Source organism: Rhodnius prolixus, unplaced genomic scaffold (genome assembly GCF_049639745.1).
Source record: "Rhodnius prolixus isolate KJV_2025 unplaced genomic scaffold, Rpr scaffold_1, whole genome shotgun sequence".
Lineage (NCBI taxonomy): Eukaryota > Metazoa > Arthropoda > Insecta > Hemiptera > Reduviidae > Rhodnius > Rhodnius prolixus.
This window is the reverse complement of record NW_027411581.1, coordinates 28,611,083-28,755,261: the sequence shown is the minus strand read 5'-3', so window position 1 is coordinate 28,755,261 and position 144,179 is coordinate 28,611,083. Positions and strand designations below refer to the sequence as shown.

At 32.7% G+C, this 144,179-nt stretch overlaps 9 protein-coding genes and 1 long non-coding RNA gene across 26 annotated transcripts in view; 5 read left to right on the top strand and 5 right to left on the bottom strand.

The window, feature by feature from the left end:
• The window catches only part of LOC141458488 (uncharacterized), a 2,487-nt gene extending 57 nt beyond the window's left edge, over positions 1 to 2,430 (bottom strand). The window contains exons 1-2 of one of the 4 annotated variants that reach the window (XM_074136556.1): positions 2,298 to 2,430; positions 1 to 547 (exon numbers count right to left, since the gene is read on the bottom strand). The exon at positions 1 to 547 is cut by the window's left edge and continues 57 nt beyond it. In XM_074136556.1, coding sequence (XP_073992657.1) covers positions 1 to 437 — 437 coding nt within the window. In that variant the 5' untranslated portion in view covers positions 438 to 547; positions 2,298 to 2,430. The other 3 variants (XM_074136535.1, XM_074136546.1, XM_074136524.1) reach the window with 3 other exon arrangements.
• A 1,529-nt stretch (positions 2,431 to 3,959) lies between these two features.
• LOC141458472 (vesicular glutamate transporter 3-like) lies at positions 3,960 to 15,206 on the top strand. 4 transcript variants are annotated; one of them, XM_074136504.1, is made up of 11 exons: positions 3,960 to 4,118; positions 4,578 to 4,724; positions 4,800 to 4,971; positions 6,589 to 6,822; positions 8,427 to 8,601; positions 9,656 to 9,789; positions 9,865 to 9,988; positions 12,796 to 12,929; positions 13,004 to 13,146; positions 13,244 to 13,364; positions 13,611 to 13,804. In XM_074136504.1, the coding sequence occupies exons 2-11, from the start codon at positions 4,681 to 4,683 to the stop codon at positions 13,662 to 13,664; spliced, it is 1,335 nt and encodes a 444-aa protein (XP_073992605.1). In that variant the 5' UTR covers positions 3,960 to 4,118; positions 4,578 to 4,680; the 3' UTR covers positions 13,665 to 13,804. The 4 variants fall into 4 exon arrangements, with proteins under 4 accessions (XP_073992605.1, XP_073992577.1, XP_073992597.1 ...); XM_074136476.1 differs by lacking the exon at positions 13,611 to 13,804 and adding an exon at positions 13,835 to 15,206 and having other exon boundaries at positions 3,971 to 4,118; XM_074136496.1 differs by lacking the exon at positions 13,611 to 13,804 and adding an exon at positions 13,835 to 15,206 and having other exon boundaries at positions 3,972 to 4,118; positions 9,656 to 9,783.
• Positions 15,207 to 27,054: 11,848 nt separating this feature from the next.
• LOC141458433 (uncharacterized) lies at positions 27,055 to 36,665 on the top strand. 5 transcript variants are annotated; one of them, XM_074136414.1, is made up of 16 exons: positions 27,055 to 27,319; positions 27,482 to 27,545; positions 28,186 to 28,302; positions 29,693 to 29,844; positions 29,923 to 29,965; positions 30,329 to 30,524; positions 30,621 to 30,708; positions 31,412 to 31,472; positions 32,415 to 32,621; positions 32,743 to 33,120; positions 33,575 to 33,826; positions 33,902 to 34,177; positions 34,584 to 34,789; positions 35,281 to 35,413; positions 35,995 to 36,036; positions 36,295 to 36,662. In XM_074136414.1, the coding sequence occupies exons 3-16, from the start codon at positions 28,201 to 28,203 to the stop codon at positions 36,325 to 36,327; spliced, it is 2,169 nt and encodes a 722-aa protein (XP_073992515.1). In that variant the 5' UTR covers positions 27,055 to 27,319; positions 27,482 to 27,545; positions 28,186 to 28,200; the 3' UTR covers positions 36,328 to 36,662. The 5 variants fall into 5 exon arrangements, with proteins under 5 accessions (XP_073992515.1, XP_073992511.1, XP_073992505.1 ...); XM_074136410.1 differs by having other exon boundaries at positions 27,235 to 27,319; positions 28,200 to 28,302; positions 36,295 to 36,486; XM_074136404.1 differs by lacking the exons at positions 27,055 to 27,319; positions 27,482 to 27,545 and having other exon boundaries at positions 28,011 to 28,302; positions 32,415 to 32,615; positions 36,295 to 36,665.
• A 1,608-nt stretch (positions 36,666 to 38,273) lies between these two features.
• Positions 38,274 to 46,730, bottom strand: LOC141458493 (uncharacterized). Its single transcript, XM_074136570.1, has 5 exons — positions 46,642 to 46,730; positions 46,291 to 46,539; positions 41,806 to 41,904; positions 40,853 to 41,025; positions 38,274 to 40,062 (listed from the first exon to the last, which is right to left on the bottom strand). The coding sequence occupies exons 2-5, from the start codon at positions 46,312 to 46,314 to the stop codon at positions 39,783 to 39,785; spliced, it is 576 nt and encodes a 191-aa protein (XP_073992671.1). The 5' UTR covers positions 46,315 to 46,539; positions 46,642 to 46,730; the 3' UTR covers positions 38,274 to 39,782.
• Positions 46,731 to 57,988: 11,258 nt separating this feature from the next.
• Positions 57,989 to 63,847, bottom strand: LOC141458420 (cuticle protein 19-like). Its single transcript, XM_074136378.1, has 3 exons — positions 63,681 to 63,847; positions 63,463 to 63,603; positions 57,989 to 58,373 (listed from the first exon to the last, which is right to left on the bottom strand). The coding sequence occupies exons 1-3, from the start codon at positions 63,693 to 63,695 to the stop codon at positions 58,131 to 58,133; spliced, it is 399 nt and encodes a 132-aa protein (XP_073992479.1). The 5' UTR covers positions 63,696 to 63,847; the 3' UTR covers positions 57,989 to 58,130.
• Positions 63,848 to 82,951: 19,104 nt separating this feature from the next.
• LOC141458202 (uncharacterized) lies at positions 82,952 to 93,695 on the bottom strand. The gene is made up of 3 exons (XM_074136220.1): positions 93,672 to 93,695; positions 90,907 to 91,080; positions 82,952 to 86,438 (listed from the first exon to the last, which is right to left on the bottom strand). The coding sequence occupies exons 1-3, from the start codon at positions 93,693 to 93,695 to the stop codon at positions 85,512 to 85,514; spliced, it is 1,125 nt and encodes a 374-aa protein (XP_073992321.1). The 3' UTR covers positions 82,952 to 85,511.
• A 13,601-nt stretch (positions 93,696 to 107,296) lies between these two features.
• LOC141458391 (uncharacterized) lies at positions 107,297 to 117,499 on the top strand. Of its 7 annotated transcripts, none has more exons than XM_074136323.1 (14): positions 107,297 to 107,427; positions 108,389 to 108,542; positions 109,372 to 109,527; positions 109,733 to 109,858; positions 109,952 to 110,254; positions 110,395 to 110,487; positions 110,565 to 110,744; positions 111,222 to 111,342; positions 112,900 to 113,030; positions 114,934 to 114,981; positions 115,053 to 115,116; positions 115,479 to 115,667; positions 115,762 to 115,872; positions 116,612 to 117,499. In XM_074136323.1, the coding sequence occupies exons 2-14, from the start codon at positions 108,396 to 108,398 to the stop codon at positions 117,007 to 117,009; spliced, it is 2,067 nt and encodes a 688-aa protein (XP_073992424.1). In that variant the 5' UTR covers positions 107,297 to 107,427; positions 108,389 to 108,395; the 3' UTR covers positions 117,010 to 117,499. The 7 variants fall into 7 exon arrangements, with proteins under 7 accessions (XP_073992424.1, XP_073992433.1, XP_073992414.1 ...); XM_074136332.1 differs by having other exon boundaries at positions 107,319 to 107,499; XM_074136313.1 differs by having other exon boundaries at positions 107,319 to 107,503.
• A 623-nt stretch (positions 117,500 to 118,122) lies between these two features.
• Positions 118,123 to 122,250, top strand: bonsai (28S ribosomal protein S15, mitochondrial). The gene is made up of 4 exons (XM_074136364.1): positions 118,123 to 118,499; positions 118,660 to 118,793; positions 121,164 to 121,362; positions 121,900 to 122,250. The coding sequence occupies exons 1-4, from the start codon at positions 118,285 to 118,287 to the stop codon at positions 122,174 to 122,176; spliced, it is 825 nt and encodes a 274-aa protein (XP_073992465.1). The 5' UTR covers positions 118,123 to 118,284; the 3' UTR covers positions 122,177 to 122,250.
• A 5,505-nt stretch (positions 122,251 to 127,755) lies between these two features.
• Sec61alpha (SEC61 translocon subunit alpha) lies at positions 127,756 to 135,168 on the top strand. The gene is made up of 9 exons (XM_074136287.1): positions 127,756 to 127,969; positions 128,511 to 128,578; positions 128,662 to 128,727; positions 129,002 to 129,212; positions 129,295 to 129,552; positions 129,650 to 129,816; positions 129,900 to 130,040; positions 133,159 to 133,407; positions 133,564 to 135,168. Exons 1-9 carry the CDS (start codon positions 127,963 to 127,965, stop codon positions 133,825 to 133,827), a joined length of 1,431 nt encoding a protein of 476 aa, XP_073992388.1. The 5' UTR covers positions 127,756 to 127,962; the 3' UTR covers positions 133,828 to 135,168.
• A 913-nt stretch (positions 135,169 to 136,081) lies between these two features.
• LOC141458388 (uncharacterized) lies at positions 136,082 to 141,182 on the bottom strand. The gene is made up of 3 exons (XR_012460914.1): positions 141,013 to 141,182; positions 140,669 to 140,831; positions 136,082 to 136,759 (listed from the first exon to the last, which is right to left on the bottom strand). It is a non-coding gene; the product is annotated as an uncharacterized lncRNA (long non-coding RNA).
• Between the last annotated feature and the right edge of the window lie 2,997 nt (positions 141,183 to 144,179).

Sequence of the window (144,179 nt, the reverse complement as noted above, 5' to 3'; positions counted from 1 at the left end):
GTATCTTTAAACATCTCCTCGCTTTCCTCTAAAGCAACTTCTTCATCTGACGGTATTACGTTCTGATCTGAAGTAGTAACATCCGAGAAACTTTCCTCTTCTCCCCTACTAATTTCAAATTCTTCGTCGGCAATTTCGAATTCGTCGTCGACCATTTCACATTCTTCGTCGACAATTTCACATTCTTCGTCAGCAATTTCACATTCTTCGTCGGCGTTTTTATGTTCAGGACCAATTTCTTCTACCCTTTTAAATTCAGAAAACGATTCCAAATAGAACGAATCGAACGTTATAGAAAAGCATTTTTCTCCAGTATTCTTTTGGTAATGTAATGAGTTTTCATCTTTTCTTTGATAGTATTTAATCACCGATTCGTAAGCTTCTTTTATTATTTCAAAGGCAGTTATGTTATTGTAATCATCGCCAACTAATCCCATATTTGTTAATCTACTTATATAAACAGAGTGTTCTTCTATTTCAACAGATAATTTATTCCAGTGAGGTATCTGGCGTATCTTAAACGGAATATTTGATGCCTCAAGAAGTCCTGAAAAAAATTATACATTTCGGACCCATTATTTGAACAATATTAAACAAAAATTATAAGCACCTATTAATCTTATACCCTAAGTAATTAAGTATACCATCTTACTTCTGCAAAGAATATAAAATGCTGAAAATGTGGCTAGGTCAGCAGTGCTGGATAAATACCTTTGATTAATCTGTCTTAGGGATACAAGAAATATGCGTGCTACGACGATAAAATCAAAGAAAACAAAATGTATCTGCATAGAATATCAAAGTATAATTTAAAAATCTAAGACTTAAGGATTTTCAAATGTTTATAAATAGCAGTAATATTTAAAAATAAAACTGGAGAGGAATCACATGTTTTTTATATTCCTGACCGTTTCGGATTTTCATCTATCACCAGAGATTGATTAATTAGCTTAATGAAGGGACCCTGAGTTTTCAACTAAGTTTCCGTCTTGATGATTCTGTTTAATCAACTTACAATGATGGAGGAAAATCCGAAACTGGTCATGAATGTAAAAAAACATGCCTGCTTCAATGGATGGAAAAGTACGCAATAATCACTGCGTGCTTTAACTCGTAATAAAAGCTAGTAGTTTATAGGTACTTGTATCTATAGCCCTTTATGAAAGCTGCATGATGGCTCTAAATTATCTTGTCTATTAGGATCACAAAGAGAAACAGGCTCAAGCTACAACTTTGCCGAAGGCCGTTGTTTGTCTAAAAGACTCCTGACGTACGTATATTGTAGGACCTAACAATGTTCCTATTTCTCTTAAATAGGGCCCGGGTCAAATCTTTTACATTCAATTCACCTTCTTACCTTCCCTTTCAAATGCTTTCATCTGGTCTACGAAACTTTCGGCCTATAAAAGATCGACATTCCCCCCCCCCCATACTCTTTCATCGAAGTCCTGGTCTTTGACTAAGAAACACAAAAGTAAAATACATGCAACTGAGATGAGATATCTGAGGAAGATCGAGAAGGAAACTAGAAGGGTCAGGATTTGTAACGTCACAGTAAAAAACAGCTTAGATGTACTAGATGTACATCCAGTAGAAGTAATAGAGAGAATAGGCTACGCTGGTTCCGGCACGTTCTATAGATGGATTCCGTCAGAATAATTAGAATGCATATGAAGAACAAATGGAAGGACGGAGAGGAAGAAGGAGACCGTGAAGTAGGCTGGGAAGAGGGGGTAAAGAAGGCTTGCAGAAATTAAGAATCGTGTGGAACGACGGAAGAGCATTGGCAGAGGACAGAGATGGATGAAGGAGTACAAGAAGATGGCAGTCTGACACCGCTAAGTTGGTAGAAGAGGCGTTCGATTATGGTGATGAGTTTTGTAGGTTGAATTAATCCATGTTAACTTGATTTAATTCAACTTAATAAAATTCTGAGAAAAATATTAATTATTAAAAAACTAGTTAATTTAATCATCGGATTCTCAATATGTATAAAAGTACAAACTTGTGTTAGCTAAATTAAAATGTAGTTCAAACATTTTTTATCTTCCTATTTATTTACTTTATAAGATTATCATATTAGTAAAATATCTAGTGAAAGTAAGTGCCGTAAAAATATTATGGAAATTTTGTGAGGAGTGTCTTGAGGATGACTTACTCATTAGTCCAAGAAGCCTGAAAACTCTGTATTTAACAATTCCACCGAAATCGTAAAACCCATAGTTTAGAATTACTTTTATCATACGTTTAGATCTTATTTGTTTTAGGAAATTAATTTAGTATCAGATGATAATTACATTTATATAATCCTGTTTACATATATTACGAGCTATTACATCAGTATTATTATTGCTGCATTGTTTACTGAGCATTTATTCTACCAAATTTGGCAAGAATATTTTCATATTCTTCAAGATTAATTGTAATCAGTTTTCAAACATTTTGTTTTAGTGAAATTTACTATATTTCAAGCAGAATAAAAAAAAAAGAAGTACAAATTAAAACTGCCCGGTAGGACAATTCTTTAAAAAAACTTCACAATGAAAAACACCCAACTTTGACCATTTTATTTTCTTTGTCTATTCTATTAGTTAGCTAAATTAAAATACAGTTCAAACATTTTTTATCTTCCTATTTATTTACTTTATAAGATAAGTAAAATAAGTATTAGTAAAATATCTAGTGAAAGTAAGTGCCGTAAAAATATTCTTTTTATTTTCTTTATCTTTCAAGATAACATTTCCAAATTTTCTTAAAAATGTGGGGCATATGTAACAACTTTATTTTTTTATTTAATTTATTTAACAAATATTTGATTAATTAAATGTAAGATTGTTATAGTCGAAATCATCAACTAGCTAGCTGGTCATTAACTGGTATTGTTCAAGTTACAGCTGCGGTATTCTTTTTTAATTCAAAAAGTCAGGGAATTAAGTCACTAATAACAATGACACGTAAAGAATGTTTTTGAAAAAAAAATCTCTTTCATACGCGCACGGTATGTATAAGGGTAATGTCGCACACGTCTTGAGATTTGTCTCTATATGTATGTAATAAATGATACCAACAGATATGGCGTATATTCCCGGGATTAATCTTGGAGGAAATCCCTAGGATGGGCAATGCCAGCTTAATTTCGCAACTGTATAGCCTTGGTAATATAGGATAATGTAGGTGGGTAATCTAACATGCAAGGACCTTTAAACCCTGAGTGTAGGGAAGTGGAGGTAAATTACTTTTTTGAATACAAAATGAAAAGAACGGCAAACTCTTTAACAAAAGTCCGAATTGCGAAAAATTTACGATATAAGTAAGGGCAGCTATTGGGTACTTCAGAAACATGGAAGGGAACCAGACAGTTTCAGTGAAGCCAGTATATGAGAAGTTGCTACTTGCCAAAGATGGATCCCAAGTATAAAAACCTGTCAGATAAAATTACATTACTATAGGATGGAATCTGTTCGGCAAAGAGGTTAAGATTATCTGGTCATCATTACTATTTAAAAAATATTAAGACTGTATTTACTGATAAATTCCGTAAATTACTGTATTACTGACAAAATGTCCGTTCACGACATTTCAAATGACAATATAAATCTTCAGTTTCAATAAAAGGACTTAAAGAACCTATTAGTCCATCATATATTATCTTTTAGTGACTTAACGGTAGAAAATTGTAATTATTCTTTCCTGTAAAAATATTAACGCTCTCATTAGTAGGTTACACAATTTTAGTTTGAATTTGTATCCCCCTCCAAAAATACAAAGGTTTCACAACAATTACATCATACTTATTAATAAAATAGCCTACAATCTGCACTTTATTGATTATTGCACATTATTTTCAAATTTTTTAAACTTATATTACCGTAATGTAATACTTTCCATCGAGTACTATTAAACTTTAATCATAACAGCCACAATGTAACCTCCCTTAGTCAGCAGTCAGGTTGTGTAGTGAATGTAGCAGTATTGTAACCTTTGATAAAACACGGTGGTTGTCAAAATTATCTTAACAATACTGGTATCTCATGATGGATGAACATTCGAAAGCGATTAGAATTTTTCAGCACCAGCATGATGTGACGTGTATATTTTTGCAAAAATGTTCACACTTGGTATGTAATTCCATCATTTTTGATAGTAATGAAGACGACTCGTTCATTCTGATTCAGCTTTGAACGGTTCACACGAACAGTTGTAGTTTTACAGCTGCTTCTAGGGTAATAATAAGCCCCTTCCCACCCGGTGGAAAGATAAACTCTAAACTTGATTACAACAAATGCTCATGCTCGACAGCTGTTGAACTGTCAGTACTAGGTTGTCAGTTCATTAGTACGGAGGGTTTGGGTGTTTGGATACTGATTGCATCGCCGACTTATTTATATTTCCGTGTAACTAATTATGAAATTTATGTGAGAAGGAAAAACTTTGTCGGAACAGGAAGAAGCTGAAATTTATTATATATTTAGGCTTTTAAAGAAATTGAAATGTATTGTAACTGATTTTTGCTGAAATTTGATACAATATGGCAGAATTTTTACGTGTCTTTATGTTTATTTTCTGTTCCTGTACAGTGATACTAAACATTGCTGACCCTTAACTGCAGAAATTGTTTCTTTATTGTAATAAAGATAAGAAGGAGTAGTGTTATAAAAACAATTTTTTAATAGAACAGTCATGGAACCTGAACGATCATTTGTTGGGGCATTCAATCATAATTAGTAAGTTTATTAAATAATTATAGATTTGATGTTTGCCATAAGTATTTCAATCCTTTTTTAAATGTATGTTTGCAGTGAAACTCCTATTGAGCGAACTTCATGGTTACCAAGGAGGTATTTGGTAGCGTTGTTATCTTTCTTTGGTTTTGCTAACATCTATGCTATGAGAGTGAATCTAAGTGTTGCAGTTGTTGTAATGAGAGATAATAGAACGCTTACTTTGGCAAATGGTACGAAGATAACACAGGTTGGTAACTCCTGATTGTACTAGATTATTTATTGAGATGAATAAAAGTTAATGTACTAAGCCCCTCAGTTGAAGTTACAGTTGGTAAATTTGTTAAAAAATTAAAATCTTAAATTATTATGTTTTGTGTCAAAAAGATAATTATGGATTTATCGCAATAATTTTGAAACTAAAGGATATTCTCTGTACATCAACATAAGAAGCGTTTTACACCCAAAATATGAGTAATTGGAAAAGTAATGATAAAAAAAAGTCATTCGAACAATTTTTGCTTAATTTATATTTTTTTTTACACATTTTCTCTTGCAGCTAAATAAGTAGGGCTTTCTGGTAACATAATTGTAATACTATGTAAATTAACGTACGATAAGATCACTAAAAATATCTACAATTAACCAAATGACTATGAAAGTGACCTCCCACTTGTATGTTTAGTTCATGAAAGGTCTTAGATTTTTTCTTCATAGATGCCTCTTATAGTGTTTTACAGTTTTATTTTTTTATGAAAGAAAAGTGCCAGATCCGAAATGAGAAAAGCTCCGCCTATGACCTCAGATGTGTGATTTAATTAAATGGCCCTCGTCTGTTAATTGTCTAATTAGTGACCGGAGACAAAATGATATTGTAATCTTTTTACGGATTATATGAAACTAACGTTGCGTTTCACTTTAATAGTGTGAGCACTGGGGTTTTAGATTAAATTAGACAAAGAACGAACTTCTGTTCCAAAAGCTTCACGAAAAGAGTGGAAGGTAGTTTACAATTTCGTGTACTAACTCGTTTTGTGGGTGTGTCAGAGATGAATAGAAGATTAGAATATGGAAAAAGGGTTGTTTGGGAATGATCACTTCTGGCAGCAGAAACAGTTATATCTTGAAGCACCGAGCATTTGTGTTTATAGCAATATTTGAGAGTACTTCGCTACATATACCAGAGGTTTTGACTCTTAGTAAATAAGAATGGAGCATATTTTAATCACGTAAGTGGCATTAGAAAAATAGAGGTTAAATCTAAAAGGAAAAAGTAAGAAAATGAACATCAAAAATGCTTTAAAAATTGGGAACATTCCTCAGCCATTATAGCTCATACAGCTAAAATGATTAGGGCTCTTGTTAAGGATGGATGTTGACAGAATCCCAAAATCAGTGACTTCGACGAGAAAAAGATTAGACTAAATAATTATAAAAATGAGAGAAGAGGAAGACCAAGGAACAAATGGAAGAAAATCGCTGTGGAGATCACTACTGGGAACAATTTCACATAGACTAAAGCGAAACACAGAAAAGAACAGAAAGGTCAGCTCGGTCTTAAGGTGGGAAAGAACTACCAGAGTGATACACGTGATAAAAAAGTAAATTTCACCTAAAGCAAAAGTGGAGAATTTACTATATTAATTTTATTATAATGTTTATATTTATTTTGAATAGCGGTTTGTTTTTCTACCGTTGTTTTGTTTTTCGCCTTTGCGGTTAACATTAGTTTTCAGATTCATTCACACTTTGCCTGGTGTATGTGTATTTTTATACAGGTAGCAAATAAAATAAACAAATTCAGATTGTGTTCAGATTTTTGCTCCTGATTTAAAATTTTTCTATTATATCTTACTTGTTTTTACAGAGCCCAGAATTTGATTGGGGCAACGGTGTTGAAAGTGTAATATTGAGTTCATTTTTTTATGGCTACATCCTCACGCAAGTTATTGGTGGTTGGCTTTCTTGTAAGCATGGAGGAAAAAATCTTTTTGGCATTGGTGTAGGAGTTACAGCAGTTGTAACATTTTTTACACCTTTCCTTGCAAGAACTAGTGTTTACCTGCTAGTTATCGGGAGAGTTATTGAAGGACTGTTTGAGGTATTTATCATGTTCATAGTGTATACATTTATATTTAGCACCAAGCGTTTATTTTAATAATAAGAATTCTCGACTTGATGTGAGTTAAACTTTAGTATTGAAAACTGGACTAATATTTCGATATTCATGTTAGAAAAAAGACTGCTTACAAGATGGAACAATTCAATTAGATAATCTTGACTGCGCTGTATATAAAGCGCAGTATCTATTTGTTTTGTTTTTCGCCTGTAGGTTTACGGCCGGCACTGACAAAAAGCTGAAAAAAAGCAACCTGCCCCCTCTGTGTTTGTACTGTAATATCTTAAATCAGGTACCTAACTTGTTCTTTATCTTCATCTGATGTTACAGTTCAGTAGCAGGATCTAAAAGTCAGCCGTTTCTGTTTATTGCCTGCCTTTGTTCGCCAACTCTTTATACTTGCCCGGCAGGGATCATATTCCACATCTTTCCAGCCTTTCTAAACGTGAACGAACCCTCTAGCTCTCTCCGATATCCTGTAAATCACTTTTCTGAGCAGTCTGTCAGGGGATATCCGCTCCATGACCCAGCTAACGCAATCTTACTTTCTTCAAATGAAAGACTAGTTCGGGTTCCCGAATAGTCTCTTGAATTCTGGAGTGAAGCAAAGTTTTTCTTTACATTCTAAATACTACCATAGATTTTTCTTAACACCTTCCTTTCGTAGATCTTTTCATTTTATCAGGACATAACCCAGTTTCGCTAGCTACAGGACCAGTGGTCCAGTACTACCGCCTTGTAGACGAATTTTCTAGCGACAAATTCTTAAAGCGGATGATCTTTAAATCATAAACACATCGATTGTTCTAGTAGTTATTGGACCTCGCTAAAGTCGCTGTTTCCCGACACTAAAGTAACTGATCTAGTGGATCTATCAGGTCTAAATTCTCATTGATAAATTCTTAGAACAGTTTCGGCCTTTAGGATCAATTTTTTTATAAATAGCAAAGGAAAGTTTTTTTTTTTTCCTGTAGAAAGATCTATGGTCTAATATCACATTTCAGTTTGTTTCCCTACTTATGCAGTGGTCACAAAGTTGCTTTACTCCAGTTTTTCTCCGACATCATAGATTAGCTGCTGCTGTAAATTATGATTAGCTTGTACACATGTTCAACATCTGGTTGCCTCCATACTTCTGCACGAATCCCATTAACCTCGGGATCTTAATAATTTTACAATGGAGCAATTATCTCCTATAAATCTTTTTTTCTCTGGCGGACTTCTTTATCCTGCTGGCATCCCACGGTCGGCTCTGTTGAATTCTGACTTCGTTCTTCCTTCATGGAAAACATTTTCTGGAAATGCCTAACCATGTTTTAATGTTCTGGCTATTGTCCAACAAGTTTCCATATCTATCTTGTCAAAAATATTCCCTCTGTTTAATATCCATTTTTATTCCTCCTATTTTTTTATAAAACATTCGAAACCAGTGAACTCTTTCTTTTACTATTCTTTTAAGATTAATTTTTCAAGACTTCTCATCCTTCCTCAATATTCTTATTTACCGGCTTCGACTGCAGCTTCTCCTCTATTTTTCTTATTAAAGAAGTACTTATGTCCATATTTATATTTTATGATTATTTTAGGGAGTAACGTTCCCAGCAATGCATGGGGTTTGGTCAAAATGGTCTCCTCCCGAAGAGAGAAGTCGTTTGGTTGCTATTTCTTACTCTGGTTGTTATTTTGGTACAGTAGCTGCTTTACCTCTTTGCGGTGCATTAGCCGAAAGACTAGGATGGCCTTCCATTTTCTATGTTTTTGGTAAGATTTTACAATATTAATTTAATTTTCTTGTTTTTTATTTTTTTCATTTGTAGTATTTGTAGTTTGTTAATTTAATCTTACTATAAAGAGAGAATATTGCGACTATTAAATTTTCACGTTTTATGGTTTCCTAAAAAGAAAAATATTTTTTTCTTTAGTAGGATGAAGCATAGCTTTAGAAGTTATAACAAAACTGATATTTTGGTTTGCGAAATATAAACATACTAATTGGTTTATGTACAATTTCATAGAGTTAAATATTAAATACATACTCCATTTTGAACTGATTCTTTGGATTCTGAAATTAGATGGAAAAAAAATTGTTTATATTAAAGTAAATGTACACCTTGCCATGGTTTTATCTGAATCAGCATCATAATTTTTTTAGAATAAGATTAAGGACGCAGTAGGGTGGAATTGCTGAGCTGAGGTTTCACATTGAGTGACTGCATGACATCATTGACTTATGAATCTTAAAAACCTGGTTAGATTAATGATCCTAGCACCATCTTTTCTTCTTAAATCAACCACTATTAGACTGTCAAATATAAAAAAGCAGTAGGGAATGTAGGAAATTAACAAGTATATTTAAAAATAATTAGGTTCTTTCTTTTCAAAAACCATCTCCTTCATACTCGGGCAAGCCGGGTAGTACACTATTTAGAAATGATGAAACTGAGTGCTCTTAATAGATATTCTTTTTCTTATTACTTCTTTTGTCATGTAAATTTTCTTTTTCAACTTTAGAATAATGTCCTAATAGAAACAGATTTCAACAGAAATCGATATTTTCGAAAATGGCTCCTAAGATTCTCTTAAAATTTTTGTCAACAATTATTTATATGAAATCACTTTTCATTGCAATCCTACCGTTAAGTGTGGTTATATTTATGTGTCAAGTTAGGGCAACTCACTTTGTTTATTTACGAGACAGAAAATTGGGCTTTTTATGGTTATAATATTTTTACTGGAACTTAATTTTTTTGTTTTTATTGGCTCCATTTTGTCTAAAAAAGTGTTTTTTGTTTCTTATCAAAATTCAATAACTTAGGGTCGTTTGGTTGCATATGGACTGCATTGTGGATGATAATGATAAGTGAATCACCTAGCACAGACAAACACATTTCTGCCAGTGAAAAAGAATATGTAGAAGATTCTTTAGGTTCTAGTGTCAAAGTGGTCAGTGTTAGTAAACTTAAATTTTGCTTTTGCTTTAATATTTAATTCGTAACTACTAATTGTGTTTCTTTATTGTTTTAGAAATTTAACGTTCCTTGGAAGGAAATATTGCTGTCTCCCCCAGTATGGGCAATCGTCGTGGCTCATTTTTCAGAAAATTGGGGGTTTTACACCCTTCTAACTGAACTTCCCTCCTACATGGACGGTATGTTTATTTTGTATATATGTGCAAGTCTTAGTAGTTTTAGAGTCTGATTGTAGTTTCTATAAACAATAATTACAACTTTAGACTGCATTTTAGTATATTGAAAGTAAATAACTTTCAGTGGTCTGTTTTTATCTGATTGGTAAACGTCGGTCGTCTACTCTTAGTTAATTTACTGAACTAATAATACACTGCTCCACAAAAAAAGTGGCGCACTTTAAAAATGCGTTAATTTTTTTCTCTGTAACTTTTTTGTTCTACATTTTATTTTAGTTAGCAAATATAAGAAGTATAAAGTTACGGGAGGGCTAAAATAAAATAAAAAATGATCTAAAAGAAATAAAAACCTTTAATTTAACAAAAAAGTACTTCTCGGCAAAAAATGAATTTGAAAAAAAAAGTATTTCTTCCGATTAAAAAAGGAGAAAAAGAATTTTAGTAACGTATTGCTCGCATTATTGCATCTGATCTACTCGGCATACTCCTTATTAAATTTCTCACGAAATCTTGTGTTAATTCCTCCCATATCTCCACCAAAGCACCACGCAACTCTTCTAAGCTCCTGGGAGGATTTCTCCATCTTAATCGCCTACCCAGCTCATCCCAAAGATGTTCAATTGGATTTAAATCCGGGCTGCGTGCTGGTCATCTCAGAATACGAATGCAGTATCGTGGAGATATTGAACAACACAGGCGGCAGTGTGTGATCGGGCATTATCTTGCATAAAAATAAAATTCTCCCCAATAAATGGTGCATAGGGTATCACATATTGCTGCAAAATTTCCCTCACATACAAATCTGCATTCAAGATTGCCCTGTTGAACACGTGGAGCTCAGTTTAAGCCCCCATAGAAATCCCAGCCCACACCATCACAGAACCACCTCCGAATGGTAGTCTACCAGAAATATTGCACGGAGCGTAGCGCTCCCCAGGCCTTCGGTAAACTCGTCGCCTCCCATCAGGTGCGTAGAGAGCAAAACGGGACTCGTCTGAAAAGGGAACGTTTCTACAATCGTTCTCAGACAGTTGCGGTGTTCCCTAGCGAACTCTAGACGGGCTCTCCGATGGTCTACGGTGAGCAGTGGTCCTGTGGCTTGCTTCCTAGGGCGTAAATTCATTTCAGCGAGCCTTCTTCGTACAGTTTCGGCACTGACTGAAACTCCACGAACAGTAAGCAGTGTTTGAGCAGTTTCAGAAAGAGTTGATGTACGATTTCTCAGAGTGTGAATTCTAATAAATCGGTCATCAAGTGCTTCTGTGGCTCTTGGTCGACCCGAACCTTGTCTGCGAGTGCAGAGGCCTGTCTCCTGGTAACGATGGATGGCTCTACGGACGGTGGTCTCAGGCAACCCTAACGTTCGTGCTGCGTACCGCTGACTCCGTCCATCCTCAACTATTGCAATAATACTGGCCACTTGCTCTGCAGTAATCGCCATTTTCTGAGAATTTGCAATGCTTTCAGCTTGAAAAAAGTCGAAACGCGACTGTAGAGGTCAATAAATTTATTTACTGTTGAGGTAAAGTTCATGTTGTTGTTTACACAAAAAGTCCGAAGGGGATTAAACGAGGAATTGCTTCTCTATTTACAAGAAACTTTGGGCCTTGATTCGATTAATTGTTCCCTGACAGTTTATGAAAATAATTAAAACTAATCATCTTTCCCCAAAATGTGATAAAACAAAAAATAAACGCTTTTTTCAAAGTGCGCCACTTTTTTTGTGGAACAGTTTATTTTAAAATACGTATTTTTCGTCAAACAATTTATTTTTATTTATATATTATTTTTTAAACTTATTAAACTTTTTATTTTTATATGTAAATAGATTTTCAGTTACTCATTTCTTTTTTCATATAATTATCTTGTGTTTACTATTAATACTTGCCCAACCCCAGACCTCCTTATTACTTCCCTTCGATTAAAAAATAAATTCAAACGATCAATAAATGTATGTACAATGCCAAAAATCACACTTAACTGCAAACTGCATAAAAACACATTCTACACCACTGTACAACTTTTCATAAACCAAGTAACCTTGCTTCCTTAATTACAATGAAATAGACCTTTTTTTAAAACACAAACGCCGGTATAGATTTAACCATTATTATTCTCCTAATCACCTTGCTAGGTTAGGAATACACAATGCTCATGTGATTTGGATGATTCAAACTACTACCTTATCCTAATTTGCGCTAATTTTGTTTTTTAAAGTTGAGATCTGCTTTGGAAAGGTATAACATTGCCTCAAAGGGCCCACTACCTTACAGACGCTAAGACGCTACTAACGCATTAAACTAACTTTTTGAAGTTACATTCTGAAATGTACAAATTTATAAAAACAAATTGTAGACCCCTAACCATTACAACAATAGACAATATTAACAACATCAAAACAAAACGTCTTATCAGCAATAATTTAATGTTTAGCTTACGCTAAACATTGCCCGTTACACAGCTATTTATATCATTTCAACATCACACTGCTAACCTGATTAACGTAATGAGAATTGGAGGCCTAATGATTGGGTTGTTTTCCAAGTTCATCGGTGAAAAGTTTCTTCGAACATCTTTCGTAACGTTTTGGTGAAAAAAAAAGAAGAAGAGTAATCTTAATGCAATAAGATTTAATTTTGAATATTTTATTAGTTGAATTTAAAATAAATATTTCTTATAATTTTGTAATCTCACATTCTTAACTTAAAAGTAAAACAAATTAAAAAAAAAATTCACCTAACATATTAATTTTAATTTTATATCCTAAATAAGGTGTTATTATCTTATATTTTTATCTTCTCTTGTTTTAGATGTTTTTGGTTACAATTTTCTAAGGGCTGGTTTACTGGCGGCGCTTCCTTACTTAGCAATGGGAATAGTTGTCCAAACAAGCGGCTTCTTGGCAGATTGGTTTAGAAGTAGTGGCCATCTAAGCACCATGCAGGTGCAGTATGTTACATTTGTGATAACATATTTATTTTGAAATCATACCATGGCTTAGAAACAAGTGGTTTTTAGGTTAGAAAATTGTTTACATGCTCTGGTTTCCTTACAAGGGCCATATTTTTAATAGCTGCCGCTCATTCAACAACTCCTTTTGCCATTGTAACTTGCCTTACTGTAGCCGTTGGCTTTGGAGGATCCGCATTTGCTGGGTTCAGGTATGAGTTTGCCAATTAATGTAACGCAGATCTAAATCAAATTTTTATTTTGTCAAAAATTTTAATTTCTTAATTAATTATTTTTTAAATTTTTCAGTGTAAATCCTTTGGATATCGCCCCTCAGTATGCAAGTATTCTTATGGGGTTTTCAAATACAGTGGCTACTCTGCCTGGAATTTTGAGCCCAATGTTAACTGGATATATAGTGAAAAACAGGGTAGGAACATTTTTATTGTTATTTGTCCTTTATTTTGTAAAGGTTAACATTTTGCAGAGAATAATAAATTACTTAACTTTAATTGTTAACAGCTTGCTAGTAAAGCAACCTTAGGTTTCATCAATGATAAAAAACAGACTTAGTCTTCATGACAAAAAAAGCTTAACAATTGTATGTCTGCGTAGGTTACAGCTATATCGTTATTTTTTGTTCACAGCATTTTATATTTTTAACCGCTTCTTTCAGTTTTACTCGACCACCTGGTGGAATGAATTTACGATCTGCAGCAATATATTTTGAAATAATGCGCATACATGTATTAATAAAATACGTTTTTCCCTTTGATTTTTCTAACTCGATAAGTCGAGTTTTTATGGAGCCAGAGTGTCTTTGCCAAAAAACAACAATAAAAAATATATTAAATTCTTTATTTATCTATGTTTAAAGATTATTGTTTTATTTATTTGTAGACTCCTGAGGAATGGCACACAATACTTTATTTTGCTGCGGCCATTTATTGCTTTGGCTCAATTATTTATGCAGCACTTGCTTCTGGTAAAATTCAGTCATGGGCACTTGTTGGTCAAGAACAAGTTTTTCTTTCAGAAAATGAACAGTCGCAGACATCAACTGAAGACATTCCCATTCCTGCACCACGATACCAAGCTGTTCACTAAGGTTTACTTTAATGAATGCACAGAATAGTGATTATCCAACGTTATACAGTAAATTACACAATTTAAGATTCAGTTTAGGTTTTTTGCTCTTCATAAATATTTTCAAATATCGAAGGTTGAGGTTTAAATTAAAAAAAAAAAAAAAAAATGGTTATTTCAGCTTCAAAAGTGCACAAATGGCGAAGTATTGTGTCTTACTGAAATAACGTTCCAGTAGAGTTTAGAGGTCAATATTTCAAGAATGAAGAATGACTTTTTATTTATTTATCTGCTATAAGATAATGAGAAAGGTATTGTACTTAGTTGTGGATTAATTTTGATTAAAAGTTTTATGAATACATTAATATTCTTAAATGTACCTCAACTTTTCGACTTGGTGCTTTCTTCTTCCTGCATTTTTTTTTAATCGTGTTTTACTTTGTCCATTTTTTGTTTAGTCTGTGATAACGCTTCTCAAATAATAAGATTCTCCCCTAACGTTCTTCTTGTGTTCAATTAGAGCATCTAAAATTGTACCAATTGACTTCCTTCCTTAATTGGATATTAGACAAATTTAAGTTTTTGTCTTTGTTGTTTTCTTAATGCAATAATCTTCGTACAACTTTTCTTATTATCTTCTGCAGTTGTTCTTCAAAATCTTATTGGAATGGTTGGTAGAAGAGTAAACAATCATCTATACGAATTCTGTGGGGCTTGAATTATGTTTAGATGTACCTAAAGGTCCGACGTAATTATTCTTCTACAATCACAGATCCATATGTGATACACTTCTTGAGATTGTATCAGACTGAATCCCCTGCGTTAGCTGGTTTGTCTGTCAGCATTGTGCACGCTATCATTCCATTTTTCTTCACTTCCTAATACGCCTTCTTGTTCATGATATATCTATTCATCACTTCAATGATAAAAACAATCAAACTCATGTACATTCAACTGGGATACTTTTTATTCCGTCCAGATTTTCAGTATTATTTATTTTTTTTAATTTTTTGTATTTAAGGTGCGACAATATCTGAGGTTATTGGCCCCTGCAGCTTTTTTCAGTGCACTGCCGGATCCCGGATAGTGTTCTGTCGTTACAGATAACCCTGTCCATCACCGGACAGTGAGCTGTAAGAAGCTCTTAGAAAAAGAAAATCTATGGATTGAACCCATGATCTAAGCGTTGGAATCCATTATATTTTATTATTGTTATTATTATTATAGAGAATTGTTTTCGTTTGCGCACCAAAACTCCCTCCTACCTAGAGGTCATCTTTTGACGATCATTTACGATTCCTAGTTTGCATATCTTGGAATTGATCTTTGTTACACTTTGCTTCGTTAATTCTTTCATATAAGGGTCATTCCATGTCAAATCAACGCGGGGTCTGAACCTCACCATCTCGGATTTTCTTGAATTGTACTATTGGTATAGACTTGGAAAAGTATGAAATTTTACTATGTCAACTGGTTTATGAGGTACAGGGCTGTAAAGTTGCCAAAAATGGGCTGAAAAAAGGGAACCCCGTGTTTTTGAATTACTGTAGAAGCTTTCCTAATTGAGCTACAGACTTGGGATTGGGGTCATTTTATAGCATATATAATGCCCTTTCCTGTGATATGCGACACCATATGGGTTAGGATAAATAAAGTTTGTTAAATTTAAATTTTTAATTTTTTAAAAAGTACATATTTTAAAATTTTAAAATTAATTCAATGAATAGCTAGTAGTGTTATGAATCACTAGGCAAAATATTAATTTGGGACGACAATGGCTTCATTGATAAAAAAATTTAAGACATATATAGAAGTAATTATCATGTTTAAGTTACATATTGGGTAACGCTAAGTATCTTTTTTAAAAAAGATTGTTTAAAGTTTACAAGAACATAATAAATTCAGAAATGCGAACATGCATACAGTAGATAAATAATTATTTAAAGGTAAGATGCAATAATACCTTCACAGAATATGTCTGGTCTAATTGCTGAGCTCTCGGGAACTGACTAGCACGGTGTAAAAGAAACGCACTTGAATTTGGTACTCTGGGAACTGTGTCATCTTGCTGGGTGACCTCTTTATATTATTACTGAGATGCTGTCTACTACGTAGGTCAGACGTCAGCGGATTATGTGCCTATAACTCCTCTATTCCTAAACGGGGATGCAGGAGAACCTCCTGATAGTACGCTGGATGCGGCTTTCAGTCAGTCCTTGAAGAATTAGCTTTACCATGATTTAGATGATGTGGCTCTGCCACAAGGAGTCTCCATGGGCTGATTATCACGTGTAGAAGGAGCTGTCCATAATTGGTGTGGTATAGTTGTTCGACAATTTGGCTAGTTCTATCGTTTTGAGTTTAATTGTGAAGGGTGCTTTCTGTATCGAATCTCACTTTATCTCGCAAGTTCCTGAGGACGGTAGGATGTCCGCTTGATTGCGTCCAGGGGAGTAACTCTTGATTTTTGTAAAAAATTCGGTGGCTCTGGGCTGGTCTGATGAGGAAGATTCCGTGGAGTGTCCTTTAATTAGTGGCGTCGTTCTGTAGAATTTGAAGTAGTTCTTTTGTCAGGAAGATAGCTAGGTATTGGTTCGCTTCTGGATTCACTGAACATGATTTCTGTTAATTTCCAGGCTAGTGTATTCACATTGTGTAGTGGATTCCTGGGTCAGGATCTCCTTTTCGCAAGTTAGGTTTTGGTGATCTCGAAACTCAATCTTGAATAGATGGATACGTCTCGCTGTATGATTACAGGGTTGTTGTAATCCCTCAATTTCCTTACCTCTTAAAATATTCTTTACTTTTGGATGTAATCGTGAAATATTCTGTGTTCTATTTACTAGGTATCGAGTACAAATAAAACAAAGAAAAAAAAGAAAAATTATTCCTGGTTACATTAGGAATGTGAGTATGGTTGAATTTGGGCTTGATGGGTATGCGATCATATTTCGTTCTTCGGGCGACAGATGTCGCTCTTGTTAAGAAAATTTCAGATTGTCTCACGCAAGTTTGGCAAGTAATAAGTCCTTCGAATTCGGCTGTAAGTCTCAGAAATTCTGGGATGGTTCGTCTTCCCAGTGTGGTAGTTGTCTATTACTTCTTTTTTTCCGTCTTCTGTCAGTACGTCAAGAAACATCTGGGTGAATTTCACGAACATTACTTTGACGTCTTTCAAAATAGATCATGATTATATCAGTAAGCCTGTGGTAAAAATCGTTCCCGAAATATATGCCGTACTTAGTGCGCGGTTGGATGTATTCTGTTATGAAATTTACTGATTCTTCTTCCAGATTATTCTCCAAAAACTCCGCACTGATGCGTGTTTTTGTATTGAACAGCTTGGTTATTTTATTAGGGGGTTTTGGACTATGGTTCACTAGCGACAAAACTAACTGGTTATTGCTGAAGTTCACTGGTGTTTCAATGATAGGTACCGTTAAGATGGTGTACCCCTGTTAGTTCGTTTATATTGTAGCGTTGCTTTCCTCGTCTAATTGTCTGAGTCATCCGTCTCATCAATGTTCACGGTTATGGAATCTGCGTCCGTTGGTTGAGCTCTTGGTTGCAGAGGGTGTCCGTCTGGTCTGCAGAACTGCCTTACTAATTCAGTTATGAAGCGGTCGGTGAACCAGTCTGGGGTCTTTTCGTTTTTTTTTGTTGGGTTCTTCTATTAATTTATCTATATCCACACTTTGCGTCTCCTTCATGTGGAGCTCGTTTCCTTTCCTTTCTTATAGATGATTTCATTGTCGTACACTTCTAACTTCAACCTAATCGGAATCTTCGACTGTACTGAAGAGGATGTTGAACTATCTCGAAAAGGGGTGTTATGCTTAGAATTTTGATCATTCACTGTTGTGTTAGTGTTCTGCATTCAGGCGGTAGTTACAGGTATTACCACAGTTACTTTTGAAAGAATTTTTTAAAAAAATCACTTTTTATTTCGTTTTTCCACTTTACAAACATGTGAATAGAAGTATAACACAATACTGGTTTAACCACTGTGATGTTAATTAACAGTGCACAACAATTATAAAAAAAAAAGTAGCGACTGACTAACTGCAGTAGGGTACAATGATTTTTATAATGTTTGGAAAGGAAGTGCGTGGGTAGTTCATGATAAGGTGATTCTTGGTAATGTAACTCGCGGGTTCTGCGTGGGGAAGTTCTGTGGAAATATGGTTATACATTGCCTCGTGGAAATATTCATAGAGGTTTGACCCAGTTGTTCGTAATGTGAGGGGAGAGGCGGTCTTATGAGGAGTCTTATGATCTAAAAGTGAACGAACTATTAATTCAAAGTGATAGATGAAATTTTTTTTCCAATATTTTATTTTTTCTTGTCCACCTTTTTAAATTAATTTTAAACAAATTTATAGTTAAACTGACGGTAATTAAATTAATTGAATTCAGTATCCTCCAGACCCTCAAGTCTAGATCCGAGAATTGATATTACAATCAATATAAAATTGATAAAAAAATTAATTGATTTATATCTAAAATTTATTTTAGATAATAAAACTTATTTCCACAAATGAGTTAAATAAAATAAAAAGATGATTAGAGAATAGAATGGTTAAAACAGCTTTAAATTCAAATTTGAAGCATAAATTTGTAAAATTTGTTAACAAAAAAAATTGAAAAAAACAGTTGGGAGGAGCTGGAGCAAGGGTAAAAAAAGCCTTAAAATTTTTGGAAAGTTTTATTTTTAATGAACTTATCAGAAAACGTTTTCTCGGTAAACATTTTTCTAATTAACTAATAACTTTTATGTATAATTTTTTTTCTTTAAAAAGTTGTTTGTTCACTCTGAGCTTTTTAATAATAAAAGTTAAAGAATAATGGGATTGAAAAAATAACTGCCATTTCAGTCTAGAAAAATTTATTTTGTCGAGCTATCGACCTAGGGACTAGATCATCTTCAGGGCTAGTTTAGAAAGTAATACTATTACATTTCAGGTTTGGTGTGTCTTCTGTCTTGTCTGTTCATGGACTTGTAATAGTATTACTTTCTAAACTAGCCCTGAAGATGACCTAGTCCCTAGGTCGAAAGCTCGGCAAAATAAATTTTTCTAGACTGAAATGGCAGTTATTTTTTCAATCCCATTGAAACTATGAATCAGTCACCAAAAAGAATGAACAATAGTTAAAGAATAAGTTTACCAAATACTTTTTCCCCTTAATTGTTTTTAAGATGCGCCAACATCTGAATGATTGGCGCCCTAAACCTTTTTCGGGGCACTACCACCAGCCTTTAGACGTGTTCTCTCATTACAGACTGCACCGCCCTTGGCTGCAAAAAGCTCTTGTGAAGGGGAAATCTTAGGTGTGGACAATTGAATTGGAATCTGGGATCTCTCGAGGTATTGGTTATTTCTTTTTTAATGGGTAAAGGCTCAATCTTTTACCTTATGCTTTACTTCATTGAGTTTTTCCTTACTAAAAATTTGGACTAATTACTTCCATGATTAAGAAACCTATTGGTAGGTGTTATGTGTAGAAAACAGCGTAATCAAACCAGTATTCATTTATTTATATTTAATTACTCATTTCGGTAGCCTTTACAAAATGTTTTGTACCCGTTCTTACAGTTTTTTCACTGTTATATATTTAATATCATTCTGTGTATTTCTTAATTGATGTTGGATAATCCCTATTGCATTTTTCTTATATCAGAATAAAAGTTTGAGCACAATAAATTTTAATATGGAAGTAAGAACTGACTAATTTTAAGAAAAAAAGAAAAACAAAAACATTTGAGTACATATTTATATTTTTTATTTCAAGGTTTTTTTTTCTCAAAAAATTCATTTGTGGAGACTCCTGAATAATGTTATAATAATTATATAATTGTCTATTCATGTCTATAAAATATATAAAAGTACAAACTATTTGTTTGGTATGTTTGTCCAAAGTAAAAAAAAAAAAAAATAATCTCATTCAAAAACAAAAATTTTTAGTAATGCTTAATAACAAAATAAATAATTTATAAATATCTTTCTTTTTGAAGATTCGTAGTTAGTGGTAAATTGATGAATAATATTTTTTAATTTTTCGCTTTTGAAGAATGTTATTTAAGTTAGGCTATATTATTTTCATATTTTCCTTTTTATATTCTTCCAAGGCCAAAACCAGTAAAAGCAATTTTCCTTAGTTTCTCTTCTACAATTATACATTAGTTACAGAATTTCAAAATCTATCAGTGCTTTTCTAAGAGTTACTATGAAGTGAACGTTAAGCACTTACATAATTTCACAATTTTAACAAAATTTAGTTTCGAAATTCAGATTTCATGCGATATCAGATTCACTTCTGAAGTTCTTAATGTTGCTGCAAAATGGGAAAGATGTTCATTTTGTTTCAGCTTTTTCTTTTGGGATATTTTTTTTTTTTGTAAAATTTTTAATAATTATGATTTTGCGAAATATATATACGAGTATCTCTATTGTTTCTTTCATTTTTTTGATAAATTTGCAGCTAGGTACTGTAAATAAATGTCTTGGAAACTTTCAAATCAATTAGGAAACTATTTATACTTCATAAAAAAGTAAATTTATGGAACTTGACTTTTTCAATTTTTTTTTAATTTAAATTATACTTAGCTAATTTGTGAAAGATAGATAAAACAAAGCAAAAACTTGAAAAGTAGTCCAGTCAGAAACCCTGGAAAAAAGCTTATATTTTTTGTAAGATAATTAAAATACTGACTTTTTACAATAATATTTATTCCAGGTTTTCAGCAAGAGCTATTTGATAATAACATTGTTTCGAAACGAATTCACTTATGATTTAGTAGCACTAGATTAATGCAAATTAGAGTCGGTGTTTTATGTTGCTCTTATAAACGCAGACTAATAAGTTGGATACCCCCAGTTCGGAGTATAGGCTACTTTTTATTTATTTATTTTTTTTAATGATTTAAGGCGCGTCAACATCTAAGGTTATTGGCGCCCGGAGCTTTTTTCTGTGCACTGCCGGCCTCCGGACAGTGTTGTCTCATTACATACAACACTGGACAGTGAGCTGTAAGAAGCTCCTAGGAAGAGAAAATCTAAGGGTCAGCAGCTGGATTCGAACCCGGAACCTCCGCGTGGGAGTCCAGTGTACGCTAACCGCATAGCTTAATCCCTTCCCACTTTTTATTTGTTTGAAAAAATGTCCATAGTAAAGTTTGTACTTCCATCTCTGAGCAAGTCTCCAAATTTGGTTTTATGCCCTACCAGAAAGTTAATGGTTAGAAAGTTAGTTTCTGTCAGCTGCTTTTTAGGCTGGATTTTGACCTGTTCAAGGCATCTGTGCTGGAATAGGTTTGCACGACGTCGATGTAATATACCAGACTGTTCACCATGATGGCTCAGAAAATAATCTTAAAGTAATATAAAAATGTACTATGTAAAACTAAATCTTCGGTGAGCAGATGTTCTTAAAATTTGGAGTACTCAAAAAACTTTTAAAATCACTTGCCTAGTGTAGCCTTGATTTGCGGATTGTTTTCATGGGATACTTAAAAGTTGCTGACTACTGGAATATGAAATAACTCACTTCCTTTTAGCGAATTTTGGCCATAATTTTGGTATCAGAAGTGTATTAGGAATCAAAACAGAATACCAAATTTTAGTTCTGTGAGATTTTTGTTTTTTTGGGATTACTGACCACACATTCTGGTGCTCAGAACGTATTATAAAAACAAATATTTGTGCGGATCTCAAAGAAGAGATTTTCTTTAAAACCTCGATCCAAAATATTTGACCCGATTGAAACATTTTATCTAAATGGGATTAAGAAGTAGGATTTTACTTTGAACTTGAAGAATCCTATCCTCGTAATACTGCCAAATATCATCAGAATCGGAAATTCGGTCTCATGTTTATTGAGTTACTTATTCATTATTTTAGAGGGAGTCTCGCATTTGTGGGGATTATTCCTCTCTCTAAGAATGTATACTGTCGAGGCTTCCAGAAGAAGTACATTTTTACTTAAAATTTCGAACCGATTTACATTTATTTTAGGAAGATCAGCAGCAATTAGTAAAATGTATTCAAACACCATTATTGCCTGAGTTAAACAAAATTTTTCTCAATATCTGTTTGATCTGGGTTATAGCAATAAATTGCTTTTATAAACAAGGATAAGGCCTTATTTTTAAAGAAAATTTGGGAATCTTACATTTTGTATAGAATTAACGATCAATTCTTTTGCTATTTTCTTATAGAACAATTTTAATAATTTCAACAACAGTATTACAGCGTTATCTCAAGTGTCTTCCTCTAATTTAATTTTAAATTTCTAGAGCGGTTTTCGGGGGTTTTTTTTATGGTTATGTCAATTAAGTTTCAAATTTTGATTTTGTTTAAAATTTAATATCAAATGCTAATTTTTATTTCGTATAACTTTTGTTTCCCTAGATTTAATTAATGATGTCATTTATCAAGTTGTTCTGAAGAAGGCAGTTTAAAAAATGATTTTTTGTTTAACAAAAGTTGAAAACGAATTCAGGCCTTTTCATGTAGCTTTAAGAAAAACTATTATTCTCTTTTGATTATATTTGTTAGAATTTTTTTTTTTAGTGAGGCATACTTTATTTTATCTGTAAGTATCCTTGCATATCTGCCTAACTTTAAAAGATGTGGAGAGGCCTATTAAACATTTGTGTTTGATTTTATAAAAAGTAAGGGCTTGTTATTGTTTATTATTCCCACAAATAATTACCATGTACCACTCTCTCGTTGATTGGGTAGATCTGATTTATGACTTTTTGACATTTATCATAAATGGTTTCAAACAAGACTTGGGTTTTGCTTCTGGAAAATTCTATCAATTTGAAGATCGTTAGCTGGACATTTATTTTGTTTCCTAATTTGATAATTAGGCCCGGCTAATAGCTCATGGTGATAAGTTCTAGGGTTTTTTTTTTTTATCTTTTCAATTCCCAATTAGTTGGGAATTCAGAAAAACTGAACAAGTTTAAATTTCAAAAATGGGTCTCTTGGTGTATATTTGTTAAATGAGGACAATACTATTTAAAAAAGACAAAATAGTTAATAACTTTACAAGTTAAAAGTTTATTTTATTTTTATTTACTTAAATATTTTTGAATTATCCAATCATAATTAAAATATTATTAATGATCACATGTATTTTGATATGCGATTTTATAATTCTTATATCCAGGTATGAATTGTAAGCATTAATATTACGGCCCTTGATTTGCATTTGTCCAAAATTTTTAAAATGCTTTCAAAACTAATCTTTGTGAACTTTTTGAAGTTTACTCAACTGTTTGTCCACGTTAATACAATATTTATCGGTGTAATACAGAATCCCCATATGCCTAATGATTTTTTCTACTGTGAAAGTCGTGATTTCTTTAAAAGAAATTTAAAAGAATATTAAAATAATTACCAGATTAAAGTTTGAAAAATATTTATATTTATTTTTTTAAGTGTTATTTTGTATTATAATTTCTGAAATGAACTTCTTAAGTAATCATACTTTAATTATTTATACATTACTCCATGATGAAATTAGATTTATTTCTTATTATTAATAACTTGTTTAATCCAGACCTTTTCTACATATCATACGGTCTAAAATAATTTTTATATACACATATAATATTTTTATAAATTTTGTTTATTTTATTATTAATTTTGTATTGTAAATATAATTTTGTTTTAAAAATAGAAAAGGAAATGACTAAAAGCATTAGAATATCGAATAGGATATAATTTATTTTTATATTTGGACCTTTTCTAGTCATTGCATCTTTTGTTTTTTTTTTTATTTGAACAATTTACTTCAATTTTATTTATTCTGTTCGAAATACTTGTGAGATTTTGCTGCTGCTGATGTAATTGTAATTGATGTAATGGTTGTAATTGGGAAAACTGTTGTGAACATTATCTTGGTCTGTGTGCCAGTTTAGATTTAGGTTATCTGAGGTTAATCAAATATGATATTGCAAATTAGTGGGCCATATTCGCTTCAAGGAATAAATTAAGACATTCCCAATGAGTGGTGTTGCTGTACAGGGGAATCGAATAGAGCATTATTTGCTGAAAGCGCTTTATTTTCCAGTGATTTTGAATTTTGGAATTTAACCAAATCAATCTTTCCCAGTCTTATTGAAATTTGCTGGATAATGCTGAATTTTGGTCTAAGTTGTGAAGGGGAGCTCCCAGTAGTCCCTTTACAAATAATTGTGATAACTGTTTAAATATCAATGTTAAATGTTTTTTTTTTCCTTCAAACTCGTGAACTCTAGACACACGGTCATTCTGTAATCTAATCTTGTAATCTGGTTTAACCAAGACGATCCCCATGACCAGTGATCAAACTTTTTTTGTCAAAAGGTTACCTAAATTTTATTAAACGTTTGGTACTTTGCATTCCCAAGGACAATAATCTTCAGCAGTTATCCAGTACTGTCAGTTCGTACTCGTATCAGTTTTTCAGTCTTCTACAACATATGTATTGAATATGTACAATATATACAATATTTATTGAAACCTTGAACTATAATGGTTGGCTGTTCGACTTGGAACCCCAATCTCTATCGAATTTATAAAAGGTATTTGTATGTTTTAAATTCATTTTGCTGAAAGCGCTTTATTTTCCAGTGATTTTGAATTTTGGAATTTAACCAAATCAGTCTTTCCCAGTCTTATTGAAATGTACTGGAAAATAACTTTGATTTTATCCGTGGTGGTAGCATCACGCATGTTTTATATTCTTGACCGGATTTGGCTTTCATTCACCGTTAGAATAGACAGTTTGGTGTAGAGATTTCTACTTCACTCATGTTTCCCTGTCGTACTACCTATGTCCGCAAGTGTTGTGCGAGAGGTAAACATAAGTGAAGTATATTAACAAAACTAATTAATTTATCTCTGATGAAAGTCTGAAACTGGGTAGGGATACAGTATACTGTACACATGCCTCCTACGACGAATAAAATCTAAGATATTTTATAACTTTAGTTGCCATCCTCTTAAGCAACAATCTCTTCGTTGTGTCCTTGTACCCTGGTAAGTTCTTTAGTGCCTGAGATTATTCGCCGTGGATTTCTGATATCAAAGCGTTTTTAGTAAAAAAAAAGAAAAAACAAACTATTCTCAGATTATTACAGTAACAAAAACTCACAAGTTATTAGGGAAAACGTCTTGCCTAAATTTGTGTTAATATAATGCTAAAATATGTTGTAAATCCCTGTTTAATTAATGTGTTTTAAGTTTATTAAAAATTATAACATTTTATTTTTATTTACTTGATAATTAGCGCCGTATTATTATGAATATTATAGTAAATTATTAAGATGAAATTGTGTTGTGTTGAGTCCCGAAAACCAAACAACTTTTTATTGTTGTTGGTTTCGTAATGTAGTCTTTTCTAAATGTCTAAGTGTTATATACTGTTGTTAATTTTATGAATGTTTCGCTGTATAAGAGTAACACAGTAAAAAATAATATGAAAATATCATTTATCCATTTTTCCCTGAACTTGATTTATAAGTACTACTTCTTTAATGGCTGTGTATTGAATTTATAAATCACTATTTTACCTATTGTGTTATTTATTTTATATAAATACCATTATATAATAATATAAGTATTATTTGATGTAATTTAAAGAAAATTTACGATAAGAATTATTATCGGGAAATTAAAAAAATATATAATCCTTATATTTTATCGATTTCCATTTTTACTTCTTTTAACAACATAACCTTATCAAAAATTAGCTGAAAAACAGCTTAACTTCAAGGATTGATTCTCTTTTTATGGTTTACTGTAAATGCTTCGATAACAAGTTTAACGCTAAAATTACACAAAAATGATGTTTTACTAGATTTCCTTTACATTCTTTTAAACATTAAACCTAAAAAACACCAAAATTTAACCTTCTATATCTCATTACCTATTACCATTAGAACATTGCAATTTATACGGGTTATACAGCAAATTTTTCACTACAAGACGGAGAAGAATTTATTAAAATCTGAACAATACGAAGAGAGTTTGATAAATTCACTAATAAATACCTGGAATTCATCGATCGCGAAATCGCCGTGATTACTATTCTCGAGCTGAGGTACTAGTAATTTCATAATTAGTTAATCATAAACTGGAGTTGAGAGAAACTGAATTAAAAAGTACTATTTAAAGCAATACTTTTTTCTATTCAAAAGATTTTGGGGCATATTCGTAACTGAAAAAAATTAATTTAACATTTAATTTGAGTTTTGGTCTGGTACTTACGTTATGAATTCTCTTTCATATCAGTAATGGTAATTGAAATAAAAGAAAATTTTCGGAAAACGACATCCAGAGAAAAAAAAAAATGTAAATGATGAAAAGATGAAAAAGATTTTTCCGTTACAGGAAAGCAAGTTTTATAAAAATATATAATAAATAAAATTAAAAAACATAGCGAAAAGTTGTAATTTTGGTTTCGAAAATGGGCTATCGGCAAAGAAGAAGAAAGTTTTAAAGAAACTTTTTAATAATCAACCATGAATTTCGATAACACATTGTTGATCAAACCATAAAAACGTTAGATAGTAATTTAGTTGCCTTTAGAGATACATACAGTGACTTACAAAAGTTTTCATACACAATCTTATTTCCAGAAAAATGCGGTTGAGAAAATTAGAGGAAAAATTGTTTAGCGAAAAAAATTAATTATAAACAAAATGTTGACTATTCAAATTCAAACTCTTTATGATTGCCTTAAGCTGGAATTAAACTTATATCTTCATTTCAAAAATTACCTAATGACCTAAATCTTCCCAGTCAGTAATCTAAAGTTGACCCTCCTTGGCATTAAGACTAATCGTGATGTCTTGGCAATTTGACAGTGATCTATTATACTTTTGAATTAGTTGTACAACTTCTTAAATTATAACTTTGATTAAGTAGTTACTGTAATTATTTAGTGCTCAATATATTAACATATTTACCGTATCTATTTTTTTCATAAAGCTAAAACTTTAATTCCTTTTGTGTGAAAAACAGGTATTTTTAACTTTACCGCTTAATTGTAAAGTATTTTATTCCCATAATGTGATATTTTTCTAACCAGATTTATAAAGTTTAATAGCTGATTTCAATACTACGTTTTATTTTATATTTGGGAAAGAATATTTGAACAAAATTATAGGACAATGTTTTTTAATCTGACTACAGCAGTGATTAATGATTGGTGCCAATAAGTGATTACGAATTATTTTATCACCCTACATTATAATTAGTATCTGTCTAACTGTGTGTGTATTTCATCAGTTTGAAAGGAATTGAGGTAAGTAATCAATTTTTAGTTCTACCAATCATAAGTGTTCCAGTTCAATCCTATTTGCTATCTCTTAGAGTATCATAAATATTGCATTGTATTAGAAATATTTTTGTAGTAACAGTTCATAGCTTAGCAATAATTTTAAGAAACTTCGTTTTTACTTTTTAGAAATTCACCTGACAAATGAAAACTCTTTGATTTGTTTAAGTGGTGAAGGGCTAAAGGATAAAAGGTAATTTCATTGCCTTAATTTTTAAATTGCCGAGAGAAAGATAATTTATTTTTTCTGTTGCTGATCTAGAATGGTAGACTTAACTTGGCCTATCCCACTGACTCATTGATAAATGATCAATAAATTTTATACTGGAGCTGGAGTGAGATGTAAAAAGTCATTTAACGGTTGTGTGAAAAATACTGAAATTGTGCCAATACTAATCCTATACATGTATGATTTCAAAAATAACTTTAGCCAATTTTGAAATCAACAATGGTTACATTATATATGCAACTACTTATGAATGTTTTAATTTATAATTACTACATAAAGCTCATATTAATAAAATCCTTTTTAGTGGTTAATATTTTTCTATCATTTAAGTTTACTTTACTTTAAAAAAAGAATGTTTAAAAAAAATTTTTTTTGATCATGTTTTGTACCATTCGTTAATAATCTCGCACTAGTTGTTACTTATTGTTACGAGACTTTTTTTTTTCATCTTCTTATCGTAAAAAACTTTAATTACTTTTCTTAATTACTTTATTAAATTGAGAGGAAATTGCAAAAACTGTAACGTCACATATGTACACTTATTTGTGCAAATTCATATATTTGTGTATAATCATACATACAACGAAATAAAATGGTTTTACAGCTTTGTTTTTTCAGGATGTGTGAAGTACTTCGTTTGGAAAGGTTGGTCGAGCGCACCCCTTGGGGATTTAGAGTGACTGGAGGCTACGATTTTGGAACTCCTCTAAGTGTGGTTAAGGTGCTTGTTTTTTTCACGATTATTATTATTATTATTTTACAATAACAGTACAAGTTTTATGTGCTATTCACCAACATCAAGCGCCTCTTATTTAATCTATTATTCATATGCGGGTGAAATGTCCTTCATCTACAAAGGATTTTCTTCTAATTTTAAACTTGATTTTAATCTCTTTATTCAATGCAAGTAAGGCGTGAGGTATTTTTTCTTGGTAGTCTGTCCAGAGGAATTCCTTTTAATCAAGATTTAAAAGAAAGTTTCAGAAACTATTAAAACAATTCAATTCACATTTGTGCACTTCAATTGCTGCTTCAATAATTTTTACAAAAAAAAATATGAATGTCGAAGATATATTCATTGTATTTTTTGAACAACTGATTGAAATAAAGAATTCCATTTTTATAAGAACAATAAATAAATAAAACAAGTATAAGTCAATTAATTGACATTTTTTAAGAAAGTGGAAACGTAGAGCGGAAGTAACAGGATTTAGATATTTCAGATAATCTAACTTGGCCGGAACGTTCGTCAAATTTACTTATAATACCAAAACTGACGGTTCGATATTCAGTTTTTTATGTCCACTACAGGTCATAAAAATCTTTAATGTTTTCTAGAATTCAAGGAGAGAATAATGCATTTCTAGGCTGAATGTTTTGACAATCGCATTTTTTGGACAATGCTAAACAAAAAATGCTTTTGAGATTGTAAAAACCTAAAAATCCTGTACATAAGAGGGATAACTTATTCTTTTTCTCTTCTCTTATTTGTGTAAAAGAAGTTCCATCTTTCTTTTTCTATTGAAATTAAAAATTTGAATAAAAAAGATATTTGGTATGAAAATAGGATGAATTTGCAGCTAACATAAATGCGCATAAAATATACATACATGTTTGCATGTTATTGCAAATGGAAACTCTTTTAATATAAATACTATACAAATTAGAAATTTTAAAGTCTTGTGTCTCCTGAATAAATTTTGCAGTATAAGTTTAAAGCCGAAATTTTTCATTATTTACACAATTTTTTATTTTTGGTGTGTTACTCATATAGGCAGTTCTAGTATTAATTAATATTAATAGTAAAGAGAGATTTATATACAAGTTTGTTTTATTCGTTAAAAATAGTTTACCTAAAACTTCGTATTAGAGAATATTTAGCATTTTCCTTGTCCTGCTATTTTTTGGCCTTTCGAAATTCTGCACTATATTTATGCAATTTATTTTATAAGCTTAAAATTTAACTGATAATTTTCTTATTTTTTTTACTGAGAGGATACCATTCTTTTATTTATATATACCTTCTTTCTTCAAAATTGATCGGATTTTTACATAACGAATTCTCAGTTTAACTAGAAAATGTCCCTTTATAAGTTGATCTTTATTTAAAGGTAACTGGAGGCAGCATTGCTGCACATAGTGGCGTAAAAGTGGGAGATATAATTGTTGAAATTAATGGACAATCAACTAAACATTTTATACATACAGATGCCCAAAATTTTATTGGAATCTCAGGAAACCACTTAACTCTTACTATATTAAGGTAAATTAATAACATCCCGTTAGAATTCTTAGTAACACATTAGTTTTGACAAGTGTTGTAAAATTGTCTACTTTGTAGAGGCAGTTTGGTTACACCTCCTGTAACGCCTCTCCGAGGAAGGGTGAGTAAATAGAATAACAAAATTGAAACAGAATCACTAATGTTTATTTTATTTTTTTCATTTGTTTATTTATTTTGCACCTGTAGTTAATTATTGTACAATAAGCAAAAAAAGATTAGGGTAAGGAAATGGTGCAAATAAATACTCACGTATAATATACGAGTATAATATACATAAACACATGCGAACATGCATGTGCACCCAGAGACATGAGTGGAATGAAAGACTTCCATTCAGTGATGGAAGCGGTTAGTTGGCTAATTTGGCAAGCTTACACAGCAACCATCCTAGGAGATTGGCGTTGTGTTGAGATTGTCGCGTGGCCACCTCCGCAAAATATTAACTAATTTTAATTTTTAATAGACACCTTCATTTGAAAATGAAGATGAAGTTAACACACAAGTTGAATTGAATGCGCATCTTCTCCATAACCGTTTAGAAAGTTCAGTAAATTCGGAGTACCAAGAAGAGATCTGTAATAGCCTTTATGAGGCACCCACTGTGCATGAAAACTTGGGTATGAAACCAGTTGTTACAAAAACTTTGCAAAGTCATGAAGGTATAATACATTTTATCAATTTTACTTGCTTTGAATGTATTAAATTTGTAATTTAGTGAAAATGTGTATTTGTTTTGTTTAATTCTGCAATTATAGGCGAAGATTTGAATCAAGATGTTTCTGAAATCGAGCTTGATGAATTGCTTACTGGAAATGAAGAAGTTTTGGATGAAGGAGTATTAGGGTAAGCTTCAATCTTAATTTCAAAAATTAAAATAACACAATGTCATATTGATTACATTTATTAATTTTATGAAAATTATTTAATTCTGAAAGTTACAGAATTTGATTCAGTCTTTAAAGCTTTAATAAAAATTAAGTTAGATGGGTGTTTCTGACATTAACCAATTAAGTATCATTTTTGCAACAATTTTTGTTTTATAATTGGGTTAGATTATTACTATCATTTTGTAATTTAAGTCGAGCCCACATTTGAAGCCATTGGCGCCCTGAGGTTTTTTTAGTGCTCTGCCTGTTTCCAACAGTGTTTTGCCGTTGTGGATAACACTGTCCATCACCTTTCAATGAGCCGAAGACCCTCCTGCAAAGAGAAAGTAAGGATAGACGAATAGTGATCTCAAACTCGGGATTTCAATGTGGGAAACTCAGTTGACTAAGCAATGAGCTAACACCTTCCCTTAAATTATTCTATTATGTTATCAGTATTGTTAAGAAAGTCCAAGATCTGAGATCAATGGTGGAGAAACCTTCTAGTGCAGAAGTACACTCCTTCACGTCTTACATCACAGAAATCAAATACACTTTTCAGATACCTACTCTCTGTAAAAAAAAAATGCAGCTACATGGGGAAATGTATAATGTTGCTGTTGAACTTTTGTTATCTTTAATCATGATTTTTTTAATTTTATCTATTTTCTGTTTTTTAGAATAAATTTTAAAAAGTATTTGCCAAAAGTTGATTTCATAAGGCAGTCTGAAGTTTTTAAGGTAAGTTTTAACTTTTCTTCTAAAGTAATGAAAAGATTGGAAAAATGTATGTGATTACATAAGATATGTGATTGAGACTAAACATTTCTGCTTTTCACACCTGATACATTCTGGATCAGAAATTATTTTTTTATTCTCTCTCTTTCTCTTGATAACTTCTTTGTTAACTTTCTTGAACTGCTATTTGTAAGTTCACAACATCATTTTCAATTTTCTACTGCATTTACAACTTGTTTCGTTGCAAATGTTCTAGTTATCCCATGTACCAATATGTTCTTTTAATTCAACCGACTGTTTCAATATTAATCTATCCGGTTATTGTTTAATCACTTGACTATTAACATTTTACTATTACCCTGACCTAAAAATGGTACATGAAAACTCGTCCTTAACAGAATCTCCAAACTGGAGGAATGAAGTTCTTTTTCGGGATTCTCTTCTAGATGAGTGATTCCATCACAGTTATGTAGTCTCATTTTTCCGTTGTCATTCTGTCGTAATGCAAAAGCAATGGTTAGCTCGGGGTTATCCAGTAATGGGAATTTTTACCCACAACTAGTCTTTAAGGCTAACTTGGGTCACTTCGTATTCAGACTTCTGCGGCAGTGAAGGTATGCGGCAAATTTACTAACAAAATTACTATTTATTTCCTGATTTTCTGAAAATGAAAATAAAAAGTAAAACTTGTTCCATACTCAATAACTTCCAAAAATTTAGGGTTTTTTTTTGTCTCCCATTAATTTGTATTAATATAACACTTTCTTTTAAATTTGTGCCTTATTTCTCAATACAACAACTCATGCCTTTATGCTCATTTATATTTTCTTGCTGCTATCAATATAAAAGAGTTATAAAAGAATCGATAAAACCTGCTAATAAAATAGTAAAGACTTGTAAAAAGTATTAAACATTTTATCTTTATTTTTGATATACTGTGTTTAGTTTCTTCAAAATGAAAATACGAAGAAGGAAATTCCAGAACAAGTACAACTGGAGAAAGAGCCTACAAAACGTTTTTCTACTTTTCTTCAGAAGCCTAAACCTCCACCACCGAAACCTCAAGGACCACTTTGGCATTACCCTAAAGCCCCCAGATACCTTCCAAGAGAGGTAAATAACAAACCCGAAGAACCACGCAGAAGGGTAAAGGTGAAAATAGTTTTTTTATTTCTTACCTTCCAATTGCGTTAACTAATGAAGTGTTTACTAAACAATAGCCAGTTTTTTGTTGCATACATTTAGTAATTTTTTTAACTTTATTTTTTTTTAGCGTGATTCCTGTCATACAGTACTTTGGTTATTTCTGGGAGAATCTGGTGAACATGTTGTCGATGAACGTTGGGGTAGCGTGGAAGAAGAAAGAATTAATTTAAGTAGATGTGAAATGAGGGAAGAGGATTCAGTTTCGGTAACAAGTAGTTTGGCAACTGGGCAAAGTGGTAGAGATAGTCGGTTGGATAAACACGAAGAGGTTGTATCTAATGTCCAAAACGTTGAGATTTCTGGTAAGAAACTTGAAGAGATTCAAGAAAATAATAAGGAGCAAACTTTGGAAACCAGTCAACATGCAGAATACATTAATGGCGACATTGAAAGTAAATTGGAAAATAATAAGACTGAAGTAATTTCGGAGGAGCAATCGAGTAAGGTATGGTATAATTATTACTAAAAAAGATAAAATCAAATTACTTTAACAGGAACGGTTCCACAAAAATTTTGTTGGGACACTTTTTTACTTAAACTTAATTTTTTTAAGTACTAGAAGCTCTTACAGTCCATTGTCTAATTTGAACAGTATTAACAGTGACGAGAGAACAGTGTCCATATAGGACTCTAGATGCCAATGGGGATAGCGATTTTTGAGATAACTATTAATTGCTTAATAATTGAAAATGCGAATTCGAATTCTTAATTTATCTATGCCATTGAATGAAATCATTCAAATTCTTAATTATAATTTTCTAATCGAAATTTTGCTGAAATGTATAATAAGTTTTAATTTCATAAGAAGCACGAATTTTGTAAGAAGTATCCTAAGAAATGTTTCTTCTTTAATTTTGTCTGCACAACTTTCATTTAATAATGGTGGTGATTTTTTCCAGTTCATTTCGGAGGATATGAATCAGATTGATAAATTAGATTATAAACAACAAAGTGAATTCGATGTTAAAAAACAGAAAAATAAAGAAGTTTTCTCTAAACAAATAGCTGAGATACAAGCACAAATATCTGCCCTAGAAATACAGGCACCAACTGATCTACAAACTCAGTTAATTTCAATACAAAAACAATTGTCAAAAATTGTTGATGTTAAATCAGTTCAGATGTCCTCCAACAGAGAGGAAAAAGTTGAGGTTAGTGAACAATTTATAACTTATTTTATTCAATTGCCAATATTCATTCATATACTTTTAAATATTATATTTTAGGAACATAGCGAAAAAAAAGAGTATTATAGAGATGAGAGAACCAAAGTAGAAGAAGAAAATAAGTGTCTCTCTGAACAATCAGAAAATTATTGTGAATATATTTTTGATTGTGAAGCTAAACTTAATAGAACAGACTCATGTGACGAAACTCAATCATCTTCAGAAAGGGGTTCTCCAATTAATGAATCAGATAATGAAAAATACCAAGATTATAGAGATGAATCAGAAAACATTGAGGAAATTGGAGTAAATGATGAATTTATTGAAGGATTTAAGGTAATAACTCAAAAGCAGATTTTACTTCCTTCTACTTTGTAAATTTCGTTCTTTTCAAGTTGATTCTGCAGTTACTTTCCCATAAATGTTACTACTGTGAGATTTTGAAGTTCTTCTAGCAACTTTAAAGAATGCCTAGAGTGTATGTGGCATAATTATGTCAAAAACCTACGGAAAATTTCATGTTAATAATATTTTAATAACTGAGGAGAAAACGAATTTGATAACAAATTTTGAAATTCGCGGATTTATTTAAATATTTGTTTACACAATTATTTGAAAATAGGGAGTAAAATTTAACTTTTGAATTTAGTTTTTACAGTGTCTTTATTGCGATTGTATGTGTTTTTTTTAATTCGAATAATAAAATAAAATCTTGGGATTATTTTGTGATAATTGATGTTAGAAAGGAGAATATGAAATTTGCGAAGCACCTCCTGCACATTCTCCTCAGACCAAGAAGGTACCCGCTCACCCAATAACACCACAGATGCGTCCAATAGTACTCCCTGGAGGCAGAATGTGGCGACAACCTAAGGATGCTTGTCATGATGATTTTTATCAAGGTATTTTAGTCGCGCAAGCAGAAGTAATGGTGGGGAACACTGGAGGGTAATGTTCTTTATATAAATTTCTGTACCTCGGAGGGAAAAGGCACCATGTCCATTTTTTTCGATTTTCAGATTTTGGCATCATTTTACAAATTTTTTGTTGCTCTTTCTACAGGTGTAAAGCACTATGTCCTATGTTTACTATTAAGCGATTTATGTATTTTTAAAAAGCGCTATGATACTTCATTGCTTAAGGGTAAAAGGCACTACATGGGCATACATTTTTTTCACAATGGAGATCAAAATAAAATATTTTAAAATATGGGAGGTTAAGTGGCCATACCAACTGTAATAATTATGGTGAGAAGTACAGGAAAGAGTACAACCGGAAAAGTGGAACAAAAAATGAATTTGGAAAAATATCTTTATTTGGCTCCCCTGTAAAATTTACTTTTTGTGACATGGTGCCTTTTCCCTCCGAGGTACAGATTTAGTAACCTCACAATGAAAAAACAAAATTGTCAGAGGTAATAAAATCTTATGTTGTTACAGTGTTCATTTCACTAAATATGTGCCACCTAAATTCGACATGTCTCAATCAGCTGTATATAAGCTCGTACATGAAATAGAAGACAAAACTAGAGCGAACGAAAAGGAGAAAGAATCTGCTTACTACAACACCCCCGTAAGTAGAGCAACAATTCACATTACTATTACTGAATCAATTTTTACTTTAAGGCATGAAAAATTCATGGCATTTTAAGGCATATAAATGATCTCAGATCACTGGCGCCGATTCTGTGCTAGTGCATTCATGTTCTTTTCTGGTTTATCGCTAGACTTGGATATCAATCAATTCAAAAATGAGCAAAATCTTGAAGCTTCAGACAAGTTCCGTTATAAACTGTATTAAAAAATATTTCCATATAATAGTTTTTATGGAAGAGTGCTGTACATCTTTTTTGGAATAGAATAAATTTAGAGTTTGGAAAAGAATAAATATTTAGTATATATAATAAATTAATATATAAATTACTGATCAACCGGTGAAAATTAAATGTCCACTAAATTGAATATTTCTACATCTACAACAAGAAAATGTAAACAAAAACAACAAAGTTTTTTTTTTCAGTAAAGTAGAAGAGCTTACTATCTTAAGATAAAATAATTATTTGATTATTTCTTACTTTTCTTATTTATTTAACGACTTTGATAAATTAGTGGGTGTTTTTTATTTGTAGTCACAGAATTAATTTTTATTTTTAGATTGGCAAACGTCACTTTTATGCTGCAAGTCTTAAGAAACCTGTAAGTACAATTTAAAAATAATGTATTATATTATGTAAATATTGTAAAGAAAAATAATTCAGTAGTTTCATTTATGCATGTTTTTTTAAATTTTCGCAATTTTTTAAAACTATTTCAAAACTGCACTATCAATTTATTGATTCATCTTATTGTTTTAACAAAACTTTGTCTTTACCATATTTTAAATTCAGTTAAAAAGAATAAGAAATTGATTTTAAAATGTTTAATTACACTTAAAAATGTATTTTATTCTTGCAGGATCCAGTTGGCGGAGTTGACTTACAGTTGTAGAGTATTTCTAAAAATTCATGTGCGTAATAATTTATACTTGCAGCATTTTTTAAAACTAATTTCTAATATTCAGTTGATTCTGTTATGCTAAAAATAATATTTTTACAGTTAAAGATTAGAATTCAATTTGTACATATCAATTTTTTCCTTAAGTATCATTTCTGCTCTAATAAAAAAGTGTTACTTCTTCAATTAGGCATTTTTATCTCGTCCAATTTATTACATAATAACCATCCAGTAATTATCATGGGTTTTTTTCGTCATATCTCAATAATTAGATAGATCCGTTTTACATTCTCTTTCCTCTTTTAATGAGAATTATGGAAGTAAAAGCTAGCGTTTTCGTGAAATTTTTTAATACAATTAAGGTCAATCAATGTTCGAAATCTAACCTTTTTTGCTTAAAACCGTTTTTAGTAAAATCTAATTACCAATCTTTAATCTCTCTAATTTCTAATCTTTCCGGAGGCTTCCCTTATAAATGTCATTTCTGTTTTGTGTGCGGTTTTTCCTGCTATCTACCATCAACTTATTAAAAACTAATTAGTTAATTAGTGTAAATGTAATTAGATCCTTAGGATATGCACATACCAAAAACATAATTTTATTACTAAAATACAAGTTTGCTGAAATTACAAATACAAATTGGTCTCGTGACTTTGGACATTTTAGTGAGAAGTATTGCAATTGACTACCTTGAAAGAGACCGCAATAACATTGTTAAATGCATAACAAACTAATTAAAACGTCATTTCTAGTGACCAAAGCACTAGATAGAAATCTAAAATCCTGGCTTTATCATTTTATCGAAGTATATTCATCTAAAATGAAATCGTAATTTGTACACTGTTTTTTTTTTTTTTTTTTTTTTTTTTTTTTTTTTTTTTTTTTTTTTTTTTTTTTTTTTTTTTTTTTTTGGCGCATCAACAGCTGAGGTCATTAGCGCCCGGAGCTTTTTCCAGTGCACTGCCGGCCTCCGGACAGTGTTCTCTCGTTACAGACAACACTGTCCATCACCGGACAGTGAGCTGTAAGAAGCTCCTAGGAAGAGAAAATTGTACACTGTTCCTTTGCATTTGTGAATGCCTGTTACCTAGGTGGCAATCAAGAACTCTTTGGCAATGTTCTAGATATCGTAGTATTTTTCATCTTTTTTCGATTCAATAAACCAAAGGTATAAAGGTTATTGCCAATTTAAGTCATAATCTTTTCTTTTTTTGTCTTTGCTTTCGACCTGGTGACTAGATCCTCTTCAGGGCTTATACTCATTAACAATTTTAGTTTATTTTGAAGATTAGTGTGCCTTCTGACCAAACTGATTAAGCAGTGGTAAGTACTTGCCGCTTTCTGGGCAATTCAAAAAAGAAAGCTTTATGGAATTTCACAAAATTACCTGACTACAGCCTTTCTCTTCATTGCGAAGCTTAATGACAAAGCTGATATCAATTACTGTATTTGTTTTACTCCTCTAATGCATCCAATATCATTGACTGTATAATTTCGTCGTCTCTGGCTTATCTGACCAATTGGTTTTAATTTTAAATACCTCAATTAATACTACGACAAATACTTGGTGCCCCGTTCTACGTCACAAATCTGACACTACACACTCTAATCTCGACATTCCTTTCGAAAAAGCACCTAGCCAAGAAAAAAAATATCCGAAATGCCATACTTCACTTTCTCATTGTCCTGATCCTTTAGTACAGTCTCTCGCCTCTCCTACCATTTCTGAAAATCTTCCACGACCAGAAACCTTTTTTGGAACTGACCAGCAAAATGTATATTACGTCGGTAATCGGCAATCGGTAGTATCTCTCTTTCTGCTAATATGACTAATAGATTTATACTGTTCACTTATTCACTAATTATGTTCTTAACTGCAAATAAATCTTTCTTTTTAAATAAATCAAAATATTTAATTTTGCCTTAATATGCAAATGTTCTCCATTAATCTGTACTAACTATTAGTTGAGTGTACATAGGCGCTAATCTTGAAACCTCAATTTTACTTCTTTTAGTTTTATTTTTGTATTAGTTTTATATTATAAACTATTATAAATAAATTTATTATTCATTTATTTAAAACATATAAAATAAAAAACTGCCGAACTTCTGCATTAAGATATACCACATAATTCTAAATTCCATTATAATGTAGCCCAAACTATCATCCACCTTCTTCTCTATAGCTGAAATTTTATTCACACATTTTGTACACCACTTTGTAATTGATTCCATCGTATTTACCCTCACTAAATTCGGCAACCTTTCACCGATCTGTTTTCGCCTAGTACTCCTAGCAGCCCCATCTCCGCTTATCTTGGATGCCGTTTCCTCATACATTTTATTGGTGAAATAGAAAATACTAATAATCCTAATAAATTAATTTAAAAAGAAGTGTTGACTCGAAAAAACGGAACTCTATTCGTCTATGATCAGTGCAGTACCCCAATTCCTCTGCAGCATACATGCTAAAATTATCTTTAATTATAACTTAGACAAAATTAATCTTAGACTGAATATGACTGTGAAAATCTGTAAAAGACTTAATGGAATCTCTCCAACCAATATTTTGGACTTCTAACTAGGCTGTGTAAACGCTCTAAACTAACGCCTGAACAAACTTTACAACACAGTCTTATTCTACCATGGATGCATTTTAATAAAGTTTTAACTTTATAGAACTACTATAATTATGTTTCAACCTGTAGAAAATTAAAAACTTAAAATCCTATCTGTTCGTTAGAAACTTCTTTTTAAAATGCTAACGTTTAATAATTTTTGAACGGAGATTTCTTTTTAGACGATTTTTTTTAGTCCCTTTCAAATTTTACAATTACGTGTCCCTCTATATGGATATCAAAGATACATCCTTTCTTTGAACTCAAACCCAAATAGTTACTGTTCCAATATTATCGATAAATAAATACAACTGTGTAATTGCCTAATGGTACGATGCAGTTGGCCCCGCCCACTGGTCTACTGCCATACAAGAGCTCTTTTAAAATGCGTAGTTTTTTTCACTGGTGTTCCCTATGGCTAACAATTTGTATTTACGACATTCTTTTAGAACGTTAATCAACTTTGTACTTGTTGAATGTGTAAGACGTAAAGTTTTATAAGAGGGGGAGAGAATACTGAATTGTTCAAGAATTATTTTTATTACTATAATATTTGAGAATTATATCGCTTTCATTTTCGAAAAGCCTGCTCAGTTACAATAAAATTTACTTTACGAGTCATAAATAGAAAGAAAGATACTTTAAATAGTTTAGATTTTTTTTTTTATGCTAAAAGTGGTTAATTAAAAAATAGTGTTGATCAAACACTACAGACAAATTTCATGTTTTCAAGTAAGCTATTTAAGTACATCATACCCGAGTGGCTGAACCGATTTCGTTTTAAACCTAAAATAGATTTGAACTTTAGGAAGTTTTTAGCTAGTTAGGTATTTATTTATAAACGTAGGAGTTCATGTCATCGTAATGTTGGTTCCAATAATTCCCTTTATGACCAATGTTGTTTGGCCATTCATCAAAATCCTCATAATGTTTTGGAGGAGTATGCTGCTCTTGTATTGGTTGTCCTAAAGTCACGGTTGATTCCATAGCGGACAGCAATTCATCAGAAGGATACATATCATAATTACTGAACTGATCTTTGTATTCTTCTAGTGGCATTGTGATTGGTGGATAGTTCATCGAGGTTCCTCTACTATTTTCTATAAATACTCTGAAACAAAAAAAAATTTTTTTTTTCATTTAAAAATATCTTACAATTTATTGTTGAATACCAGCTCTTACTGGTTATATAGTCGTCCAAATATATTTATTGGTTAGTAAAATTGTTTTGTTTTATAATTTTGCTGGAAACATTGATGTTTAGGCTTTAAAGAGAATGACGGAAAGTAGATTGCTGAGAGAGATTTTGAAAAGGGAAGTAGAAGGTAGAGAGAAAGTAGTGGATGGCCGAGGTTGAATTAAGCTTAGCTGAACTGGATTGCCCAAAGAAATGTTTTGGAAATGATGGAAGATGGACGTTGTTGGAGGAGTTGTAAATGGACTGTTTTGGAACAATCTATTCATTGATAAATTAAAAAAAAAAACCCTAATGTGCTCGCTCGCATACGCATTTGGTCATTAATGCCTAACTTTTTGGAGTTAAATGATCAGTCGCTTAGAACCTGAGCAAAGCTATAATTATAAGAGTCTCTCCACTTATTAAAATGCTACTTAACTCTGACTTGGATTCGGATAGCCACATAGGTTTAGTTAAAAGGAAGTGAAAAAGTGTCTCTGCAAGCAGCTAGTGCAGATTAGAGTTCGGATCTTCGAAAAAAAAAAATTCTTGCTTATGAGCTTATAGTTTGTTTATGAGCCCTTCACCAGACTTCTAAGTTATAAACGTAAGTAAAAGTAAAGTAAAGTAATCGCCTATTTTTTCAGGCGGGGCTTAACGTCCAACTACCAATTAAGTTACAAACGTTTTTATTATAAATTAATAATTTGTTGCTATACTTTACCGGTAACCATAATTGTCAGCAGTATAATGTGCAATTTTTATGTTCCCATCTGGTTCTAAAAACCCATAACTTCCGGAAACAGTACCATTTGGAAACCTTTCTTCTTGTCTAAATTGTACATTTCCAGTAATGGCATCTTCCAGATCATATCCAAAGACATATGCATCTGAGTCCTGAAAGTAATAATTGTCATCGTTTATGAAATTACGCAAGATTGACTGTTATTTGATAATGGAGGTGAGAATATCTTAATGGATTGAAAGTGTAGCTTACAACAAAACTGTAAGGACAGATTAGCCAATCTAGGCATCGTTTTAGATTTACTACTACCGACTAGATGGACTTTGATCGCTTGGTGAAACAGCCACTGTTCTGATTTTACGAAAACAAACAAGATCCACGAATGAAATCGCAACACATTTTGGAGAAGAGTATTTGTTTGTCTGAGGCGATCTGAAAATGAAATACTTTAAGAACGTACCGAGGTGAACGCCATTTCAAATTCTATCGAAGACAAATTATTTTTCCTTACTATCATCATGGTTTTAACAGCGTTATAGAAGGTAAGCAACGGACATTGGGTTTCGTTACCTTTTCTCATTTAAAGTAGATGCAGTTCTGTTAGGAAAATCGACGAAATCGTCGAGATTGTTTTTGTGTGAATAGTATTTACATTACATACAAGATACATAATTAATATAGCTTAACACCTTATTCAAGACATAATAAATTCTTCTGTTAGAAGAATGGGAGTTGTGATGCCAATCCTTCAGTGAGTTTATTCTTAGCCCAAATAATGTGTGTGCCAATTATAATCAACATTAGAGCAACAATATAGAAGCGAATAAGGATCACACGAATATATTTATACTCACATTATACCTATGGAAGTAGATTTATTTGCAGATGTAATTAATTTTTAGTAAAAATTTGCTTAAAATAAAGTTACTTACAGCGTAGTCTCGATCATAATATGAAGACCAACCGTCCGACAAACTTAATCTGGGAAGTACCGGTAGAGCGTGAATTATTGGTAGAATGAAGATAAGATGCTGCAAACAAATGTAACTGTTGAGCAAAGCTTTCAGTTTAAAATAAAACTTGTTTTAAGACATTCAAGTTATGTTCATATTTACTTAAATTATTTTCAGAGAGTTAAATATTTATTTGCTTACACTAAACCTTTCTCTTTAAACGATTCCTCCAGTAATCAGGATAAACGATGGACGCTAATTTGAATGTCTCATGTTAAAAATGCATGTCAGTTTTCCTGGTGTAGAACGCATCAGCAACCCTTTTAAGAGTGAGCTCTCTGGGCGCTCTACAGCCGAAGGTGTTGATTCATGGCTCGTCCAGGATTTTAAGTGAAATGCTTTGTGGCTCTCTTGACTTAAGAAAAAAACTTTTCGATTTTTACCAAATTGAACGGATTGATGAAGTTATTTCTAATAGTTGAATAATTATTGCCAGTAATAGACCGATTGTGATATTTTTGAAATAAGTAAGAAATTATAATTGGTTTAATATTTATAATATACTTTATTAATTTTAATTTTTTTTGTTATAATGCATTCCCCTTCTTTATGACATTCAGAAATAAATATAAATTTATCCTCTATTGAGAAATGTTGAAACACATACCCCCATAATTTACTATTCAGGAACAGATGTGAACCAATTATTATGGGCGATAGTCAAATTGCATTCAGATAATAAGGTCACGAACCTAGTGATCAAAAATTAAAATGACATCCTCAACGCTAGCCTGTTTCTCCAAAAAAACTGTCCACAATTAGTACTAAAAAACTACCACAATTATAATAAAAACAACAATAAAGGACAAACGAATTTTATTAGCAAATGAACAAGAACAGATACACAATTTTCTAACACGTTTTATATACTATGAGGCGCCAGATAACATAATATCTCAATTTAAATAAATAATTAACATATTTTAGAATAAGAGTTTAAAATTTTTTATCCTTCCATATAATGCGAGGTCATCCACATTTCTTCGTACACTGCCACATTTTCATCATTTTGCTGCGCTCGTCCTTCCATAGGAACATACCATAGCCCTCAATGAAGTTTAATACCCTGTTTACTGAGGACCACAATGTCTGCTGAGATTCTATTCCTCTGGCTAAGAGGCGCAACTGCCCACAACTGCTTAGGCTAAGAGTTCAAAATCTCTGATGCTTGGAAGAACCATTACTTCAAAAAACGTTAGTTGCGTTTCCTTGGACTGTTTTCGCCCATTAAGAGCCCCACTTTGTCAAAAAAAAAAAGAAAAAGTGTGCAACTATTCCTAGTTTTCCGGATGTTGCAGAATCTGCTACAATTTAATCTGTCGGCATCCTAATTAGCAGAATATTGACCATACTGTTAATTGTTTTTGAGAGAACTGAATAAATTTCAACCGAATTCTATTCGAGACCCTCTATGATGTTAACTGGTACGAACCAGGGCGCAGATAGATAAATAAAGTTGGTAGGTCTTCGGACTGTAGACTGTAGCACAAAATCGAATCATAATAGCCTAAAAATTCTGATCGAGAATAGAAATTGCTGGTTTATTATTTATAAGTGTTGAAGATAAATTAGACCGTTGCCCAGTTCGCCTGACTAGCCATTTTGAAAAACTAGTATTACTTAGAGTGGCCTCTTTGAGTCGCTTTCTCGTATTTTGATAGCTGTTTTTCCATCGTGTTGACATAAATACTTCTTACTCTGAGCTAACAGACTGGTCTACTAGAAAATATTCGTTAGATTATTCTTGCTTCCTTTGATTCAAACAATATAATGCTAAGTCTTTGTCAGAATTTTGGAAGCAATGATCGATTTCTAGGGTATTTTTCTCTTCTCTCTTCTACATATTTTACACTATTGAAAGTAAAACTTGTTTCGCTGTGTATTTATTCAATGAGAAATAACAGACCCATATGATTTAATTCCATACTCCATCATATATTCTAGATCAACGAATTATTAGCCTTTTCGTGTATTAAATGAAATGATAAGAAAGTTATTCTTGTCCTGGGTTAGGGCAGTAAGCACGCCATGAAATGCCTGTCCACTGGAATAGAAGATCCAAGCAATTTAATCAAAATAACCGGTTCTGCGATTTCTGATAACTGGCCCGTTCACTTCTGTAAAATATTTTAATTCATAATGAAATATTTAATTTCCTAGCCCTAGGGGGAGCCCTGCCAATTTCCAGCTGAGCCAAAGGGGCACAAATCATTCTTTAAGGCGATTATATTTGTTTTCTTCCTTCGTATAGATTTAATTGTACACATTGGAATTAACATTGGTCTTGTTATTTTCGCAGCTGACCAGTCTAAGCTGAAATCACCGTTACATTAATCTAATTCTCTTTGAAAATTCCAGCATTTTGCGTGCTGAAGCTAACCCAGTAAATAGCAGGAAATTGGTATATGAATGTAGTTTATCGCTGCTCCAAATATCAGCAAGACAAACTTTATTTTAATTTTAGAAAATTTTAGTTGATTTCTTACACTAGATATTTCAAAATGTTGTCGTTTCTCTCGATTCTTGAAGACCAAACTTTGACAAATTTTTAATATTGGCAACAATATTTATTGCTTAGAAATTATGCTAAATATTTCTTTCATTTTACGGTGGAATGATAATTTATTTCAGAAGAAAACTCAATTCACTTTGTAATATCTAAGTTATAACTTTTCAACTTTGTTTCAGTTAATCCTTCTTGTTAATTTTCTATTTTAATACAGATAATTTTAAGTGAGTATTTTTATATAAAAGAGTGAACTGATCTTAATCTTAGTAGAGGGTAAAAAACTCACTTCGTAATGTATGTACTCCTCACCAATAAACTTGATTTCGCATTAAACTACCAAGTTCGTTAATTTTATCATTAATTGGTAACTCGCCTCACTTATCATAATTTTATTTTTCACACTTCATAAAAACAAAATTAAAAACTGATGTATATGTAAAAATTCTTTTTCCCTTAGAAAATAATAAGGCAATAGTTGTTATTTTAATGTGACGGATTCTAAGATTGAACGTTCAAATCTAATTTCAATATGTATTATTTTTTAATAGTAGTTTTTTTCCCAAGATTTTATCCTATATTTCTGTAAATTATCGTGTGTCTTGCATACTGTGCAGGATTGTACTTCCAATTTATTTTAATTTATAAAATTACCTAGATAAATTCTCGTTGATCCATTTTAAGGATGGTTCCTAGCAAACATTTTTGCAAAGATTGATCGTAATCTAGAATTAACGTTATATTTTGAGGTTTCTTGCCGTAACTGAAATTTTCGCAGAGTTGACTTATAGGCAATGCGAATTCTGGAAGCAATGATCGGTTTCTAGGTTTTTTTTTCTCTTTTCAGTGGCTTACATATCTTCTTGTCGCTAATCAGCATCAACTCACCCATGGAAAAACACAAGTTTTTGATGTTTTGAGCCATATATGGCTCATCACAGTACCAAATAATTCTTTCTAATAGTACCCGCACTCTGTAAAATTACATGCATTACTGATACATTAATTAAGTATCTTAAATGTTTTACGTATATCATGATGACACCACTGTCATGTAGCCACAGTCGTGGACCGTAACGTTGAGAGAAATTGTTAGCAGCCGAAATGAATATTTGGAGACTTTGGATATTAGCAAATAGAGAAACGAGAAATTAAAATTCCGAAATAACAGGTAGGTATATTAGGAATAATGGAAAACCTCTTCGTGATTATTAAGAAACAGACTGCAGCAGTTTGACTACTAAAAGATGGAGATCGGAAGAGGATCGAAGCAGGTCCTGCAATGGGAGATAAAACTGAACAGTAAAAGAGGGAGGCTGTGAAAACAATGGATAGATTAGGTCCACGAAGAAATGTAGATAACTGAAGATGAAAAAATGAAACTGTATGAGTCGTGAAACACTCCTCAAGTTATTAGGGTTTGTTAACCACTTTTTTTTAGGAGGAATCCGAAGTAAGAGGTGAAACTCTATCTCTCTCAAGGCTCCATGAAAGAGTAAAAATTAAATATACATATAATTGACTAGATAAAAGCTAGATTAAAAAAGTATTCTAACTAAAAATAAAGCTATTATTTGTGCAAAAATTATGCCGAGCAACCAAAATTAAAAAAAAAAAACTGCAAAAACTAAAATGCGAATTTTTACTAAATCGCTAAAAGAAAATAAAAATTTTATTCAGCTGTTACATTAAATGAATTTTATCAGTAATTCTGATCTCTTGCTGACATTTATTTACAATAAATTTAAAAATTATTTATATTAGCTGTTTGAATGGTTTGGAAGGAATATAATGAAATTAGCTACGTACATCATAGCTAATTTAATAATTATTAAATATAATAATATTAAATATAATTATTTAGCTAATTATTTAATAAGCATATTAGATTCGCTTACCTGAATTGAATTGCAGTACTGCATGTTGTAGCCGCTATCTAGTCGAACACTTGGCTATATACGGGTGTTAAGGGTGTCCTATACGGGCTCTTCCTAGTGGCTGCTCTTGAAACCAACCGAAGACCCATGTTCTTCTTACGCTCTTCTGGTTTGCACCGTTATTTATTAACTACTGGCTACAAACAACTCTTCCATTATATCATGATTTATCTTGTACCAATATTGGTGGAGGAGACTCTATATTTAGGACTGGAGGTAACATAAACAAACATTTAAAAAATAAATAAATAAAATAAAATTAACATACAAGCCTAGAGTAACCAGTCATGTATCATTTTAAACATTGCTAACCAGTTCTGGAGTAAAGTTAGGTCTGCAGCTCTGTAACATGTACACACGCAGTTGTCTTGTTGTCTAAGATTTGGTGGAAGGGATTAACACCATCCAATACTAGTTTTGATCAAGTTTAGCAACCAATCTATTCTTGAAATACGAGCAACATACTAAAATAAAAAGTTATTTGCATTAATTATATAAAATTTCCGATATCCTTTAAAATTATAGTCTCTTTGGAGGCGTTAAAGTTGAATTAATTCATGTTCAATTTTCTACTCCTTTCTACAGAAGTATTAATGACACTTTAACTATCTAATTTTCTAAATAATTTTCTCTTCCAGTCGCTTTAAGTAGAGGCTAGAATTTTTTTCAAAGTAAAGCAAAAGCTTATTTTGACTCCATTAGATATCCTTTAAAAGAAATTAAATATCTTTTGAGATAATCACTTTTTGAATTTTAGATTTGTTGGCTTAAAACATTCATACATAGGGTAAAAAGCCTAATTTGCATGTTTTTTCATCAATCCAATTAGGGCTAAATATTTGCAAAAGTAAACTTTTCTTTTTCTATTCCTCAACATTAAAAGAAAAAAAAAAAAATCTTAACGTTTCAAATTTTGTGAAATTTTTCAGCTTCAATTTTTAATTATTTTTTAAGTTTAGGTGAGTGATTAAATTGTTTGAGAAATATCAACATTGTATGCTCACTCGTTATTTAAAATGTGGGAACAGTTAAGTAGGATCGTTGAATCAAGAAATATTTGGTAGGAATTTTTTAAGCTTGTAGAGAAGACTTAAGGGCCACTCCTTACCAAAGGCCTGGGTAATATCCAGGAAGACACCCGAACAGTAGTTGTTTTTTTATGGGTAATTTCAGCAACAATATTTAATATACAAGTGAATCTTACTTGTTTGCTTAAACTAAGTAGTAATAGCGGAGGCCAAAAAATAATTTTATCTTTCAAGAGAAATGTATTATTTTCAAACCACCTTGGTTCCTTCATCAGGAACTGGAGAGGAGAGATGTGGAGTTAATTTCAGGAATCAGATTGATAGATTAGGTGCTTGAATTCCTGATAAACAGCGTTCGATACGGCAAACTAAAACGTTTCTGTCCAAAGCAATTCACTTTTTATTCCTTTCATTCCAACAACGTGCAAACCTCAAATTAATTTACAATTCACTTTGACTAGGCATTCCATTTTTACCCTTTCTCATTTTTCTCTAAAAGAAGTTATTGGGATTCTATCGATTTTTAAATTAGTTTTGACAGGAAATAATAAAATTTAAACTATCAAAATTCCCTGTATTCCCTATAATGTGCCATTATAGCGCAACGCACTGTCTCATTATCTGTATAATACCAATAGAAATTCAACAGATTAGTAAATTTGTAAAAAGAAAGAATTTGAAATGATTATTAGATTTTTAATTTAAATCCCAAGTTTTAATCGAACTGCTTTAAGGAAAATGCGGTAAGAGCAAGTCATGTAAGTTTTTGTATCATTTTCTGCGGTATCTACGGTTGATCTCATCGCACTTAGCATTCAAGCAAAATGAAAGTTACTCTTCTTTACTGGTTGCAATGGAGTTAGCAAATATTTTTGTACTGACTATAATAACAACCTTCCCTTCCTATAAAACCACAAAGAGAGCCTCTATTCCTCGTCCTCAATAATTTGCTAAGAAATAAGTCAATGACCGTGACATTACAGTAACAAAAATATCTAGATACAGTAGTAGTGTGACATTGGTGTAATCCAGGGTCCACGCTGACGTGGAGAATATTCATTCCATCGTCACCTCATCTTACAGTATCAATTATTTTTCGATTAATTAAAATGTTCGCTATTTTAACTAATACTTAACATTTGGAGCGCGAAACATTCACATAATAATTAAAATGTAATTGCGTTGACCGATGACTTGGCCAATAGAATAATTTTTAAAGTCCGCGTCATTATTCTTTGCAACCTGTTACTGACCCTAGAACAGTATTTGTGATACCTGTCTACCATTAATCTATCTATTATTCTTTAATTAATTCTTTCCAAAAATACAATCGGCAACCAATAGTAACTAGACTTAATGCTAGACTCCAAACTATACTAGTCCTCTATTATATAAAGTTACGAGTAGATTACCCGCTTCATTTTTCTGCTGCCTTATTCTTATCATAAACTGAAACCCAGTGACAAGTTCTGAGACACCTATACATAATATACGCAAGGGTTTCCCAAGCTGAACAGATTAGTCTCTTTAAAATCTGAATGTTTGATTAATTACTTCTTTTCCTTCTAATACATCAGTTTCCCTCTTGCGTCGCGATATTTACGTGCATTCTAGGAATGCGTACGGCACGTAGTATAGTTTCATACACTGCACACGCAGCAAACCGGCTGAGGATATCTGGATATCTTTGGGCGATATAACTGTTTGTCTAATGGTATGATCGAGTCGCAAAACATCTTGTCAAGATCTTCGATATGAGTTTGATCATTCCTTACTTATTTTCTTAGTAGGTATAGTTAATGTATTAATAATTATTGCTGTTTTTTGTACAATTTTTTTATCTTTTTTAAACTTTCCAGCCGGTCGCAAGTACACGGTCGTCTCTGCAATTCATTTGCTTGAGGATACCACGTCTCCCGACCATCTCAATTACTCTTTCAGAATCGAAAAATAAAACAATAAACCAATCAAAATTCGTTTTTACGGCATTTCCTATGATCAAAGGGTCAATCGCAGAGGTTAGAAATGCCTGAAGCCAGTTTCCTGCTTGTTTATGGAGATTTTTAGATTCTATGAACCGGGTTTATCTCCTCTACCTTGTACTCTAATAAGACAGACGGCTAACATTGAACATACATGGCAATCGAGCGGTTGCGCTGTGAAACCTTTGGAACTTTGAGACCAAACGAGATAGCAGCGCAAAAATAACTAGTACGGGAAGTCCTCAACATCTTTAGTAGAAGAGGTTTCGTCTACTAGATCTAAAAAAGGGGAAGGCATAATAAGTCTCTTGTGGCTGAGGTGCCGTGGGTTATAGGTCCCGTCCCTTTTCTAATTCTAATTCTAACATAGAACATTCTTGTAACAAAAAATCTTCACTCGATGAAAATGAGACATTCACTTACTTTACAAACGATCTAAGCTAGTCATAAAATTATGCTACATTTTATCAGAGAAATGTTGGCTAAAACTCTTACTTTGGGTACTTGCCAAACCAACATTCACTAAATGGAAACACGCCATACAGGACAAAATATCATCACACAATGTCAGAACTAGGTCACATACACTATTATGCACACTGTGTAAGTGTTTCAATTCACATGGAATATTGGTGTTGCATACAATTGTGGCTGAAATTTATAATCAACTGATTACAACTTTCTCAACTTTAAGCTGACATGCAAGACAAAGGTACTCTGTACTGTACCACCAATAATGACTTCATCAAAATAAGAAGCATTATACGAGCACATTATGATATTTTTAAGAACATACAGATAATCTTGCCCACGTCTCACTTCTGTTATCATGGATGTCCATTCCAACACAAAAGTTCCTACTTCCTCTAAATATCAGATATCTTCGCCATTAACTGTTAGGCTCTAGAGAAGCATAAACGCCTCTATTGGCAAAGACCTTAATAAGATTCCACTACAAACTTGACATGCACAGCATCAGCCATGACCTTCCTAAAAATCCTTATGATCCTCCCAGACTTTGAAAAGCCATTGACCCACAGACTCTCAAGTTTGAGAGAGAAAATCGCCCCGGAGGATGGCACTGGTTCCTTTAATAAATGTACTTCTTAGCAAATTCCTTTTTGCGTTAGTTGGCAGATTTTAAATAAATATTAAAAAAAAAAAAATTCTCCCAACAGTAGAGAACATTACTTACCGCAAGTTGTGAACCAGTTCGTGTCTGGAAGTGGTTGAGTGTACGGTTGTGAATATTACCATCAGCTTTCCAGGAAACTGAATAGCAATAATAAGGAATATAATAGTAGTGTGGTAAATTAGTTAAATGGCTTAGAAGAAATTCTATTGGACAGTAATGTTTATGAGTCAAGATTGACAGCAAAAACACATCAGCAAGGGTGTGTGTAACAATAGGTTGAAACAATGAAATCACTTGGGTTTGTTTTGTGCATCGCTCTTTCATGCTCATACGGATCCGTAAAAACTGTTCTCAAAAACAAAGATAAAATAACTAACCATATAAAATTACGTTTTTTTTTCTATTAGAAGCAAGAACATGATTTTTTAAATCAATCTAGGAAGAGATTGCTATAAGGCAATTGTAAAATAATCATATTCATTCTTCTTCTTGTTTCTTCTAATACTTCTTGTTTAAATATCCAATACAATGACATTTAACGAAAGAAACAGATTGTTTTGATCAAAACGTAATAGAAGAAATTAAAAGAATTAATTAATAATTATAAAAAACTTAATTATTTAAAATAAATATAACTTTGAATATTTAAAGCAATTCTTCATTCGCCCAACTGTAGTTTCACCTTCCATTTACTAGAGCGCAGTAATTGGTACGCCTTCAGTTTGTTCTGTTTAATTTTAAATGTAATTTTTTGATTTAATTTTGGGGAGGTTTCCACAACTATTCATCTTCAAAACTACTAGCTTCGGTAAAGCTAGAGAAATACTTATCATTCTTAAAATAATATTAATGGCCGCATTTTTAGACATACAAGGGGCCTTCAATAATGTCTCGGCTATGTCGCTGATAGATGCCCTGTCAAGGAGAGGCTTGGCGCCGACTATCTGTCAGTGGATTAAGTCTAATTTATTAGGCCGCATTGTTATGGCCACATTAGACGATTGTTCGGTGGAGGTCAGGGTGGCGCGGGGTTGCCCGCAGGGGGGGGTTTTGTCACCCCTTCTGTGGACGATTCTGGTCGATGACCTCTTAGTGAAAATGACGGCGGAGAGTTTCTACTGCCTAGGTTTTGCAGATGACCTGGCAGTGGTTGTTAAGGGACGATTCGCTTCTACGGTTTCGGAGCGCATGCAGAGAGCGCTAAATATCGTGGATAGGTGGAGTAGAAAGGAGGGTCTCTCCATCAATCCGCAGAAGACTAAGGTTGTCCCTTTCACAAGGAGGAAGAATCTGGGTGGACTGGAGCAACCAATTTTGGGGGGAGTTACTATCCCCTTGTCCATGGAGGCCAAGTATCTGGGAGTTATCTTCGATAAAAGGCTTACATGGAATTCACATTTTAATATGATTTCCCGCAAGGCTAAGGTTTCCTTAGGTTGCTGTAAAAGGCTGTGTGGGAAAAGTTGGGGACTAAGCCCTAGAATGACACTCTGGATCTATAAAAGTGTAGTTAGACCCATGGTGACACACGGGGCGGTGGCTTGGTGGGCGAAAACCTTGCAGGTGGGTGGGGTTCGGGCACTAAGTGGTATTCAAAGGCTGGCTTGCCTGAGTGTCACTGGTGCCATGAGGACTTCCCCTACTGCGGCCTTGGAGGTTTTATTGAATTTACCCCCATTGCACATATTTATTCAAGGCGTTGTAAGGGCCGTTGTCACTAGGCTTATGAAAGGACAAGCTCCTATTACCGTTAGGCACGGAGGAGCGTATCAAGAGTTATACGAGGAGCTGGAGGCGGACCCTATCTTGGGCCTGCCTTCAGATTTTATGACTCCCAAATATAACTTCGACAAGCCTTTCAAAGTCTGTATCGGAGACCGGGAGGCTTGGAGACGTGGACCCCCAGTTATGGGAGACTCGATGTGGTACACGGATGGCTCCAAGATGGGAGAGGGTGTAGGGGCAGGAGTGTACGGGGTGAAGCCGAAATGTAGCTTTTCGGTTAGCCTAGGAAAGCTAGCTACAGTTTTTCAAGCTGAGCTAGCTGCATTTAGGTTCTGCACTACCGAGATTATAGGGCGAGGAATTATTAATTCCAAGGTCGTAATTTTCTCGGATAGTCAGGCTGCTCTACGGGCAATTAGTTCCTACCAGGTCAACTCAAGGCTGGTCTGGGACTGTCTGGGTGCCCTGAAGGAAATTAGTGACCAAAATAAGGTCTTTCTGGTTTGGGTACCTGGTCATTCAGGATATAAAGGAAACGAAGTGGCAGATTTATTGGCCCGGGAAGGCTCTGCGGGACACTTCGTTGGCCCGGAGCCCTGTTTTGGGGTTTCGAAGTGTGTCAAGACTGCGGCCATTAATTTGTGGGTGCAGAGTAGGTCTCAGGAGTGGTGGCTCGCCACCACTGGACAGAGACAGGCGAAGGAGTTTATAAAAGGCTATTCGCCGAGGCTGACTGCAGAATTAATCCGTCAAGGCCGTGGGGCTATCAGGATGATTGTAGGCCTATTAACTGGCCACTGCAGACTCAGAAAACACATGCATCGCATGGGCCTGGCAGATGACAGCCTTTGTAGGTTCTGCCAGGAAGAAGAGGAAACTGCACTGCACGTGTTGTGTCAGTGTGAGGGGCTTGTATGGCTAAGGATGTTACTTCTCGGGGAGGAAAAACCAAGGCCTGAGAGCTTTACCCAGGAGTCACTCTCCAGAATTAAGAGTCTAATTAAACGGACGGGTTTGGAGGGTGAGCTCTAAAAGTCGGGGAGCCACAATAGATCCAAAGGGGTCGCAGTGGCGTAGGCCTTGTGGCCGCCCTTATTTAATCTTATCTTATCTTAAAATAATATTATTACAGCGGTGGAAAACCATTTTTAAGGATATATTAAGAAAAGAAATATATTAAAGAATTAATAGTATTTAATATTCAAACTTGTAGACCACGGACAGTCAAAATTAGCATAAAAATAGAAATGATCATTTTTATTTTTATTTGATTAACTAATTAAGAATTTGGAAGAAAATCCTAATTGGTTTAATGAGAAGAAAGTATGAGGACTGAAATAATGCAAAGACTTGCATTGCGGAATAAATTATACGAGAAAGTATTTCCATGTTCAGTTCTTCAGTTTATACTCCTTTTATGCTTAAAATTAGTTTTCTGTAACTGCAATAATATTATTTTATGAATGATAATAATCTTCTAACATATAATCAGATTCATGACTGTCAAAAAGCAAATGAATTTTAATCAATACGTTTGAATTTAATAAAAGTATAAAGAAGCATTAATATTGCAAAAAAATTGTGTTTTAATTCTTTGAAACTTCATGTGCATGATAAAATTTTAAGCGATAACTGAATTTAGGCAACACTTTCAATTATTTGAAAGTAACTTTACTATATTACTGACTTACCCAAGCATTTACCCTGACTTATGTGACAACTTGAGGACTATTAAAATTAAAATATCATACACTCTCACGCATCCATACTGACAATGATTTTAAAACTATACACATTACCAGACAGACCGCACACTATTTAAAGACAAACCAAAGAATGATGGCATATTTGCAAGATATATGAAGCCAAAAGAAAGAAGAAGAAAAAACTTGACTATTTATTTTTTTACCTTATTTACTTTCACAACTGCAGTATATTTATGCAATAAGTGAAGCTGATACATACAATATGATAATAGTTAAGTACATGAACAGCATGAGAGGAAAATTCACCCTTTGGTGAAACTCCCAAAGAGGCTCTATTGCACATTGGCACTTACTTCATTTAGAAGATCGCGTGGCCATCTGCGCTTCAGGAGTATTACCAGGCAATGCAGTAAGTTGGGATACTAGTGGATTAGGATGTGAGGTGATTGATGTGTGGAATTTAATATAACGGGATCTTACAGCTTCTGAAACATAAGGAACAAGGAAATCTCGGTGCAAGGTAGAGTTTGATACAAAGTAAGGAGCATTTGCGATTCGACGGAGTGTTTTTGACTGGAAGGATTGAATTTGTAGATATTGGAAGCTTTGGCTGAGCCCCAAAATTTCATTCCGTAAGTCCAGGCAGGTTTCAGTATCATAGTGTAGATAAGTCGTTTATTCTGGAGTGACAGTTTAGATCGCTTGTCGAGAAGTCCAGAGAGAAGTTTGAATCGTCTGTTCAGTTCTTTCCGTTTGAGTCTAGTATGAGTATTCCAGGTTAGGCGTTTGTCCATTAAGAGTCCTTAGGTACGTACTTAACATGATACGTTGCAGGAAGTGGAGTGAGTGGAGGTTTAGGCTAGGTTAGGTGCTCGTGAACACGTTTTCTGGTAAAACAAACGTAATTTCTCATACGAAGATAAAAAGAATCCTGGAAAATGATATACCGTTTGAAAGCCCATTAGACAAGGAAATTTTTATAAAAAGTGCCAGCACCTAGGTCTGATAATGATCACATAAGAGCCGAATGAGTTTTCTTAAAAATTTCGATTACTATTATTTTTCCAGCATCCGGAGGAAGATTGAGGCTGTTTGGAGAATAACTTATGCTTCAAAATGGTATCAATTTTTAGAAAATTTATCTGTCTTTCTAACCGTGTCATCAGAATCGAATTCGGACTAAAACGTTCTGAGTAATAACATTTTTATTGGAAAAAAGTAATGATTTTAGAAAAAAAACTTTAAAGTGACGTCACTCAAGAACAGAGGAAAATATGAAGTTGGCCAATACGTCATTGAACTCCACTTTAGATGTACTTCACGCAGTAGGCCTATTGACAATACTTACTGGTTCACCCTGTATACACATAATCACAAGGAGTTCATTCATTAATCACGAAATTTTAAAGTACCAGGCTTCCCACCTACTTCACGAGTGCAAAGATGCAAGGAGCTATAGTTGTCTACCATGAATATGTGAGGGATCTGCCATTATACCTTATAGCTGTAAATCAAGAATAATGAAATAATGCATAACATTTCTTCTGATTCAAGACACTCGTTGTTTCTTGACGCCCCTGGTGGCATTGTAAAAACATTATTGAATAGGATGCTGGCAACTAGGGACAAGAAGAATATTGTCTTTGTTTCCCTAGTTTTGAAGTTCCCTTGATGGACGAAGGCAAGACTGCTCATTTTGCACTCGTTATCTTTTAATCGGAATCATTCAGAGCTGCACAGAGTGACATGCCTCAAGTGCTTCTAGAAGACAACTCTGTGGTGTGGTGATGAGTGCACTATGTCTCAAAGCGAGGGAAGGGGGCTTTGAAAAAGGCAATATAGGCTGTCTTATAAGTGGAGTTAAATAGCTTAATCCAGGAAGGGCTTCAGAGCAATGGTATCCACTCAGGGTTCGAAACGTTTTGAACACATTACCGATAGTTAATCAAAAATTGAATAAAAGGAGGTTTAAATAAAGTTTCTTTTTAAAGAACTAATTTTAGTAAACCAAAATTCAATAATTTAAAAACTACAAAAGAATTAGGATAACATTGAATATTTTATTTGAATTAAGATATTTCAACTTATCGTTATTCAAGATTTATTCAAATGAACAAATAAAAATACTCATTTTAAAATGAAGTTCAGTAAGTATAGGTACTGCTACAGATTTAATACAATGTTAGAACTAATCGACTAAACTTTATCCCAATTAAATTACCTCATTGTTCTTTCCTTTTCGATAAATTTGAATATGTAAATAATTGCCAACATTAGAGATTTTATGTACATATTAAAAAAAAAGCATTAAATGTTTATATTTTTTTGTGGGATTTCAGTTCAACTGGACCTAATGAATGTCTTGGGTTTAATATAATAAATATTTTATCTTTAATTGTTATCGATTTATTTAAAAACCGGTGAGGAGAAAGTTTTCACATAAAGTAAGAGTACTAAAACATATCTAATAACATTTTTTCTATCATACTTATAATACAATGGTTTACGACTTGTTTAAGAATGTGACCTGGTACACACTGAAAATAACTTTCAATTTTGATGTCTTCTCATAATTTATAAAATTCTTTTTACTTTCTCCTGACAGTTATGTCGGATAATTTTAAAATCTTTTAGAACTTTTTAGTCGTACCTCTAAAAAATTGAACCAAACAAAATTTAGCTAACAAAACTTCTAAAGTGACTTCATTAAATTTTTTGGTTTAATAGGTGTGTTATTTGTAGGTATATGTACTTATATAAGTGATTTTCAAAATTAAATTATTTTATACAATACGTTTTAGTATTCAATTCCAAGTCAATCAAGCCTATAGCGTCCTTTGTGTAGACCGTTGTTCACTCTTGATTACAGTACATGAAGATAAAAACTTCATAACAAAAAGTCGGTTTCAGTCATTGTAAGTATTCAGTCAACAGAAGTCAAAGTTACGAACCAGATGTACGATATGAATTTATATTTAAATGAAATAAGTCAAAAATAATAGAATAAAAGTAATTATCATTACAATTGTAACGATATTAAAGGATCCAATTTCAACTTTAAATTTTTATTTTAATTTGAATTGTAAGAAGAAGACAACCATGAACATAACGTTAGTTGTAATAAATCAACTATTCCATAGTAAAATATTAAATAAATGTTCAATTGGGTTAAAAAAAAAAAAAAAAAAAAAAAGAAAAAAAAAAGTAAACTTAGATGTTGACGCGCCTTAAATAATTTTTTTTAAAAATGCCGAAAAAGAAATGTACATTAAGTATAATTAACAAATCCCACTGTAGATTTTCGTATTACTTTACCAAAAGATGATAATGGAGAGTCAAAATTTGAAAAACTAATTGAATAGTATATTTGAATTATTAAAAAAAAACTGAAGACATATTTCGACTAATTGATTGATGCAAACTTGACCTGATTGCATGAGTAATCTTTGAGATCAACGAATTATTTAGAAACGACTGATTGGTGTAGAATCAATCAAAGAAAAATCGTATGGTTGATTACTTGATTTCGACACCTTCACCGGCAAGTAGACTGTATAAAAATATTTGAGGAGGTATATGTCATCAATTAAGAAGTTAAGGAGTAAGAGAAATTATAGAACACTAGTGTGGAGGGAGGCCGCGGCTTTTGAGTACAGAATGAACATGTTTGAGACAGATGTAAGGCAGAAGATAGAGATTAAGGATTATCAAATTCTCTAAATGCTCGAAGGTTCAAAGATATTACGGGCATGTATGATGGAATAAGGTTATGTATAAATATATATAAACATTTATAAATTATATATTTTTAATTTTTAAAGATTCAATATTTATAGCAATGACCAATGAAAAAGAAATTTAAATACTTTCTTTTATTTAATGTTTAATAAAAGGGATTTGCAGTAAGGTAGTTTTGCTTGTCGCCTCCGTATATGACACATAATTAATTAGTTGAACGTAAAGTCTGCCTGAAAAAATAGGCATTACTTTACTTTTTTTTATGAATTACTTTTCTATAATATTTTTTTATCGGTGGGCGGAGTTTTTTAACCAATTGTAAAAATGTTTTTACAAATTCGCAAAGAAAGAAATAAAAGGCTTTATTTTTATTATTACATTAGTAAAAAAGTAAAAAAAAAATTAAGAAATATTCAAGTACAATTCAGTCTAGAAGAGGTTTTTGTACAAATATAAAAGATCACATTAAATAGGAGAAATGAATCACTTAATGGTGATAAAGTGGTGCATGGTAAGTCTGGGGATGAGCTGCATGACCAGATTTAGTAACCACTGCGTTAAAGCCATTGTGGTCATCTGCAGAATAGTCCACTGTACGAGTACTGCCGTCGGGTTCTACCAAGCTGTACTGACCTTTTACTACATCGCCATCACGTTCTTCAGATTGATGCTTGATGTCACCGGTGTGAGTATCCTTGACGCCATAATTGAATGAATACTTGGGGTGTGGCTGAAATTGGAAAAAAAAAAAGTGATTTAATATTATAAACAATGATCTTTTTATATTAAGCAGAAGAAATTACAGTGTGATCTATTTCTATGATTCCTTTTTCACTTTCAGATAGCATTTTATTTTTACTTTCTTTTACTGCACTTGGAAGGTGCATTGCAAGCGCCATAAGAAATAGATTTTCTATTTTAACTAAAAAATATTTTGTGTCCCAAAATCCAGTGTCCCAAAATGGTTGTCTCAAATTGTTTTTAGAAAATGTTTCTGTGAATCTGCGAACACTTAAAATCACAGGGAGCTCAAATTTTTTTAAATTCTCTTTGAGGGGATCCGAAAAGATCTTACTACTTTTTGCAATTCTCTTTAGTACTGCACCTGTGACTTTCTTTTAACCTTGCATGCACTTGTAGATCTTTGCTTTTATTTGGAACTTGTTAATGGGAAGTTGAGTTTAGTAGGTTTTGGAGAAGAATGTTAAAGTGCCACTTCAGCGTAATGGACTGATTACCTGGACAACCGCCATGCTCAACCCCAACTGCTTCTCGATTATGACCAAGCTTCTTTTAATTTGATGTAGTCACTGCTTATTCAATGACTCTCACTTTTCTTTTTCTTCTTTTTCTTAGAAAGTTCATTTAGGGAGATCCTAGAGGAATCACCTACCTCCTAAAGTGCTACTTTGAGTGCGGTAATGCGTACTATAGGCAAAGAAATTATCTAAAAATTAAATATCTGAAGAAAATTTATCACTTAGATCTGCAATTATCGAAGTGAGAGTTTCGTATTATGCCTCCAGAACAATGTAGTTTTATGGCGACCCCGTGAATGATTCAACTGTTTATTTGCTTCCTAATTTATTCATTTTTAAATTCAATAGTATTGACTATTTACAATTAATACAAAGACACTTAACATTTGTTACTAGTTAGAAAGTTTAGTGAACATTTGTTTATGTTAAGCAAACTCTTTATTTTTGTACTCTCACCAGTAGGTTCTATAACCACTGAAACTATTGTGTAGATAACTGTTAAAACTTTTAACATCACTAAGAGATAATTTGTCACGGTCATTTGTAAGCTTCATTATATCTGGCAACTCTTTAGAGAAAACAACTAATCACCACAATCTTACAAAATAATTACTCAAAACATTAGGAACAAAATTTGTTCGGAAGTACAATTTTACTAAAAATCATTTTTTTATGGAATTTTATCGAAAATGGTTTCGATTTTTTTTTTTAAATTTAGTGCACCTATTGCTCACATTACTATTTTTTGAAATATTTGTCAGGAAAATTCGATTAAAAATCCATAACTTTGATTGTTCTGGCTTGCCACCTTTATAATAATAAGGATTAAAAGTGATTAAACTGAATGTCTAAATTTGAAGAATAATGAACGGTCCGAAAATACCACTTTACCGAATAAAATTTTCCGTGTTTTTAGGCTTTTTCCCCCAAACGGCTCCTAAGATTTTATTCAATTTAGTATAGTGAATACAACACAATTCTGTAACCATAATACAGAAACATTTTTCACGAAAATTTGATTTAATAAGGGGGTGGTAATTTCTTCTAAAATGATAAGAATTCAATGTGACTCAAAGTTATTAAATTGAAGAGAATTCGTGAGATAGAACTTTAAGAATAGTATTCAAAGAAAATCGTGTGTATTCAAACGAGATTATTTACAATCATTCTAATTTAATTGATGGCCCATAAATTGAAATAAGAATTTATTTTTGTAGGCAGTTTTAGTGGCCATCAAAATTAAATATAATTGACTCCGGAGAAAGTAAATGCCAAAAAAAAAAAGTATCAGCACGATGTTTATACCTTCTCTAAGTGGATGAAAGAGGAAATAAAATCGAGTTAATGATGTAAGTATATGATATTTGAGATTCCCCCATAGAACACAGCTTTCTGATCGATCACACTGAAGGTTGGCCAAATCAAAACTCAGGATTAATATGATTAATGAAAACAGATATTATGTCAGTAGTGTAATGCTTGAAGGTGTGGTCAATGATATCAATTTTTATGTAGTATGTATGCCAAGTGAATCAATGATGATAGACTACACCAGTCTTCAACGCCGACTTCGTCCAAGAAACCTCTCTTGTTCTTTGACAATAACGTCCTCAAACCCTTCGACCCTAAACAGAAAATTGTCTGTACTATTTGCTCCCTAAATGTTTCCTATTATATTAAAATACGTTCTTCTTAGATAGCTTTTTCCCAAAACTAATTTTATCGATCATTAATTTCGAGTTATGGATCGGGAATCAATGCTGAATTCCCACAATCCGCAAATGCAACAATATCGTCATGCAAAGAAAAGTGATCAATGTCCTTAAACTGTATCTTCCTCGTGGCAAACGAAACCTATGTCTTTCAGCACATTAACTATCGTCTCACAAGAAGCATGTTTGGTTAATGTTCAAGTACAATACATAGCCGAAACACATTCTCTCTGCCACAGTTACGGTAGATGAGTCCAGATTAACATTGCTTCTAAAAGTAATCTATTATTTTTAACAAAACTATTAGTCTTTCAACCAATAAAACAATTTCCTTCACATAATAGTTTTTTAAATTAGATAATTATAATAAACAAAGAGACCAGAAAACGACAAAGACAATCGATGTAACAATATCAACAGAATAAAAGAGTTGAATACAAAAACATCGATGTGCTCCCAAGCAGGCTATTGAACTTGCTTTCAATTCAATACGAACTGTTGAATGCTAATTCACAGAAAGGAATTCAAATGTCAGCTGATAGTTGTTTATTTTTTCTTCTTTATTAATTTTTATTTTCTGCAAAATTTTAAGCGTAACTTTTAAGAAATAAGTAGTTCATAGTTTGTTAAAACATTTTTGCTATACAGCAGCCTACAAATGATTTTGATTTAAAGTTTTGTGAACTTGAAAGCAAATAGAAATTCTTTTGTTTTGAATTTCGTTTTCTAGACCAGTGATCCATTTTTAATAAAAGCACTAAGACTCCGACTCTTTATATCATTAAGACTCTGACAACGATTTTTTTTTTTTTTTTTTTACAGTGAAATTAATGGATTAAAACTCTTTTCTTTAATATTACACTTGCAGACATCTCGTTCACATTGTCATCGCAAAGCCTGATCATATGGACAGTAGTTACCACTGCCCTTGGGTATATCGCGAAGAGTTTAGTGAAGTTAATGAACCCAATCAAATCAGTCCAAAACAATAGATTTTCAAAATATATCTAAACAAATCTATTGAAACAATGGGAATGAGTGGCCAAACATTCCGGTCTCACATTTTGAAAAAGTGTTTGTGTATTTCTTTACAAAATATTACAAAACCAAATAAATGTAGGAAGCTGAAATCTAATGTTTCGATTTGTTCCCACTTTAAACATTAACATTAAACATTAAACTATAAACCTTTTTTGAGTTATTTTTTTTCGAAAATGGGTATAAACACTTTCTTAACTCGCGGAAAATTACTCCGTTTTGTTTTGTAATTGCAAAAGTAAACACAGGTAAATGACTTTTAATTGTTATATTTGTCCAGGATAATTTTTCCTTACAGGAAGGCTGTTTCAGGGGGCAATGTTTTACTAAGTAGGAAACTGTGAGTTTTTTAAATTCCAACTTTGAAAATGATCCGCAACCAGAAGTGCTTCTTCATACTTGAACTACCTAAACCTAATTTCCTGCTTAAACTTTAAGCACACAGATCTAAAACTTAATGTGGATATTGTCGCTGGAGAATTCGTTTTGGAGTAGCTCTGGAGAGTGAGCCATCTAGTCACACACAATTGTGATGTAAGTGTTCAGGAACTATTAATGCAATGAAGGGCTAAATATGTTTAAAAGCGACGAGTTTGAAGGAAATATGTAGTCTAGAACTGTGGAAATTAGAGTAAGAGGAGGTCATAGGAGTGGTCACTGCAGATGTTTCTGTTAGGATCTTTTTTAAAAAAAAGGCGAGCCAATTTATTCTGAACAAGAAGGGGAGCTACGACAAAGAAGGTTTGGGAATCGCTAAGTGCACTATGCACTTTTACTATTCAGAGGAGCTCCTCAATAAATGCAGTTTCGGTGCTAAAACAACAGCCTAGCGGAAGCAAGAGACATTTTCTTAAAAGAAAGTTAATATCACTAACATTTCTCTAAATACCACTGTACCGTGTATAAAGGTTTTTTAAATTTGTATTTTGTCTTAAATTATAAATGTAAAGAAGAGACGTATTGGCGATAAAGTTACTGCGATACCATTCGTTCTAAAAGTAAATAAATTTCTAAGGAGTATTCTTTAAACAATCAACAATACGATAGTAAATCAAGATAAGAACGCATTAAGTTTCACATGCGGATGTAAATAGTTAACTGCAGCAAATGAAACTGTAATACTTCCTTCATTGTCTTCAGTGTTCGTTAGCTAAGTTGTTACATAACCTGATATCCCAAAGTAAGATATACATATTAAAACCGCTTTGTCTTCTTTAGAAATGTAGACTTTTTTGTTAGATTGTATTTTCAAATGCTTTACATTCCTTTTCAGGCAAAAAAAAAAAAAAAAAGAAAAGAAAAAGCAGTACTGATACAAAACGAAATAATCTACTTCGAAGCGACTACTGTGGAAAAAGCGTTGTTTTGAACTGAAGTAAAGCAACGCCTTAGGCCAAGTTATTCATTATTCTTAGAGGATTAGCTAATCTGCATGGGATTTAACCCCATTGTGGCACTTATCGCAACAGAAAACCTCTAAAAGTCCTCGTACACAAGTAACTTTTTGGTCAGCCAACAATATCGTAAGATTTCCCTCACTTATAGACGTGAATGAGATTGACTCGGAGATCAGACGCAGTGATTGCAGAAATAAGTATCAAAATTACCAAATTAAACCTCATCATTTGTAGAAAAGTCACGAGTGATTAAAAGTTCTTAAACTTATTGATTGATAGCAAAAGCCAGAACTCCTTTATGAAAAAAACACAAAACACCAAGATAAATCACGTACAGTATTCTACATTGAAACTACGGAGGAAATAGAATTTTTAAACTATTAGAAGTTAGTTAATTAATAAAAACTGCTCACATCATAAGGTTCTGGCTCATGGTGATGGGCTACAGGTGCGGCGACAAGTGGAGCATAATGTTGCAAGTCTGCATAACCTTCTTCATATTGCACTGGATATGCTGAACACAGGTTGAATGTAGTTAACATTAGTGCTGCAATCTGCAATCATCCGATATATATAAGGAGGATTCCTTACATCAAAGAACAAAATATTTAAATTTTATAGACGAACTCACTTTTATATACGCCATCTTTTTCTTTCTTTTTATTTACTTCTTCTTTTAGAAAATTCCTAGTCCGACACAACAAAGAGTATGAGGATGCACACACTGAAAGCGAATGTATACTTATTTGACTTATTGGAACGGTTTGTGTCAGAGGATATGTGAAGTTGGGTTTATATAGTTACTGCTTCAGCGCCCCCACTTTGGCTCAGATGCTTCTTGTACGCGCGCTCTCTGCAGTACGCTCTCTGATCGGATGCTCAGAGTTTCTACCAGCTCATCATTAGTAGCCTTGTCCCTTTCTCCGGCATCATCTTCTGAAGTGATTTTTTGATCTTCAAAACATCATGTTGATTACATAATTGCTGAAGGTAACGTTCATCAAAGATATTTTACGTAAGCCATTAAAAACTTCGGCTGAGCAGACAATGAAATTAGTTTCACTTTTAAGCTCTTGCATACCGTACATTATCCAAAAATGAACGAAAGAAGAATGATTTTTTTTACAATTCAAACTGGAAGTCAACAAACCGCTGGATGTGATCAAACCACTAAAAATTGTAATATATTTATTAGTAATAATACTTCTGACGTTTTCAAAGAAAGTTGAAGATGAAAATTGAACTAAATAAACATTACACACGATTACACTATTCCGTTTCCCTCTTTTTAAGTTTAAGTATAACTTTTTCGTTCGTTTGGAATCTCCTTAAGTTTATGGAATTGGACTCACCAAAGGTTTAGGTGAACAGTCTGAAGGCTATAAGAAATAATATACTCCATTTAATTTAAAAATCACAGAAGTTTCTCAATCAGAAACTCAATTCACAATTTCTGGCCATCCTTGTAAATTTATCTGTAATCCTTGACTACAGCGTTTGAAAAATTAATTTTACTCTCAATAAAACCGAGCGTTTGATGCTTTCACAGTCTTGATTATTGTTCTGATTAAAAAATGTTTTCCTCATAGATTTTCTTCTATACTTTCTCATTCTACAATCGTATCTTTTAAAAGTTGCATATACGACTCTTCTCTCAACAGTGAGGGGGAAACGAAGCGTACACTGGCCTCGCCCTCCAGATTCGTCAGACATACTAGCGTCTCTCCACTAAATACATTTCCACACTATACTACCTACCGAATATTTTCTACACTCTATGTAAGGTTTAAACAGATTATGGAGACATTTAAAAATGGAATCTTTGGCAAATTAAAATGAACGCGTAGATATGTTAGCAAACACAATTATACTTTGGCAAGATTTCTTCCTCCTGATTTGTTCAAGTACAACAACCCTCTTTTTGCTTTTGACTCCTACACTACTTTGATTCTGTATCTTGGGCACTTAGACTTGGCATTTACACAAAAGAGTACTTCGGCAACGCTCTAAATTGCCCATAGAAATCAAACTATTGGTGTATTTACTACTATCTTTAATACTACTATATGTAGTACTTACGAACAGAGCCGTGAGGTTTTTTCTAATATATGACCACTCAAACATTCTAGTCAAAACTGTTCCGACGAATAGTTGACGCTCCTTACTATGTGAAAAACCTTACTCTTCACAATGACCTCAACATCCCACCTGCCAAATCATCTTTATTCCATTTGTGTATTCTCTCTTTCTCTCTTTGATAAAGAGAATTTTTTTTTTAATCATTTATTTAGTTACAATCAACGCATTTTGCGTTATAAGCAACAATGATAACAAGAAATAACATTCACACATACCAGAGTGGAGAAGTTACCCAGCGGCAACACTCCAAAAACATTCTAAATTCTACTGACTCTCTTCATCAGAGAGGAGATCGCATGGTCACTGTCTTTTAATACGTCTGGAAGTGTTGTCTGGAAAAGTTCTTGAAGATAGATGTTGTACAAGTGGATTGTGATGTGTTTGATGTTAAGATGGAATTTTCTGTAAACTGTTTTTGCAACTTGTGTGACGAAAGGAATGTTCAAGTCTGTGTGAATGGTTTGATTGGTGACGTAGAAAGGAGCGTTTACTATAGAGCGAAGAATTTTTGACTGCAAGGACGATAAAGAGAATTCATCCTCTTTTTTCTGTTTCAACTAGTCATATTTTTATTCACATTTCTTTAAAGAAGTATTTTACAAAAACATTCTATAAATTGTCAAAATTATAATTAATCTAACCATTCCTAACAATACACCACTCTGACTGAATCGCCCGAGGGCTCGAGACTTCCACGAGAAAACATCATCATCGATATCCTGTACGGCTCGGCAGTTTCTCTTCTGCCCATCACGAACCAACCACATCTCCAACACATAGTGCATTTATTGCAATTTACTTCAATTAGAGAGCACATTGATTGTTATTCCTTCCTCAAATATGTGTTAATTTAATATGCTGTTTTAATATGTTTTTTTTAAAGACTTGTTTTGTTAAGGGAGAAAACGTTCCTAACGCCAAAATGTACTAAAAAGGCTTCATGCGCCAAGTACTCAGAGGTTGACAAGTCTTAAATACAGAGAAAGACGGGTTGTCTATATTTCAAGTTCACCTACATTCACAAAAATGGATATTTCTCGTTAAACTAGAAATAGAAAATCTGCACGATTACTACACAGTCTCTCACCGTGAATAAGAAAAAGTGAGCGACGCATTTCCATTTTCCATTTTTATTTCTTGTTTATTAATTTGTTTGCACATTAACTGCTGGACTGTTGGCGTTCTGGATTTTTTATTATTATGAGTCTTCAATTCTCTTGCTAAATGTTGTATTAAACGCTTGCGACAAAAAACCGGCATGCAAATCATTCTAGAATTTAGGGATTCGAGAAAAATTTATCTTTCAGAGAAAGCGTTTTTTATATAAATGTAAGATTTCATTGCGCTCAAAGAACAAACATTCTTTGTTATATGTAATGTCCATTAAAACTATCTTTTACTTCTTGGTAATTAGATATTGTTTCCTAACAAGAATTCATCCTATTTTTTTCTATTTCAACTAGTTATGTTTTTATTTACATTTGTTTAAAGTAGTATTTTACAAAAACATTCTATAAATTGTAAAAATTATAATTAATTATAAAATTTTACATAATAGCATTTTGAGTTTGTAAAACTTCTTTCAGTTAGTAAAATTAACATGTAATCAAGAATAGTTTTAACCTGGTATCCTTCTTTGAAATTCAGTAAACTGCTGTTATAATAACATTTATTCATACACTTATAGTTGTATCCCCTAGCTTTGAGTTCTCTAAACTTTACTTAGATTCACACACAGATCTATAAATTTAGAATAGAATAGAATAGAAAAGAAATTTATTATTCTGGGACAATTGTCCCCTAAGAATAAATACAGGTACAAATAGAGGCCTTCGTAGTTTGGCCTGTGATTATAGAGAAATTAAATAAATAAATAAATATTTACAAAAGTGAAAATATAATAAGTGAAAATGAAAGTAAAAATAAAATAATAAAACAGCAGAAATTAAGGAAATAAATTAAAACAATTAGAATTTCGGAGGAAGCTGAATAGAAAGGAGATAACTGAATAGACTGGATTTAAAGATGGATAGGGTAGGAGCATGGCGGACAGATGAAGGCAAGGAGTTCCATAGAGAGGTAGCACGTATGAGGAAGGACTTGTCAAAGGATGAGGTACGGTGAGAGGGAATATAAAGATCAGATGAGCGAGATCTAGTGTTACGGGAATGGATGGAGGATTTAAACTTAAGGAGTTGAAAAATATAGGAAGGCCTTTGAGACTGGATGACTTGAAAAAGGAAAGAAGCCAAAAAATATTGGCGGCGATAGACAGGAAAAAGCCACTTCAACTCATCGTAGCAGTGCGAAATGCGAGAGTCTCTGGAAATGCTGAAAATAAATCTTATTTAGTTCAATCTTCCGTGATTTATTTAACAAATTTAGTTTTAGAACAGTCTTTTTCGATGAGAAGAGGCACACTTGCCTTTGCTTCATAGCAATAAAATGTGCTTTAAGAATCGAACAGTATAATGTTGTAAGAAGTAAATATGATTCAAATAAAATCTAGGAGTAGAAGTTGTGAATTGAAGTAAGAGAAAGTAGTGCGTGTACATATCATACTTATATCTAAATATATTTGTTAACTTATATAATACATCAAGACAAATACAGATGTCTCTGCTGGTAAATATAGTTACAAAATCTGCTATTTTGAAAAGTGAGGTCGGCCCAGTTTGTGTGAGAATATTTTGCAATATAAGTCGGCAAGTGTTCTTAGTTAATATTCCAATTCGCAATTGAAATACTATAACTTTAACTGCGATAATCATCGCCAGAGCTCAGAGTGTACGCTGCTTCAGGTTACTGTTACCCGTTTCTGCCAATTAACTGTTATTTATTATCCACTTTGCTAATTTTAATTATCTTAAAAAGGATTTTGTAATTTATCCATGAATAACAGCAGTACTTCTAAAACTTTTTTGCCTAGCTGCATACTTTATATTCATTAAAAGTAATTCACGGCATCTATTATTATTATTTTTTTTTTTTTTTTTTTATTTTGGCGCATCAACAGCTGAGGTTATTAGCGCCCGGAGCTTTTTCCAGTGCACTGCCGGCCTCCGGACAGTGTTCTCTCGTTACAGACAACACTGTCCATCACCGGACAGTGAGCTGTAAGAAGCTCCTAGGAAGAGAAAATCTCCTGTATTATTATTATTATTATTATTATTATTATTGTAATCTGCTTGACATTTATGTATTAAAAAATACAATACAGCAGGAAGCAAATGCCCTCCAATCAGGCGAGATTTTTTGAGTAATTTCAAATAAATTAGATTGGGATATTAAGGACCTTTCCTGACTAATCTAGCAAGGCAGCTTTTGGAAGCATCTGCGATTCTTGCGAGAGAAATTTTAATCTATCGCCTTCTCCAAGTTTTGGAAGCCAGACTGTTCAAGAAGATAATAATCTGTAATGGTTTAGTTGCACAGTAATAGTTTAGTTTCCAATATATTTTCATTCACTTATTTTCCATGAATGTGGACGCTGAGTGCAAAGAATAACTGCATCTTTAACTTTGAACTATAACTTTGATAATCACTTAGAAATATTATTGTGCCTGTAAGGTGTTTTATGTTGCACAAGGCTTCACTTAGCGGAAACACCTAAATTGTTTAATAAATGTCTTCCTGAACGCTCTTTTCACGATCACGTGAAGATTGTTTAATTCTTCTTCAAACTGTGTTAAATAACTGTTAATAAGCTTTTGCAAATCTTCATTATTTTGAAGGGAAGAAAGATTATTGCAATCGATTAGACAATTATTGAAATTGGCAATAATATTTTGGATTAATGAATCAGTCACCAAAAAAGAATTCACAAAACTCTACATTTATGATTTTGACAACTTTAAGAAATATTTCTACATTATTTGAGTTAACTTTTATCTTCCACTTTTTATTTTGTCTTTAAAATTTTTAATTTTATCCACAGACGTCTAAATATTTTCATTTTTTCCTTGAACCCTTATTTAAACACTTATGCAAAATTTGTTGCTAAATTATTGAATATGAAAAAACTGGATATTTAGAGCACTTAAAAATTTACAAGGAAACTATTCTAAGTTTGGTTTCACGCGAAACTCCGTTTGAGAACCATTGCAATACAGAAATTTGGTAATTCATTAGTAGTTAGCTTCAAGAATAATTCGAGTCATCCACTAATGAAATTAAAACAAAATTACATTGCAGTTAATAGCAGTAAAAAGATATCATTGTTGCATCAGTAAAAAGCAATGTTGCTTTATATACTTTTTGCAACTTTTATTGATTCAGTATGTCACAGTCCTTTTTCTAAGGCTATTTCATCACAAACAACATTCGATTTGAAACATTCAATTGGCACCTTTCAGAATTAGCAGTATGTTTTTATTATTATTGTTATCGTTATTGGAATTAAAAAACTTATGAATTTCATGCTTGGAAATATTGCAGAGGTTCTATGATAATATCAGTTTGTAACTACAGAAAAAGTCAAATAAAATAAGCCAAATAAGTTAAAGACTGACTAAATCTGACTGTGATATTAGAAACAAATAGTCAATGCGCAAAAAACCTCCAACTTTTTATCATTTATGATAAAATCGTATTCTGCGTTACTATTTTCATGGTCTTGCGATTTGAAAAAGCCAATAGATATCAAAATAACTTTATTTTTGTCTTTAAAAAACTCATATTATTATTAGTTAACTTTTTAAACATTTCTTTTGAACCTTAATAATAATAATACTTTAATAGTAATGGAACAGGATGTAACCTCATTCTTGCTGGGAAATGGTCTATATTAGAAGTGGAAATTATCACTATGTACTAAGGTACATTACTCACAGGTAGAATAAGGAAACCATGAAATACTATTTCATAACCACTTTATTATATCATAATTTGTAATAGTGATAATTGATAATATAGTATTGATAACGCATCATTGCGTTATAAGCAACAAAGAATAATAAGGAATATGCACAACACTCTAAGAATGGAGAAGTTTTGCAAAGGTAACACTTCACTATCTACTGACTCTCGAACGTTAGGGAGGAAATCGCGATGTTATTCCCTTTAGTCTAGAAGTCTAAGCTCAAGCAACAATTACATTTCTAATGCATTTCTTATATCAACTAGCTTCTTATATCAATAGTGATAATTGATAACATAGTATTGACAACGCATCATTGCGTTATAAGCAACAAAGAATAATAAGGAATATGCACAACACTCTAAGAATGGAGAAGTTTTGCAAAGGTAACACTTCACTATCTACTGACTCTCGAACGTTAGGGAGGAAATCGCAATGCTATTCCCTTTAGTCTAGAAGTCTAAGCTCAAGCAACAATTACATTTCTAATGCATTTCTTATATCAATAGTGATAATTGATAATATAGTATTGACAACGCATCATTGCGTTATAAGCAACAAAGAATAATAAGGAATATGCACAACACTCTAAGAATGGAGAAGTTTTGCAAAGGTAACACTTCACTATCTACTGACTCTCGAACGTTAGGGAGGAAATCGCGATGCTATTCCCTTTAGTCTAGAAGTCTAAGCTCAAGCAACAACGAGAGAACACTGACCGGGGGCCGTCAGTCCACTGGAAAAAGTTCTGGGTGCCAATAACCTCAGATGATGGCGCGCCTTAAATAAAAATAAAATAAAATTAGAAAAGGTTCAGGTATTCAAATTCAATATCAAGTAAATAGATGTTTGAGATCATGAAATAAAAGTTGATGAAGGAAAAGCCTAACAACGTGCTCTTCGAAATTAATTACCGATATTAAGAGTAAAAGATATCAAGGAAGTATACTCGATCTTGTCAAATTGTGAGGCCATCATTAATCTTACTAAACTAGATGGATTTGTACAGTGTACAGAGCCTCACTGCAAGTTGGAGTGAGTTATAGAAGCTTACTAAGTGTCCTTAGATAATTTGATAGTAAGCTACTGTGCCTACCAAGTGATGTATGAAGTAATAAGCTGGTGTTTCTAAATTCGATAAACCCAAATTGTAGTCCACGGCAACTATCTTGGACTATCCAGTATCTACTATTTATCTAATTGGAGTCCACTGAAGCCATGATTCCAAGCAAGGTTAGTAGGCTAAGTCTACTCTAAACAAAATAATTCGTCAGCCTCATTATCTTTCATAAGTTGATTTCTAATGCAACTGAAAATAAAGATTAATGTGTGTGGATATATATATACATAAAACATCAAGAACAAAAAGTCCACTATAGACATACATATATTTTAAGATTTATTCCAGGCTGGTTATTTCATAACAATTGTAATATTTTAACTTTTGTAATAACATAATGTAGTAAATGCATTATATAATATTTAATATATATTAAAAGTAATAATAATTTTATCTTAGAAATTGCATTTTGTATTGCTTAATAAATGGATAACTACTAGTACAAGAGAAAATTAATTGACTCATTCTCTCTTTATCTGCAGTTAACTAGAATTCTACGTTCTTCGCACAAACCTAATTACTGTTATTAGTTACCGTAAATCTCTACTAACATATGGATTTTATTTTAAAATTCAAAGTTTGGATTTGTTTATTAATCACTAATTTTTTACTGTTTCAACGTATTATTTTCCTGTAATTCTCTATTACATATTAACAAAAAGCTAACCCCTTAAAAAAATGGAAATCTCTTTTTAAGACTTTTATTGGTCTCCTCATAAAAAATATATAAATGAGAACTGCTCCTATTAGGATCCAGAAAGGTGAAGTGGCAGTAAGAATCTCATTTGTTTTTAATAGGAGCTTTGATGCAGTTTGTCAAGATGGCTGCATAAAACTTAATTCCACTCAAGGTTTTGTTTTTAGGTTTGTTTATTTGCTCTTTTTTTTGGCATTGGCTTTCGCCATACAGCCAGCATCGTCTAGCTGCTTATCACTAGAATATCACTCACTCTCCATTCTTACTTATAAATACATTCGCTTCAAACATTCATCCCTCTACTATATACAACTATTTACATAAACTACAGCTAATGGATGGAGCAGCACTCTACATTCCTGACATCCTTATAGTTTAACCTGAATTAAAATCACGTAATCCTTCTCTAATCATTTTCTTCCATTCATTCTAATCGGCTATAACTTTTAAATACATTCATATTTCTTTGCTAGCTCTGCTATAGATTTTTAGGGGTTCGTCATTTCAAAAACCACCTTAAACTTAACAAATTAATTTACAAAAATAAAAGAAAGTATTTTCTTGTTCGGAATACGTGTAGCTAAATGTGGAGCCATGCCTCACCAAGACTATTCCTGGAGCCAGCGGTTAGTTTGCAGGAGCTGTTGGACTCCACTACGCATCTAGAGCGGCCTAAAAACTCCAGCACATGTGCGCTCGCTCGATCAGTGTGCACAACTTGAGGCCACCATAGGAAGGGAGCATGTAATAATAGATTTATTGAAAGAGAAGAGGTACATATGAAGTGGTTTACGCAGTTGATATTGATGGTTCAGCAAGATACGCTAACTTTTTTGAAAATAACAAACAGGATACATATTTGATCCAAAAATTCCCTTCGAAAGCAGTTTTGTGAACCAAGCGGACGAAATACCGGAGAAATAGAAGAACAATTGGACATAGTTATGCAAAAAGGAACCAATCCACATGTATGCTCAAATTGAGTTTATGACGAATATAGGTTGCTAAAAGCCTATTTTAAATTTAGCAAAAAAGAACCAAGCCACTACTATCGTTTTTATGATATAAATGACATTGTGAACCAAACCACAAATTATATTTGAAGATTTAAAGTTTAACGAAACAGAACCAAGTAACTTGGTTTTTCTTTGCAAATTAATATGGAAGTTATATAAAACAGAACCAAACAGCTTGGATCTGTTTTGCAAACTAGTGAATTACTGCATGTGGGTTGGTTCTGTTCAATATACAATGAGAACCAATGCAAGTTTTAACATTTTAACATAGGAACTCTACGAAACGCGTTAATATTGCACTAAGATGAGATCACAGTTTCTATGGCTTGCTAAAATAGTGAATTTACAGAAAAAAATTTCTTAGTGTTTAATATTTAATTTAAGTCATTTCAATAGTTTTGTGTGCTAATTTTGAGTTTAAAACATTTATTCTTAGACGTCTATTCTTAGACTGGGTGTATCTGCGGTTGATTGCGGAGGACCAAAGTTGGTCGTGAGTGATATTGTCAGTGCGCTTTGGTTTTATTTGTGTTTGTATGTATTATTTTCCGAGCGTAATACATTTTTTTCGAATTCTCCCCCATAAATCCTAAGTTTCATCGATAGAGTGAAATTTCGGCAGACAACGGTGGCCAAGGACCCCCGGATAATACCAGTTTAAACTCAGATAAGTCATCTTTAACTAACAATATTCAATCTATGAATAATACTAACTTACTTGCTAACACGATGGAAATGGTAAGTACTAATACTCTGGATAAGGATAATAATACAAACGAAAGTATTCTAAAGGCAAATAAACGCCCTAATAAGGAAAATATTGCATATAGAAAGTCTAAAGTTCATGTACTAACTCAGCTAACTAAGGTCCTGAAATAAATTCAGCACCTAAAATAAATGATATAAAATCTATTTTGCATCTTATTCCGAATGATTGTCTTTCTTTTTACCGTGATTTATCTGCTGATGAGTACGAAAAAGATTACATAGATGGATTTGGTGCTAACACAGATTTCACACTAGAAGATGATAAAAATAAAATATTTTACATACTTTTTTTAATTTTTAAGGTTTAATTTAGTTTGAAAAGATAGAATTCTGTTCAGTTTTACAAATAAATTATATGAAAATTTTGATAGACTTTTATTTTTCTACCTATATTGTTTTCTGCAAAATAACCAAGCAACATTTTCAGAAAATTTGGAAAATAAACTGATGGTAACTGAAAATAATTACACTCATTAAATAAGTTATAATTATTGCTCGAAAAATGAATTAACTGTAAAGAACCAAAAGTTAACTAGAATTAATTATTACGGTTAAACTTTAAACCTTATTTACTCGAAAAAGAGTTTTTGTTGGTTGGTTCTTTTTTTTATAACTACGTGCAATTGTATCTCTCTTCATATTATTAGGGCTTCAGAATGTTACACCCAGGAACACCTCTGATATTCTCCCCCATTTCGTATTAGTCTGGAAGTTCTGGCTCCCCTTGTTGAGAGAATCTTCACATACTTCGAATGTTTCAGCAAGTCTGTGGGAGCTAAGCTCAAGCAAATCACGTTATTTTTATTTATTTGTTTCATGACGATCGGAAATATCACATTATATTTATTTTGGCCAAATATGCAAAGAGACGTTAATGTTCTGTAATAGTCGGTGTTGGTTCGGGTATTAATTACATCAGAAATTGTAGCATACCAACCTGAATGAAGATGGCAGATATTATACAAAATTCTAGTGTAGATTTATTTTTGGTCCACATTTTGTAGCTGTATGCTCAATCATTCAGTGGCCTCCTTAACCATATCAGACCTGTATTTGAAAAAAAAATATGTGAGCAAAAAAAGGCTAGTTATTCACAATTTACAGGAGGAAGTATTTAACATATTCTTTTATTTATTGAACACACGTACATCCGGACGTACAAGTAAGTTAGTTTAAATTCCTTTCACTTGTACTTCTTCACAGTTGGCAGCCCTGCCTCCCGGCATTCTCAACGTTACGAAAACACTCCAAGAATAAAATCTTCTTCTTTTTTTTAATTTCTAGTTGTTTTTAAACGTTGTTGAGATTATTTCGTAACTAGTTTAGATTGACGTTTTAAGTAATTTATCTCTTACTTCATCTATAATTCGAAGGCAGTTGTTAAGAAAAAAAAGAGTTATTTTCAAGGTAGTTCTTAATATGTATCACGAATGTAGACAAACCTTCCTTGTACAACGTTCTGCCCTCTCATGTGCAGGCAATTTGTATAGCTTCCACGTACTCTTCATTCGCAATAAAAACTTTACTTTCAACAGCATTTAAAAGTACATCCAGCACAAAACTTTAATTCCAAAATTATATCAAATTGCAATGAATTATCTTCCTACAAAATATAAATCACTGGCACAACTTTTTCATCCTGATTACTACGAAATTTTAAAAATTGTAAATCATAAACTTGTAACTAACCATCGCCCATTTAATAACGTTTTTTCATTATGTTGGTAAAATAGAATAAGAATAAAATTGCCACTTTTTATTTAAATATGAATAAATTTAAATAAACACATCAGCAAATTTAAACACATTTTACATTAGTCGAACCATTTCTTCGACGTGTTACATTAGGCAAATACAATGCCACTTATTCATGCCGACGATTCAACAAGTTTCGGAGTAGGAAGTTCTGCAAAATAACTATTTTCTGAAACTTGTTTATCTTTACCTAGTTATAGCGCCCAAGCTTTAGACCGAAGCATAAGCTAGGTTTCAGATTATCCTAATTACCAGTATTCGAATTTTTATTGCAACAGTGGTTCGTCTATTGATTGTGAGAATGTAAAATACTTCTCTAAGTAACAAGGTTTTTTTAAAAAAAATCTTAATGGTTTATTTAATTAATTATTGAATGAATTAAATTTGGAACATTATTCAAAACATATGAACAAAGGTAATTTACGAGGTGTGGCTATTAAATAACGAGACTGATGCTGCTGCAGAAGAACTATGCATGCGCCAAATCCTAACGACCGACAGCTGTGCAGCGTAAAGCCTTCTCTTTCGATTGCAGCGTCTCACCTGTTTGTAGAGAAATCAGTCTGACCGGAACTGTCGTTTGTGTAAGAGGTGTTAGTTTCGTTTTGCCGAAAATATGATTCGTAGAACAACGAATTGTCGTGAAATTTCACATGAAACTTGGTGAAACCGCTACTGAAACTTATCTTTTATTGCGATGAATGTTTATCACGTGCGAAAGTTTTTGAGAGGTTCCAGCGTTTCCAAGATGGCCGAGAAGGCGTTGGAGATGATGACCGTCCGGGTCGCCCTTCCACGTCCAAAACGGATAAAAAGATCGATTATAATTAATCAACATTACTACCGTGAAGTGCTTGCTCAACTCCCTGAAAGAGTAAGGAAAAAACGACTCGATTGGTGGAAGAACAAGTCATGGATTCTCCATCAAGACAGCGCGCCGGCTCACTGAAACTAGAAAACGTTTTTCTAGAGTTAATGTTGCGTACAAGATTTAGTCACTTCCTACATCATAAAAAAAAATTAATCTATAATTATTTATTGTGGGAGCGGGTGAATCGACATCAACAGCCATTAGTGAAGTAATTGAAGTAACTCCAACAGATAAATACCCAAGAACTACTTAATGGTTAACAATTCACGGTTAGAGAAAATTTAGCAATTGAAGATGGAACAAATATAGCAAGAGAGAAAGAAACGCTCGAACATAATCTAAAGAACTTAACTATTACTTTAGCTAGAGAAAATATAAAATTATGTAAAAAATAGCATACAGGTATACAAATAAAATTACATAAGAAAAGGATAACAAGGAAAAACTATGACTCCTGTAAAATTCAAGCCACGTATGTTTAAAACAATATGGCATGGCTTTTTTGTGACCCTAATTTATGTATTACCTAATTTATACTAAATCCTCACTCGTACAGTAGCAGTCCGTATATGATAAGTTTTTATTAATCATTTCAGGCAATTTATATTTTGAGACTCTGCAGATCCTGCTTGCAATTCCATTTCTTAAGTCGTTCCAATCAATTTTTTTAGTCGATTTTACTGCGACGTCTTGGGTATGACGAGAAATATTGACATATTTATATTTGTTTATAATTCTAAGGGAAGAATATTGGGTAGGTGTGGCGCATGTTTTCCAGATTCCTGTCTAGTTGCTTCCTTTTTTGTGGATATGAAGAAACTTAATTTTTTTAAAAAAGTTAAATATGGCAGAAACAAGATGGAAACCTCAAATTCTTTAGATCATAAGAATTTCTCAGCGATCATTATGTTAGGATCCCAACCTAACAATCAGCAGCACCGACAGCGTAAACAGAGTGCCTGCAGAAGTAATGGACTTGAATAACTGAAGGTAAACCTTAATTCGTAACCATAAGCTTAGGGTTATGGTCTCTCTCTTTAGATAATGTATAATGCAATTAATTGAGATCATAAGCAATAATAACGGCAATAAACCTGTAAGTCTAGTAAGCAAGAAGCCCCTTACCTTTCTCTCAGCTTAAAACAGGCGCCCAGTAACAATCATAGGAGAGAACCTTTAAGTTCGTAAGATTACTCACCTTCCTACATGACAATTAATGGAAGGTGCAGCCTGCCTAAAAAAAAAAATCAGCATTTACCGCTCTCTGTCCGAAGGCAGTAAATGATAAGAAAATAAGGCGCGCGTGACCATAGGAGTCCCCGCCAAAAATAAAACTACATTTCCTCAGTGTCGCTCTCATCAAGGAAATATTACGCAATTACGGTTCGTACTTAATGAAAAAATCGTATATAATGAGATCCTCTAAAAGAATAGCTTTGTTTCTAAGCGCTAGTTCAATGCACCCTAATACAAACATGGTGTACCTAATAATTAAGTATATCATGTAATACATGCCAAGCAGGCATTCAAAGACTGAGATAGATTCAAGGACAGTATCTTCATTTCTCGGACTTAATCTGTTCAATTCCGAGTGATTACCTTAGATCGTTTGGTCAGTGTGACGTAATCACAAACATAACGTAGGTTTAGAGATTATAGAGTTTTAATCTTCTATCATTCACCGCATTGTATTCATTACTGGAAGCTATAAGAGTTTTTTTTAAGTACACTAATTATTTGGTTTTTAATTTATTTTAAATTTTACAATTAATTCGTGATGATAATTAACATTATGTAATGGCATTACACATTACAGATGTACGATACATACGACGGAAAGATTACATTTAGAGGACTGAACCTCTTAATAAGACAACTTGCTCAGATTGGTTTTGAAAATTAACAATTCTTGAATTAAGACTATTTTAGCTATTATTTATTCAATTTTTTCCCACAATATTTTGTTGCCTTGTTTAAAATGATTTAGTTTATAAGAAAGCGTCTTTATTTTTCATTTACTTAAAGAACATTTTGGGAATAAATCATGTAAACTATAACTTTGTAGTTATGGATTAGGATTTAGGATTCAGGTTAGTGGAGTAGGAACGAGCCATTGGATTATAAAACGCTTAAATTTACGATAAGACAAATTATAATTATACATTGTCTGCACAAATTTAAAGAAACGCAGAAAATTTAGTAGCAATAACAACAAGAATTCGACAAAAACATAAACAAAATTACACTATAAATAAAAATGGATTAAAAAGCTTAGATGTTTCGATTAGGTGATGAGCTAGAAATCGTTAAATAACGAGGTTGAAAGTGTTCAACTATTTAGAAGAGTTAAAGAAAGTAAGAGCTGTCTTCGCTTTCTATCTTTATCTGTGTATAAGACATATTTAAAGTACAACATAACTCTCTGCGTTTGATTGAATAATTGCCACATTACTACATGGTCGCAGAAAATCTTCTAGAGCGTCAATATCTGAAATCATTTGGTGCATACAGCTTCTTTCAGGCACTGCCGCCTTTGGAGTGCCCTTTCGATACAATGAGCACATGACAGGAAACTCTTTAAATAATTTCCTAAAAATTAAGCTTCAGATAAGACAATGGTCGCTGTGCTTCCGCCAAGCCTGTAGTGATCTAGCACGGCCAACCACCGCCAAACATTGTTACACTTATTGTTATTTTATTTTTTAATTTTACCTTATAGTTGTAATATTTAAAGTGCACCTTCACTCACCAAAAATTTTGAAATGTAATACGTATATTTTTTTGTTCTATTTTAGTCGATAGAGCTTTGAGGAGTTAACAATAAAGTAGATATTCTATTTATTACATTTATTTGTAGTTTAAGATTACAATTAGCCCGCTAATCATTCATTCTTTTACGTAGCCATCATCTGTAATTTTTGTAAATTGTACGCAATAGGAACATTTGGTCAATCTTCTTGTTTCTTAATCTCTGGACATTAGGAAGTTATAGTTCTAACTGAATCAATAACTTTTACTGCTGACTTGTAATTTATAAAATGTGTTTTCATTTTTTTTTACAACTTTTATTTATAAACCCTTTAATATTGTACTCTGTGCAAAACCCTTTTTGAAATTAATTTAGGACACTGATCCAGTGTTCTATCTTAACAGTAAAAGATTGAAGTGATTGAGAACAGAGATTGTATACTTTTGTAATTAGTTATACTGAGATTGCCGATGGTCGATTGTTGAAACTATTGTATTTAGGTAACCATTACAGTAAGAGAAAGTAAACAATTAGAATAACTTTATTTTTTAATTTGAAGGTTAAAATACCAGATGATTATTCCGCCACCATCTTACTCTTTCTTAATTAAAATCACTCTTTCATTCCTGTTTAGGCAACATCTGTCTTTCTGGTTTTTGAAAATTGTAACTAAGAATGATGAGCAATTAATTTGTTTTTCTAATTATTTTTTGCCTTTCCTCCAAATCCACAAACACATGCATTTTAGTGAATAAAAGCGACCCGCAGAATACAAATTTATTTCCAAACATGCCCGCAGAGTCATTTGGCAGTCGTTTAGGACTATTAATGATTTTAATAATCGTAAAAAAAATGATTTTAAATAAGTGATTACCCCATTTAGGGGCTACATTAAAAATAAATTGAGGAAATCGAAATTAGGTCTCGTGAATTCAGTTTATTAAAATAAAAAACTTCGTACTGAATACTTGTACCGGCTGTCATTAGCAACTGAAGCTTATTAGCAAATAATGAATAGAAGTAAATGCTAATGTACAGTTCTAGAAACATTAAGCAGTAATAAAAAAAAGGCGGACATGACTTGTTCTTGATGACAACTAGATCTTCTTATAGTTTGACCTGCATTCTCTTGCACTAACCAGCCATTGCTTGTCCATGATGTAATAGCATACACCGTTTGATAGTTGTACACGTTCTGCCAACACTAACGTTCTTCACAAACAATCTGTTTACACAATAGTTCTTTTACATAACTATTTACAACCATTATAATTGTATACAATGTACGAATACACTAACAAACTCCTCTTCTTCCACATTGAGGGTATTGGCTACCGTTTTCAACTTCCACAATCTTCATTTCATCAAATACGTACAATAATTACATTTTTCCTCTAGTTCTATCCTTTCTTCCTACAGCAAAAACCGGAATTTAAACAACGTGCGTATCCTTAATGCTACATATTTCCTTTTTCCGGAGAAGTAATATTTGATTGAATTTTATACTTTGTATTCTAATACGATATATACGATAATATAAGTTTTATTTATGGTAACTTATATATTTTTATTATCACATAAAAAAACAAGAGTTCAATTTAGCAAGCTGTTATTTTGAACAGACTAACATATATTCCACGAGTATGTTTACTAATTCCTTATCTATCGGTAATAAAATCCGTCTTTAAATGTTTCACTATTTCAGTGGCTTTACATCTAAACTCTGTGGAAATTAAGACTCTGGCATTGATTCGTCTTCTCTTATAATCTCAGAAGCGCAAATATATTAGATTAGCTCCGTATGAATGACTGTAGTCCGTTTTCTTCGGCGAAGCGAGTATAACTCCGGCTAGCACCGTACAACCCACCTCCCCTTTCTAACCTTAAACTGATAACTTAATTATTAATGTCAGTTATTAAGATTTATATTACAGTCCAATGAGATTAAGCTGTCTAGATTATTAGTTAACATATTAACACAAGCAATTTCATAAAGAAAGTGAAGGTGTTGCATTCTAATTGAAGTGGTGATTTTAAAACAAAAAGTAATGCACTTACTACTGAAACCAAACCCCCCTTCGAGAAATTGACTGGTTGTTTTCAAATACTTATTTAAACTAAATCAATAATTTTTTTAAAAAATCTCAAGTTTATACAATTTTCAGTTTTGAAAACATTTCGACACAAATTTTCCCCTTTCAATGGTTCTGCTCGGCTGTGGGGTGGACGTGTTGCTCAGGTTCCATATCAATAGCGCATTTTGCTCATGTCTTTTGGATAGAATTTCGAATAGTTGGTGAAAAATTTGGTTTAAGTTACTAAGTATTTCCTTCTTTCTCTAAGGCTTCATTATGAACGGTCCATGAAGGATCAGAGTCTCTGCCGCCACAGCTCTCACCGATTCTTGCCGACAAACACCATCTTTGCTTATCAAATCAGCACTACCTCCGAAAAAATATAGAGGTTGTCCGTGAATAATTAGGAAATATCACAGAAGATATAAAAATCTTCACACAGCAAATCTCTATCCATCCAGAATCTATCCTCCTCTATTTCAATTATCTCTCCTCATCGTAACCAACGTGGCGTGGCATACCTTAACTTCCAATCCCTTCATTAATCCATAGATTTAAGACAAGACAACGTTAATATAATGGCCATATTTACACTTTGTTCCTCCTTATTTACAAAGTACTGATGCTACTGATGTAGAAGCTTCTTTCCACAAACACTTGTTTATCATATCGTGTGTACGAGTACAAGTGTGAGTTCACGTGTACGACTAGCCTCAATGCTTCCAAGTAATGCTGGCTTGCAAGTTTACGGCGCGAGATAGTTGAAGTTGTAGTTTAGAAATAACTTTCTACTCGTATTACAAAGTATAATTGATTCTAAGGGAACATTGTTTAAATCTGAGTTGAACTATTTAATTAAAAATAATTTAATTCGTTATTTTTTTATAAATTTTTAATAGTTTAGATCTTTTCTAGTGTAATATTGTAAATGTAAAGTTTTTAGTTATTACTGAGTAATGTATCAATTTATAAACCAATGGAAAGATTGTTTCTTGTTTTTTAAGTTTAAATTTAGCCAAACTCTTCGTGTTTGGAGTTAATAAATTTACAATAAGTTTTTTATATTGAGAAATAATTATTGTTTCTATTTTAACCTTAAACAAATTATGCTTTATTGTTTTGTTTTTGTAAGTGCTGTCATTTCTGATCGACACTTCTGAGTTCTTACATCAATCCTCAGAGATGAAGCACGCGTCCCACAAGGCAGGAATTTACAATAAATTATTTATATTGAGAAATAATTGATGTTTTTAACGTTAAAAAAATTATGCTTCAATGTTTTGTTTTTGACCTTCCAATCCACATGACCTTCACTCTCCACCGCATCATGTTTAGTCCAATTTATTATAATTTACTTACTATCCCTCCCAGCAATATAGTGCACTAACTTCTTCATTGATAAAAGGTTATATTGAACCCTCTCACCCGACTAAAAGAAATTGAAATTTACAGAATTTACCCATTTTAAAAAAGACTTTTAAAAATACGATTCAGTCTTTCCCTGAACTATGAACGACTTATCAATACAAATTTAAAGGATGTTCGGAATGGAACTGTACATGCTTACTTCCATATATCCAAATTAACCAACCACACAGTTGGTCTTGAAGATCTTTTCCTCAACCTTGACGCCGTACCTGCCATAAACAATTTCATAGATTTTGTACTTCTTAACCCACCGCCTCTCATATCGCACTATCCCAGGCGAATAAAACGCCAATTTGAGCTCACCATTTCCATTCTTCGAATGTTGACAGCAATTAGCTCGAAGGAAGTGTTGGCACTGGGCAGCTTCTTTCCTCGTAAGAGTGCATGCTCATGCATGTTTAAATGCAGCGTTAGTTTTCAGAGTTACTTGTAGGAACTGCATAACAAACGCTGCTCTAACAATACGGAAAAAATACAATAGTAAAAATGTTTTTATTGATTTTTTTTAACTTCTTTTTATTTTTTATTAATTTTTTTTTATCTCAACAAATAGTTTACATTCCAGAAAGTTCTCAACTTCACCATAGAAATATTGTTCGATCCATATTCAGTTGTCTAAATTAAAACTCAGTATTTTTTAATTCACTATTAAGTTTAAATTTCATAAGAAATATTTACTTTTCAAGTTTAACTTAGGCTTTAATTTGGGTTCATTTAAGAAGACATAAAGTTAAGACATAAAGTTTGATTTGATAAATAATGTAACCTTCTAAGTTTTAGACAATATTACAATATCAATAAGTCTAAGAATGCAGTGCATTCTTTGGAGGAGAAAAACCCATGTGCTTTTATATTAGCCGAGGAGCCGCTCAGTGTACGTCTAGTCAAAGAGACAGGACTAGGGGTCGTCAAAATGTACTCTCTAGCTCCAATCTAGTATTGGTATCTGCCCTTCCCCCCTGGAGTGCGATCTAAGGCTACAAATATATTGTCTCTCAACATTAGAAAGAAATCGTGAGAACTCAGTGTTTTAAGATGTCTGAGACTGCTGTTCTAATCGTCCTGCATCACAGGTGCTGCAAAGATTATGATGTTAATTTAAGTTAGTGTGATGGTGAAATGAGGGTTTGGCCTGATAATTAAATATTAAGGAATTTAGATGCAAACAAGCACCCTGGTGAGGGACCCATCCTCAGAACATCTGGGGAAGTTGTTTGACACTTAGATGGGTGCATGGGTGACGCTAGGAAGTAAGATATCCTAAAATGCTGCTCCCAATTCTTCCCAGTCCTTCCTTAACGCAATCCAAGTTATCATGTAATCCGTACAGAAGGATGGATGGCACAGAAGTGACTTTGTTGAAAACAAAGCCTCCGAGGCACCGGCGTCTCCTCGGAATAATCAGCTTTTTCTAGCTGTCGAAATGTAGAACAGTGGAGGGAAACTTATCCTGGCTTTGAGGAAGAGGATTAAAGTTTAAAGTAAGGTCATTTAAACTGGGCAGTTTTCCTCTCCTTCTAGAACTTTTCTGGAAAGCTTGGTTCTCTTTTTGGATTTTAGAAATGCAACCTGAAAATGGCAAATTTCCTGACGTGTCATTGTCGACTCAGAAGTTTCCTGAAGAAAAAACTGTTCTAGGACATGACTAGCGGATTTTGTAGGAAGAAGAAGGTAACTCGAATACACTTCCTATTTGATTGCTTATTATTCAAGTAACTTTCAGACCCCTGGAAATGAGGTCCACCCTCACTGGAAAGCTCCTAGATCCTCAGGTTTTGATCCTGAGAACGGGAGGAGGTGCTTTAGGGATTTGGCTGGCACAACTAAGAGGGAGCAATAGATATTAAATATCGTAGAGCACTTTGAGCACCATTATATATTTGCAGATCAATAAGCAAAGTGTGCACTATTATGGATAAATTTCTCTGAATCCAGTCGGCCAAATTTTTCTTCCTAAATCCATTTCAAGCCTTAAAATAATTTTTTACTGGGCAACTTCGAACGCTAGTCGATTAATACCCTGTGGTTACATCTGGATGTGTATTAATGCCTTCTCTGGAAATCATTGTTTTATGTGATCCGGAAAAACTATTTTACATAATCTAATCTAATATCTTTTTAATAATTATAATATATTATACATACTATATTTATATATTACATATTAATGAATATATGTATCTTTTATAAATACTTTTTTTTTTAATTTAATCATTTAAATAAATTTACAAGACTCCATTAATTGGAGGCGATTGGCTTTTAATTTTATCTTAAATTTTAACTTTTTTATTGATTAATTTCTTACTCTAACAGAGTTGGAAAAAATATATAATTGTAAGAATAATTCTGTTCAGTGATGCACCTCAAAATATTTTAAAAAGTAAAGATAATAACCTCTTAAAGTTGCTGACGAACAACTGTTACAATTTAAATTATGATAAAATAATAATAATAATTTATTGTGGTTAATTAAAATTATTCATTTCACTATCTTATTAAACAACTAAGAAAATGATTGCTGAAATTATTTCATCAATCTGCTAATTAATAATCATAGTAAGTATAGTAATCACTTAAGTATAATAGTCATACATAAAACATGAAACCCTAACAATCAGCCAACATTATTCGATTATTTGAAATGTTAGGTCTGAAGTTAACATATATCAAATTTTACCTGAAATTTAACTTTTTCTAAAAAAGTTTTTTTTCTATTCTACCACAAATAACTTAAAGAATAAATAGAAGATAATTAGCAATTAAAATAAATTACGAGTAAAACAATAAGTTACTTTCAAATAATTAATTTAACCCCAATTAATATAAATGTAATAAAACTATTGTCTAAATTGGCAGTTGTTTAATGTTTGATCAAAAGGTGTGATTATGTATGAAAAAACAAATATAGAAAATACTACCCGAGTGGTCGTTGACGAAAATAAATTATATTTTAACATAAACTTTACAACCTACTTAAATTAGACAATTATTGTTCATATTCACCACCATCGTATAATGGATATGACGGGGATTCAGCTGGTGGACCACTAGGTGAAAAAGAAGATGTGTCTGGAGCTGTAGGATATGATGGAGAATTTAAAGCTGTTGGATAAACTGGCGAATCTTCTGCAGAAGGGTAAGATGCTTCTTGTTCTGTTTGATATAATGGAGTACGTTGTGAAGGATATGATGGAGTATGTGGTGAAGAATATGATAAAGTGTCTTGAGAAGGATATAGTGGAGTTTCTTGAGATGGATATGGTGGAGCATCTCGAGATGGATATGGTGGAGTATCTCGAGATGGATATGGTGGAACATCTCGAGATGGATATGGTGGAGCATCTCGAGATGGATATGGTGGATTATCTTGAGAAGAATATGGTGGACGATCTTGAGAAGAATATGGTGGGGAATCTCGAGAAGAATATGGTGGATTATCTTGAGAAGAATATGGTGGACGATCTTGAGAAGAATATGGTGGAGAATCTCGAGAAGAATATGGTGGATTATCTTGAGAAGAATATGGAGGAGCATCTTGAGAAGAATATGGTGAAGTGTATGATGGAGAATCTGGCGGGTGATCTGGTGATGGATAAGCTGCAGTATCTGCGGTCGGTGATGAAGGTAAAGTATTTGTTGGCAAATTCTGAGGAAGATTATCTAATTCACTTAATGGATCCGGCAATGGTAGTGCTGGTGGCGCAACAGTAGATGGAGCTGGTGTTCTCAATACTGTAGCTTGGAAACCATTCTTTGGATCGGCTGTGTAAACAACCCGTCTGATGGAACCGTCAGGTTCCACTAAACTGTACTCACCACGTACCACGTCACCGTCTCTACTTTCTTCATGAGCTTGTGAATTACCAGTGGTAGGATCATTTACACCGAATGAAAATTTGTAGTCTGGCCTCGCCTTTAACATAAAGAAGTTACATTAATAGTTCTGTGGTAGGCCGTAATGCTTGATTTAATTTTTTGTATTTATTTTTTAAATTAGGGGATAGATCCTACTAGCCTCCCTAATTTTACCTAATCCAAACTATTATTTCATCCCTTAATCAGTCCTATACATAATCCCTCAGACTATATATTCCAGTTATTATGATTTTGTTCAATACTTAACTATATTAAAGAAACTAATTTGTAAATGAAATTTTTTTATTTTATATATTTCGTTTTTTAAATATACATATATATTTCTGGTCATAATTTTCAGGCCTAAAATTGCAGGGGGAAAGGATGACGGTTAATGTCCAAAGAAAGTCTTTTTACATTTTTACATTTCGTTTTATATTACATATAAATAAAGAAATAGTATTAAATAATTTATTTTAATTAATGCTCAAATAATATCACCATTTTTTGCCTGCTAATCGTTCTTAAGTGATAAAATAGGTAGAAGCTTAACATAACATTCATTTTTCTGGGGTAATCACGGCGAAAAGTAAAGGCTTTATTTAATTAGTGACATTCAGCCACCTGATTTCTAGCGTAACATCTATTTTCTCGGGACAACTAGAATTTTAAAAGAGTTGAAAATGTGACCAAAGCTTTTTAAATGGGTAACCACTTTACGAAAACACGATGAATATAGTTTTAAAAATGAAGAAATATTAAAACCAATCAGAGGAAAGGAAATCAGCACTTTTGTGTACCATTACTTCTACTTGAGATAATAATGGAGAAAAAAGTTTAAATTTATTATAAGAATTTCTTTGAAATATTTATTTAGTACGTTGAATTGTACATATTATATTATTATAAATTTCTGAACTGTACGTACGAGAGCTACACGGTTCAAGTGCATCTTCTGGAGTCATGGACACTAAGCAGTCATGCTTATTGAACAATCTCACTTTCTGCGAGATTATTTATTTACCTAAAATGATTATTATATTTTCTGCATAAATGACGAAATTTAATTTACAAATATCCGTAATATTTATATAAGTTTTTAAATGCTTGATTTACTCTAGGAGATTTCCGCATTAAAGATTATTTTCAAAGCGTCATATTATAAATCAGTTTGGTTTATTTGTAACAAATATTACATAATATAATCATTGCAAATAAACATTCTGCAAAAATCATGAAACCAGAAGAGAACAAATCTGCTGAAAATTACTTATTATAACTCAAGTTCTAACAACTCTAATTGATTTTCTTTTTTTATCTCTAGACATTGTGCTGAATTTATTTCACAATAATTTCTGAGATAGGAGTCAATAAAGGCGTGGTTCAAAATATTTAGTATCAAATATCCGTAAATGTTACAGTCATATAACCTATTAGTTATGGACACATTTGTAGAAATAAAGTAATGTACAATTTTTTGGATGTTTTGTTAAACTATTTATAAATGTGGCAATGAATTGAAAGTGAAACGAATGCAACATTCTATTCCATTCAGCAGAATTCTTTAATAAATAATAAAAGCAACGGAATCGCGTTAATTGTTTGGCCATTTATTCTGATGGTCAAACTCTTTCATATTCATAAAATAACAAATCGCCCTTCTAGTTATGGCCAGCTCTTTGAGCGAGAAGAACAATGCATGATAATCAATCCTATTGAAAGCAGCCAATCGGTCAACATTAGGATTTGTAATTTATTTTTAGGATTTTAGAGGGCATCTCGATAGAACTCCTGCAGGGTAGCGGGACGATTTTCGTCCAAGTTGTATTAACATCTATCTAATCCTGAAGGGCGATTCTGTTATAGAAGAAATAAACATGGGACATCTTTCGCCAAGTTAAAAGAAAGAGAATAACAATCTGTCTTTGGAAATTATAGAGGCATATTAAAGTTCATCTGATAGAGTTTTTAGAAAAGTCTTAAATAATAAAACGGAAATGTTATATGTGACCCAAGGAGAACAACGTGGTTTTACAACTGGAAGTCAAGTGCACTCATCCACATCATGTGACAGCTCAGTTAAATAACGAACAGCTGCAATCGGCGTTCATCGATTTAGAAAAAACACGTCCATATCTCCTGGGAAACAATTTGGAGACCTCGACAACAATAAGGCCTTATTCATTGTACACAAATTATTTTTGAAGGCAATATGAAGTTAGGTAGTTAGAGCGATCATTCTAAACGGTTTGAAGCTTTTAAGGATCTAAAACAGGAATGCTGTTTGTCCCAGATTGGTTTCACAAGTGTTTATATATATGTGTATACTGGACATTTACTCGTAGCAGGCACCCACCACAAATAACAAGAAAATTTTGAAACTTGACTACAACGAAAAAATAATTAGAAGTATTTACTTAGCAAAGAGAGAGTGTGTGAAAGAACTTGTGGGGATGATGAGCAGGATTAATGTAGCTCCTGAAGACGATCTTCCAACTATTCGAAATAGTTTAAAGAAAAAATACAAGATTCATCAGTATTTCTAAAAACCTATTGTGGAAAAAATTCCATAGCATCCCTTTAAAATGATCTTCACATTCGTTCTTCACAATCGATTTTTGGAATAAATTAGTTTTCTTAAAGTAATTGCTTTATCTTACTACTGAAGAGTAGAAAGTCTTTCTGGAGAAGGAAATTTTATGTTTTTTAGAAACCTGGCTTCACCAACCTTTCTCAGCCACAGTTTTGAGTGAATACTAGCACTCCCGATCTTATATTGCAATATTTATTTTTTTTGTCAGTAATAAATCTTCAATTAAGGAAAAAGGAAAGTTTTACATCATTATCGATTTCAAGAGAGCATACTACTCGTTAACGTTATTACAACTATAAATAAGTTGTACGGGATATAAGCCAACATGTTACGGCTAACTAGTTGAAAGAATATGAGGTTTCCTCATCAAAAATCTCTAAAAGAAAGACCTATTAAGTAAAAATCTTAATTATTAAAACCTATCAAGTAAAAACCTTATCAGTGAAGAGGTTTTTTTAATGGCGATTCTGGAGCTCCTGCACTTTGTAAATTTCAATTGTTTTAGAGTTGATTTTTTTTTTGTTTCTAAATGTGCCAGAGCAGTAAATAATAATTTCGTATCGGATCTTTGTCCTACTCTTTATGGTGATAGTACCGTCCTTTTATCTTATGTTCTGCAAAATTAAAATATTTGGAATAATCCTGACTAATCAATTCTTTGAAAGGATATATTAGTAAAACAAAGATTGTTGTGTTTCATAAAAGGTGAGGGAATATTTGCCAATGATGAATTTTAATTTAGGAACAGGTCAACGTAACTCCTACAGTAATCCTTTCTCTTTACTACACCAAGTATCTTTTGTTATATTTCCAGAAATCAATAAACAGTACGATGTAACGCAGAAAGAAAAAAAGGCACAACAAAAGTTGGGTTAGACTACATTACTAAATTGTAGAACATTGTTTTTAAGAAAAGTTATGTATAAGGTAAGACTAAGTAAGGAACCACTTTCAGGAAATAAGGATACACACTTCCTAAAGGGAGAAGTTACCCAGCTGCACTCCCTAAGTGATCTCCAGGGTTCGCTTTAGTATAACAAAATCACGAAGCCATTGGCCATCGCCTCGGAAGATAATTTGGCGAATTGATAAATGGCGTAAAAAAGTTAAGTTTTTATAACGAGTTCGAACAAGCTGACATATAAAAGGAATTTCCAAGTCCGGGTGGATGCTTTGATTCGGAACATAAAATGGGAGCATTACCGATGGTACGGTGAATTTTAGCCTGAAGAGATTGAACCAGTCGAAGATTAGAACATTTCGTTTAACTTCAAAGTTCACTAACGTACGAGTACATCTAGGTAGATTCCATTATAGAAGTATAAATCAGTCGTTTGTTATTAAGTGAAAGATTAGTTCTAGTAGTCTTTTAAGTAGTCGATAGCGCCTGTTAACTTCAGTTGAAGTCAGGTGATTGATTTTTTAAAAACAATTAACTAAAAAACTGTTCATAATAAATGTTAACTAATTAAAACTATAATTACCTCAAATTATATCAAGGCGTAAGATGCCTTATATTTTTAACTGTATTCAGAATAAGTCTTGGCGTGTAACCTATAGTTTAGTAATATCATAAATTCTGAAGGCTCAATAAACTTTGGCGACTATTGGTCAGCATGCTAAAACTATTGTATTCATTTATATATTTAGATAGCAATATTTGAAATTTGAAAATAAAAAACAAAATTGTGTCTAGAGCACTAGAGTTCCTTTCAAGACAACACTTTAGCGATCACCCGGATCTTTAAAAATCAGCAAGATATAGAATAACCTCTTATAGAAAACATCAAGCATATTTTAAACTCAGCAAATAGTAATTATATGGAATTCAGTCAGAATTATTCGCTAGAATTTAAATTGAAAAGCATTTTCGCTTGCACATCGAACACGGATTAAATTGTAACAAAAAGGTTTTTGAATAAAATGTACGTACAACATAGTCGAATGTGTAATCATTGGGCTGATATGCCGTATACGGGTTATGACTGCCAGATGATCTTGGTACTGAGACCTCTTCAGCACTGCCTGAGACTGGTCCATTGAAGCTGCTGTAATGATAGGAGTCCTCACCAAGCGATATGGAACTTAGAGCCAGTAAGTACCATACCTACAAACACAATACAATACCCACATGTAATGAGGAATCATAAATGCCAACGCCTACAATTACTTCAAAACTCCCCTGAAACTAAGGCGTACTGAGAAATCAAAAAGAAGGGGGGTGATTAGGTGAAGTCAACCAAATATTAACTCTTCCTGAATTATAAATTTGCTACTTAACCTTTATATTAGGGGAAGGTAGATGGAATCTTACTCTGCGCACCTCCTAAATAATTTTTAATATAATGTAACATCGCATTCAGCAGTACACAATGTTTTTGGGTCCTTTATTGTGCCCCTAGTTTTACTCGTAACACTTCACTCACCCATATTTTGTTTCTTTAGTAACTCCTATTATGCTAGTCTCTCCCCATCGCTGCAAATCGGACCTGGGCAAAACTTATGAGCTTTTTAGAAGCTATTATATTCATTCACAAGTGCTATTTATGTAATTGATTGTATTCTAGGTAGTTATTATTATAGTGTGAGACGGAAAAATAGTAGAAGTCTAATTCTAATTCTCCTCAACAACCTGATTAGTCAACCTCTAAGATGGATGAAGGTCCGAAACCGGTCAGGAAAGCAATAATCATGCGTGGCTATAGCGGATAAAATCTGCTATATTATCCAGCATTGCGGATCTAATCACATTTTCAACAGGACGATGATCATAAAAGTTTTAAATAATACAGTTATTCTTGTTAATTTCTTAAATCTTCCAATTTATTATTCATTTTTAATTTGTGGTTAGACTTTGGCAACTTTTTAAGCACAAAAGAAGGTTTTAACTTGTTTCAAAAAGTGAATTAATTATCTTATTTTCTAGGAACGATAAACAGATTAAGAGGACTTTAGGAAAGTTGGTGTGGTAACTATAATGGAAAGCTTTGACAATAGCTTACTCTCTAGATGACCACTGATTTTGGAGTTTAGATTTTCTTCTGGAGTAAACCCTTTTCTTACATTCAATTTTACTGTTCTAGTTAAGTCGTCTTCAGTGTAGGTTGGGATTCTGGTTATTTTTATGACTTTCACAAATAACTGGTATTTATAAAATGATCCGGTATGTGACTGTGTATGAGTGGATCTGAGAAAAAAGATGTTCAAAACGAAGTACACGTGTTAATTGAAGAGAATAATTTGAAGTGGTTATTGCAGAGTGATTCTGCGGGTTTGCTCATGTTCAAAAAACTTCAACTGTGTTTTTAAAAGCACTCAGAGCGTTATTGAATTTATTTTAATATTAAAATTTCGTTGTGGCAAAAACAGAAACCACCACAATTTGTTCAAGATTTTTTTTTGTTTAATAGTAAATTAGTTTTATGCAATTATTTATTAATTAATAACACTTGTTTCCTCTGGCAAATCACAGAAATTTTCCATTCCATTGGTGCCTAACTTACCCAGAAATTGCGCTGTTTATTTAAACTTTCCTTTTTTCTGAATACTCCTGAATGGATACTCTAAATTCACTGAATAGCTTTAAATTTCCTGCTAATAAAGGGATAACACTGTAGCACTAACACCTCACGATTCAAGCGGGATGAGATTTTTTTTTTTTGACTCGCCGTAATTGTCCTTGTTTATGAAGCGAACTATATTAATAATAATAAAAAAAAAACAAAGAGCGAGTCATCACCAATACTGAAACGTCTCCTGTACAATTTGCTCCCCTCCATCTCCCGCAAAACAAACAAATTCCGGAGCCGCTAGTAAGTAAAGATTGCAAAATTTTATTCACTTTTTTTTATTACCTTAATAAAATAAGTCATAACTTTGCCGGAAGATTTGAAGTAAGCAGGCGACACAGTAGTTACACAGAGAATGAAGCAGAAAAGGTGAGAGAAATACATTATATAGGAGCGGCAAATTAAGCAATGTGCAATGTGTACAAGCATAACGGATGGCCATTTCTCGCGCTGTTGATTTCTTTGTGCTATGCTCAAGTCAGGACACTTGAGAATCAGCGATCAACCATAAACCTTATAATATGTAATCAAGAACTTTGGTTTAAATCCGTCCTACCAAAATTGAGAATCAACTAACTTCCGCATCTGTTAATTCACTTTAGTAAATGTATTCCCTGTAAAAATTTCAATTTCACAGATAAAAGGATGTTTAAAGAAAGGAGATTGTGGTGTTTGAGAGACTTCTAACCCAAGAGAGAAAAGAAAGGTGATCGTATTCAAAGGTTGTGAAACACGAGCACACGTCTCGATGTAGCAATGAGGCAATTGTATGAACCTCATGACGTTCACTGAAGAGATAGCCATTGGAGACTTGGTGGATACAGAAAGATGGTGAAAGCAGAGGAGATACCCCAGGCTCATGTTGAACGGTGGATCAGAGAATGGATTTCTGAGAACTTGAGATTTAGTTGGAACCAACTAAATCGGCATAAGTGCGTAATGATTGCTCTTAAATAATAATTTTTGTAAATAATAATTTCGTTAATTATTTGGCCCGCAGTTTCCATCACACAAAATAAAACTTTAGTCAGAAATTCAGATGTTTATAAAAGTTTTTGTTCTTCTGGTGTGTTTTGAGAAAAGCGCAAAGCTTTTGAACATAATCTAATGAGAGAAGAATTGTACTTACCAGAGAATGTAAATTCACAAGCATGGTCTGAGAAGGGCATCCAGCACAGTCGTTTTTAGGAAGTAATCAATGGTCTTCGATAGATGATAGATCTTTCCTTAATGCTGACAAATGAGTTTAGGTAAAGTTTTTGCCCATCAGATACTATTGGGTTTTAAAAACCGTTTATGTTAAAGTATTCAAGCAAACAGTTAATTTCCGTAATGTTCCATTTGGAATTAAGTTCCACATCCCCGATAAAAGTTGCCATTCACACATCTGAAGCCAAGCTCCACTGGTGCAATAAGAAATTGATGGTCTCGAATAATACTAAATTATCTTTAATGAGGATTCACGTTTTTATCTATGGTAACGTCGGAGATTGGAAGAAAGATGGTTAATGGATGTTAAGTACTATTTTGGTTTGCTGCACGAGATTACAGCGGTGTTACCAGTGTTATGGGATGGGGTACAACAGGCCCTGGATTTAGGTCATCTGCCACATAATTGAAATGATATTGTTCATTGAAATATCGACGAGAACTTAAGACCAGTTATGATCTTCATGTTAGTGATGCTGGAACCTATTTTCAACGAGATAATGTTGGACTTTATAACAAGAATTGGCCAGACCATTCTACAACGAGTACGGTTAGCAATTTCGTATTGGCCACATCTTTCTCCTAAGAACATGTGAGGATAAGATAGATCAACCCTTAAAGGGTTCGCTCCACTCTGTGAACCACTATTTCGTCACCTTCAGGTAGCCTGAAAGATATTCCATAACAGGGTAGCATCGCCTTATTCGAACGAGGTGCCGTCTTATTAGAAAATAATAACCGTAGTGACGTAAATAAACTTAATTTTTTTGGTAGTTATTTGTTGCCATTTTTTGTTCTATCGCGACTTTTTACAAGATAAAAAATTCTAAGAAATTTAAAGGGAACAATTTCTTTGGCCCGCAGTTTGTATCACCTAAATGTGCAGTTTGGCGCATTATTCTCTTTATAGACAGGTATGTGGAACTCAAAAAAGTCAGCTGAATTCTATATTTTTGCCACTAAGAGAGGTTATAAGTAAAGTTAGAGATTTGGTGCAAAATAAGAAAGGAGAAGAAATGTAGTGCAAAACTAAAGGACATATCGTCTGCCAAATCTTAGAGGTGAGGGAACCTCTGTTTTCGCACAGAAAAAGGCACTTCTGTCCGTTCATCCTTGAACAACTGCTATCTTTGAAGGATTGCAACGATACACTATGGTAGAGGGCTTAAATTGGCTAATATAAATGAACAAAGAAAAGTCACGGGCCTCATCTACTTTATTCAAACAATTCTTGAATATTTCAAAGCACTTGAGAATTTTATTTACAATAATTATTATCAATTATATTATTTCTTGATTCTGTCAGCTTTCATTCCTGTAAGATCTCGTATAAAATGTTTAGCTGCTATTAACTTGGCTTAGAAGCCAAGTGATACCCATGACAAGAAAAAAATTAATTTAAAAAAAAATAATTCTACTTGGTTAATCAGAACTGAATGTATTTATACACAGGGTGACCAGAGTTATATGCTCCACCCACTTTTTTTTTTAACGGCGGGAAATTCCGAAAAAATAAAAAACACGTATTTAATCATTTTTAGTCTAGTTTATTTTCAGTGATTGGCCCACTTTTTTAAACCCTTGTATCTCGAGATACAGCATCCAACTTTTGTTTTTCAAAAGGAACGTTATATTTTTTGTTGCATATTTTAATAGTATTTGAGCTCCTAAAAACAACAAAAAAAAATTTTTTGAAATCGGTTAGGTTTTTCAAAAGTTATGGTAATTTAAAATATGAAAAACAAATTTCAATTTACTGTCAAAATTACGTTGTTTTTTTTTTAAGAATCTACTCAAACTGGGCACAACCAACGGATAGGCAAGCCAAAACTCTGGACTCCCACGCTCTGCTTGTAGCAGCACTTATGGTGGCGAAGTCAAGATCTAGGCAGGCTAGAGTTATTCGACGTTTCAGATCTCCGACTGAAGCCACGGGATTAAGGATACTTTACACTTTATTTTTTTAAGTACCACCACAAAAAATAGTCCATTTGGGTTAAGTCCGGAGATCGAGGTGGCCATTGGATAGGACAATGAGTTCCTAAGCACTTTTCCTGGAAATTTCTGTCCAGGTAACCTCGAACAACTCTCGCATTATGTGCCAGGCAACCATCTTGTTGAAAATACATATCTAGCCGACGTTGTAGAGGAACTTCTTCAAGCAGAACTGGCAAAATGTCTCTTAAAAAAAAGTTGGATACCTTTCACTAGTTAAGTTCCCTCTGTAGAAGTATGGGCCGATTAGTAGATTGCCTATAACTCCACACCAAACGTTTGTAGAAAAAACAACCTGAACGCCGAATAACTCTAGCCTGCCTAGATCTTGACTTCGCCACCACAAGTGCTGATAAAAGCAAAGCGTGGGAGTCCAGACTTTTGGCTTGCCTATCTGTTGATTGTGCCCAGTTTGAACAGATTCTTTAAAAAAAATAACGTAATTTTGACAGTAAACTGAACTTTGTTTTTCATATTTTAAATTACCATAACTTTTGAAAAACCTAACCGATTTCAAAAAAAAATTTTTTGTTGTTTTTAGAAGCTCAAATACTACAAAAATATGCAACAAAAAATATAACGTTCCATTTGAAAAACAAAAGTTGGGTGCTGTATCTCGAGATACAAGGGTTTAAAGAAATGGGTCAATCACTGAAAATAAACTAGACTAAAAATGATTAAATACGTGTTTTTTATTTTTTCGAAATTTCCCGCCGTTAAAAAAAAAAGTGGGTGGAGCATATAACTCTGGTCACCCTGTATATGCAGCTATATATTTATTTTAGAGTTAAAATGGTATTTGGAATTCTAAATATGAGTAATTCTAGGTTTAGAAATATATTATTTCAAATTGAAACATAAAACTTATTTATTAATTTCAGAAACTAATTAAATATAAATTGTATTACCAGATGCTTCAAATTCTTAAACAAATAGATTAACATTCTTATTTTGACAGAAAAAAGCCAACAACTTTAAAAAAAAAAGTGTGAGAAATATTTAACTGCTTCTGGCAGCTAAAAAAATGCAACCTTATGTATAAAATTATTTTTGATACATTAGGCATCAACTGCTCTAAAAATAATTCTATAAAAGCACTAATTTACCGTAAAATACGACAAAATTAACTCTCAACTGAAACTTTTCAGCAATACTAAATCAAAATGGCAATCAAAAATTTGGTTTATACGTGAATTTAAAGCCCAAATATGTTCTATTTTTAATTTTTAAGCTCCAGAAAATCGGAAACATATTGCTGCCCAATGCCCTTTGTTCGCTCTCTCAGAAATTGCTATGTACCTTTTATGACGTGATATCAACTAGGGCATTTCAGTACATATGTTGCTGCAACTTAAAAATATGGTTGTATGTAACATAAATTGTTTTAAAATAAGAACATTTTTAACTAAAAATTCTTACGAAGTACAAATGAATACCAACGTTTTAAAGTATCCGTCCATTTAGGACATCAATATAAAGGTGTACGTGAACATATCGGACCCTCTTTTATATAATAATAATTATTTGACATGCATCCGCGTGTGCGGCAACGGAGCGGTGAGTGAGATGTCGAGCGAGCTTAGAGCGCCTAAAAACAAGTTCAAGAGTCGACTAAAAGCAAATGATGACGTGCGTGCCGCTATGAGTAATCTCATCAATCAGGATTACCCATCTTGTTAAGAAAATGCAAGCTCAAAAAGCAAATTAATGTAACTGAAAACATAATCACGATGTTAATTGAAGTTTATTTTTAAAATCTAAAAGTAGTTCATTGTGGTATTGAACTTTGTGGTCCCTGCTAACAAGAGAGAGAGAGATATTAAAATGGTCCCTAGTCTTAAAAAGGTTGGAACCATTGGTCTAGTGGGTGGTAAGCACCATGAAGATGACTTGAGGTAAGTATAAGAATCTTTAATTCTGCATTACATTAGAAGGATGAAACCGGAAATATAATGTTCAAAACATCTTTATTTTGGACATTTTTACTATATCAAATTTTATTGCATTATTCTATAATTTATCAAATACCTATGGGGGAAAACTTAGTAAAAAAAATTTAAATAGTGTTTTTCCTAGAAATAATTACCAAAAACGATTGGCTAATCTCATTGGCGAACGGAATGTGTGGGTAGGCGGACTACAGCTGATGAGTTTTTATATATTTTTTTATATAGTTTTTATATTTTAGTTCTTGCGGACCAAAGGTTGAGAACCACTGCACTAGTCACAGATAATTGCATTCATTACACTTATTATGAGCGCGCTTCTGGGTCAAGGCCAGAAGGGCCAGGGCTTTAAAGAGGACAAACAAAAGACACCCCTGCAGATGAAGATGGAGGAAAATTGATGCTGAAGAGATGAATATATAAAGTAAAGGATACAGCTATTAACAAATAGCTGTAATTCTCTAATAGCTTTAATACAAAAAAACGCACTACTACTTCTCAAGAAGAAAGCTACCAAACTGGAACGCTCTAACAAAACAATCGTGTCCTGTGTAACGTCCCAATATCACAAACCACCGCGACGCCCGCTGGATCGCTGCCCGCCGTAAACGACCGCTTTCTGTGTGCCTAAGGCCTAATGCTAAAAGGAATACAATATTTTAAAGATAACTAACAAATAACAGTAAATCTCAAATAAATCTTATACCTAACTACATTTTTCTTCATAGTGCGTATTTACCGCTGGAGATTGAAAATTTCGTTGTAATTATTACACTTATATCACTAATGTAATTAAGAATCAAAAAAGTTAACGAAATATTTTCCAGAAGTAAAAGAAAGCAAAATCTAGATAATTGAATGAAAGTAAAAGAGCACCATTTTATATACTGGATAACTGTGCTTTTATTGGTGAGGGAGTGGCTTACAGCGTCCTACGTTATCAGCTACACTCCGCCTACCAACATATCCCGTTCGCCAATGAGATTAGCCAATCGTTTTTTGGTAATAATTTCTAGGAAAAACACTATTTAAATTTTTTTTACTAAGTTTTCCCCCATAGGTATTTGATAAATTATAGAATAATGCAATAAAATTTGACATACTAAAAATGTCCAAAATAACATCATCATTTGCTTTTAGTCAACTCTTGGACTTGTTTTTAGGCGCTCTAAGCTCGCTCGACGTCCCACTCACCGCGCCGTTGCCGCACACGCGGTCGCATGTCAAATAATTATTATTTTAAAAAGGTTAAGTGTTTCGCGGACCATATTTTAGTTCTTGCGGACTACAGGTTGGGAACGACTAGTCTTGGTTTACCGTGATATCAAACTTTGGATTAGCCACGTATAGCTCTGTTCCTACTCTATTCTCCTCAGAGGGCGGACAGTGAACCATACAAAGTCGCCTGACATTAGCGGTCAATGGTTCAAAGTTTTTCTATTATTTGGAATGAGAATTTCAAGAGGATTAGCAATGCTAAAATTTATGAATTGTAGTAACGGAGAACAGTAAAATACCGTGTCTGTATCCAGTTCCGTAGCATTGTTATGCTTCACTGTGACTGGAGCAAATGCGAGCTTTTCCTTTCAGTAAGCAAGTTGCCTCCTTGGAGGTAGCTATAGAGTGGAAGTTAATGGGTGAGAAATGGGCAAATCAGATACTTTAGTACTAATATTTTTCAAACGAATAAAAACTTAACTCACGAACTAGGTACCTCCCACTAACAAATTCACGCTCATAACGAAGCGCAAGGCCACCTCAAAAGTTCTTAAGATTATTCAATTTACAAAATTAAAAGTCTCTAACAGAAAAGTGTTTAACTGCACAAAAGAAAAAAATTGTTATAAGTCAACCACTAAACCACACCTAATTGGTGCATAACGGTCTGTAATTATGTTTCAGTTACATTGGAGCTGGGCTGAGAATTGGCCGCCCTGCTTGGTTGGACTAGATTACGTGGCCACCACCACAATCCAATTCAACCAAATAAAGTCTCGTTAATTCTTACTGTTGTTGGGAAACATTGTAAAAATTTACTAAAAGCTCTTAATGCGGATATTACTCACTAGGAATTCGTAGAGTTCTAGATTAAGTATTAGATTATCAGATTTTGGCAGATATAGGCATGCCATAATCAGGGGCGGCTTAACCTATAGTGCAGGGTGTGCAATGCACACGGGCGCCGCCGTCTCAGGGGGCGCCGCGGCGCTCCCTAAGACAGCTAAGAGCATCGTCTTGGACCATCATGGTACAACAATGATATGACAGAAGCGGCTAGCCAGCGCGGTGGCGGCAGTTATCAAACGCGAGCGCCCTATAGGCGGCTTCTTTTTCGAACATTTTGTTTCAACTCGAAATAAACCTTACTTCATGTATTTAAAGTTTAGAAGCGGCCAGACAGCGCGGCGCCGGTAGTGCGGCGGTGTCAAACGCGAGCGGCTCCTTTTTCGACCATTATGTTCAACTTAAAATCAACCTTATTTCACGTAATTAAAGTTTATACTCGCGTAAGGCGGCATTGCTATCAAAAGCACGTGCCGTCGCCCGCCGGCACGCGTTTGATCAACAAGCCGGCAATCATTGCGAATTCTTATTATGAAAAAACTTTCTTGTTACGAGGGCAAAGTTAATAGTTATAGCCGCGGGGGTAGTCAGGCTTAGGGGGCGCCAGGGTTTCATTGCACACGGGTGCTACACGAGCTAGAGCCGCCCCTGGCTATAATCCTTGTGAACCTACCAATTCACAAATGGAGTATCAAATTTCGGAATTACAAAAACTTTAATTTTTTGAGTCTCTTTTGGTCAAAACCTTGAAAATTAAACAAAAAATTAAGAAACTAAACTTTTTTGTTTTATTTACTAAGAATGGCTTACTGGCTTTGATTAGCCGAAATTTCAACTAGATCTTTAGAGATTTTTTTTTGTATTGTTGATCCATAAAACTACCAAGAACTTTCAAAATCAATTCCCTACATTTTAAGATTTTTTTCTTAGCTAATTTACGATTTTCTTTAAACTTCCGTCTATTGCATTCATAAAGAAATACATCTCAATTCGAAATATCCCAGTAAGGCAACTTTTGAGTGTGAGGGGTGGGGACAGAAGTCTGTATTTGTCTAAATAATTTGACAAAGGATTTCCTTTCCAAAGGGTGTAATTTATATAAAATTAATAGAAATATCTTCTTCTTTTTTTTTTGAAATTTTTTCAGAGAACATTTTAGTAGAGGTTAAAATAAAATTTAATTAAGCACAGATAAAATTTTACATTGGACTTCCTCGTAAGAGATCTCTAATTCAAATCCATCTGTGCGCTTTTCTCTTCCTAAGTGCCTCTTACATCTTACAGTCCGATGTCTGTAAGAAAGAACATCTTCCGGAGGCCGGCAGTGCTCTGAGAAAGGCTTCGGCTAAAGACCTAAGTTGATAACGTGTGTTAATTTAAAAAAAAAAATGAGGGAGGTAAAGTCATTAAACTTTTTCCAGCAAATTTTATAAAGTAAAAGAAAATGTATAGCATAAAAATATTGCAATGTTGGACATGGTATATTAATTAATTGTACATTAATCTCAACAATATGTTTAAATTGTGCTGTTGTGTACACCTAAGTGAAATATCAATTTTGAACTGTCTGGGATTTTCCGTTTTTGAGTGCGATCAGTACGGACAGTCACCAATTGCTCAATTTACAAATACAATGCCCAATTTTCAGACCATTTTGTTAAATACAAAGAGAAACTCAAAACGGATATTTATTTATTTATTTACAATACGGGCAATCACCCTGTTACAAAGAAATATAATTTAAAGTAACACTTAATAATAACATATAATAATTTATAGAATATACATGTACGTACATACGAGGGTCGTTTGAAAAGTCCGTGCAAAGTCAGAGAGATAGCACCACTGGCGCGTATCGAGGTAATGTTTAGTTAGTAGCATCTCTTGGAAGAACACACACCGAGTTTCAACCAGATCGGTCTATTTCTTTGTGTTTGGCATTCGTTTGAATCGAGGAAGTCGAGTGATTTTCAAAAAATGGACGAAAAAGAATTTCGTGTGTTGATTAAACACTACTTTATGAAAGGCAAAACGCCTCAGGAGACTAAAGAGAAACTTGATAAACATTATGGTGACTCTGCACCTTCGATTAGAACAGATTATAAGTGGTTTCAAAATTTTCGGAGTGGCCATATGGGCACAAGTGACGCTGAACGTTCTGGACGCCCTGTTGAGGTTACTACTCCAGAAATCATTGATAAAATCCATGATATGGTGATGGATGACAGAAGAGTGAAGGTGCGTGAGATTGCTAGTGCTGCGGGCATCTCGAATGAACGGGTACATAATATTTTGCATCAACATTTGGACATGACAAAGCTATCCGCAAGATGGGTGCCGCGATTGCTCACGCTTGACCAAAAACGAAATCGTGTGAAGTGTTGCAAGGACGGTTTGCAGCTGTTCCAGAAGAATCCGCAGGACTTTAAGCGTCGTTTCGTCACTGTGGATGAAACATGGATACATCACTACACTCCTGAGACCAAAGAACAATCTAAACAATGGGTTACCAAGGGGGAATCTGCGCCAAAAAAGGCGAAGACCGTTCCTTCGGCCGGAAAGATTATGGCGACTGTCTTTTGGGATTCGCAAGGAATAATCCTCATCGACTATCTGGAAAAGGGTAAAACTATTACAGGTGCATATTATTCATCGTTATTGGACCGTTTGAAAACCGAGCTGCAAGAAAAACTCCCACGATTGGCCCACAAAAAAGTCCTTTTCCATCACGACAACGCACCAGCTCACACCTCAGCAGTTGTGGTCGCAAAATTAATGGAAATAGGGTTCCAACTCGTTTCACATCCTCCCTATTCTCCAGACTTGGCTCCCTCGGACTACTATTTGTTCCCCAATATGAAGAACTGGCTGGCGGGAAAAAGATTTTATTTAAACGAGGAGGTGATTGCAGAAACGAATGGCTATTTTTCAGACTTGGACAAATCCTATTATTCGGAAGGGATCAACAAACTAAAGCAGCGTTGGACGAAGTGTATAAGCCTAAAAGGAGACTATGTTGAAAAATAAAAAAGGTTTACCCCAAAAAATTAAGTAGTTTTTATTTTTGCACGGACTTTTCAAACGACCCTCGTATAGTCGTAGAATAGAAATAAAAATAAAATATTGACATACTTAATAGATATACTTTAAAAATAGATAAACTTTACTTAATTAATAAATCTTAATGATATCACAAATAACTGGTAAGAAGTTTTCCTTAGTACCAATCATTGCAAAATCAGTTATTTAACAAACGTTTCAATTCGATCATGTTGGTGTTAAATAAATCAAAATCAGCGGGTAGATGATTAACTTGATCCGCAACTCTTGGAAAATAATTGAACTTACGATAATTAGTACCATGGCACACTTTAGAAAACATTTGTCTTTGTCTAGTACTGTTTGTTGGCACATGAAAATTTAACAATGATAACAGTTCAGGACAGTATATTAACAGTTCAGGACAGTATATTAACAGTTCAGGACAGTTAATATTATTATTTAGTTTTTTGAAAATAAAAATTAAGTCTGTGGCTTATCTGTGGATATCTGCAGTGAAAACTCAAAACCTCAAATCTATGTGGATAATGGTACTTTAAGCGACTGAGGAATTATAGATACATACAAGTAGATTAAGAGAAAGCAAAAACTTTAACTGGTTGGGTAAGGGTATTTAGTAGTAGACCTGCTTTATTAGTCGAACGATACTTTCCGTTATCTTAGGAAATATTATTTTTTAAGTTCTTTTAAATAAAAGATTAACCTTTTACACATTATCTCTACAATAAAAGGATATTGGTGACTTTTGCAATAATCATCTATCCAATATTGGCCGTGAAAATTTATCATTTTTATTGTTTAATTAAATTTGGAAACACTTAATGAATGAATTTCGTCCGAAACTTCCTAAAAGATTGTGATATTAAATGTGTTAGTCAGTAAACATTTTTACAAGTATAACAAAGAACACGTAAATAAAGTGCAAAATAAACAAATAAGAATAGAAATAATATAACGAAACATATACATAACTAATGACATAACAAATGTACAAATTTGTGCGCAACTTATAGAAATCAATGGACCATGAAGGATGGCAGATTAATATTATTCTTAAGAAATGCATCCATAGCAAGCTATAAAGACCTTTCCTATCTTAGTACCTTTTATTTCCGTCGTTATAAATTCTGATTGTAAATAGTGTGAAATGCGATTACGGAAAGCTGTTATGTTAGCAACGCTTTTTATTTTGGTAATTTTTTTTTTAACTATTTGGTAATGTATTGAAACATTCCAATAGCTTTCAAAGTCAAAGGGAAAGTGTTACCGTTATCAGACTGAGCAACCTTGAACGATATTTGAAAATAGTTGGCCTTTACTCCAGTCCATCCCGTTACCTAATTCTCTTCACCTACATATTTTTTTTCTCCTTGTTGTGATTGTTAATTTCTAAAATTATGAGAAGATAATAAAGAACGGAAAATCTGTTATGTCTTAGAATGTTATTAGGTAATTGCTTCTTAAGCTGTAAGGCATCACACTTTTACAATTGGTGATTTTTAGAAATTTAGATTTGACATAGAAAAGATTGGAATCGGAGATTCGGAAGATAAAATTAAACATTTTTAACCGGTGATCAAATTATAATCTCGCAATTGTCGAATTAGTTAAACAAAGTCTTCAATAACCGTTCTGGATTTTAAAAGCTTTATTTAAAATAATTTAAACATGGATCCTTGACTCCCTTGTCCAGATAATAAGGCTAGTAAGACAAAATAAAGTGCTGCATATGCTCAGAGTGCACTAAGCTTTATCTAAAATGAAAATATCCAGAAATGGGCAAATATGGTAGCTGGAAAAATAAGAAAGCACATTCAAAGTCATCAAAGACATAACTGCCCTCATTTCTAAAGAACCTACTAATTCCTTTCCTACGAACTACAAGTTCACACATAACGTGTACTTCTGTGTTGTTGTTGTTGTTTTTTTCTTCAGATTTTGTATTCTGTCTTTCAAAAACAAATGATAACTTTTGCAATCAAAATATGTAAAAAAAGTGAAATTGCTGTCTTTGAGGAATAAATGATTGGCAGTGTAGTGCTAAATATTAGTAGCTGAATAAACAAATCACAATTTTATTTGAATCAATTTCATTCTAAGGCCTTCTTGATTTTATTAATATTTTCCAGTATAAATCAAATATACAATTTAATAATCATGTATACTTTAACATAAGATAAGATTCTAATAGGGCGGCCCAAGGCCTACGCCATTGCGACCCCTTAGGATATATTGTGGCTCCCCTCCTCTAGAGCTCACTCTCCAGACCCGTCCTTTTAATCTGACTCTTAATTCTGGAGAGCCGCTCCTGGGTAAAGCTCTCAGGACTTGGTTTTTCTCCCAGAGAAGTAACATCCTTAGCCAGACAAGCCCTTCGCCCTGCACAACACGTCCAATGCCGTTTCCTCCTAATCCTCCTAATCCTGACAGAACCTACAAAGGCAATCTTCTGTCAGGCTCATGCGATGCATGTGCTTCCTGAGCCTATAGTGGCCAGTCAATGCCTATTGTAGTGGCCTACAATTATCCTAGTAACTATACAGCCTTGACGGATCAAATCTGCAGTCAGCTTTGGCGAGTAGCCTCTAAGGAACTCCTCTCTGCCCAGTGCTGGCCAACCACCACTCCTGAGACATCCTCTGCACCCATAATTTAATGGGCGCACTCTTAAGGCACTTTGAAACCCCAAAGTGCCAAAGTTCCGGGCCAATGAAGTCTCCCGCAGCGCCTTCACGGGCAAGCGAATCTACCAAGTTTCCTTTTTATCCTGAGTGACCGGGTACCCTCACAGAAAAACCTTATTTTGGTCAATGATTTCCGCCAGGGCACCCAGACAGTCCCATAACAGCCTAGAGACAACGGCCCTTGCAACGCCTTGAATGATACGTATATGTGCAATGGGGGCAAATTTAGTAAAACCTAAATTTGCCGCAGTAGGGGATGTCTTTATGGCACCCGTTGCACAAACTTTATCATTAAACAAAAAATCAACTTTTACATTAAAAAACAAAAAAAAAGACAAAAATCTAATTCATGTTATGATAAAAATGACTAACAATGTTTTTCCAGAAATGAGCTGTCATTCACAATTTGACAAGAAATACTGTTTCAGTTACTTACAAGGCCAACAATGATACACCAAAGCACAACGTGTTATCCATTTCAATCAAATTTGAGATGGTAGAAACACCAATGTTGCAGAAATAAACGCATAAACGTATACTTTTAAAAAATAAACAAAATAATGTGAAGGAGCTATTTCAAAGAAAAAATATTGTACAATACTGCTTCACTGTAAACCAATATATGGCATATAAAGAAAATATGTATGAACGCAATAGCTCAATTTTTTTTACATGCATTATTCTTCTACAAATGCTTTGCTGATAATGAATGAACTATCGCAATTGTTATATTTAAAATGAATAGAAAACTATATATGTATCAAGGGACAAATTCTCAAAAACTACTCAACTTTCTCGGAATTTTAAGATACAGTACAACGTTTATCCAAAGTTTAAAAATAATTAGTAACCTGAAAATTTAAGACTATTTTTTCAAACCTTAGCAACAGGTAAAAACGTTCATCAAACTGCGTTAGAGATCTTTGACCAAGAAATTTAAATTGAAATTGCGAATCATTTCTTAGCTTAGAGAATTTTGCTAATTTGGTGTTATGGTCTTTATAGTTCTCGCATGTAATAGGAAGCATGCGTTCTTCATCATGCATTGGCTTTCCACAATCAAATACAGGATCCGCTGTTCTACACCTCTGAAAAGTACTATCTCCGGACTGTTGGTATTAGAAGGGATAATAGGGCTTTGCCCTATTAAAGCAATTAACATTGCTTTAAAGGTTAATTCGACTTTTCTCTCTATTCGATTTCATGAGAAGGAACGATCTTTACATCACCCTCGAAAAGACTTGTTTACTCACTGAATGCATCTTTGTTTTGCAATCAAGGCATTTGACAGCGCAGTGCTAAATGGTCTTAGCTAAAAAAGAAATAACAATTTTACTCAAATCAATTTCATTCGAAGGCCTTCATGAATTTGGGACGTCCCAGTAGGTTAACATCTTATTCACAAGCCACCTTGCTCAATGCCTGCCCGTAATTTAGGGGCGAATTTTTGTTTATGTATCTGTTAACATGTGAAGTACATGTGGCGGGGAAGGGTGCTTGAAGTCCAGTTGGTCGCTATTTACGACACCCTGGACAGAAGTAAGAAGATTCTGTCTGCGAGCCTGAGAGGCGTTTGCTCCGTAATGTAATAATTTTGTATTATTTCGGAAGCAACTGTCACACATTTGACCACAAAAAACACACTAATTCTAGTTATTTGTACAATGTAAGTCTACTTCAAAACTATCATTAGAAGATCTACGCGAACTAAATTTTCTCTTAGAGGGAAAAGAGGGAGGGTAATAATTCAAAATTCAACTCGTCCCTTGTGGCTGCCTACATTAGCTGACTTACACTGCTACCGTGTTTGGAATGTGAAACTACATGAAACCTACCTTTTACCCAACTAACAACTAACAATGTAAAAGGCGGGAAACTGTGATTGAAGTGGAATTTCGGTAGTTCTAATTATTAAGGAAATTTGAAGGTATTGAAATTTTTCTATCAGCGAAATCCTAGAAATACTTAGCTCCCAATCGTAATTACATCCAGAGCTAATGTTGGTAATGTAATAATAGTTTTAATTTTTTCAGTTATTTTTATTATATCTGTTATTCATTACATTATTAATCACTAAAATTGCGAATTGATTGATTAGCCGTTTCTAAAATGAAGTTAATAAAGTTTTGTTCATTGTTTTTGGTGACTGATGTCGTTTGTCCACAAATATTTAAGTCAAACAAATCTACTCAGAGAAACCAAACATCATAAAAATCAACCACACTCAGTTCATAAGCAGACAGAACAGTAGATAAACCAACTTTATAATTAAGTAAATATATACTGTCAATAAGTCCTGAAGATGACTAGCCCCTAGGTAAAAGCTCGGCAAAATTATAAAAAAGTAATGACTGAAATTGGCATTATTCTATCTTCCTTCGGAAGTTAATGATGTTGATTCTATAAAACTTACAGTTCTTTAAATAACTATCTCATTCAGAATTAATGGTAACGTGCCTTTTCATATTAGGAGAAACATTTATTTCAATATTTGCTACCCCAAATTTTATCTTTATAAAATATTTATAATTCAAAATTGAAAATTTTTATTGAATTGGCAGACAGCTGTTATGTAACTTAATAGCTGAAAAAAAAAAAAATTAAGTCCGAAATATAACTCTATTTTCAGCCTTCAAATCATACAAATTATTACTCGCTGAATTATTTTTATTTTTAGAATTGCTTTGAACTTCGATTTTCCGAAGTTCACTAGCCACTAGATAAGTGTTAATTTGCTTTAAAATTGTAGGTATTGTACTTACGGGTTGAATACATTGTTAACTCATTTCCAAAATTTTTCGTCGGCTACTTTAATCCAATATACCTAAATTATGATATGTATATAAATATAGTTCAAATATTCTAGTAATATTTATTGTCTTTTACAGAGAAAGAATGGCTCACAAAAACAACAAACTTAAGCAGAAGAATGATGGAAAACAATTGGGTCGTTTATTTTCAGAACCACCTACCTTATCACCGTTCAGGGCCACGTATTTTTTTTGTTCGAATGGTTGCATATGTCCAGAGGATAATGATAATGTAAGAGACTTGATGAAGAGGAATAATTTATAAATAGAACAAAATTAAATTCTACAATTATGAAGGAGTAGCCACAGAATTTAAGAAACCATCTCGCTTTTTTTAATAAAAGACTTCACCTCTTTAGATGTTGCTGGTCGGAGTATGGCCTGTAAGCTATACAATACATCACTAAAAATTTGAAATAATTGTGAAGTAAAAGCTTTTTATTTATTGCGCTAAGATAACTAAAGTTAAGCTCACTTTAAAATCGTGTTAAACTCTGCCTATGGATTTTCGTATGTAATAATAATAACTAGGTATAGTGCACCACATGCGTCTTAACATCACCTTTGTGGTAGCATGGTTCATTATTATTATCATTATTATGATTATTTTTTTAATGATTTAAGGCGCGTTAACATCTAAGGTTATTGGCGCCAGGAGCTTTTTTCAGTGCACTGCCGGCCTCCGGACAGTGTTCTCTATTATTATTATTATTATTATTATTATTTAGACTGGTTCCTGATTTTCATCCATCTGAGTTCGTTTGTTGGTTTCATTTAAAGGCAATGTCTTCAAATTCCAAAGATTTGTGGGACACTTCAAAACTTCGTTGAATCAATTTAAAGAACTTGATTCTTGCCTAAACCGGTCGGAATTAAAGAGCAGAAGCATGCTACAATGGAAAGCACAATATAATTGCGATCGAAATCCCTCAAATTAAATTAATTCAGCTATTCAAGTGCATTACCTAAGAGAAAAAACACTTTTAATTTTATTAAAACTAAAACTTATTCTTCAAGTAAATTTTTATCCATGAGTATTAATATGGCAGATTTTGTTGTAGACATCTCTTGAAGTAAACAAAGCCGTTGATTTCAACATTATGAGAATTATATCACTCAACTGTTGGGATTCCCTCTTGATTCCTTTAGAAGTGTACGTTACATCTGGAGGTTGCCTTAGCTCGATGACTTTCAAGGCCCTGCTTCATTCAGTTAAAGTAAGTTAAGCAAACAATTGCTTCGAACTGTTTTGTTTACTCATATATTGTACAAAATTATATAACTGGTTACTTTCGACGGTTCAGTCCCACCTGAAAAAATATGCATTTACTTTATACAAATTAAGTATACATATGTACATAATGATTGAATACTTTAATTATTGTTATATATAATCATTTAATTATTCGTGTTTATTTACAGACTATAGAAGATCTTATGATTTGTTTCCGACTAATAGATATTTTAAAAATTCATAACCAACATCATCCTCCTTGCAAAAAACACAAGAAAGAATATTATAAAAATATTCTATTGGAGCCATTTAATGTCAGAATTTTATCATTTATTATTACTTTGCAATTACTTATCGTTTCCTTTTGGATTGGCGGGCAGAGAACATTTTAATTAAATCTTTTCCAGAAAACTGATGGATCTGTAAATTATAATTTCCTTTATTTAATAGAAGATATTAGCAATATTACTGAGGATTTAAGTAAAGTGGAAACAAACTCTACTAAAGAAGATAAAGTCAGAGTAGGACCAGACAAGAAAAGCTCCAAGCGTGATAAAGGATTTAAGGAAAATTTTTTGGAACCAAATGTAATGAGAACCCCTCAGAATAGAAAATCACGTTTACCTTTAACAGTTGAAGATTTGGAATCGCGAATAAATTTATATGCTAAATGCGGAGACTTTTCATCATTACCTGAATTTTCTTTAAAGGTTGAAGAACTTTTTTCTTTTCTTTTTTTTTTCATTTTAAGCATGGTTTTAGTACTTTTTAAGACCGCTTTATTTGATATTTTAAAAATTTTGTATCAGTCTTTCAAAACTATTGCTGAATTCAAATACTCTGATTAAAGGATATGAAAGAAGACAAATCATTGGAAAATAAAGCTGAGAGAGTATTCATTGTATTTCAGTTATTACTTGACATATTAGAACAGGATCTATTCGTAAGTATAAATATTAATATTTTAATGTTTGTTTTCTTGTATAAATTTTTGTTTTAATTAAGGATTACAATTTACAGATTTGGTTATTGAAATCTCGAAGGAATTACGGGGAAAAACTTAACAATCCAGAGAGTTGGCCATTGATAGCCAATATTGTTTGGAAAGATCTATCAAATATTGGGCATGTCAATGATCATTGTAAAGAAATATTGTTTATTTTTCACAAATGTCCAACAAAGTACAAACATGCTTTATCTGTAAGTTTCTAATTTTCAAATGAAAATCATAAAGGGTTTCAAAAAAGAAATGCTTTGCCAAATAAAATAGTAACTGAACCATTTTTGATCCGAAAAAATTGCATTTTGTGCAAAGCTTTTGGTTAAAATACAATAAAATTATAGGCATTTTAAAAGTTAGATTATTATTAAGGAGCGTAGGTTGTGAAACAAACTAATATCTTTCGTCAGAAACTTTTTACCGTTTCTAAAGGATATGGTCCAACAAAAATCAAAATAAAATGTTCATAATAGCTACTACATAATGCAAGAGAGCAGGTTTTGTGCGATATATTTAATTGGGAGATCCCCAGATCAAGTCCGAAATGTAGCTACTTTTTATTTTTGGTAAAATGTTAAAAGAAAGTTATCAGCCCCCGCCCGGCTTTCTAATAGTTAAATCTCGCCCGAAAAAAAAAGCTATTACTTTTTATTTACTACATTATGCTAAATTTTCAGAGATACCTCTGCTTAATTTGTGAAGTTATCAGAGTGAGTGAAGAAAATAAAGAATTGAAATTTCCGTATTTTGGAGCAAAATGCGAGGAATTTTGCAAAACTATGGCAACTATTATTTCAAGTAAGATTCATTTCTCATATTTAATATGTTATATACGTACAAGTGCCACACCAATTGTAGAACCTGTTCATCCGTTTGGGTGACTGAATATTCATCCAAAAGAAAAATAAAATACTCTTTTTTTTCACATTGTACTTATGGTGGTCTACAACTTTTATTTGAAACATTTTCTCGGAAAAAATAGATTCAGGACTCTTATTTAGTCGTCTAAAGGACTATTCGAATTTAATGTTCTGCATATTGTGCATATTCTGAATTTGATTTCAATTCCGTAACTTCAGTAAAATATTAAAATCCATTCCTTATCAGTTCCATTATTATTCCATTCCTTATCTTAGTGGTTTATTTATTTTTATGATGTTTTCCTATAAACAGCTTCAACTGTGTTCTTAAAACTTCCTTTTCTCGTAGCATTAATGTTGGCTTTACAACTTTTTGTTGTTTGAACTTTTTCAAGACAATTCGATTAAAGGGATTCTATGAAGAGGAGGTGGGTATTCTTTCTGTTTTAGTATAATGCACGACCCTGAGTGTTTTGTTTTATAAGGGGCAGTTAAGTGTCTTGATTAAATTCCGAGTTTGTAGAAAATCCCGAAACTACTGCAAGTGCCACATTTCTCAATGGATTTTTCTCTTTTCTGAGTTTTTTTTCGAAAAGTCTTCTAAATTTTCCTTAATTTCCTGTTTTAATTAAAAGATTTTTAAAATATTTTTTTCTAAGAAAATTTGTTTTAGGTAGTTTCAGGTGTGTTAAAATTGTTCCTTTTGCTCAACGACTCTAGAATCGTAGGAAGAGTAAGTCGTTCAAAGGTTTATCTTAAAATTTTATTTATTGTGCCGAGCTTTTGACCTAGGTCATCTGGCGTGTACTGTTTATAAATTGTAATTTTTGTTCTTTACATTGTGGGCGTTAACCTTAAAGAGTAACTTGAGTATTCAATACCCAATCATTTACGGCCAAAGATTAACGGTGTTGTTTATAGTACAAGCCCTTGGTTGAAAGCTCGGCATCGTAAATAAAAAAATATAATGAAAATTGCAATAATTTCTCTTCCCTTAAAATAGTATTAATACTTTTTAAGCGTGTTAACATACGAGATCTGTGGCATCCGAAACCTTTGTCAGTCCACTGCCGGCCTTAAGAACAGTCTTTCTCTCGTTACAATCAACTATTAGCGACAGTGAGCTGTACAAAACTAGGTTAATAAATTGCATTCTAATTCTTTATGGGATACAAACGTACTTTGGACATTGTTTGGGTAAAATCATTTATTTCTCTTTCAAAATTTAGAAATGTGTGACTCAAACCTTAAAAGGATGTCAGGGCTAGTTGGCAGATCCCGGGATCGTCCAGCCACAGTCCTTATTTTTTTCTTTTAGGAGCGTTTCAGCTCACACTTGGAGATTGCATCTAGACTGGTGTTTTCTGCATCGAGAAATACATTCAGACCTGACTGAGGGCGGCAATGCTCAGGTCGGACGCCAAAGATCTAATTTTTTAATTGTACCTGACATCAAATAAAGAAAAATTTAATTTTTTTTTTTTTTTTGTTTCAGATAATTCAAGTAACGAAGAAATCGTCAAATCGATAGAATTAATATTCCCCCATTGGGTAAAATATATTGTATTAAGTTACCTTCTCGATTCAACTTTGTCATCGTCATCCGTGTATTCTTTGTTATCTGTTGTAAGTAACTGTAACTGAACAAAATTTTTTACTTAATGAATTATCCATTTTATTCGCTAAATGAAATACGATAAAAAATAAAAATTAGTGGTTCTTGGCTAGATAGTACTGAAATTTTGATGTAGCATTGCAGCTTCTTTTCTTGAATTTTGACTATATCGGATTAAATTCACTGCCTGAATTTGGTTCAGACAAAGGTGATTACCTCTTTCCAAGTTAGTGCCTCCTTGATAAAAAGTTAATTCGTTAACTCGAAGTGACAGCCAAAAGTAAAGTATGAAGGTTCAGATTTCCATTTCAATTTCCAAGTTTATTTTTAAGAATTCAACAGTGGCTGCAGGAATGCCGCAGGGGAATATATTTGGCCTCTTTCGCTACTCAGGATGCACATCAGACATACCTGTACAACCCTCTAACCTACTCTGTACATATGGAGAGACACAGTCATCCTTCAAACAAGTTAGACACACTTACATAAAATTGAATCCTGAACCAAAAAGTGGCGAATTAAAATGAACCCACAGAAGTGCCAGCTTGCCACGAGTACTCTCCGGCAGGGCTCATGTCCACCTTTCTTCTTCATCAAAAATCCTCTTCCTTGCCCAGATCTGTTACGCTATCTTTGCCTCTTCATAGACAAACTACTAATGTGGAACCCTCCTACTTGACTTAAAAGACAAACAATGATAAAACGTGCGAAACTGCTTTACAGAATAATTGGACTATGCTTCAAATTGCTTATAGAACTCAACCGCTTGATATACAATACTATTCTCAAACCTATGTGGACACTGACTAGAGCTGTGGGGTTCAGCCAAACCTACAAACATACGGAATGTACAGACATTTTAATCAAAACTACTTCGACAGATAGCTGATGCTCTTTTCTACGTGACTTACCTCACTCTTTACAAACCTCAACATTCCATTCGTAAACCAACTCGCCAAGACGAAATATCAAAAGTTTCATACTGCTCTCTCTACTTGCTCAAATCCTCTCGTACTGTCTCGTCTCCTGTGACATTCCTAACAATCCTCCTCGAATCCGACTGAATCGTCAATGGCTCCGCGACTTCCTTGCAGTCTGAAGTCCATAAACATCATTAATATCTTATAGAGAGTGCTACCCTAGGTAGTTTCTCTCCTCCTGCCTTTCACGGATTCATTTATCTTATATATTCCTATTTACTTATTGTGCATATACAGGGTGAACCAGTAAGTATTGTCCATAGGCCCACTGTATGTAGTACATCTAAAGTGGAGTTCAATGACGTATTGGCCAACTTCATATTTTCCACTGTTCTTGAGTGATGTAACTTTAAATTTGTTTTCTAAAATCAATACTTTTTTCCAATAAAAATGTTATTACTCAGAAAGTTTTAGTTCGATTCTGATGACCCGGTTAGAAAGACAGATAAATTTTCTAAAAATTGATACCATTTTGAAGCATAAGTTATTCTCCAAACAGCCTCAATCTTCCTCCGGATGCTGAAAAAATAAAAGTAATCGAAATTTTTAAGAAAACTCATTCGGCCCTTATGTGATCATTTTTCGGCCTAGGTGCTGGCACTTTTTATAAAAGTTCTTTGTTTAATGGGCTTTCAAACGGTATACCATTTTCCAGGATTCCTTTTATCTTCGTATGAGAAATTACGTTTGTTTTACAAGAAAACGTGTTCACGAGCACTCAACAGTGTTAGTTATCAAGTTGTTTAATTCATTGAAAACTTTTTTAGATGTAGTTACCAAAAGTCAATTTTAAAGTAGGCTGTCTTAAAATAAGGAAGTCAAATTGCACTAAAAAAAAAAAAAAAATGTAAACTTTCTGAAATATTTGAAATATTTATATTAAAAAAAAAAAAAAATACATAAAATACATATTAATAAGAAATTTATTCTCTAGCTCCGAATACTTCAAAGGAATTTATCTAAAAGTGATGCACTTTCTTATGTAAGTAGTGGCATTTTTAATGTTCATTTTAACATTTTATTTTAATTTTTCATTGCTTTATTAATTTGTAGAGCCCAATACCAAAAGTAAATAAACGTAACAGGAAAAATAAAGCCAACTTGAGAAATCATACCGGTAAGCTATAAATTTATATTTTTCCTATAATACTCTCTTCATAATATGAGTTATTCAAACCTAATTTTCGTTAATCAATTTTTTAAATTTTACAATTATTTAAAGGTGATAAATGTAGCAAATGGTAGCACATAGTACTGTTTTGCTTGATGACTCATTTTTGGGTCCAGCAGTGCTTTCTGGTAAAAGTAGAGTTGTCTCTAAACAGATGCAATGGGAAGGTTTCCGGGTGCCCTAGACGTTGATCTTAAAAAACGCTGATTAGTTAAATAATAATAACAATTTTCTTCTTTTTTAAACTTCTTGATTTGAAATTAAAATAATTACCGATGAAAGTTAATGGGAAATTTGTATGCTTTAAGGTGAAACGAAATTACATAAATTGTGCAGAAACAATCAATTCGAGAAACTTGAGGAAATAATTAAATCTCCGAGCACGAATGTTAATATTCAAGATAATTATGGTTGGACTCCATTGCATGAATCTGCCAAATATAATGCTGTCGATTGCCTCAAATTATTACTAAAGTACAGATTGTCTCCTGGCAGTGGTAGTTATTAAAACTATTGTACTAAGTGAATGTTTCGTTTAAAATGTAAGTTACTTTAAAAAAAAAAAAGAAAAAAAAACATGTTTAATTTCAGTTGGTAATGATTTAATTGTTAATGTACGTTCATCTAATGGAATCACTCCACTGATGGATGCGATTTGTGCTGGAAATATATTTATAATTGAAGAACTTCTTAAGCATGGAGGTAATTTGACAAACTTTTAACTTTTCATTGTTTAATTGATAAGTAAAAAACATTTTATCTCTGCTTCTCATTCTTCCTGATTCAATGTTTTATTTCTACAGATACACATGTATGATCATATATGTTTTCAAGTTTACTACCAAAAATTTTGATCCTGGTCACTCGATCAAGTATGCTTAGAAATTTCCCACAGTAGCGGCGACCCTCTCTTGCAACAGATTCCATGCTAAAGTTTCTGTATGTTTTTGTATACAAAATCAGGATTAAATATTTAACGACAGTTTCAAATTAGAAGAAAATTGGCTGACCGAAAGTACCATTACTGAATAGGTTTTTGGAGGTCTGAGCGATTCATGTTCTAGTGAACATGTGTAACATTGATGCCACTTGCTTTTTATTAAAAATTTTAAATTTCTGGAAAATTTAACTTCGTAAACTGCTGCAAGTGGAAGTCCTATAAATGTTCACTCTACACTTAAATAAGTGTGAACATTTAAATGCTGCCTGGTGTTCTCTGAACGCTTTAAAGGCCCCGATATGTTGCTCCTGGTATGTTTAGTTATTTCAATGTTATGTTTTGAGACACACAGTCGTGAACTCTAATAACCAGTTTGTCGTCATTATTATATTATATACGTATTTTATTTCTCTTCAAAATATTACCTGTTTAGTCATTTATATTAACTAATTAATTGGCTTTCTAATAATTTCTTTTTATTTATCTGACTCAATTTTTTAGCTTGTTCAACAATTTACAATAAATCTGATTCTGGCCAGAATGCTTTGGATATGGCAGAGGGTAACAGTGATGTAAAAAATTTACTTCTAACATCCTGGAATACATGTGTGTCTACTTACCAATTTCTTAACATGAAGAATCATGAATTAGTATTATTTTATAACTTGTTAGTTTCATATTGCAAAACATTTCCCTTTAAAGATAAATGTTTGAATCAGAAAAGTATTTCTTGTGCTAATAATAACGATAATGTTTGTGGACTTGACTTCTTGCAAAAAGATAGTTTGTATTTAAATGAAATATTTCAATTATTGGAAAGATTGGTTAATTTTTCTGGAACTGTAAGCGATCATCTCAGGCTTACATATATTTATTTAAAGTTAAAACTAAATTGTTAAAACTATTTCCTATCTTAGAAGGTGAAATAGTATGTAAGAGTTGTGCCCATTAGATAAAAAGAAATTTACTAAAAAATAAAAAGTGAAAGATGTGTATTTATTGTTGCCACAGTGAACGATCTAATCAATTAAGAAAAGTAATAGAAATTTGTTAATAAATGATTATGTTTTGAGTTTGGTTACAAATAGGTATATTTTGAGTTTTAAGAGAAATTCCCTTAGCAAGAGTTGGCGAATACTTGAAACAGAAATGTGTTTTCACTCAGAAACAAAGACTTATTCCGCAGAGAAATGGTTATAAAAAATATAAACCCACTATATGTCAAATTATATATTGGGAATTACTAAATAACATGTCTCTGATGTAGGCAAACAACAACACTTTCAAAAATATAGCCAATCTGTTCATTTCAAAATCCATGTAAGAATTTATATATTTTGTAAAATTCATTGACGATCGCATAATAAAATTCTGATGTTGTTTCTTTTATTTTTTACTTTATCGTCGTACATATAGCCATCTCTCTCCTAAAGTCGGAGCCTGTGAGTCCATTTCTTATAGTGTTTTGGATTTTGTATCGAATTCTAAATACGACAAATTCTATGCAACCTGTTTTACTTTAAGTATCCAATATTTCTGTTTCAATTCACTTGTGTAAGTATAAATGTGTATACATACATATAGTGACTAAATCTTTAAGAAATCTAAAGTTTAATAAAGAGAATTACTTAAAGTTATGAAATGGTTGTTTCGTTCAGTTTTATTAATTTTATTTTCTTTTCAAGTAACAAGGCTTTCAGAGATATACTTTCTTTATTCTAGGAGACAATATTATGAGTTAATAAATGTTAAATAAAATCTGTCAGTTGAAATCTATGTATATTAGTAACTACAAGAGCAGAGCAGCGTTTTTCTAACTGTGGGACCCTCCTGGTGGACAGCTTTTTTTAAAAAAAAATTCAATCACAAATTAGCCTCGAAATTATACAATAGTATTAGGTCTCTAGATAAGCAAAGTAATGAGAGAAAAATTATGAATAAAAAATTCGATAGTGATAACGCAAATATTGTGGTTTTAGATTCAGGTAAACACTGAAGGCTAGTAAAACAATTCTGCAACCTCCTTCAGGTTATAAATTTAGCTATTTCCAGTGAATTGTGATTGAAACTTAGGCTTACTGTTGTAGAAGGAAAGATTACTTACGAAAATTAATTAAGATATTTAAAAGAAGTTAGAAAGCTCAACACTAAGCCTTTCCAAACTAGTCATTAAAATGTCAATTGCTTTTAGAAGCAGTGGTTTTTTAATAAGTCCTGCTGTTTCTGTTGTTGGGCGTCGTAACTTGAAATCTTCACTGCCTATAAAATGGGTAAGGCCAGAAAAAATACCTTGTATTAAACCTCAAAAAAGTGGCGACCTAAAACCTGTAATTGAGATTGATTCAACACATTACCCACTAGAATTTAGGAATTCCGAGGAATTAAAAACGTAAGTCATTAAAAGTTTTAAGAGCGATACATTTAACATTTTTGATATTTAAGAGTTATGAGTTTATTTTAACCAATGTTTTGTGATCCATTGTGAAGCATATTAGAGATATCTGTTGATTAAATAATATTTATACTTATTTGCCTCTCATTGAGAACAGCGCTGACGAAACTGTTAAACGATTGTTTTCATTACAATATTTCCCAAAAAACAAAACTGTGGAAGTTATTAGGGCTACCTACTTGGATAAAGTTAAACGACACCAGTTCGATACTAGGTCGCCTGAGGCAAGAGGTAGGTGATTATTTTATTTGACCACGTATATGAGGAAAATTTCTCAAATTGCACTCAAATGTATGTTAAAGTAATTGTCAGATGACGCATATTAATAATGTCCTGCTTTAAAATAAGTAAAAAAAAAAATTTCATATGGAGTAAACATTTTGTTTTGAAAAGTCGTTTGGTATTTTCTCTTTTTTTTATTAGGTATATTAGCTATAATTTAATCTACAAAATAGTAAATATTAACAATGTATAAGAGAACATTATAGGGAAGCCAAATTGCACTCACAAGTGCCCTTAATAGAATTTCGCGGAAAAAAATATTTCAGTTAAAAGTTATAGACTAATTTGAGTACATAACAACTTTAAAGATAATAGTTGCAGCCTTTTCGATAAATTCTCAGTAAAGTAAAAAGTTTGTACTTTAATGAAGTAGTACCGGGTGAGGGATTTTAATCTGGAAAGATTTACTTCATAGATATTCTCCAGGTTACTTGGTTTCAATTTCTGAATTCTTGTTTCCAGAAATTGTTTGCCCAATCTTACATGTACGGAGGAATTATTTAAGGAATTTTGGAATTGTGAATCTTTAGAGTTACAAAAATTATAACCTAAAGAAGAGTCTCAAGCTATCCAAAATATATTCAGTTCCTAAATGTGTCGGCTTAAGTAAGGCGAGTCACTGTATAAGACCAATGGCGCCCGTTGCTTTCTTACATTACCGGCCCCATCAGTATCTTCCCCCCCCCCCAATAAAAAGAGACAGAAAATCTAGGGCCCAAAGCTGGTCTCGGACCCAGGGGCTTAGCCTGGGAAATTATTTATGGTTATCTGATATATCATTATACTGGGTGACCAGAGTTATATGCTCCACCCACTTTTTTTTTTAACGGCGGGAAATTTCGAAAAAATAACGTATTTAATCATTTTTAGACTAGTTTATTTTCAGTGATTGGCCCATTTTTTTAAACCCCTGTATCACGAAATACAGCATCCAACTTTTGTTTTTCAAATGAAACGTTTTATTTTTTTTGCATATTTTTATAGTATTTGAGCTCCTAAAAAAAACAAAAAAAATATTTTGAAATCGGTTAGGTTTTTCAAAAGTTATGGTAATTTAAAATATGAAAAACAAATTTCAGTTTATTATCAAAATTACGTTATTTTTTTTAAACAATCTGTTCAAACTAGGCACAATCAACGGATAGGCAAGCCAAAACTCTGGACTCACACACTTTGCTTGTAGCAGAACTTATGGAGGCGAAATCAAGATCTAGGCAGGCTAGAGTTATTCGACGTTCAGGTTGGTTTTTCTACAAACGTTTGGTGTGGAGTTTTAGGAAATCAACTAATCGGCCCATACTTCTACAGAGAGAACTTAACTGGTGAAAGATTTCTAATTTTTTTTTAAAGAGACATTTTGCCAGTTCTGCTTGAAGATGTTCATCTACAACGTCGGCTAGATATGTATTTTCAACAAGATGGATCCTGGCCCATAATGCAAGAGTGGTTCGAGTTACCTGGACAGAAATTTCCATGAAAAGTGCTTAGGGACTCATTGTCCCATCCAATGGCCACCTCGATCTCTGGACTTAACCCCAATGGACAATTTTTTGTGGGGATATCTAAAAAATAAAGTGTACAGTAACCTTAATCCCGTGGCTTCAGTTGATGATATGAAACGTCGAATTACTCTAGCCTGCCTAGAACGTGAGTTCGCCACCATAAGTGCTGCTACAAGCAAAGTGTGGGAGTCCAGAGTTTTAGCTTGCCTATCCGTTGATTGTGCCTAGTTTGAACAGATTCTTTGAAAAAAAACAAAAAAAAAACAACGTAATTTTGGCAATAAACTGAAATTTGTTTTTCATATTTTAAATTACTATAACTTTTGAAAAACCTAACCGATTTCAAAATATTTTTTTTGTTTTTTTTTAGGAGCTCAAATACTATAAAAATATGCAAAAAAAAAATATAACGTTCCATTTGAAAAACAAAAGTTGGATGCTGTATCTCGAAATACAGGGGTTTAAAAAAATGGGCCAATCACTGAAAATAAACTAGACTAAAAATGATTAAATACGTGTTTTTTATTTTTTCGATATTTTTCGCCTTAAAAAAAAAGTGGGTGGAGCATATAACTCTGGTCACCCTGTATATTCTGTCATGGGAAATCTGTTTGTTTCTAATAAACTCTGAATTGTTTCAAAGTTACGCTTGATGAATTATTTCTATAATTTTAGTTCTCTCGTTAAAGGCAAAAATGATAGTATTTACAGATTCCAATAAAAAAAAAAACTCTGAAACTGCTCATGAAGCCTTTAGCTTATGTAATTTTCAATGTAACCCGGCCATTCAAAGACGTTTAAAATATTTTTGTTTCAGTTGCAAAAATGACAGCTGATATCAGATGCATGCAACAACACATGGATAAATTCCCAAAGGATGTTAAAACTAAAGTTTGTTTAAAGGAAGTAATCGATAAACGTAAAAAACTATTAAAATTTTTACGTACATGGGATTACAAGTGTTTTGAATGGATTCTTGATAGATTGGATCTTATCTATAAACCTTTTCCTCCTCAGTAAGATTTTCAATTTTGTATCAATAGGTAAATGTTGATATTAATGAAGCTCTCAGAACATAAGATGTTAGTGTACTAGGCACAAAAATGGTGTGGAAATAATAAATACACAAATTTTACTACGAGAGGAATATTAAATGGAATTTTCATATTTTAATAATATTTTTGAAGTTCATCCAATGTTTTTGTCTTGAGATTGTACTTATTAAGTTGGGCTCACTGGTTAGCCTTAATATATCGGTCAGGAAAGGCTCGTGAAGAGGCTAGTAATAACCAATTACACCCACAGCGTGTTGGCAAGATGTGCAAGAGATTTTGGCTTTCACGCATTATTAACAAACAGTTTTGGCCCAAGAAATTTAAATTTTACCAATACCTATTTTAACGTGTATAGCTGATTAGAAGTAATCTTTGATCTTTCTAAGCAATTGTCAGGAATATAATAAATATTTAAATGCTTAATTTGACTTTAAATACTGATGTGGCTTGTAATTTACATTTGGACTTTTCTTAAATTCTCATTTTGGTTTCTTTCAGAGATGTTTATAAAAGAATTGAAAGGAAGCGGTCTCTTAGAATGTTGACCGATAAATATTGTGAAGATATTATAAACCGAAGGCTCAATGAATATAAAGAAAGTTTAGAAGCTCAACAAGAAACATTCCTCGAAAATAAGATTAGAACATTAAAATGGATAATGAAAGAGGAAATGGATTGTGGTTTAGATACATCGATTAATGAAGATGATATAAAAGCAGTGGAGGATAAATTGGAGAATTTAAGAAAGACTAAAGTCGGAAGCTTAAATGGATGAGAATTTTTGTTGGTAGTTATTAATAATGTATTGTTTATTTTTATTTCTGAAATATATTAATTTTTTCTCGTTTACTATCTGACGATTTAGCACCCACAGGCAGTATATATTATCTTTGGTCTTTATAGAATCCAAACAGGATGTTGACGCGCCTTAAATCATTAAAAAAATATATATATATAAAAATAACTCGGACACCGATAAATTTAAAGTTGCCAAGCATTAAATGTCTCCGAGCAAATTTTTTTTTTATTATATGTATGTATTTATTTTTTTTAAATGTATCTGCATATTTACATATGTAACGCAGCAACTCCCTATAATATGTCAACAACTTTAATGCATTAAATTAATTATAAGGCGTTTGCTTTACTTAAGTATTCCAGTGATACAACCAAAAAATATTACGCTCCATTAGTTTATGAGCAATAATTTTAGGAAAGCAGTGTTGAAGAAAGTGAACTTTAAAGGCAGAACTAAAGTGAAGCTTCAGAGTAAAGAGCATTTCAAGTTCAAAGGAGGTTTCAAAATGTATAATTAGGAGTTCAAAAAAAAAAAGCATACACAATTTTTTTAAATACAATATGTTCTATCAATTTGTTCCATCTTCTGAAACCTCCAAACTTGGAAATAACAGAGCACCAAACAACACAAACAGAATTAAATAGATTTAATTTAGCTGATAAACGCACCAAATCATGTGCGAAGGAAACAGAAAGATACAGTTTAAAGCAAACTTTGCTAATGACTCCTTACCCTTGAAGTAGGAGTTAATTATAAACGGTGGATCAAAACAAAGTTTACATTCATTTACTGTTTCAATTGGTCGCCCTTTATAAAACCATCCTTTGAAGATCCCAATCTAGCCCTCCTGTGCCATCCTTAGACTTAATAACACCGAAAAAATTAATTGCTCACATTTTGTGTGTGAAAGGTTGATATTACTTAATAGAGAAGCGGGTTTATCTGCCAAAGCCACCTCGTTATCGGCAGTGCCCTGATACAAAAAACTCCAGGCGCCAATAACCTATGCGCCTTAAATCACAAATAATAATTTAAAAAAAACATTAAGATTGCCTTGTTTGAAAAGATGAAATTGTGGACCCCCTAAAGCAGTGGTTCTTAAGCTTTTCATAGACGCGGAACACAATTATATGTATATATTTTTCTCGCGGAACACTAACATTAAATAATTTGAAATTCGGTATTTAGCAAGAACTTAAAATTAAATTCAAATTTAAAAAAAGGAAAATTTTTTGTTTTCGTATCTTTCCTAAGTTTCTAAATTTCAGTACATTTAAAATTGAAATTTCGCGGAACACTTGGACCATATTCGCGAACACCACTGCTTTATATCTTCTAAAAATATAGATCTGTGCACAAAATAACTATATTTTATAATTGAGAAAAACAAAGTGTATAGGAGAAAAAAAAGTCCATACAAATACGTGGTTCACAGTGGGAGATTTAGAACGGCCACAATTTTACAGAATTTCATGAACCAAAAAATTTTCAACCCTTTATATCTTCTACCTTTTTAGATCTGTGCACAAAATAACTATAGTTTATAATTGAGAAAAACAAAATGTATAAAAGAAAAAAAGTCCATATCAATACGTGGTTCACAGTGGGAGATATAGAACGGCCATAATTTTACAGAATTTCATGACCCAAAAAATTTTCAACCCTTTATATCTTCTACATTTATAGATCTGTGCACAAAATAACTATAGTTTATAATTGAGAAAAACAAAGTGTACAAAAGAACAAAATTCCATACCAATACGTGGTTCACAGTGGGAGATATAGAACGGCCACAATTTTACAGAATTTCATGACCCAAAAAATTTTCAACCCTTTATATCTTCTACTTTTTTAGATCTGTGCACAAAATAACTATAGTTTATAATTGAGAAAAACAAGATGTATAAAAGAAAAAAAGTCCATATCAATACGTGGTTCACAGTGGGAGATATAGAACGGCCATAATTTTACAGAATTTCATGACCCAAAAAATTTTCAACCCTTTATATCTTCTACATTTATAGATCTGTGCACAAAATAACTATAGTTTATAATTGAGAAAAACAAAGTGTACAAAAGAACAAAATTTCATACCAATACGTGGTTCACAGTGGGAGATATAGAACGGCCACAATTTTACAGAATTTCATGACCCAAAAAATTTTCAACCCTTTATATCTTCTACTTTTTTAGATCTGTGCACAAAATAACTATAGTTTATAATTGAGAAAAACAAGATGTATAAAAGAAAAAAAAGTCCATATCAATACGTGGTTCACAGTGGGAGATATAGAACGGCCATAATTTTACAGAATTTCATGACCCAAAAAATTTTCAACCCTTTATATCTTCTAAATTTATAGATCTGTGCACAAAATAACTATAGTTTATAATTAAGAAAAACAAAGTGTAGAAGAGAAAAAAAGTCCATATCAATACGTGGTTCACAGTGGGAGATTTAGAACGGCCCCAATTTTACAGAATTTCATGACCCAAAAAATTTTCAACCCTTTATATCTTCTACTTTTTTAGATCTGTGCACAAAATAACTATAGTTTATAATTGAGAAAAACAAGATGTATAAAAGAAAAAAAGTCCATATCAATACGTGGTTCACAGTGGGAGATATAGAACGGCCATAATTTTACAGAATTTCATGACCCAAAAAATTTTCAACCCTTTATATCTTCTACATTTATAGATCTGTGCACAAAATAACTATAGTTTATAATTGAGAAAAACAAAGTGTACAAAAGAACAAAATTTCATACCAATACGTGGTTCACAGTGGGAGATATAGAACGGCCACAATTTTACAGAATTTCATGACCCAAAAAATTTTCAACCCTTTATATCTTCTACTTTTTTAGATCTGTGCACAAAATAACTATAGTTTATAATTGAGAAAAACAAGATGTATAAAAGAAAAAAAGTCCATATCAATACGTGGTTCACAGTGGGAGATATAGAACGGCCATAATTTTACAGAATTTCATGACCCAAAAAATTTTCAACCCTTTATATCTTCTACATTTATAGATCTGTGCACAAAATAACTATAGTTTATAATTGAGAAAAACAAAGTGTACAAAAGAACAAAATTTCATACCAATACGTGGTTCACAGTGGGAGATATAGAACGGCCACAATTTTACAGAATTTCATGACCCAAAAAATTTTCAACCCTTTATATCTTCTACCTTTTTAGATCTGTGCACAAAATAACTATAGTTTATAATTGAGAAAAACAAAGTGTACAAGAGAAAAAAAAGTCCATACCAATACGTGGTTCACAGTGGGAGATATAGAACGGCCATAATTTTACAAAATTTCATGACCCAAAAAATTTTCAGCCCTTTATATCTTCTACATTTATAGATCTGTGCACAAAATAACTATAGTTTATAGTTGAGAAAAACAAAGTGTATAAGAGAAAAAAATTCCATACCAATACGTGGTTCACAGTGGGAGATATAGAACGGCCATAATTTTACAAAATTTCATGACCCAAAAAATTTTCAACCCTTTATATCTTCTAAATTTATAGATCTGTGCACAAAATAACTATAGTTTATAATTAAGAAAAACAAAGTGTAGAAGAGAAAAAAAGTCCATATCAATACGTGGTTCACAGTGGGAGATTTAGAACGGCCCCAATTTTACAGAATTTCATGACCCAAAAAATTTTCAACCCTTTATATCAGTGGTTCTTAAGCTTTTCATAGACGCGGAACACAATTATATGTATATATTTTTCTCGCGGAACACTAACATTAAATAATTTGAAATTCGGTATTTAGCAAGAACTTAAAATTAAATTCAAATTAAAAAAAAAAAGGAACATTTTTTTGTTTTCGTATCTTTGATAAGTTTCTAAATTTCAATACATTTAAAATTGAAATTTCGCGGAACACTTGGACCATATTCGCGGAACACCGGTTAAGAACCACTGCCCTAAAGGATGGATGAAGAGAACCAGTTTCATATGGTAATTGATAAATTCTAATTCATGACTTGGAGCCTTCTTGTTCTTAACCGAGGCAAGCACAGACTTCAATTCACGTCTCGTAAAAGACATATCTAAGGGTCAGATCAATTATAGGTTCTACGTAAAGTGCAGTCGTGAAATTGGAGTCAAAATCAAGGAGATCCTTTGAAGTAAAGATCCAAGAGTTCATTGAAGATATTGCAGTTTCTACAACCTAACGTCAAAATCAGTGTCCAAACTTCAAAAACTTTTTGATGATTGTCAGATTCAAATTGTGCAGCTAAGAAAAAAAATCCTTGATCTTAGCACAATAAATTGTTTTGTAAGTATCAAAAGCAAGCTTGTAAGCTTCCTTTATGGTTTTAGAGTTTGTTTTGCGGAACAAGTTAAGTAGGGCAAAAGATCTCTTACTTCACCGCGAGTGCAACCATACTATACTTTTCTCCTAATTGATCGTTTATAAGGGACGAGTAGACGGGGTAGACCAGGCAATTTTGTAGCATTTATTAAAGGTTCAGATAGTTCTGCGAATCATCGGGAAAGGCAGAGATTTTTTTTTTTTAATTTAAGTTCAAATTACCTCCTCCACTGCCTTTCATTGCAATTGCGGGTGAAAGAGACAGAATCGTATCCTGTGATGGCAGTAGTAAAAAGGATAGGGAAGTGAACCGAAAAAACCTTTGAAGAGCAAAAACATCTTCAACTAGATAGATAGGTTGACTGGAAAAAAAAAAGAATTTGAGTCACTGTTTTCATCTATCTTTTTTAAATCTCTTGATAAGCTTAGCTGAAAAATTAATATTCTTTAGAATCTTTCAATAAATCAGTATCGCATGTTTTGATTTACAAATAATTTAACCTTGATTTATATCTCAAAATTTGTTTTTAAGGTAAATTACATACTCAGTCTTATGTGTTGAAAGATATGCATCATATTACATATACATATATATCAAAGAATTATTCCTTAAAAAAATAAGGTTTGAACAAAAGTGAATTTCAGTTTTCAGAGCAAATTAATAAAAATATCTTTTCCACTTTTAATGAGTGAGAAGGTTTAAAAAAACTTGATACTTTTTTCTTCTTTAGCAGGAATTAGTCTTAAAAAAAATAATTGACTCTCCCCTCTGAAATAGTTTCATTCGTTTAGTTTGGGGGGCTTCTGATTTTGCGGAATTGCAAATAATAAAAAAAAAAATAACGGATTAATATTTCAAACAATATATTTTTGTTCATCAGATTTTTATTGTTCGATATAAAACAAAAAACATTTAATTTTTTTTTGTGTAATTAATGGGAATTATAAGTATAAGAGTTATTTACTTGGCGTTAAAGGAAACTATATAAAATAAATTCATTACTTAAAACAGTTTTTGATGTTCTAATTTTAAACCCCTGTTTTATTTATTGAAACTGGTTTAATTTTTTTTTTTCCAAAAATACATATCATTTTTTAAAAATAATATTTTACAGCTTATAAAACACTTAAGTAAACATCATTGACTTTCATTGATCTTACTATTGAATTTAATTTGGACAGATGTGATTCAAAATACATCACCAGCAACAGTGGTGGTTACACTGCAAGCTACGTGTGCCTGTTTTGCGTACCGTTGTTGACTACGTGTAAGGGAGAAAGGTGCATGGGATTTATATGTGCCCTGTACAGTTGTGTCATTTGTCGTGTTGGAGGACGGTACTTCATGTAGACATCAGAACAATTTTTCGTGGCTATAGTTAATATTGCGTTTAGGAGCTAATTAAGGGCCAAAAAATGGCTAGTAAGTACACCATTTACTTTTTGATGTATATTTTGTTTCATGAGGTTGTAAAAATAATTATGACTAATTTTAAAATCGTTTCTTTGATACAACTTTCCAAGCGGAATCTTTTAAGTATTGGACCTGAACAAAATAATACTTGTGTTTCATTTCATAAGAAATTGAACGCCTAAATAAAATTAGAGTTATCTATTTTTTTCCCTGAAAATATTTTTATTGCCTTCCGCACTATTTGAAGACCCTTCAAAAAGATTTTTGCATCAAAATAATGAACCATGTAAATCTCATTAGTATATAGTGTGGTATAATCTACCCCAGAAACAGAAATATAACTATACAGTCTTCTAAGGTTTAGGATAGTAAAAATCTTAATTGTTGGACTTGCACCTATTTGTACTAGTCTTATATCCTAGTTACTTTTTTTTTGCATAGTATTCTTTATTTATTAAATATGGGTGAATTGATTGATTTATTGATTTTATTATTACTTGACGGTTCTATATTAGTCCAAACTAATGTTATTAAACCATTTTTCTTATAGTTAAATTTTTGGAGGTCATAAAGCCTTTTTGCAGTATTTTGCCAGAAATAGCAAAACCCGAAAGAAAGGTAAGCAATTTTTTAATTATTTATCCCACATTCTGTAAAAGGCAAACACGAGAAATGAATAATGATTATATAACTATTTTCAGATACAATTTAGAGAGAAAGTGTTATGGACTGCAATAACACTTTTCATTTTCTTAGTATGCTGCCAGGTAATTTTTTAAATTAAATATTACCATATCACATTCCCTATTACACCAGTAAGACGTTAAATGGAGCATAATACTTGGAGAGTTTCTCTGTTGCCATGTAGTGTAATCATTCCACCTTAGTGGCTGATGATCCAATCAGTTGGTTAAATTTGATCAATTAGTAGATCATTTTTGGGCCAAATATCATCATCGTTGATTTAACTGACCTTGGAACGCATATGTATTAGTTGTGCTCCTCTTAGTTTCTTTTTTGTTAAATGTAGTTTTCTTTCAGATACCACTTTTTGGAATAATGAGTTCCGATTCTGCGGATCCATTTTACTGGATCCGTGTTATCTTAGCATCCAATAGAGGTACTCTTATGGAATTGGGAATTTCGCCAATTGTAACTTCAGGACTTATAATGCAACTTTTGGCCGGAGCTAAGATTATTGAAGTTGGGGATACACCTAAAGACAGAGCGCTCTTCAATGGCGCTCAGAAATGTTGGTTCCTTCACCAGTTAAATTATCCTTTTAAAAAAGAAATTGAGTAAAAAAAATTTGATTATGATACTATGTATTTCAGTGTTCGGCATGGTTATTACTGTGGGCCAGGCAATAGTGTATGTAATGACGGGAATGTATGGTGATCCAGCAGAAATCGGTGCGGGAATCTGTCTATTGATCATTGTGCAGCTTTTTGTTGCTGGTCTGATTGTTTTATTGTTGGATGAATTATTACAAAAAGGATATGGTCTTGGTTCTGGGATATCATTGTTCATTGCCACAAATATCTGTGAAACAATTGTTTGGAAAGCATTCAGCCCGGCAACTGTTAATACAGGTAAAAGATTTGGCAAATAGATTGTATATAGTGTATGCCATTATTTCATATTTAGCAAAGTTGTTACATTCTCATAATATGTGTTTTCGTTCATTAGGTCGAGGAACTGAATTTGAAGGAGCAGTTATTGCACTTTTTCATTTGCTTGCAACAAGGCAAGACAAAGTTAGAGCTTTAAGAGAAGCTTTCTACAGACAGAACCTTCCTAATTTAATGAATCTTTTGGCAACAATACTTGTATTTGCTATTGTTATTTACTTCCAAGTATGTAATTATTTTCTGCAAATTATAAATTAAGTATAACTTAATATTAAACTAATTTTCTTAATTTATTTTATTTTTTGTAGGGTTTTCGGGTAGATCTTCCAATTAAATCAGCCCGTTACCGTGGTCAGTATAGCAGTTATCCAATAAAACTTTTCTACACTTCAAATATTCCTATTATTCTTCAATCAGCATTAGTATCAAATCTTTACGTTATTTCTCAGGTCAGTAAGTTCAGTTTTTAGAGTACTAATAATTCTTTAAAGTATTATTTATAGAATAAATTATTGAAGCTTAACATCTTCAGCTAAGCGTGAGAAAAACATTTTTACCACTCTCAGCAACCTATTAAAAAGCTTTCATTAGTCCTTCCACCTTGACTCGCTTTGAAGAATTCGGTTATTCTGGTACCGTTTTTATTTATATTTTTAATTCAAGGACTTTTTGTGAAATCAATATTGCACGAAGACAGAAAACATACAATTATCAGAAACCATTGAAATTACTTGTTGAGTGAGCAAATCAACTCTTTAAATAAATATATCTTTCTTTTTAAGAATGAAAGCAACATAGATTTAATCATTGTATATAAATGCAAATAAACTAAATAAAATGTTATTCAAATCAATAGCCAGGTAATTAAGATTAATTCATTATCATTTATACATATGTTTTTATGTATATATAAAATTTAAAGCGCGTCAAAATTCGCATTATTTACAAGTATCACACCTCGTTACAGGCACCGCTGTCCATCACCGGTCTGTGATCTATTAGATTCTCCTAGGAAGAGAAAATATAAGGGTCATTAAGGAATTCGAACCTGGGATCTCCTTTCTTTAAAAACGTGGTTTCCAGGATTGATAAATTCAGTTTATCTTTTCACTTATTAATTCGGGGAAAAAACCTCGTTGTAAGGACAAAACTTCTATTATGTGAATGTAGAATGGCGAATGATCATTATGACCAAATAGAAAATAGGAGCCTGCAGCAATAGGATTACATTTGTTTGTGTCTCCATTTATGACTTTAGTGTCTTCATTTCTAATAAAAGTGCTTGGCGGCCAGGAGGGGAGACTAGCTCCTTTCCTTCACTTCGCCTCACCTGCTTCACTTTTCTCAGTGTGCGTAATCCTCCTCCACGAGAGTCCTCGTTTGATATAACGCTCGACATTTCTTCCACGCTGGAAACTTTCCTCTTGAGAAATGTTACCTCCCCTGGCTATTGGTTTTTACTGGGCTATCTAATCTCCTTCGCCGGGTCAGATTTCTCGTTGCCGGATCTAACATGGCCATTCGATAAACAGCCGTTCTTCCTTTCACATCACACTGTATCCGTTTATTTGCAAACATTTGGTTATTTATGACAACAACTTTAAGTTAGAGCAAGTGCCACAGGAACCTATTGAGGGCCATGTCTATAGAATGGTAGTGCATTCTGCCATAAGCCTACTGTGCCATGCGGTGATGGATCTTCGCCATACTGTGATTTCTCTTTAAGCGAGCACTGGATTCCGAACGAGCTAACAGTAGCCTATCTCTGGAACTGAACGGCAAGCCCTACGATCAGCATCTCTTGCATCAGGAATATTAGATCCCCTTGATCTTGAACCTATAAAATCGGGTGGCACTAACTGGATTAAGATTGCAAAGTGGGATTTTCAGCCTCTGGGAATAAGTTTCCTTTTTTAATCAATCCATAGAAATTTACTTTTCGCTACCCAACTTCGCAGGGTATGCTCGTGCAGAGCCTTCTGCAACTCGTGAAGTTCCTCTAAACATTTGAAAAATTTATGAGGTTAAAGGTGACACACATCCTCAGGCCTTCAACCGTCAACCTTTGAAGAACCGAGTCATTTGCCTTCTTGTAGAAAGAAAAGTCACTTGAAAGCAGCGCTTCTTCTTCTTTGCTAATTCTACGAAGTGAAAATGCAAATGTTTTCAATTTATTTAAGGCGGGGCTGAACCTTCAACTGTTAGTTATGTAAATTAATGTAAATGTAAATGTAAATATTAGTTGATGTAAATGGGGGCGGAATTTATCCATACCATCCAATAAATAAAAAGTAGCAACCAGCGGGAATCGAACTAGGTCAGGATCTTCCACCTCTAAAACTTTTTTTGTATCTTTAAAAAGAGAGAAATTCATTTAGTAAAATAGTACATTAGATTGAATAGATTTTTGGAGGGTTCCCCAGAGCAACTCAATTTGAATGTAATGTTTCTACTGCGTGTGATTGATGGTTTTTAAAGTAATGTTTGCGCAATAACTTACATATACATATGTGTATATTGCACTGAAAATTTTGTAAAAACCATTTTTTCCAACTCAGGGTACCGCAAAGCGAATGCTTCCAGCTAAAACTGGATTTCGAAATTTTGGAAAGATTGCAATACTTGCAATCAGCCTGCACTGGATTTGTAATCCGCTAAGTTTACATTTCTTAACAAGACAATAATGATTTTTCTTTATCTTTTTTTGCTGATGATGGTTTCAGCATACCTCTTCGAGAAGAATTACATGTTCAGTTGTTAGGCTAAGTCAGTGAGTGTATATTTCTTTTTCATCGTTTGAAAAAGTGAATCTAAACAAAACTTAAACAATCTTATTTACTAAGTGGATGCCGGCGGTCACTAGAAACGTAACGGTTGGAAGACAGATAATTTAGTGGAGATAAACGGTACTTACAATTAGGTGTCTCCTTAGATAGGCAGTTGATTTCACTTAACAGTGTGCGTTCAGTGTCAGAAAGGTAAAGCACTGATTGTCAGTCAGTTTCCAAGACGGTCAATACTGACTATTGCAAATAAAATGTTATTTTTGTATACTTATTACTTAGTTTTTGTGTAAAGCCAGTGCTAATTTACACTGCGCAATCTTAGGGAATTGCGTATATATACATATTTAAGTTGCAGCGAATTTAAGATAAATTTATAGACTAGCCAGTGATGCCCCAAGCGTTGTCTACCTTAAATAGGTTACAAACATACAAATGATTTTTCATTTAAAATAATCACTGGAAATTCCTTTGAAAAAAACGGACGAGTTCAATCTCTCAAAAAAAAGTTGTACTATTGACTATAGATTTGTAAGTAAAATAATAAAAACCAGGATATATTTATAATATTGTTGCATGTTTTGTTTTGTTTTAGTTTTTTAATTGTAACTTTTTCCAGATTTTAGTAGAATTATGTTAGTAGTAATAAATTATGTAAATGAGTATGAATTGGTGGTAAAAATACTAATTTTGTGGCTCGTTAATTGCTGAACTTAAAACGAAACATTTGTATTTTTTAAAGAAAGTAAAAAAAATGTGACTTCGGGATTTTTTTTTTTTATAGATGCTTGCAGTGAAATTTCATGGAAATGTTTTTGTGAATCTCCTTGGAGTATGGGCAGATGTGGGAGGTGGCGGTCCAGCTAGAGCTTATCCTGTTGGAGGACTTTGTTATTATCTGTCACCTCCGGAGAATTTAGGTCATATACTTGAGGATCCGATACACGCAGTTCTTTACATTATTTTCATGCTTGGATCTTGTGCCTTCTTCTCAAAGACATGGATTGAAGTATCCGGCTCTTCTGCTAAAGATGTAATTACGTTTCACCATCATTTTTATCATCTTAAATTCAGTTTTAATTTCTAAATCAGAATAAGGGAATGTTATTTGTCAGAAAGTTAATAACCAGCAATATATCTGTAACTAATTGTCTAACTTGAACACTGTACATTCATAATTCTATTACAGGTTGCAAAACAGTTGAAAGAACAGCAAATGGTAATGAGGGGTCATCGTGACAATTCAATGATTCACGAATTGAACAGATACATACCTACAGCAGCTGCTTTTGGAGGCCTTTGCATTGGCGCACTTTCTGTGCTAGCTGATTTCATGGGCGCCATCGGTTCGGGTACTGGTATTCTTTTGGCTGTCACCATTATATATCAGTATTTTGAAATCTTTGTTAAAGAACAAAGTGAAATGGGCGGCATGAGCACATTACTTTTCTAAAGAATATCAAAAGAGAAATTATTTTCGTTTTAAAACGAAAATGTTCAAAAAAGGACTACAAAAATATATAAATAGTTGCATTTGATGAAGGAAGCTTTGCATTATTACTTTGGGTAGAAGGCATATTGTTCTCCTACATCAACTAATGCAGAACTTTTTTTGATGTGCAATTTAGATTGGACGATAAAATTTAAGTTGTACAAATATTTATTTATAATTAATTTGTATATAGTTTACTTCTAAAAATCCCTTGAACAATTGAGATTTCTTTTACATATGTATCTCATGGTAGAAGTTAATTTCGTGTTTTAAAGGTACAAGTCTAGATTCATTCATTCAAATCATTTTTACTAAAACTGCTCGTTCAGAGTGTAGAATGTAGGCCTTGGTTAGACTGAAGGAACTTTAAGCCTGTGTTTACTTCTACCATGTCATACTAATTTGATATTATAATGTATACATGTATTTTTCTATAGATATATTTCTATTTGACAGAAAAACGTGATATCCGGATTTTGGTCTAAATTTTAGACTTAAGTTTCATCTCCTCCCCAATACCTTTTAGATTGAAAAGATCAATAAATTATAATTTTAATAATAAGCTTACTAGAATTTTATTTCAATGTTATGCATTGTTGGCAATTTAAAGTAATGTTGGTGTCATTGATAAAATATATTACCAGTGAAAATTTCAAATACAAGCTTTCACCAATAATAGTTGTAATTAAATTACCTTTGTATAAATACTTTTGTATTGAGAATTGACGAATAATAAATTGTTGTCCAGATATATATATGTTTCTTTAAATTTTAGACGTGCGTGCTATTTAGGGAATAGCTGCACATCTCACCAGCGCATTCTAGTGATATTTTACAGACTGCAACAGTCTCCTACAACTTATAAATTAATTAAAATTCAAGGCACAAACTACCTAAATTTAAAGGTGTGCCACTGAATGTTATAAGACACTTATGAATTACACGTTTATTAATTATACTAAAAGGATAAATATTCGGTTTAAAAGAAAAAAATATCTATAATTTAAGAATGTGTATCGGATGTAATGATAATAGGATTCAATTATGATAAATGTTTGAGGAGGAAATGAAGCATCTCCTTTTGTAAAAGGAATTCGAGTTGACTTTTAAGATTTAAGAAACAGTTTTGTTAAGGAAAACATATGCATAGTGCATAATAATGGTGGTGTTATTAGGAATCTATGGGGGAAAAAAATAATATAAAAACATCTTCTGTTAAAAGTAGGTAGGGAATTAGCGCCTTTTAAGAATTCATTGGATTGTAACCTAGAATTTTACAATAAAGAAATATTCCGAATTTTATTATTTTTTAACAGTTTATAAAAACTCGTATTTAAGAAACAGAAAAGTCGATCTTAGACTAATAACTCTAAATAAGGTAATAGTGTTCATTAATTGTTATGGCCGAATACAATTAGCGACTAAATTGATTATAAAAGATAAAATTTATAAGAATCGACGTTGGAAGAAATTTTGTAATTCATGAATTTTTTACTTTTAACAGTAAGAGAACGACCATCATAATATTAGTCTTAAAGGCCTTCTCAACGGAATTAAGAACCTAATTCCTCTGTGGGTACGAGTAGTAGAAGTGGTAGAGAATTTAAGTGGTTTCTGTTAGGAAACTTAACATTTTATTGCATATTAGTTCCTACGTTTAAAAAACGAAGTGCATCTAAAGAAGCTAAAATTGCATCTAAATAGTAAAGAATTGCTGCCGCCTCTCTTTACGACACTTAATTTGGTATTTCAAAGATGCGTCTCTCTTCAAAATGAATCGATTACTTAATTTTTTTTTGCAGTAGTACAATTATGATCTGGTCACCAGTAGAAAAATAAAACTACCCGTAAAAATTGAATAGGCAATGTATATGATGGATTACGATTGTTTAAACTAGAATTAATGAAAAAACGTCAATATAAATTGAAAATATAGAAAGTAATATGTAACAGAATATATAAAAAATAATATACATAGATAGAAAATTGAAATAATTAAAATTATGCAGCTAAAAGAGCTAACTAAAAGTTAGTAACACTAGCGAAGCTGGTCACCATTCGCTTGTTGCCATGTTGAAAGTGCGTTTCTAAATTACTAAAGCTAGAACCATTTTCTGATTTATTGAATGTTGATCAGTCCTTCTTCAAAGCTGAAATGGAGCGTCCATATACTTTACTACACCAAAGTTCTAAATTGGATTTAGGCTTGCTCAAGAATTGATCTTGATCTATGTCGGTCCTAAAATAATTCTACATATTTATAATATGATTACTATCCAATATAATATGATTATTGGATACCAATAAAAGAGGCATGAAGGGTGTGCTTTAGATTCCAATTTTCTTTTGAAGTTTCTTTAGCTTTGAAATTGAAAATTTGTAGGACTTCTAACATTTGCTGAAATAACTTTATTTGAGACAAGCTAAGAAAAAAAAGGCAAGGGACTTAAATTACGACAGTAAAAAACAGGTTTAAAACAATTGATTTACTTCAATTAGTGCAATAATAATTTTTATAACGTGTTTTAAGGCTGTTTTAATCTTTAATTTTAATTTTTTGTCCGCAACTGCAACGATCATTAGCGCTTACTAGGTTATTTGATAAATAAACATTTCCCAAATAAAATTATTCGTCGTTTTAAATTTGCAACTGTCGCTTGAATAAAAATAAATAAGAAAAACAAATCCTGAATTTCTTTACAAACTGTAGAGATGAAGCTTTTAAGAATAGGGCGTAGGCCCACACCAACCCGTTAATCTCAAGTTGCTATGTGGGAGATAGAGTATCAGCCAAAATGTACACTGCCTGGACTATATTTGGCGACGCGTGGGCGTCATTTGGCGCTCTTGATCCTTTAGCCTACGTATTCAACGTATCGCCTTATTTATACCACTGGATAAACAAACAAATAATTAGTAACTGCAAACAGCAATTAGCTTTTTAAGAGAAATGTAATAAAGAGTAGCTCTACTTTTTGTTTATGTTTATTTAAATTCAATGTACTAAACATTCGCCATCACCAGAATAAATATTCTTGCTTTTATTGTGAGAATCAGTTTGTAACCAGAACGTCCGTTTGGGGGAGCGAAATTTGCCAAAATATGGTCGTGCATGGTCTTTATTATTGTCAGTATCCTGTGATATTGAAATTAAAATCGGTTTCAAAGGAAATGAGAACAATTGATAAAAATAAAAAAATAAAACATTTATTCAAATGCAATTAAAAAATCTGTACCAAGCAAGTTAAAAATTTACCACTCACTTAAAGATAATAGACAAACCTTAGCTAACATCCAAGATACAAACAACTGAACCTTTTTACGCTTAGCTCATGTCCTCGGCACAGCGGAGCTCTTGATTTCGCACGATCACCATGAATGTCAACTATGTCAACTGCGAGCAATTGGACTAGGAGTTCCAGATTTGCGCTTTAAGTTTAGACCTTCGCTATGTTATCCTTTACCATCGCCAGCCAGAAAGTCTTACGAAGCACGAGATACTGATTTTGAGCAGTTGCCTGAGGGCTACTGGACTACTAACAATTCACTAAAGCCTATGGGAATTGAAAAAATAAATAAATAACAAAATAAGAAAAGGTAGTGGTTGAATTAAGGAAGAAGGGATAGCAAGGAGTTTTTTACTTTTAAAAAATAACGTTTTAAAAGTGCTTATGGCAGCCATAAGCGGCCAAAGCTCTATGAGGCAATGGAAGGCATAGGAATTCCACCCAAGCTTATACGACTCATTAAAATGACTATGCAGAAGGTCAAGTGTACAGTGCGTGTGCACTTTAGGGCCAACAAAGGTCTAAGACAAGAAGACGCACAGGCATGCCTGATATTCATTTTAGCCCTGGAAAAAGTCATCAAAGACTCGTGCATCCAGATGACAGGGACAATATTTTCAAAGTCAGTTCACTTGCTAGGTTTTGCGGACGACCTTGATATCATAGCACGTTAATAAATGCATTTGTGGCCCTACAGAGTACAGCACTAAATATGGGTCTCACAATTAATGTGGCCAAGACCAAATATATGTTCACTGGTGAAGGAGGAGGTCTGCAGGGCCGAAACGTCTCTATAGGCCCTAACACATTTGAAAAGGTGAATGAATTTACTTACCTTGGATCTTAGATAAACTCATTGAACGAGACATTCTCAGAAATTGAAAGAAGAATCGCGGCGGCTAACAGATGTTATTTTGGATTGCTGAAGCACATGAAAAGTAGGCTTCTTTCTAGGCAATCCAAATGTTCTCTGTACAAAACCCTTATTTGCCCGGTACTTATATATGCTTCCGAGACTTGGACCTTAAGTAAGAAAGAGGAGAAGGATCTGCTCATTTTCGAGAGGAGTATCCTTCGGAGAATTTTTGGCCCAGTAAAAGAGGGAGAAGTCTGGAGAATACGAAAGAATAGGAAGCTGTACGCCGAAGCGGATGTTATAAAAGTTATTAAGGCAGAAAGGCTGAGCTGGACAGGCCACCTAGCTAGGATGGAGAAATCTGAGATTCCAAGGAAGGTGTTAGAAGAGACTGTTCCCCAAACAAGAAGGGCTGGAAGGCCGAGGCTGAGGTGGTAGATGGATTGGCGGATGAAGCAAAACTTTTGGGAATTTCCAACCGGAAAGCAGCCGCATAAGATAGAGCAGGATGGTGGATGCTCATTTGGGAGGCCAGGACTTGCCGCGAGTTGTAGCGCCGTAAGTAAGTGGTTGAATTGAGGAAGAAGGGCAGCAAGGAGTAACCTACAGGACACTATACTCACACTCTGGCATTCTATGTACACATTACACAATACCCTAAACTGAACTTATCTAAAATTGAGCCCTACTAGCATCTTAAGAGTGGTAACTGTCATCTTGTTAATGTAAAATTATTTTTTTGATTGACCTAGACCAAGGTCGGTCTAACCTCGTCACTCTAACCTGAAGCTCTCTTCCCATGATCGTTTTCTCATCTTGACTAACCGCCACCTCTCCAGGAAGGTTTTATTATTACTAATTTCCTTATCTCTCGATTCCTCTTTTCAATCGTAGAAGGTATTAACTAGTTTATATGCTTTTTAATTTATATGCCAAATAAAAACAAGGCTTGCATTCTCTAACATATCTAGTCAAAAATATCTATAATAGTAGGAATTTCTTGTTTTGCTTATTTTATTTACACCTTGTAGTATAATATTAAAGTTGACTACTAAGATTTCCGTTTCTTCTTGACCATGCAGTTAATTGAATATAATTCCAAACTCTGTGACCATGGCATTTGTATTACTGGATATCTTAGTGATTAATTGACATCCTATCACTGATTTTGTAAAACTTTTTTTTTGAATTTCTCTTTTATTTTTTTATCATTCTTAATTTCAGTTACTTAACTACTTTGTTTGGTAATGTTTAATCCTTGGTGACTGCAGAATTTACTTCTATTTTTTATTTTATTTTTTTTTAGTTTAAATGCTACTATTAAGAGATTAATTGTCAAGTTTAATGTGGAAGATTGAACAAAATATAATTCATTGCATTTGAGATTTAAGTATTTTGTTTTTTTTTCAATAAATTATTTTTCAAAATAATTCTTCAAAAAGAAGAAAAAAACGCTTTAGCTAGATAATGTGTGGCGGTAATAAATGTATATTTATATAGAATACATTGTGCTTTCTTGCAGGACTTAACGATATTCTTTAACTGTGTTAATGAAAATTCGTCATCACTGTACAAAAAGTAAGCCAAGAGAGAAAAAAAAAAAAACCCTTACTAAACTTTTACATGAAAATGACCTCATAAAAAATATTGATCAGTCTGATAGTACTCGTATGTCGGTCCCTCGACATCCAAACCTTAATCCACGGGTGGGAAATTCTCCGTCTCTCACTTTATACGGAGATTTTCCTATTACAGAAGCTGATACATATTTCATAGATATCGTTTTTTCACGTTCAATACGACGCACCTCTTTAAACTAACTCTCCCTCACGAATCCTTTTCACCTAATGGTGCCAAAATAGCCATAGTCCTTACTACTATTTGATCACTCCTAGCGTTAGAATCCAACTCCCAAAGAAAGCAACAGTACAGTCATCCTATACCATAATTCAGATCTGAAATGCCGATTCGATCCGTCTATTCCCATTTTCATGTCTTCGAACCCTAATTTCGTAATATAAAGATAAAGGAGACCAAATCCTTCTACGTAAATTGTGAAGCACTACTTCCGATCTATCTGAACCACATTCCTTTCTCTCTGGCTGATAGTTTTAACTGCAACTGAACAAACGCCTCATCTAGAACTTTAAATTCGACAAGCAAAGCGACAATAATCAAAATATTACTCAATAAACTAACCATATTATCTAATCCTTACAGCAGAATATCCTACGACATCGATAACTTAACTATGAACGACAATAATCAGATAATTCACAATGTCCTAAAAACCTCACCTGTTCATCACTTGTCCTTTTTTCCATTACACCAAATTTCATTCCAAACTGGCCAAACACTCAACCCGTTCTCATGCATCCTGTCAAATCAAATTATATGATGTATCATCAGCAACTATGATCGAGAAATGTGGAAGATCTGGGTTCAATAGCTAACGTTGCGACTGCTCAAGGATTTTTTGAATGAATAAGACAAAAAAAAAGAAAAGTTTAAAAGCAATATTTATAAAAGAAACTACAGAGGGAAATAAAACTAAGTTCAATTCTTTGAAGTGTCACATATTTTTTAAAGTAAAATAATTTATATTAATAAATAATTTATTATGAGCATAATAATGGGCCTGTTAACTACCTGAACCTACCTAATTCTAGTGAGTGACCTTTGATAGAGGACATCCAAATCTGCATTAATGCAATCAAGTTTATTTTCTTCCCTGGCAATCCTACTTGACACTGGCCGTGCGTAAATTACAAACATCTGCACACACCTAGTGTGCCACTACGAAAAGAGGTGAGTAGAGAAGCCTAAAAACATGAAATCTGTATCACGAATAAGGCCATGGTCTAAAATGTAAACATAACTTTTTTCAGTATATTTTTAACACTTCAGTATTATCCTGACAGTATATATATGTAACATTCCGGATTTATTTAAAAACAAAAAACAAGACAGTTCATTACACCACATTATCACATTTACACTTACTTGTCTTCTGTCATTGTCATAGCTGGAAGTTTTTTTTTTGTACTGCTAACTTTGTCACTTTGTTACGTTTATATTCTATCCTTTATTTTATGCAGTGAATGCAGTTGTTGTCCTTAAATAAGGATATGTGTATTTTGTATATTTTTTGTTTACATATTCTAGTCGTAAAGTTGTCGATATCGATTTTTGCCCCACGCATATTCTGAGCCCCCCGAGACCTCAAAAAGTGGATTTCAGAAATGGACTATGTAACTCAAAGTCAAAATATAACAAATTTGAAAGCCAATTGATATATCCCCTAGACGACCCGGACCTAAGTTTGCGAACAAAATCCTTTAACCGAAATAATTATTTACAAACTGAATTTTTCCACATTTTTTTAGTTTTTACATTGTTCTCGAATCAATCTGAAACTTTTATTTGAAACATTTTTCAAGAAAATTCAATTAAGAAGACTAAGGGGATTGGTAGAGTTTGCTTTAAAGATTCATTTCAGTTTTATGTGATCCTGTATATTAAAGGGTGTACAAAAATTCACGCAAGAATAAATTTTGATAGAAAAACAGTTTTATAATTGAAAATTGCAATTTTTTTTATTGATTCATAAGCTGTACAGTACAGAGCTGTGTACGGAATAGCATGACGGGTAAATAGCCTCCAAGGCTTTGCTGGCCCTTAGAAACTCTTTTGTTGAAGTTCTCCATGACTGTTTTGGATAAATATGGCTGAATTTCGCTGTTACAGCGCTCAATTTCCTCCATCAAGGCGTGGGTGGTCGTGGACTTGTCGGCATAAATCTTAGACTTCAAAAAACTGCAAAGAAAAAGTTCAACAGCGTTAAATCGCATGATCTGGATGGCCAATTCTGATCACCGAACCTACAGGGAAATTACAGGACCAGGAAATGACTTATGCAGTAATTGAATAATTTCTCGGGCTGTAAGGCATGTGGCACCGAACTGTACATATGTTGTCCACATCCACAACTTGGAATTTATGGACAAAAAATTAGATTATGTCGCAATAGCGAGCACTATTAACTGACCAGCCGCATTTTCGAAGTAGAATGCTCCGATGATGCCTCCAGCCCAAAATCCGTTGCAAACAGTGACATGTTGTAGATGCATTAGTTTCTCAACAATCACTCGTGACTTTTCTGAACCACAAATCCACAAAGATGAAAATGAGCCTCATTGCTGTAGTTGCTAAACCTTCTATTTTTTTAAATTAAAACTCATCAATGAAAACAAGTTTTCTTTCGTGCAGCGCTTAATTTTTAATACTTGTCAGCTGTCACGATGCCTTTTTTTTTTGTTTGGCAACACTTCACCACTAAATTCAAATCTAGCGTAAATTATAGGACACCCAATATTATAAAGAAAGGATAAATATGTAGCTAATATTTTGAGTTTGAAATTAATTGCTGATAGCACCACTTTACAGAATGGACTTTTCGCTTTTCCGAGAGTTTTTTTTCAAGTATCTCTTATGATTTCCTCTAATCTCCGAATATATATTGATCAATTACTTTTATATGAAAAATGTTTATAAGAAAAACTTTTGCAGGACATTCTGAAATAAATTTATGCTCTTCAAAACTATGAAAATGCCCGTTATGTGAATTTGCAGATTCACAAACTGAAAACGTGTAAGAATTAAATATGTATCGAAACTGGGGGTTTGAAAATCTTTCTAAATTGGTGCGTCAAGAATTAAGTAAAAAATTTAAGTGTTTTCACTTACTAAAAGTGACTCTTCACATTAAAAGTGACTTTTTTTATGTGGTAATATTCAAATATATAAATGTGCACTGTCGAAAAGAAATCCAAGGATGTTTACCTGTCAGTGGGAGCCATTCAACTCATCTTAAATAATAAATTAAGTTAATCCGAAGTTTACTGTTTGTTTTGTTGCAATAATTAGGCCATTCTCCCTCTAAATGCCAGTTTTAGGTATAGAATTTTTATTTTATTTTTTTAACTTTTCCAGACTTGGATTGCAAAATAAATTGACATTTCAATAAATATTTTAGTGGCAGTCATAAATGAATCTCTTTAAGATTTCAAAATTTTCTGGCTGGAGGTTAGTTGAAACTGCAAAATGATTAAAATATGGTATCCCCAAATACATATGAACTGGAAATAATCAGTGGAAATACTTCATAGACTGGACAGCACAGACGTTCCTAGGTAAACTAACAACTTCGAAAGCTGGGCATTACCATCCTCTCGTATAAAAACAGACAGAAGACGTCTGAAACCGCACGAAATACTGCAACATATCACTCTATTAACATTTGAACTTAGTGTTTTTAATAGATTTATCTGCCCAACAAAGGTGTTTTTAATCTTCTTCAAAATGTTATCTTAGTTACGATGGAGACAAACCAAGATATTATCAAATCGGGTTTTTCCTTTTATTTTCTAGTTGTAATTATTTAGTTATTGTTAACCGATGGTGAACATTTATGATCCTCTCAAAAACAAACTATTAGAAAATCAAATTACTTTCCAAGAAACTAATACCATGAAATTAAAGTAAATTATAATTTGTTAGATAGATATTAATTTACGAATAATTTCTGTACTTATGTACTCAGAAAAAAAGCCAAAATAATAAAAACGATACACACAAGAATGTTAAAGAGAAAGAATTGCAATTGTTTCCAATGTTCAAAGGGTAGATTTACAAAAATTAATTTTTCAATTAATTAAGTTTTCTGAAGTTCATTTTGACATTTGATGTTCACTAAGAGAGTTTCATTATTGATTTATAGAAATTAGCGTTTCTCTCTGGTGGTAATGTTTCAAGGACTCCTCAGCTTCCACTTCACCCCGAAGGAAATTGTTTCGAGGAATTCATCCATCTTTTTCATTCCTATTTCCGATATATGCGATTTTGAGGCCGTACCATACACTGAAATGTAATCTAACAGGAAAACCTCCCTACCACCAGTTTAAATAAGATTTGAGTATTCAATAAGATTTGACGCCTGGAAGTTATTTTCGAGAATCTGAATCATCCATTGGATAAACCAGGTGTAGGCAAAGTTCGGCCCGCGGGCCGCTTGCGGCCCTTTTAACATTTTCCTGCGGCCCGCGGCACAAAACGGCAAATAATAAAAATTTAAATAATAAAATATTTCTAATTTGATGTTAATAAAGTTT

Coding starts and splice junctions, on each gene's coding strand:
- LOC141458472 (XM_074136476.1), top strand. CDS start 4,681: ATGGAACCTGAACGATCATTTGTTGGGGCATTCAATCATAATTA. Junction 4,972..6,588: donor ATGGTACGAAGATAACACAG/GTTGGTAACTCC, acceptor TTGTTTTTACAG/AGCCCAGAATTTGATTGGGG. Junction 9,790..9,864: donor CTAGTGTCAAAGTGGTCAGT/GTTAGTAAACTT, acceptor TTATTGTTTTAG/AAATTTAACGTTCCTTGGAA.
- LOC141458433 (XM_074136395.1), top strand. CDS start 28,174: ATGGTTTTACAGCTTTGTTTTTTCAGGATGTGTGAAGTACTTCGTTTG. Junction 35,414..35,994: donor CTGCTTACTACAACACCCCC/GTAAGTAGAGCA, acceptor TTTTATTTTTAG/ATTGGCAAACGTCACTTTTA. Junction 36,037..36,294: donor CTGCAAGTCTTAAGAAACCT/GTAAGTACAATT, acceptor TTATTCTTGCAG/GATCCAGTTGGCGGAGTTGA.
- LOC141458493 (XM_074136570.1), bottom strand. CDS start 46,314: ATGCAGTACTGCAATTCAATTCAG. Junction 41,905..46,290: donor AGTACTGCAATTCAATTCAG/GTAAGCGAATCT, acceptor ATTTGTTTGCAG/CATCTTATCTTCATTCTACC. Junction 40,063..40,852: donor GCTGACAATTATGGTTACCG/GTAAAGTATAGC, acceptor TTTTTGTTTCAG/AGTATTTATAGAAAATAGTA.
- LOC141458420 (XM_074136378.1), bottom strand. Junction 58,374..63,462: donor ATGAGCCAGAACCTTATGAT/GTGAGCAGTTTT, acceptor TTCCAATTTCAG/CCACACCCCAAGTATTCATT.
- LOC141458202 (XM_074136220.1), bottom strand. CDS start 93,695: ATGCTTGTGAATTTACATTCTCTG. Junction 91,081..93,671: donor TTGTGAATTTACATTCTCTG/GTAAGTACAATT, acceptor TTGTGTTTGTAG/GTATGGTACTTACTGGCTCT. Junction 86,439..90,906: donor ATTACACATTCGACTATGTT/GTACGTACATTT, acceptor TTTATGTTAAAG/GCGAGGCCAGACTACAAATT.
- LOC141458391 (XM_074136304.1), top strand. Junction 110,255..110,394: donor TACCTGAATTTTCTTTAAAG/GTTGAAGAACTT, acceptor CTCTGATTAAAG/GATATGAAAGAAGACAAATC. Junction 110,745..111,221: donor AGTACAAACATGCTTTATCT/GTAAGTTTCTAA, acceptor CTAAATTTTCAG/AGATACCTCTGCTTAATTTG.
- bonsai (XM_074136364.1), top strand. CDS start 118,285: ATGTCAATTGCTTTTAGAAGCAGTGGTTTTTTAATAAGTCCTGCTGTT. Junction 118,500..118,659: donor AATTCCGAGGAATTAAAAAC/GTAAGTCATTAA, acceptor CATTGAGAACAG/CGCTGACGAAACTGTTAAAC. Junction 118,794..121,163: donor TAGGTCGCCTGAGGCAAGAG/GTAGGTGATTAT, acceptor TTTTTGTTTCAG/TTGCAAAAATGACAGCTGAT.
- Sec61alpha (XM_074136287.1), top strand. Junction 128,579..128,661: donor TAGCAAAACCCGAAAGAAAG/GTAAGCAATTTT, acceptor AACTATTTTCAG/ATACAATTTAGAGAGAAAGT. Junction 128,728..129,001: donor TTTTCTTAGTATGCTGCCAG/GTAATTTTTTAA, acceptor GTTTTCTTTCAG/ATACCACTTTTTGGAATAAT.